This window comes from Cryptomeria japonica, chromosome 3 (assembly GCF_030272615.1).
Source record: "Cryptomeria japonica chromosome 3, Sugi_1.0, whole genome shotgun sequence".
Taxonomy (NCBI): domain Eukaryota; kingdom Viridiplantae; phylum Streptophyta; class Pinopsida; order Cupressales; family Cupressaceae; genus Cryptomeria; species Cryptomeria japonica.
In genome coordinates this window covers 29,726,093-29,870,271 of record NC_081407.1, presented here as the reverse complement: position 1 = coordinate 29,870,271, position 144,179 = coordinate 29,726,093, and the positions used below count along the sequence as shown (strand labels likewise).

The following is a 144,179-nucleotide window of genomic DNA, read 5'->3' as shown; positions in this document are numbered from 1 at the left end:
ATATCGATGAGACATCACTGGGTCTCATCAATACCTTTTATCGATGTAGCTTCCTTTTGTCTGATCGATATTATTCTTTTGATGAAAATGCATAATCGGTGATAATAATTATCTTTAGTGATAATAATTATTTTTTTTATAAAAATTATCATCGTTGGAATTACAACGAATACCAAGCTTTCGATCAATGACTTCTTTGACCATCGGCAAAGTCCATTGGTTGTCGAATTTCCGACGGGCATGGCATCATCAACCAATCCGACGCTGAGTTTTCAACGGTGGATTTCATCGACACTCCGACAAAAATTCATCACAAATTTGACAAACTGCCGTCGGAAATCAGCTCCGAATGTACTAGTGCTTAGTGAAAATATATGCAATCTACTCTTTAGTATTTACATAAACCAATTTCACTTCTTTTGCTTCAAGATTCTCTTTCAGAAAATTCAATTTGATAGAAACATGTTTATTTTTAGAATGTAGTCCCGGATTCTTAGATATAACAATTGTTGTTGTATTATCACAATAGATAGTTATAGGTTCCTTGCATTTTACCTTTATGTCTTTCAACATTTGCTTAAGCCATAATACCTGTGTGCAATTTGTTGCTGCTGCAACATATTTTGATTATGTTGTTGATAAAGATGTACAACTTTGTTTCTTACTCAACCAAGAAATTAATTTGCTACCAAGAAAAAATGCTCCACTGGCGGTTCTTTTTCTATCATCTACATCTCCTGCCCAATTTGCATCTCTGTATGCACATAATTCAAAGTTTTCATCTCTAGGATACCATAAGCCAAGATTTGTAGTGCCTTGTAAGTATCAGAAAATCCTTTTTATTGTTGATTCATGATTTTCTTTAGGATTACTCTGAAATCTTAAAACAATACATACTGCACTCATAATATCAGGTCTTGTTTGTGTCAAATACAGTAAACCTCCTATCATAGACTTGTACCTAGTCGGATTAACAGGTGTTGATTCATCCCTTAGTGATAATGGTGCAGGAGCACCCTGGCAAACCTACAAGACTAAGAAGACCAGGAAGATGCAAGAGTGGAATCATGAAGCAAATCAAGTGAATTGGAGGTTATTGAAGCCTATAATGGCCTATTGTAATGATGAATTCAATAAAATGTATAAAAGTCCTAAAGGTCCTGATAAAGGCCTTAGGACCAAAATGCTATGTAATTGGGCAAATGATGCCTAGGAGTCTAGATAGGGTGAATAGGGTTCTAATATTCTTTAATGGTCATATCATGTCAAAATAATTTGATTAGGATAGGTTTTAGTTGATGAAATGCTTTAGAAATAAAGTTAGAAATTCAAATTTTGAATTCTAATGGCTAGTTACAGTTTTGGAGGGAAAGTGGTTTATGAGTTGTTTTGTCACTCTAATCACTCAAACTAATTGGATTTCAGTTTTGGAAGTTAGAGGAAGGATTTATAAAGATTTTTAATTCCATTTTGGCTAGGTTGGATGTATTGTACGGACATAGTACGGACAAAACAGTAAAATCAATAAAAACTAAGCATTTCTTGCATTTCCTTTGATTTTATTGATGGTTTATTGATTGGGAAGTGTTGTATGTTCATGGTGGAGACTCAAGGAATTTAGGGATCAGTATTGAACATTTATTTGAATGCTTTTATAGAAATTTTTGCTCAGATTTTGATATTAGTGTTGACTATCCTAAATTTTCTGAGTTTTTCATTTGCATTGAAGGCCCAAAATGCAATTTGGAGCCCTTCTATGGATGTAATAATCTGATTCTCATAGGATATTCTCTTCCTAACATGTATAATACATTTCTAACCCTTATAACATGCTGGAGATGTGAAGTTGCAGGTGTACACCAAGAGTTTTGATTGGGAAAATCCATGGGTTTCATGCCATAGTTGTAGCAGTAGAGGATTGGCCTTAAGGAGGGGTCATTTTTATGATTGAATTAGTAAATATATGCTAAATAAATGGTGAATCAACCTTTTGTGGATTCTGGAAGTGATTGGAAGTGAGATTTCTAGAAAGCCCTAGTTGTAAGGTTGATTTAGTGAGGTTTTTGGTGTTTGGGTATCTAGGAGTGCAACCAAGACATAAGACCTGAAAAATACTTGGTTTGGGAACATAATAAGAGACTTTAAAAAAGGGTTTAATCTGGTTGTGAGTTTGGAGGGTACTTCCTTCACAAAGTGGACATAATTAGCCCTCTTGGGGATTGAGGACAGCGGTTTTTTGAAGACTTTGTTCCAAAAAAACCCTAGGAAATAATTTAGGTGTTGGTAGGTGTGTATATGAGGCATCTAAATCAGTCATAACATTGGTCAATGTTTTGGGAAATGTGTGTGAAAAGAGCCAAAAATAGTCCAGCAGACTACTAGGAAACTAGGCCTAGTGAAGGGCTAAAACTGGGTTTTTGTATCAGCTGATGAGTTGAGGGCTTGGTAACCTTGGAGACATGTTAGTTGAAGTTTTTTGATGTGTTTGGAGGTGGAGGAAACACCTGGTTAAGGTGAAGTCAAGTTTGGAGCCTATTGAGGCATTGTGAGCACTTGAGACACCATAGAAGCATAGGGGTTTGGGTCCATATTATCCTTAAATCTGCAAGTTTTCAATTAGATCCTCCATCCTCTACATCAGATAATTTGTTAGTTGTAGTCATAGGTGTGATTACCAGTTTAGAGTTCTCCATACCAAATTTCTTTAGTAACTCCTTCAAGTACTTAGATTGACTCAAGAATATACCTTTATCAATCTGTGAAATCTGCAATCCTACAAAGAATTTTTTCTCTCCAATCATAGACATTTCAAATTCTTGTTGCATTTCATTAGAAAATTCTTTACATAATCCATCTTCTCCTCCAAAGATTATATCATCAACAAAAACTTCTATACCAAGATGTCATCATTAGTCACTTTGTAATATAAGTTATTGTCAGCATTACCTTTAGAAAAACCAATCTTCAAAAGATACTTATCCAATCTAGCATACCAAGCTCTTGGAGCTTGCTTCAACCCATACAAATCTTTCCTTAACCTGCAAACCATATCTTTGTCATCTATCAAAGAAAATCCATCAAGTTATTCAATCTAAACTTCTTCTTCAAGATCTCCATTCAAAAATGCACATTTAATATCCATCTGATATACTTTGTAGGTCTTGTGTGCTGCAAAAGCCAAAAATAATCTGACTGCCTCAATTCTAGCTACCGGTGCAAAGGTTTCATTATAATCATTTCCTTCTTTCTATGAATATCCCTTACACACTAGTTTTGCTTTATTTCTGATTACTTTACCATCTTCATTAAGTTTGTTTCTAAATATCCATTTTGTTCCAATCACATTTTTGTCTTTAGGTCGGGGAACTAATGTCCATGTATTATTGTTTTCAATTTGTTCTAATTCTTCTTCCATAGCTTTAATCCCATGTTTATCTTCGCATGCTTCATTAACTGATGCTGGTTCAATTTGAGAAATAAGACATACCTCTTCATTTGCCAATCTTCCTCTAGTCATGACTCCTTGATACTTGTTCCCAATTATCTGATCTTCAGAGTGGTTATCTTACATACCGGGGTGTCTTTGTTTGTTGTTGTTCCTCATTTACTGTGGAGTTTTTAGATGATGCCAATGTAACGGGATCTTCATTTTGTACAAGTGTATTCAATGTAGGTTCATTTGTCAGTATCTCTATTGTTGGTTCAGAGTCTATGTACCTTGAATTTCCTCTAAATTGTTCATCAATCTTCACATTTGTGCTCTCAACAATTTTATGCAATCTCTAGTTAAAACATCTATATGCCTTTCTCTTAGATGAATAACCAAGAAATATTCCTTCATCACTTCTAGGATCAAATTTACCAATATACTCATCTCTTCTAATATAGCATTTACTTCCAAATATTCTGAAATATTTAAGCGTGGGAGTATTACCAAACCATAATTCATGAGGGGTCTTACCGGTTTCACCTTTGATGTGAACTTTGTTGAATGTGTAAACTGTTGTACTCATTGCTTCTCTCGAGTATACATGTGGTAGATTTTCTTCTGGTAACATACTTCTAGCTGCATCCAAGATGGTTATGTTTTTCCTCTCTACAACTCCATTCTATTGGGGTGTTTGGGGTGCTAACAACTGTCTTCTAATTCCATTCACTTCATAGAATGTATTAAATTCCTTAGATGTGAATTCACCTCCTTGATCTGATCTCAGACATTTAATTTTCTTACCGGTTTCATTCTCTACCATCACCTTGAATAGCTTGAATTTCCCAAATGCTTCTGATTTCTCCCTGAGAAAAGTAACCCAACACATTCTAGAATAGTCATCGATGATTAGCATAAAATATCTATCTCCTTGTAAGCTTCTAGTTCTTGCTGGACCACATAAATCAGTATGAATTAAGTCAAGAGAATTATTGGATTTCTCTGGAATACTCTTAAAAGATGCTCTAACTTGCTTTCTAAATTGACATTCCTTACATACCAGATTGTGGGGTTTGACAATCTTAGGTAAATCTCTTACTGCCTTGGTTGTACTGATTTTCACAATGCATTCAAAATTTACATGGCAGAGTCTCTTATGCCATAAAAAAATTTCATCAATATGTGCAATCAAGCATGTCTTTTCACTATTTTCAAATGAAAGATATTACCTTTAGTTTGATTACCAGTTGCAATTTCCAAACTAGTTTTGTTCATGATTTTGCATTTACCATTCTTGAATTGTAACTAAAATCCTTTTTCAACTAATTGACCAACACTCAAAAGATTATTCTTTAAACCTTCAACATAGTAATCATTATCAGTATTGTGCTTACCATCAAGAGATATAGTGCCTTTTCCTTTAATCAAACAAGCTTTATCATCTCCAAATCTTACTAGACCTCCATTGTATTCCGAAAAGGTTAAGAATTTACTTTTATCACCAGTCATATGATGTGAACATCCTGAATCAATGATCCATTCATCCTTATCTCCAATTCTAGCTGTCAAGGCCTGCTCTACCAGGTGAACAGTAGGTGTTGGTTGATCTTCTGTTATAGCAACAAAAACCCATCCATTGTCTATCGGATCCTCATCAGAATCTTCAGTGACTCCTTCATCATCAAGAGAACAAGATTTGTCTCCATTTTCCTTAAATCTGTATCTCTGATATTCAGGGTTAGGCTTGTAAGTTCTTTTAGCTTCTTCTTTTAATCTTACATGTCTATCAGGACACCTAGATGCCATATGACCAATCTTATTGTAGTTAAAACATTTAAATGGTGCTTTACCTTCATACTTACTTCCAGTAGGACCTTTAGGCATTTTCCTTGCAAATAGTGCTTCAAGTTCTTCATTTTCTTTCCTGATTTCTTCAAGTTCTCTTACATAAAGGCCTTTCCAATCAGATTTGTCAAATGACGATGATTTTGATGCCTTAAAAGCTAAATATGACTTTATAGTAGTAACAGGACCAAATTCCTCAATTTCAAAAGCTGAAAGTTTTCCAATCAAAGTATCTCTAGTTACTGATGTATTAGGCAATGTTCTCAATTCATTTATAGCAGTTACTTTCATTTTATATTCCGGTGGCAATGCTCTTAAAACTTTTAAAACAATTTCATCTTCACTTAAGGTTCCTCCACAACATTGTATACCCAATACAATTTCATTTACTCTTTCCATAAAAGAAAAAATACTTTCATCCTCTTACATTTTCAGATTTTCATACCTGACCCGAAAGGATTCAAGTTTTGCAATTTTGACTATGGTATCACCTTCATTCAATGTTTCCAATCTATCCCAAATAGCTTTAGCAGTAGACCTATCTGATAATCCCATAATTTGATGATTTGGTAATGTGCTCAAAAGTGCTTCTCTTGCTTTGCAATCATTTTCTTCATCTTTAGTCAGATTTGGTGGATTAGGCTAACCTTGAGTACGAGTAGTATAACCATTCTTTGTAACATCTCATATGTCTTTTCCAATTCAATTCAAATGTGTCTCCATCTTGATCTTCCATATGCCATAGTTGGTTCCATCAAGTTTAGCACTGTCCTTCTTGAAATAGTTAGAAGACATTGGATCTCCTAAAGCTGTTAAACTTCTGCAAAAAGAGGAGTAGGCTTTGATACCAATTGTTAGGTCCCGGAGACAACTGAGAGGGGCAGGTGATTCAGTTGTTGGTGCAGGAGCACCTAGGTCCTAGTTTTATTGTTTTTGCAAAATTTTGGTTTGTACTGACCCTAGCCAATTCAATAGTGAATAAGGACTCCAGGAGGATCCAAGATTGAGTATTTTGGCAATATAGGTCTAGGTGGAGTTCATTTTGCCTAGATTTGTATTTTTGAGTAGATAGTGTGTTTTGCGTAGTGTTGGCCTTTTTGTTGGTCAAAAGTGTCAAATGTTGACAAAAGCCTTAGACGGGGGTTAAGTAAGCCTTAGACATGTTTAAGATATCATGTGTGATGACTGGGTATAGGTCTCTTAGGTTGGAGAGATCAAAAGTGTCAAAAACACAAAGTTGCGAAAAGTTGCAAAAAGTTGTCATGACAACTTTTGAAAGTTGTCATGACAACTTTTGTCCTGAAATTGGTTAGCGGTGAATTTAGGGATTTCTCAACACCATGGAAGGATTCCTCACATGGGAAAGCTATATAAACCCCCTCCTACATGATTTTCAAGGTTGGTGTATTTGGAATATTGAAAGCAATAAATAAAAACATAAGATTTTGGACTACACTGTAATAACCCACCATGATTCATCCAACAAAAATTGAGTATATTTTTTTTTGTTTCATTATGTTTTATTCAGTTGCATACTCTGGGCATCCATCCAAATAGGATTGGGCATTCATCCATTCGGGATGAGCTTCTAACCATACGGGTTAGGCAATTGTCCATACGGGACGTAAATTCCATCTATCCAATACGGGATAGGCATCTACCCATACGGGGTAGGCATCTATCCAAATGGGATAGGAGATGCTCTGGCCAGAGACTTAGACTCATCGGGACCATTCGGGTCCTGAGCCACTCACTAAGTACTACATTCTTCTAACAAGAATGCACCGAGGTCGCCGTCCTTAGGAGTAATAAGAAAATAATACAAGCTTGAATACCGCCTCGGAATTTGGCTTAAAGCCTCGGGAAGTCAAGCGAATCCTTACGGGATTCCTTCCGAGTATGCATTGAATTAAGTTTGATTATCTTATCTTTCAATTAGGACTCTTACTCAACCAAGTCTAGACCCCACCCACGAACGCCTGAGTACGAGGGACAACTCCGTCCCAAGACTGCCTACATACCCGCTTCGGCGCGGGATCAAGGTGTAAAGTATGTAGTTCTATTTTCTAAACTATGGTTTGATGTAAACTGATTTGTGGGTATGCAACCCTTTCTAGGGTCAGTGTCCCAGACAATTTCTCTGCGGTTGCTACCCACGAAGGTAGCACTTAAGCGAAGGCTCAAGATGGCCTATTGCTTGTCGCCTAAACAAAATAACTAGAACCTAATTCTTATCATGAGCGTCACCCAATTTCAATCACCAATATCCCTTCGAGGTGAATAAATAAATAAATAAATAAGGTAAATTTCATGAGAGCTCTTAACTTGACCATCCCTAAGAGGGGTTTACTATGGTTTATCTCAACGGATGTGGAATTCAATTAAAAGTTATCTTATTAAATTATCGATCCAAGAGGGATTACCCGCCCCTTGGATTTTTAACTTCCAAATGTCCCTTATTACTCCCCGACGATTTATAGGGACGATGCCACAGACATCGTTAATGCAGCTTTATTAGGCGTTAAGTGCAGTAGTTCAACACGACGGCATTACCCGTAAGCGTGACCCACAGGCACCGTATATACCGAACGCTGCTAGTTTTGGTTTTCCAACTCCATTTGTTTAGTTTTCTAAACTAACATCATGCTTGAATATAATTAAGAAATGGATGTACATAATTTAAACCTTAAATACTATTTGAAAAAAAGAATATCATTATTCTACATATATTGGCATGGTAATGATAATTGTGAGTAATTGCATGAAAATAAGGGATACGAAATAATCATAATGCCATGCAAACGTAACGTCATTTACATACAAAATGTAAGAATGTTTTCTCTTATCGCAAGACTTGATTAGTTATAAGGTTACAAAAATTCTCATGAGTGACCAAATTGAATAATAATGAGACTTTACTTATCTCCAAAATCATGGGTCAAATAATCCATTCATTTCTCTAAGGAATTGAAATAATACATTGAATTCAACTCTTGTTAATTCTAAGGAAATTAAATTTAACTAAACAAATGTACACAACAAAAAAATTAATTTAAATTTAATTTAAAACGATACAAAATAACTTAAATTTTAAACCAACATTTAAAACCTTCCATCGAAATTTCCCCATGGCCGAACCTTGTTTTAATTATTTGTATATAGAACCGGGGGTGGGGACCACGGGTCCCGTCACTCCCTGCGGTCCTGCATGTGCAGGCCCGTAGGGGTTGACGGGGCCACGTGGTCCCCTCCACTCCCCTGCGGCCACTTGCAGTGACCGCAGGGTAGTGGGGGGTACCACTAACCCTGTCGGCTTACGGTAACGCCATTTTGCGTTCGTGTGGTTATTCTCGGGGACTGTGTTGAACGCGGTAGTGAATGCGATAATTGACGTTATAACAATAATGTTTGTGAATTAACATTGGAATTTATATATATATATATATATGTATATATATATATATGTATATATATATATATATATATGTATATATATATATATATATATATATATATATGTAAATGGTTTCAAATTTCTTTACAAAGGATAATTTATTTAAGAAGGTAAGAACAAGTAAATAACTGAGTTTTTCTTGATTTTGTCTCTTTACAGAATCCAGACTTTTATTATATATTTATCTTATTCACAGAGAGAGAGGAAGAGAGATTTATCCAGCCATTACAGGAAGGGAGTTATTCTCAGACTTCTCAAGAAATTTGTTTGTTTCCAGGATTTATTCTCAGGGTCCAGGAGGATTTATTCAACTGGTATTTTCAGAGAGCTCTTTGTTCAATCCACAAAGAGTTTTCAAAAAAGAAAATAATAATAAGAATACTCATTAAATGATTACAGAGAAAAAATTGTACTGTAGTTTATCCTTGTTTTCAAATAATTTCTTTTCTGTTCTTCAGATAATTTATATAACCAGATACAAAGGAGATAATCACAATGAAAATGAGATTTAGATAACAAAAACCAGAGAGGTGAAAAGATGGTTCTTCTTAGCAAGAATCAATCTAAAATTTTAATAAGAGGAACAATTTAAATCTGGATCTAAATTTTTTTTTATAAAAAAAACAGTGAATCTAATTCTTATCAAGCAAATTTAATCTACTTCCTTTTTATCAAGAATCTGAAATTAATAATCAACAATTTGTTCTATTTTTTTTTTTCAAACATTTTATTCTATTCCAAAATCTGAAACTAAATTTTATCAAAAATTTGAAACAATGAATCAACAATTTATTTTGCTTTTTATCAAACATTTTAATCTACTCCAAAATCTGAAACTAAATTTTATCAAAATCTGAAACAATGAATCAACAATTTATTTTACTTTTTATCAACATTTTAATCTACTCCAAAATCAAGAATCTAAACAATGAATCAACAATTTAATCTACTTTTTTTTTTATCAAACATTTTAATCTAATTCTTATCAAAGTCTGAAAACTAATTTCACAATGAATTTCATTTTCATAAAATAATTTAATCTAATCTAATCTACAACAAGAATAAGATGCACAAAACTAAGCTTGGAGGAACCTGGATGCTTGCAAAAATGGTGTAGAGTCTTCCTTGATCCTCCAAATTGAAGAGAAATCCTCCCAACAAAACCTTGGCTGCAATGAAAAATGGACTACAAAGGAGAAATTGCAGAATTTCTTATGGAATAGCTAACTTTTCTTTTGAAACTTGTACCTATTTTATAAAGCAAATTTCAAATTCCCACTACCTAATTATTAATTTAAAAAAAAAGAGATTCTCTCCCAATTTGGCCTCCATGCAAATTAATTGGGCTTAGTGGGAGGAGTTACATGCAAGGAGGTGGAGAAGCCTCTAGAAGCTTCTTATTCCTCCTACAACATGTGCCTTAATTTGGGTGAGGAAAATAACTAATTAAAATATATATGCATTTTCCATGTGTGTGTGGTTCATTAATTTTATTCCCTTACAATATTCATTCAATAATTCATCCAAAGAGTATAAATAAAGTTTTGTATTTTAAATCAAAAAAAGTGATAAAGGAGGGTTGTGACATCCTCCCCCCCTTAATCTGTGCATCGTCCTGATGCACTTATTAAATGCATTCAAAAGAGTTTATAGTTCATGTTCAAAACAAAAAGGGAAATAGCTGCCACATCTCCTTAGTATCCTCCCACGTGGCATTCTTCTCATCGTACTGGTCCCATTGCACCTTGCACTGATCAACCTCTCTGTTGCGCAACTGGCACTGGCGCCTCTCCAAGATTCTGAATGGCTCTATCATTATTCCCCCCATTTCTTGGACCTGCAAGGCATCCCAATTCAAAATGTGTTTCTCATCAGGTACATACTTCTTAAGAAGAGATACATGGAAGACATCATGGATTCGGCTCAATTGGGGAGGTAAGGCCAACCGATAAGCAACTGGATTAATTCTTCCCAATATTTGAAAGGGTCCGACATAACGAGGTGCAAGCTTAGTCTTTTTCCCAAATCTTATAGAACTCTTGTGTGGCCTAACCCTTAGGAAGACTTTCTCTCCTACTTCAAACTCCCTTGGTGTTCTGTTTTTATCTGCATAACTTTTCTGCCTATCCGAGGCTTCCTTCAACCTTTGCCTAATTTCCTTAGTTTTCCTTTCCATTTCTTTCAACATTTCTGGTCCAATAATCACTCTATCTTCCAGACTATCCCAACTCAAAGGTGTTCGACATGGTCTACCATACAAAGCTTCAAAAGGTGCCATTCCCAAAGATGTTTGATATGTATTATTGTAGGCAAACTCTACCAAAGGTAGGTACTCTTCCCATTTTCTCTGTTGGTCCATGCAGTACATACGAAGCAGGTCTTCCATAATCTGATTTGTCCTTTCTGTCTGACCGTCGATTTCCGGGTGGTATGCGGTGCTAAAATTTAGTTGAGTCCCTAGAGCTGATTGAAGAGTGGTCCAAAACCTGGAAGTGAATCTTGCATCTCTGTCTGATATGATTTTCTCTGGTATTCCATGCAACCTAACTATCTCCTTAATGAAACGTCTAGCCAAGGTGGGTGCATCATCTGTCAGATTTCCTGGTATAAAGTGTGCCACCTTAGTGAGCTTGTCAATTACCACCATTATTGCATCATGCCTAGAAGGTGACATGGGTAGCCCTTGTACAAAATCCATACTAATAACTTGCCACTTATGTTGGGGTACATTGTGCAATTGTAACAATCCAGCTGGGTGCCTATGTTCTGCCTTTACTCTTTGACACTCCAAACATTTAGCTACATACTTGACAATATCGCTCTTCAACCCTTGCCAAAAGTATAACTTCTTTAGATCTGCATAAAGTTTGTTAACTCCTGGGTGGCCTGAATAAGGGGCATTGTGAGCCTCCGATAAGACTACTTCCCTTAAATTCCCTGAATTAGGAACATAGATTCTGTTATTGTATCTGAGTAGCCCATCTTCATCAAATGTATACCCTTCGACCTTAGGGTCGGTCGGGTTGTGTCTTATAGTTAATTTGACTTGCTCATACCATGGGTCATGTCCTTTCTCATCCATTACTTGCCTTTTGAAAGAGGTTTTGAAGGTTGCTATAGTCATCAAGTGTCTCCTCCTACTTAAGGCATCTGCCACTCTATTTTCTTTTCCCTTAATATATTCAATCTCAAAGTCATATTCACTTAGAAACTCTAACCACCTTCTTTGTCTGGCATTTAAGTGAGGTTGGGTAAAGATGTATTTTAGTCCTTGGTTGTCCGTTTTAAGCTCAAAGGGCTTCCCTAGTAAGAAGTGTCTCCATTTTTGCAGGGCATGCACAATTGCTGCCAACTCTAAGTCATGGGGTGCATAATTGACTTCGTGAGTCTTAAGCTTCCTAGATTCATAAGCCACTACCCCTTCATCTTGGACAAGTACTCCTCCTAACCCTTCAATAGAAGCATCTGTTACAACTGTGAAGTGTCCATTTGGGTCTGGTACCTTTAGAATGGGTGTTGAAGTTAGTTTCCCCTTCAAGATTTGAAATGCCTTATCACTTTGCTCGGTCCATACAAACCTTTTTCCCTTCCTTTGTAACGAGGTGATGGGATTTGCTATCTTAGAGAATCCTTCCACAAACCTCCTATAGTAACCTGCTAGCCCCATAAAGCTTCTTACCTCTGAAACATTCTTAGGGATTGGCCATTCTACTATCGCCTTTATTTTATCTGGGTCGACTGCTATTCCTTCCTTTGATATTATATGCCCAAGGTAGTGAATCTTTTCCTCAAAGAAGGCGCATTTGGACAATTTTCCATATAACTTATGTTCTCTCAATCTTTGCAAAACAATTTGTAGGTGTGCTAAATGTTCCTCTTCATTTCTAGAATAAATCAAAATGTCATCCAAGAATACCAAAACAAACTTATCCAAGTAGTCATGGAATACATTATTCATCAGGTTCATGAATGCAGCTGGGGCATTAGTTACTCCAAAAGGAACTACTGTGAATTCATAGTGTCCATATCTCGTCCTGAAAGCTGTCTTCGGAATGTCTTCTTCCTTAATTCTGAGTTGATGGTACCCTGACCGAAGATCTATCTTGGAGAAAACTGCCACTCCTTTCATTTGGTCAAAAAGGTCCTCTATGCGAGGTAAGGGATACCTATTCTTTATGGTGACTTTGTTCAACATCCTATAGTCGATGCATAGCCTTAAGGTTCCATCCTTCTTCTTAACAAATAAAACTGGCGCTCCCCATGGTGATACACTTGGCCTTATTAATCCCTTAGCTAAGAGTTCCTCTAATTGCATTTTGAGCTCTTGTAATTCAGTTGTGTTCATTCGGTAGGGTGCCTTTGATACTGGTTCAGCTCCTGGGAGTACTTCGATAGAAAAGTCAAACTTTCTCTTAGGGGGTAAGCCGGGTAGTTCTTCTGGAAAAACATCCCTAAATTCCTTTAAGAAAGGGGTATTTTCAAATGTTGGTGTATTTTCCTCCTTTCCTTCATCAATTTCGACCATAAAGATTTGTCCTCCTCTTCTCCTTTCCTTCTTTAATTGCATTGCTGAGATAGTTTCTATACTAATGGGTTTAAATTTTCCTTGGATTTTGACCCTTTTCCCCCCATCATCCAAACATTCAACAATTTTTCTATAACAATCTACATTAGCTTGATGGTCTGCTAACCAACTCATTCCCATAATTACATCATATAATCCTAAGGGTGCCACATAGAGATCTACCCTTGTTTCGAACTCAGGGAATTGTACCTTTGCCCTTGGTAAACACTTAGTTACTTCTCTAGTTGCCTTATCCCCATATTGAACCGTCCATGATGACTCCATTTGATTAACTTTTAATGCATATTTGTTCACCAATTCAGGTGAGATGAAACATTCAGATGATCCAGTGTCAATTAGAATTGATATTGGTTGTTCAAATAGTATACCTGTAGTTTCCACGGGAACATTCTGGTATCTTCTTCTTTGGTTCCTAACTGCTGCATGAATCCTCTGTTGGGGCCCTTGTTGGGGTTGATTGGCTCTAATTTGTCCTTGCATCCTGGGGCAATCTCTAGCAAAATGGTTTTCCCCGCACATAAAGCATCCGCCTGGGGGACCTCTCCTACCTTGATTTCTAGGGGGATCATTCCTTGTTTCATTTCCCCTGGGTGGATAAGTTATCCTGTTCTGCTGGTCATTCCTGTTATAGTTGCCCCTGTTATCATTGCCCCTGTTATTATTGCCCCTGTTATTATCATTTCCATTCCTCTGATATTGATTAGGCGGTGGTCTCCTTTCGGAAGAGTTATTCCTTTGACCCTTGTTGAAATTAGTGTTTCCATTGAATTCTTGCTTCCTTTTGAATGAGTGATTCCCATTATAGTTTCGTCCTGCTAGCGTCTGAATCTTCCTCTCTTGCCTTAGGGACTTTTCAAGTACTTCATTCATATTTCTGGGTCCATGCATATCAACCTCTGCCCCTATGTTGGTATTCAGCCCCAAAATGAACTTCCTTGCTTGGCCTTCTTCATCCCTTTGGTACATAGGCACATACTTAAGCAACTTGGTGAATTTATCCCAATATTGTTGAACGGATAGGGACCCTTGACGTAGGTTATGGAATTCTGTCACTTTCTCATCAAAGAACAATTGAGGGAGCCACCTATCTCGAAAATGGTGAACAAATTGATCCCATGTGATTGTATCCCTATTATACCCATTTTGTTCCTTGGTGTTGGTCCACCAACTAGCCGCCTCCCCTGTGAGTTGATAGGAGCCCCATAAAGCCTTAGTTGTTTCGCTGAAATCTCTTAGCTCAAAATATTTCTCCATTTCATTTAGCCAATTCTCAGCCCCTTCACCAATCTACCTCCCATCGAACTTAGGAGGGGTGATTTTCTTCAAATCCTTGGAGAGTTCTAATATGTTATTTTCCTTTCCATTACCCATCACATTTCCTTGATTGCTACCAGGGTTTCCATTCTCGGTACCACTTCTATTCTCATAGTCATTCTGCCTTTCCCTAAGATCCTGTAGTGATTGTTCCAGGAAGTTGATTTTATCTCTTTGTTCGGTTAGAAGGTTGATTATAGCTTGGACCCCATCTCCGTTATTCCCTAGGTTGTGTCGAGCCTCTTCATGATCTTCCTCATGGTTCCCTTCATGGTTTTCCTCATGGTTTTCCTCATGGTTTTCCTCCCTTTGACTCCTGGTACGTCTCCCATTACCCCTTCCCCTTCCTCTTCCTCTTCCTCTTCCTCTTCCTCTTCCTCTTGCCATTCTAGGTTTTACCTGAAAGTTAAATTATGTAGTTAGTTTTCTTTTTGTAGAATAAAATTTAATTTCTATTATTGTAAAACATTCCCTTAGTTGAATAAATTTAAGTGAGCACAAGGCCTAGATTTGAACCTTTGCTCTGATACCACATGTAATAACCCACCATGATTCATCCAACAAAAATTGAGTATATTTTTTTTTGTTTCATTATGTTTTATTCAGTTGCATACTCTGGGCATCCATCCAAATAGGATTGGGCATTCATCCATTCGGGATGAGCTTCTAACCATACGGGTTAGGCAATTGTCCATACGGGAGGTAAATTCCATCTATCCAATACGGGATAGGCATCTACCCATACGGGGTAGGCATCTATCCAAACGGGATAGGAGATGCTCTGGCCAGAGACTTAGACTCATCGGGACCATTCGGGTCCTAAGCCACTCACTAAGTACTACATTCTTCTAACAAGAATGCACCGAGGTCGCCGTCCTTAGGAGTAATAAGAAAATAATACAAGCTTGAATACCGCCTCGGAATTTGGCTTAAAGCCTCGGGAAGTCAAGCGAATCCTTACGGGATTCCTTCCGAGTATGCATTGAATTAAGTTTGATTATCTTATCTTTCAATTAGGATTCTTACTCAACCAAGTCTAGACCCCACCCACGAACGCCTGAGTACGAGGGACAACTCCGTCCCAAGACTGCCTACATACCCGCTTCGGCGCGGGATCAAGGCGTAAAGTATGTAGTTCTATTTTCTAAACTATGGTTTGATGTAAACTGATTTGTGGGTACGCAACCCTTTCTAGGGTCAGTGTCCCAGACAATTTCTCTGTGGTTGCTACCCACGAAGGTAGCACTTAAGCGAAGGCTCAAGATGGCCTATTGCTTGCGGCCTAAACAAAATAACTAGAACCTAATTCTTATCATGAGCGTCACCCAATTTCAATCACCAATATCCCTTCGAGGTGAATAAATAAATAAATAAATAAGGTAAATTTCACGAGAGCTCTTAACTTGACCATCCCTAAGAGGGGTTTACTATGGTTTATCTCAACGGATGTGGAATTCAATTAAAAGTTATCTTATTAAATTATCGATCCAAGAGGGATTACCCGCCCCTTGGATTTTTAACTTCCAAATGTCCCTTATTACTCCCCGACGATTTATAGGGACGATGCCACAGACGTCGTTAATGCAGCTTTATTAGGCGTTAAGTGCAGTAGTTCAACACGACGGCATTACCCGTAAGCGTGACCCACAGGCACCGTATATACCGAACGCTGCTAGTTTTGGTTTTCCAACTCCATTTGTTTAGTTTTCTAAACTAACATCATGCTTGAATATAATTAAGAAATGGATGTACATAATTTAAACCTTAAATACTATTTGAAAAAAAGAATATCATTATTCTACATATATTGGCATGGTAATGATAATTGTGAGTAATTGCATGAAAATAAGGGATACGAAATAATCATAATGCCATGCAAAAGTAACGTCATTTACATACAAAATGTAAGAATGTTTTCTCTTATCGCAAGACTTGATTAGTTATAAGGTTACAAAAATTCTCATGAGTGACCAAATTGAATAATAATGAGACTTTACTTATCTCCAAAATCATGGGTCAAATAATCCATTCATTTCTCTAAGGAATTGAAATAATACATTGAATTCAACTCTTGTTAATTCTAAGGAAATTAAATTTAACTAAACAAATGTACACAACAAAAAAATTAATTTAAATTTAATTTAAAACGATACAAAATAACTTAAATTTTAAACCAACATTTAAAACCTTCCATCGAAATTTCCCCATGGCCGAACCTTGTTTTAATTATTTGTATATAGAACCGGGGGTGGGGACCACGGGTCCCGTCACTCCCTGCGTTCCTGCATGTGCAGGCCCGTAGGGGTTGACGGGGCCACGTGGTCCCCTCCACTCCCCTGCGGCCACTTGCAGTGACCGCAGGGTAGTGGGGGGTACCACTAACCCTGCCGGCTTACGGTAACGCCATTCTGCGTTCGTGTGGTTATTCTCGGGGACTGTGCTGAACGCAGTAGTGAATGCGATAATTGACGTTATAACAATAATGTTTGTGAATTAACGTTGGAATTTATATATATATATATGTAGATATATATATATATATATATATATATGTAAATGGTTTCAAATTTCTTTACAAAGGATAATTTATTTAAGAAGGTAAGAACAGGTAAATAACTAAGTTTTTCTTGATTTTGTCTCTTTACAGAATCCAGACTTTTATTATATATTTATCTTATTCACATAGAGAGAGGAAGAGAGATTTATCCAGCCATTACAGGAAGGGAGTTATTCTCAGACTTCTCAGGAAATTTGTTTGTTTCCAGGATTTATTCTCAGGGTCCAGGAGGATTTATTCAACTGGTATTTTCAGAGAGCTCTTTGTTCAATCCACAAAGAGTTTTCAAAAAAGAAAATAATAATAAGAATACTCATTAAATGATTACAGAGAAAAAATTGTACTGTAGTTTATCCTTGTTTTCAAATAATTTCTTTTCTGTTCTTCAGATAATTTATATAACCAGATACAGAGGAGATAATCACAATGAAAATGAGATTTAGATAACAAAAACCAAAGAGGTGAAAAGATGGTTCTTCTTAGCAAGAATCAATCTAAAATTTTAATAAGAGGAACAATTTAAATCTGGATCTAAATTTTTTTTTTATAAAAAAAACAGTGAATCTAATTCTTATCAAGCAAATTTAATCTACTTCCTTTTTATCAAGAATCTGAAATTAATAATCAACAATTTGTTCTATTTTTTTTTTTCAAACATTTTATTCTATTCCAAAATCTGAAACTAAATTTTATCAAAAATTTGAAACAATGAATCAACAATTTATTTTGGTTTTTATCAAACATTTTAATCTACTCCAAAATCTGAAACTAAATTTTATCAAAATCTGAAACAATGAATCAACAATTTATTTTACTTTTTATCAACATTTTAATCTACTCCAAAATCAAGAATCTAAACAATGAATCAACAATTTAATCTACTTTTTTTTTATCAAACATTTTAATCTAATTCTTATCAAAGTCTGAAAACTAATTTCACAATGAATTTCATTTTCATAAAATAATTTAATCTAATCTAATCTACAACAAGAATAAGATGCACAAAACTAAGCTTGGAGGAACCTGGATGCTTGCAAAAATGGTGTAGAGTCTTCCTTGATCCTCCAAATTGAAGAGAAATCCTCCCAACAAAACCTTGGCTGCAATGAAAAATGGACTACAAAGGAGAAATTGCAGAATTTCTTATGGAATAGCTAACTTTTCTTTTGAAACTTGTACCTATTTTATAAAGCAAATTTCAAATTCCCACTACCTAATTATTAATTTAAAAAAAAGAGATTCTCTCCCAATTTGGCCTCCATGCAAATTAATTGGGCTTAGTGGGAGGAGTTACATGCAAGGAGGTGGAGAAGCCTCTAGAAGCTTCTTATTCCTCCTACAACATGTGCCTTAATTTGGGTGAGGAAAATAACTAATTAAAATATATATGCATTTTCCATGTGTGTGTGGTTCATTAATTTTATTCCCTTACAATATTCATTCAATAATTCATCCAAAGAGTATAAATAAAGTTTTGTATTTTAAATCAAAAAAAGTGATAAAGGAGGGTTGTGACATACACTTTTACATTGCTTTGTCAATTTTGCATTCTTAAGAAAGTTTGATGGATTGTATCTATGAATCCAATGATGGATTGAGATTCAACGGTGTGTTGCAGAGTAGGTTTTTCATTTCCAAGCATTGTAGTTATCTTTTACTACTATTGAAGTGAGTTGATTCACAAATAGCCAATTTTGGCTTGTAAATAGTCTTTCCTTTGTAAATATGGTTGCCCCATGAATCCCACACGTGCTGCCGTATAGTGTAAATATGCAGGTTCAAGTGTTGGAGAAGTTTTTGATCGTGACTAGCACCTCTTCCTATGTGAGTCCAAGAGCAACCCGGTTAGAGAAGATGAGGTGGAAAAGTGTTGAATAGTGCAGAGGTGAATGCAAAAGCACCATTTCTGAATCTAGAGGAGTTCATGGGGTTGGGACAGACTTTTATGCACAAGGAAGAGTCTTGAAGAATCCATTTCAAGGCAAAACCCCAAATTGCCTACTCATTGCCGGTTTAAGCCCTTAAAAACCCTACAAACCCTCATTTTGGGGTTCCCACCTTGTACGGTTAGACCAGAGCCTAAAACCACAAAAATATATTGGGCATGGGTGTATCATTGAAGGAAAGAAAAACTTGTTAGTGGGTTCTTTGAGTTTTTATCCTCCAAGCCCTAGAAAACCGGTCTAGGATGCCTAATTAGACTAATTTCCTTGTAGCCCCTTTCCAGGCAAGATTGTGAAACCGGTAGGAAATATTAGGATTGCAAACTACCAAAGGACTCCATATGCACTAAAAACATGTTAAAAGACCTTATTACACCTCTGCAACATCTCATTTCAATTGGGGGTCAATACGACAAGTTGAGACTAAGTGGCCAAAATTGAGCACTAGAGGAGCACAGTAAATTGATAGGGTTCCTAACCAAAACACATGAAGCAAACATCCTAGGAGGGACAAGAACCAAGCCCTAGAAGAGAGTGAGGGGGACTTGGAGGCCTAGAAAGCAACTAGACTTGGTGAGTTCCTGGAATTGAGCAACATCAACTAAGGAAGTGTTAAGCAGGCTAGGGGCAACCCCATCAGTTGTCAAATAAATTCAACCAAAATTAACTTAACCAAAACTTAACGCTTAATACTAGTAAACCAAACTTTATGTTGGTAGACAGTTCTAATAGTTGATTTCAGTACCGGTAAAGATTAATGCATGAAACAAAAAGACAATAACATCCACAACACATAACACCAATATTTATATGTGGAAACCCTATAAGGGGAAAAACCATGGTGGGAAACCTTACCCACAATCAGATGATACTACTGTTGATAGTATGTGTGTACAATAGGGGGTCTGCACATGCAGAAAGGCCAAGCACCTAGAGCTCACTACACAATCACAAAAGGAGAGTCACACTAACTACAATTGGATGATTAAATCCAATGATAATGTACTGCTCAAAATAGCATCTCCATATGCTGGATTCAGTACCAGTTTAGCTCTAATATGCCTTTACAAAATCCTTCCTTCAACCTTCAAATGATGTCTGCATGTATATCTCTGCTTCTTTTCGCATATACCAAATTACAATGTCTTTTCTTGCATATGTTAATCTCACAAATGAGATCTTACATTTATACCATAGCTTAAGACCAATTGAGTAGGTCGGCTCACTAAAAGATATTACAATAAAATCAATTATAAGTAAATCAAAATTCAATGCATGATGTTGGCTCAATACATTTACAATAACAATAAATCATCTCCATAATGTGTCGTGCTAATCTGGAATAGATATACCTGTCGGTGCATATCCTGGACCTATTTGCCGGTAACAGCAAATATGCAAACTTGAATAAGCCAATGAACAAATCACCAAAACAAAATGTCCAAACAATTTTTTCAACATAACCAAGTAGTCTCCAAGTGATTCCAAGTGTCGGTGAACAATATAACCTATCGGTGAACCAAATACCGATGACTGTGCATAAGTCACTTGCATGTCGGTGAACATAACCAATTTGGCCAATATTGATAAGTGTTGACATCAATGACAAAACCATATCAACATATCCAAAATATAGACAATGTAGGCCAACATGAATTAGGTTATCAGTGTTGGAGGCCAACATCTTTTGGATCTGACATCGATAATTGTTTTTGATATTCATGTGTTTATGTTATCTAGCTAACATGTATATTGATATTGTAATTATCTTTGTAAGCTGACATAAGGCATGATAAATTATATAGGGTATATAGGTCAGTTGGTGTTACCTTGTCATTTGTCCCTCATAACAAGAGTGAGTTGCCTTGCAAAATTTTTAGTTGAGTCCTTTTCTCCCTCTTTTTACAGAATCTTGTTAAAAGTTTGTTGGTTCAATCCCTAATCCTCCTGTAGATCATTTCTAAATCCTTAGCATTACATTTCAATGGTCAGTTTAAACCTCATGAACCCCTTGAACCATCCTGAAAAGAGTTCATAGTGTTCATTTAGGTACCGCAGGTTCTAAGTTATGTCTAAGACATTTTCAAGCTAACATTCATATCAAGTGTTTTGCAGCAACTCTATTTCACGATCGCGGATGATGTTTCATATACTCTTCTCTAGAATATGAACCATTTGAACCTAGTTCAAATAGTTCAGTAATGTTCAAAATGTTCACGAGATTCAAGGTTCAAGCTCTGCAGGTCTGATTTTATGACAGTGATATAGACCCACACATAGTAGCACATATCTTTTTACTCAGACTATTTTTTTGAAATCGCTCTAGTCAGAATGCAGAAAATTAGATTATGACCAACATATCCACAATTGAAAAAGATCCAACGGTGCAAACAAAAGTTACGGCCCCTGCACCGAGATAGATTTTGATTGTCACAAATATTTTCAGTCTGCCCAACATAAAGAATATTTTCATTTTGGGATAAAATATTCAAGTGCCACCTGTCCAAATATTCTTAGAAACTTTAGAGAATTATATTTCTAATGTTTATAAATATTTGATGCTATATATAAGAGTAATGGGGAAAGTAAAAAGCATAAGTTAAAAGGTTTTTCAAGATTCAGTTATAAAATTGAATAAAGATCTCATGTAGCTATTTATTGTGAAAGGATTGAAGGAGGCAGGGTTCTTCTTCTTTTCTTTTCTTCCAGCAGCCTATGGGTGAGAGGGAGTAGATTTTTATTTGTAAGGGATGAGTTGAAGCTTTTCTAAGCAATGTTTTGTATAGAAAATATCAATCTTTGAATTGATTTTCAGACATGAATAGAATGCAGATGATATCTTCAATCTTTGTGTTGTTGATATTCTTCTCAAGACTGTAGCTGGACTTTGAGCCTTTGCAGTTGTTTATTAATGTCTTTTCTGCTATAATCAATTGTGTATGTGGATTTATTACAAGTTTGTGTGCTTGAAAGTAAGCCATATTGGAGCAACAACATTATCTGTTAGTTTTTAGTCCAAATGCTATCCATAAGTGCAGACAATTAAACTTTGTTTTAATGGTCCTTATTTATATTTTTTTTGTAAATCTTTGGCATTCATTTTCATGGCTATGGATGAATGTTATTTTCCTTTATTGCTTTCTGGTTAAAATCATATCAGCAATTTAATTCCTTTTAAATCTTCTAAGAGGGAGTTATACCTCTCAATTCAGAGGAAGATTATCACTTCAATGATAATCTATCCAACTGTTAGTTCTTTTTGTCCTTCATTTTGGGCATTTTGAGTTTATTTGTATAGTTATTTTAGAAGGACAAATTTGTTCACTAACAGTTAGATAGATCATTTTGTGAGGTAATGGTATGGATGTGAATATGGAAGTTAAGTAATGCGAAATATATCAGAGAGATCATGTATAAGAGGATATTTTTGTAAAGGGTTATTTCGGTAAAGGGTTTAGGGGTTCAGACCGGAACAGACGGAGCTTAACCAGAACTGTATTCAGGCATAGAAGATGCTATCTTTGCAGTTCAATCATTTCTCTGGATTGTAGTCTAGATTTATATGCAATCAGTGAGGCTCCTTTTGTGATTGAGCAGTGTGATATAGGTTGTAAGCCTTCCTGCAATTACAAGCCCCTATATTTTGTAATATCTCTTCATATGGCCAGTGGATTGATATTGTGGGTCACAAATCCCACCGTGGTTTTTCCTCTTTGAGGTTTTCCACGTATAATTTTGTGTGTTATGGTGTTCATTTATGTGATTGGCTTATTGGTTGCCTTACTTTTTCAATTTTGTATGTACTAGTATACCGATTGGTGTATGCATGTTTTAATAAGGCTAAAATTGATAGATCTGGTATAACACTTGTTTATGGTGAAAATAGAATAGCAATAATATTGAAAGACTAAATGAATTCAACCACAAAACCCTAGCCTAACAACAACAAAGATTCACCATAACATATGCAGATTACCTAAGACAATGCAAATCAAATGAAATTATAAAGATTATACCATCACATGTCCAATAGGGTTTGGATCTCCATTCTCCCTATCTCCATTGATCTTACTTTATATATTTTCTCTTAGATTTTATGTGTGCACAAGAGCTCAACAAAGAATGGAAATGTGGTTTCAAGTAGGCTTGATCACATATGAAAATTTAAAAGCGTAGTTGGGGGTTGATAATGAATGAAGCATCTCCTTATATAGAAGACACTATAAGAAATGGAGGGATAAGATTAAGAGGTGTAAAAGATAAATGGTCGACTAGGATTAGAGGGTAGGTAGAGAAAATAAGAAAATAATGAGAGGGTAGGTAGTGTAGGAATTAAGAGATGAATGGCATGTGTCATCAGCAGAAAAGGCTAATGAATTAATTAAATAAATAAAGATTTATTTAATTAATAGAAGAAATGGGAACAATTAAATAAATAAGTATTTATTTAAATTTTAAAAAGGATAATTCAAATAAACAAATGTATTTATTTGAATGAGAAATAAGGCTAGAAGAGGATAAATAAATTAATTAAATAAATAAAGATTTATTTAATTAATAGAAGACTTAGGATAAAATAATTAAATAAATAAAAATAGTCATTTAATTAGATAGGACAATTTTAGGTGTCTACATTTTGCCCCTCTTTGAGACAATGCAACTTGTCGCATTGTTTCAAAGAAGATAAGATAAATTGATACAAGTTACCCCAAGACGAGAATGATATGCCCCCTCGAGAGATTGGATGAATTGTTTGAAAATATCGCAGACAATCTCTCGATAAGAAAGAAAGGTTAGAAAGGACTGACAAGATAGGATAAAGCAATAGATTCACGGGATAAAGAAGACTAACTTGGGAGACTAGGGCTAGGGTAGTCTATAAGATAGACTACAAGGGAAAACATCCTCATTGTCATCCATACACCTAAGAGATCAAAGTGCAAAGAGAGCAAAGAGCAGTCAGCAGTCAGCAGTCAGCGGTGATGGCTTTGGTGCATAGATTTAATCATGTTCGTCGATATTAGAAGCCAGCAATGCAGGAGAGTCAGTGAGTATCACAAAACCTCCTTGTACCTTGTTGCATTAATTGTTGTCATAAATGCATGTAAGGTAGTTTAATAAATATGCTTTAGGTAGCTTGCAAAAAAAATCAAGCAAGGTAAAAAACACTAAGGCATGTCTGCGTCGGTGCCAAGCATGTCTGGGTAGGTTAGGCATGTCTATGTGTTTCAGGCACGTCTGTGAAATCTAGAAATGTTTGTGAAGTATGTAAGTGTGTCTGTGAAATACATGTGGGTTTATGTAGGAAAGGCATGTCTATGCCAAACAGAGGCACGTCTGTGTTATTCAGGTGCATCTGTGTAGGGCAGGCGCATTTAGGAATTATGCAAGCACGTTTGTATCAAAAAGGCACATTTATGTCTTTAAGGTCGAATCGGCAATTCTGTGATAAACATATGCTATCGATTGGATAAGCTACTGAGAGGATACACTCAAGCAGGTCCTCTAGGGAAGACTAGGATAGGGCTAGGATTGATAATTCTGTGATAGAACATACATTGCCAAATCAGGAAACTACTCAAGAGGATACACTCAAGCAGAAGCCCTAGGATAGGATAGATCGAGGCACTTTGTGATGAACAGGGACTACTAAAGAAATTGACAATTTTGTGATAGAACATTCGTTGCCAATCGGATTAGGCTGAAATTGACAATTCTGTGATAGAAAATACGTTGCCAATTCGATAAGCTACTCAAGAGGATACATTCAAGTAGGTGCCCTAAAAGATAAAAGTGATACTTTGTGATGAGCAGGGAGTACCACTAGGATAGAGTGTCATATGATAGATATAAGCACTAGGATAAAAAGAAACACTTTGTGATGAACAAGGAGTACTACTAGGATTGACACAGTTGATTTGCTTGACTACAAGAGGACCTACTGATGCTAGAGTCACATGAGAGATTCCCTTCGACTCAGAGTTTATGACCAGAGCTAACATTCGAGGATAGAGAAGCAGTGGAGGCTATGGGCTTGCGATATATTATGTATGTGCCTGAGTTTCAGGCAAACATGGGGTTGTTGACTGCATTAGCTGAGAGATGGCACTCAAAGACATGTACATTTCATTTTTTGATGGGTGAGATGACAGTCACCTTGGAGGATGTATACAGGATACTGAGGATACTGATCGTTGGGGAGTTGGTTCCTTACGATTGAGAGGGAGGCAGAGGCAGATGGTTGAGGTGGGGCATAGTAGCAGAGAGGAGGGTGGCTCAGAGGACAGAGGGTAGAGAGGAGAGGTAGGCTCAGAGGAGAGAGGGAGGAGAGGAGGATTGTCATTACAGGTGCCAGTAGCACAGATTCCCAGACAGGTACAAGGATGGGGACAGGGACAAGAGTAGCCACAAGAACAGCCACAATGATAGGATGAGGGGAGAGAGGAGGAGGATGAGCTACTATCCTTGAGGGAGATCTTCCAGGGACAGGTAGATGAGGTCAAAGATCTAGAGAGGGATGTGGCTAGGCTCAGGAGATAGCTGAGGGACACTAAGCGGGAGAGAGATCAGGATATTCAGTGCTATACAAAGGCTGAGACAACATTGAGGGAAAGGAGGCAAGTAGCAAAGGACATAGGGGCTAGATACACTTATGTTTTGTGGGTAGGGGAGGAGATAGCCTACTAGAGAGACCTATACTATGGAGTGGTGCCACTAGATCAGTGGGCTAGGAGCTTCTGGAGACCGTCACGGACTATGACAACCACTGGAGGGAGAGATAGGAGACAGGCGTCTAGTGGTGGGGTCATGGGTCCTCCACCACCACCAGATAGAGGGGGCAGGAGAGATGATCATGGGGCGGGTCCTTCTAGGCCTCAGACTTTGTCGAGGCTAGCTGGCTCTGAGCGAGGGATTTCATCATAGCCTTAGAGGGATCCCTATGTATCAGTTTTGTACCATATTTGTATGATGATGTAAACACCTTTGAGTGATTGTAGCCATAATATTTTGACATCATTATATCATGACACTTATGATTGTTTGATATATATATATGAGATGATTCATCCTTGCGGTAGCTATATGCATCTGTACCTATGTGATGCTTCTATATGTCTTATGATGTTTGATTTTATGATATGGATACAAATATGTACATGATGGAATGCAATATTTCTATGTTTGTTCTTTTATGTTTTCAATATGTCATGCATATGTGAATGTATGAAATGCAGATGAATATGATAATGCAAATAGCTATTTACATAATAAGAATGTAAAATGTACTAACATGTGTATGTGTGCAGGATGTGATGCAATTGTGATGTCTATATATATGTATGAAATGCAAATATGTGGTAATGCAGGTGAAAACTATATGAAATGCAAATATGTGGTAATGCAGGTGCAAACTATACGAAATGCAAATATTTTTGGTGTGTCATTATACTCAGTCATGTGATAGCAAGATACACAGACTCAGGAAGGACGATGGAGGTCAATCAAGAAAGGGGGATGGAAGATAGAAGATATGGAAGTGAAAGAGCTTCTTGTGCTATTATCATCATTGAGCTTTATTATGGCAAAATAGGTTATGACAATCGAGGCATATGTTTGACCCAGAAAGTCATTGTACCTATTTGCATGGATATCAGACAGTCGCAAACAAAGAATGCCCCAGTTCACACTAGACTCATAGTGTCCTCATATCCTTGGACAAGTCATAGCATTACTAAGAAATAATCCACAGACAACAAAGAAAAATAGGTGATGATACCTCATCCTCACCTTTCTAGTCAAAGACATCATGGAGATAGAATCTCTAGTCAGAGACATCCCAGAAAAGCTAAAAGACATGTCACCAGAAAGATAAAATCAAAAGAAAACCAAGAATTGACACCAACATCCACTGTACTCCTCAGTTTTAGTGTCTCTTGTCACTTCTATAAGTCTATTTGATTGTGGTCTCAATGTTTACATTCACAAAAGGATAGATAGCACTGAACCATAATGTTGTCTGAGTTTGTTGAAAGAGTTGATTTATTGAAGCCCATTGTTGTTGTGTCTCATCTGAAACTGACTGAATCCATGAAACTGATACTTTATTGTGGATCTGTGATGCAAGTGTTTCTTTATTGTGGATTGTGCGCGGATAGACTGAAGAAAACTGGAAGAAATTGTACTCCTCGGAAAGTGTGATGCTCTTAGTTCCACACCCATCACTAGACTTAGGATTTGCCTTAGCCACAGATAGGAGATGATTTATTATGGATGGAAAGGGGTGGAAAGGAGGGATTATTTTTAATGGCTAACCAATAGTAGGTAGATCAATAACAAGCCATGATGGGAATGGGTAAGTTTATTATGGATGGATAGGCTATGAGTGTGTGCAAAGTGAAAGGATGAAAGTGAATCCTGGAGGAGGGAGGAGAAATGTCTCTACACATGGCTTTGGTGACCTAGTTTTCACCAAGGTACTTGCCCAGGGCGCCACCAAACTGGTTTTCACTATTGGACAAATTTTTTTCTCTTTACTTTTTTTATTCTTTGAATTTTTTTGTATTTTTTAATTTTTTGTATTTTTTGATTTTTTTGTATTTTTTGAATTTTTTAATTTTTTTTTGTAATTTTGAATTAGGATATTCTGAAGAGCTATGTGTTAAACCTACGAAGGTGCATGTTGTTGATAGGATCCTCCAAAGGTTCACCCTCTGAGGTTGAGAGCTGATATGCACTGGATCCATAGGCTACTGTAATGATGTAAGGATCGAGCCAATTTGGTTCGAACTTGCCCTTCTCTTTGTCTTGCTGATTTTTAAGATGTTCTTTAAGAATTAAGTCACCCACCTCAAATGTGTGAGGCTTAACCTTATGATTGTAGCTACATTGTTCCTTGACTGAATGATGTGTATCTCGAGTGACTGTCTTCCTTGATAAAAGAACTAAGATAGAATTACTAGTGTGTGGACTACACAATCCCATATGCATGTCACCTAAAGAAGTTTGGGCATCCCTAATAACAAATTCCTTTGTGGAAGCTCCATTAAAGGTCCATGATGTATCACCAGAAGGGACAGGATATGTGAAACAAGTGGATGAGTGATGAAGGCTTATGATTGTGAAAAGAAGTGAAAGTAGGATAGCATGCTGGAGACTTAGGATCAACAAGTATTCTTTTTGACCCAATTATTTTGATATTAGGGGAGATCAACTCTTGCTCTTTTTCTTTCATAGAATTTTTATCCTTGACCTTGATTTTTTTAGAGTCCAATAGCTTTTGATTTTGGTTTGGACTAAAGGACTTTTCTTTATTTTTGACTTTTAGTTTTTTCTTTTCAAGGGTTGATTTTTTATCCCCAATGAGTAAGGGCTTTTTTTATTCTTGTTGATCCAAGTCTGGGAGAGGAATGGAAATGGAATGAGTGGATGAAATGGTAAATCTTTGTGAGTTTTCAAGAGGCTTGTCGATATGCTCAATAGATTCTTCGTTGGAACCACTCTTAGGACTATTGATATCAAGAGTTGCTTGCACCACTAGAGGAGATTTGCATTCGGACTTAGTAGCCACAACACTAGGTGGTTCACACCCATTTCCTTGCAAATTGTTTATAGATTGTTCCTGTCGACTGAATACCTTAGGAGATAATGAGAGTTGATCAACATGAAAGATATACTCACCACATCCCATGTCTTTAATCTTTAACTTTTCTTTGATCTCTGCTTGTTTTGATGTAGAAGCTTTTAAGGATTTTGGATCCACATATGCTGATGAAGGAACAACTTCTCTATTTACTGGGATTGTTATTTGTGATCTAGGTAATAGATTGTTGTAGTATATGAATGGGTTAGGATCACCATTAACTATTACTTCAACTACATTGTGAGGAAACTTAATGCATTGATGATATGTAGATGGGACTGCGCTCATCTCATGAATCCATGGGTGTCCCAAGAGTATGTTGTATGTGAGATCTAGATCAAGGACTTGACAAACCACATCTTTAGTAATTGGCCCAACTCTAAGAGGTAAGGTGATTGTGCCCCTGGATGAGCGCTCTTTATCATCATATTCCTTGATGGTAATTTTGTTTGTAGCATTCACAACTTTATCTAAATATCCCAATTGTATTATTGTGTTCAAAGTACATATATTGAGACCAGCTCCTCCATCTATCAAGACACATTTTATTTGATGTTTGTGTAGGAAGGCTTCAATGTGTAAAGGTGCATTATTTGGTTAGCTTACGGAGGCATCATCAGCTTCTGTTAATGTAAGAGAATGTGGAATGGAAAGGTATCCCACCATGGCTTGAAACTAGTCCATGTTCAGATCAGTGGGGATAGTAGTGTCTCTCAAAGTTTTGTCAATAATGGCTTTATGTGTAGGGGATATGCGTAAAATCTCAAGAATGGATATAAGTGCAAGTGCCCTCCCTAACTATTCTACCAGGTTGTACTCAGGTTTGGTTGATAAAGAAGTGGTGGTTTTAGCTGGAGCACCTTGCAAGCTGGCCTTACCTTGATGAGTTGTGACATTACATTTAGAGGTAGATTCAAAAGAAGGTCCAATGACTTTTAGGACAACTTTAGGTCTTTGGGTAGATTTTTCAGGCGTTTTGTCCTTTATGATAATGTTAGAGACATAATTGTCCATCAAGATGTGATTAATAGTTGAATCATAGTTATAAGATGCTCTGGTATAATTGGTATGCTTGTCTGTGGCTTTGGATTTTCCCATGTCATGTTTAGGGAATGGTTCCTTAAACATGACAAGGGAAAAGCTTGGATGAGTGTCCCTCAATCTCAATGTCACCTCTATCAATAAGATCTTGTATGATGTTCTTCAAATGATGACAATTTCCCATTTTATGTCCCTTGCTTTTGTGATATTCGCAGTACTCATCGTCATTCCACCAATTTGGTTTGACTTTTGGTTCATATGGAGGATTATCTGGAATTGTTATTATCTTGTTTTCCACAAGCTTCTTGAAGGCTGACTCAAGTTGTTCTCCCAATGGGGTATATTTTCTTCGTGGTTTTGAAGTTGTTTGAGTATTCACTTGGTTGTTTGTAGAACTTGATCCAGAAAAAATGATTTTGGGCCTTACTGTGTTAGCATAAACAACACTATCATTTACTATGTTCTTGTTTTTGTTCCAAAATCGTGGCTTGTCCTTTCCTTTAAACTCCTCTTTGTTTTCTTTGAATATCTTAATTACTCCTTGTTCGATTAAGACCTTCTCAATTGCTAAGCCTTTCTCAATGACATTCTTGAAAGTGGACAAGCAAGCTTTCCTTAGATCATAACCAATTTCTCTACATACATTCTGTGTGAACATCTCTACCATTTTTTTAGTGGAATTTCACAAGAGCATCTGTTGGCCAAATTCTTCCATCTTTGTAGGAATGATGAAAATGAATCCCCATCTTTTTTTTTGGTGTTGCACAAAGTGATAATAGATCTATTTGTCTCTATTTTGTATAAGAAATGTTGGATAAAATCTTCTGCTAGATCATCCCATGACTTAATTCCAAGTGGAAGTTGGGAGAACCATTCCATAGCTTGATCACCTAATCTTTGTGGGAACAATCTCATCAAATATGTTTCTTTTGTTGCTACCTCAATGCAAGCTGTAAAAAATTGTCTTATATGTTCCTTAGGGTCTCCTTTGCCTATGTACTTATCAAACTTTGGTGTCACAAAATGTGTAGGAAAAGGAGGCATTGGAACGCTTTTGTCAAATGTATAGGGACATATGTCTCTCATTATGTAAGTCGGATTTGGTGTATTTATGTCCTCCATTTTCTTTTGTAAGTCCTTAATTTGCTGCTCCAAATTGTTCTTAGGTGGAGACCGACTTATTGGACCATACCCCATGCCTGAGCCATTGGGTGGAGGAGGAGCATGTTGCATCTAAGGATGGTATTGATCATACACATGTTCATATGGAGGAGGTCTATAATTATGTTGCGTATAAGAACCACTTGGTATAGAGTCATGTTGAGAAATGGAATATTTGTTTTGTCCATGTATACCATACTCTACAAGCATGCCATGAGTTTGTTCTAATGTGTTTCCCCCAAATTTAACACGGGGTTTCCTTGTGTCCAAATTTTGAGCATGCCTTTGGATATCCAATTGTTTTGGAGGTTGGTCCTTAGCATTGGTATGAAATTGAGTATATTTTTATGCATAAGACTTCCATAATGGTCTGCGAAGGTGAGTATCATATGCTTGACCATGTGTATGTGGGACCTTGGGTTTTTGAAACAAAGATGATGGTGATTCAAGCACAAGATGTGGTCCTCTATTGCCTCCACTATTAGGCCTCCTTTGATCCATGTTGAGTTGAGGTTCTTGCAAAGGTCGATTTTCCAAAATTTGAGACATGTCAAAATCATGAGGGATCTTGGCTCCACTTTGTGCCATTACTTGTAAGAAATATTGTTTATCTCTCCTCATTATTTCCTCAACCAATCGATTAAAACGGGGTCAATAATGGAGTCTTCCACTTCCGCTGATTGTATGAAAAATTTGTCCATATTGTCATTGTGTGCATCATTGTTGTTTGTAGTTTCCATGTTCTCAACATTTGGAATGTTTCTATAGGCATCCATGTCAGGTAATGTGGTATGATCAGAATTGAAAAAGACATCATTGTCATACTCGTAGGCACTCATGTTTGTGGACTCGTGAGCCTCTTTAGCTTCTTAACTAGATTTTTGGGAATAGGTTTCAACCATGAACTAGGTATCGACCAATATGTTGGAGACTAGATGAGAATGGAAAAGAGTATGGAAGACCAAGAGTTGGATGGAATGTAAATTAATCTGAGGTTTACTTGCAATGTCCAAAGTGTAAGACCAAGTATGTATGTAGTAGAGTAGGTGTGGCTTCCAAAGAGATGATATTTTCTCTTGATGAGGTAAGTGTACCTTGACTCTAAGTAAGACCAAATGAGACCCAAAGGTGATAGACCTTAATGAGGGACCACTTAGCAAGATGTTGTTGTATGTAGTGTGTTGACAAAGCAAGATGAGGACAATCAAGTAACCTTTTGACTCAAGTTTAGACAAATGTGATTGTAATGCAAGATATAAAGCAATGATGAACTTTGTGAGACCCAAAGATAGGTTGAATGCTAGATGAAAATCTAGAGAAATAACTTAGGAAGCTCAAGAATTCCGAAATCGATTGCTCTTGTTTGTTGGACTATAGATTTTTCCAATATTGAACACAAACGTGCATGTATACTTTGATGAATAATAATGAACTACTAAGGTCCTAACCGGTACTGAGGGGGGGGCGTAAATCAGTACACAAAAACTTGCTCCGATACTTTGACAAATCAAAACACAGATAACCGGTTGTCTTCACCACTCTACTTAACCATAGCAATACTGATTAAATAGAAATACTTCAGACAACATTCAATAGATCTCAAATCTTCATAGCTACTTCACCAGTTTAATCATGCATTGTTGGCATTTTTTATGATTATGTTGTAATTGTCATTGATGGACACACACTTGCATTGAGATCACTTTTATATGTATGAGCTATGCTCAACTGGCAATTGTTCCCAACTGGTATGATGCATTATAGTCTTTAGACTATTGGTGTTTTGCAGAATATGTTTATTTATCTGAAGCGGTATAAAGACCCCAAGTGGTTTGAGGATCTCAAGCGATACGAAGGATCTAAGCGGTAGAACACATATTTCCCAGTCTTCATTTTTCTCAAACTGGCAACTGGTATTTTGTATGAACCGATAATACTCTGTGATGAGTTACCAACTGGCATTTTGTGATGAGTTACCATCCACCGATTGTTTGACGGTGCCAACACTTTAACGGTGCTTCTTGTGTCATGTTACAGAATATGTCTAGATGCATTGAACCTAGGAAATTGTAATGTAATCCTATTGGACCGACATGAAATCAGATTCCTTTATAAGGACATCATGTCTAGAGTTTTAAGTTGTTGCTAGGGTTTAAGGTGGTTGATGAGTTAGAGAGAGTGTGAATGTGTTGAAGACTAAAGTAATGCTGGAATGCATTAGGAACGAGCTATCAAGGATCTAACCAAGCAATTTGTGCTATTTGTTAGATCACTCACTTGTTGATTACTCGCATCTTCGACAAGTCTGAAGCCCTTAACCGGGTAGGCCCAAAAGCCTTTTGTAAATCCTCTAACAAGGTGGTTCACATATGTGGATCTAAAATCCTCTAGCAAGGTAGTCTTTAATTGGACTTATCTCCTAACAGAGATTGAGATTCCTAACAGGATCTGTTCTGGTAAAGAACATTGTATGACCTTAACCGGTCCGGTTCCTATTTTGTAGATAGTTAATTGTGAGTTCCATCTCACCGTGGTTTTTCCGATTTGGGTTTCCACGTCAAAATCTCTTGTATTATGGTGTTTGTGCTTCTGTGGGTAAATGCATTATTTTCTATTTGGTTTGCATGTGTGCTAACCAATTTGTCTGCTAAACTGTTTTACCGGTTTAATGTTAGTCTAGTAAAGTGTTTAAGTACACTAATTTTTGGCATACTAATTCACCCCCCCCCCCCCCTCTTAGTATTCAGCAATTGGTATTAGAGCCAACCTTTCTATAAGTCTAAACACTTGGAAAGAGATATGGGGGAATACACTATGAGGGAACTTACTTATCAGCTAACTCAGTCTGAGCAAGCCTATGATGATCTTATGGTCAAATATAAGACCTCTCAAGCAAAAAGGAGAGAACATGCTGAAAAATTGATGGAGCTATCTGAAAATAGTTCCTCTGATGAAGCAGACATGGAAGCCCTAATTCAAGAAGTAGAAAAGATGAATGAATCCAATTCCAACCTGAGAAAAGAATTGGAAGGACTGACTATTCGAATGTGCCAAGAGCTTGAGAACTGGAGGAAAGCTGAAGATTTGGTAAAAGACAAAGATCATGAAATCTCCAAGTTGAAGCAACAAATCAGTGACCTAACTGCTCAACTCCATGAGAGCAAAGTGGAAAAGGAAGACATGCAAGGAGAACAGAATATAGCCATCTCTGAGAATGCAAACTTGATGGAAACAAATGCTAATATTTCCAAAGAACTCTCTGAGTCAAAGGAAATACTTGCTAAGTTCAACAAGAGTACTATTAAGATAGAGCAAAAGCTTGAATCTGCCAAACCTGTCAAGAACACTGATGGACTTGGTTATTTCGGTCATGAGGAAGGTGAGACCTCTGGTGCAAATGCTGAAGCGTCAAAGAGGCAATTCGGCATTCAAAGGTAAAGGTAAGCAAAAGTTCAAACCTATTTGCTTTAACTATCTTAAAGAAGGACATACTGCTAATGTATGTAGGAGTAAGGCTTATAACAATTTTCCTTATTTTCTAAATGATAAGCCTAGATCCTATAGATTCAATGGTAATTGTTATGCATGCAACAAGTTTGGGCATAGAGCATCTGAATGTAGGTTTGTTATGAACAACACTGGAAGATATCCTCAGAGGACTCAAGGAGTTGGTCCGAAACCCATTGTGAACCAGAATCACAACCGGTTTAATGCCTTTAATCATCAGTCAGGAAGTGATGGCTATCAAGCGGCAATCGGATGGAGAGAAAACTATTTGATCTATCATGGTCATGGTCATGGTCACACAGCTGCAACATGCAGGAGGAAGAATGGTAACATGAATAATGGACCTTGGAGAGCACTTGGAATGGTCTACTATCATTGCAACAAACTGGGTCACATTGCCAGATTTTGCAAAAAAAGAAAGAACATATCAAATGATATACCGGTCACTCTGGAAGGAAAGATTGATATTGACATTGTTCAAGCGAATATGAACAAAACCTGGAAGATGAAACCAGCAATGTTGCAAGAAGAACCAGTTTCTGCACCTAGTGTGGAAATGACGAAACCGATGAACTAAGCATCAGAAAAGCTTAGGGGGAGCAAACGGAAAAATGTTTCAAACCCCCGGTTTATACCAGTAAAAGACCTTAACCAGTATGTGATACCTGTCATTTGGTAGAAGATCGGAAATGAAAATAGGCAAATTAGGGTTTACGCCCTAATGGTGGAACATTTATTATGGTAGGTGAGAAATATGTTTTAAAGGAATTTTCAAATCATTTCTCACTATCATTTTTCGAGTGAAGAATTTTTTCAAGTGCGGAGCAAAGAAAAAGTGACTTGTGTTGTAATTCAAAGAAATTTCAAAACCCTGAAGAAGATTCAGAAGCAAATATCAAACAGTCAAGAGAAGAACTCAAAGTGGTGATTCAGCAACCAACGAAGTGTGAGGCGAAGTGGAATTTGCAAGCCCGAAATTATCGATTTTTGAAAGGTATTTCTTGAGTTTTTCTATTTTATCATGGCTTCTGCATCTCATGATAGTTCTAGTGCAACTGTTGATTCTATGGACTTCATTCAATGAAAGTCAAAATATAATGCCTTGTCTCAAGTACCGGCTGGTGTTATAGTAGAAGAAGGGATTTCTGATTACATAGACTACAAAATCGAAGACCTAGGGTCTCTTGTGATCCATTCTCAGCTAGGTCTATTTTGTGGGAAGGATAAAAAGATCAAACCAGAGTATAGCATCTTGGAGAAGAAGAGACTTCACAATGCAGTTTACTTCCTAGAGGATTTCACAGATGACCACATTCGAATCATTCTGAGTAGAGTTCATGGTGACAAGATGTATCTTGAGAGAACACATGATATCACACCACAAGCTATTTAGGTTGTCACTAGTTTCTGCAATACAAGGGAAGTGCTAGCCCTAAGGAAGGTCAGCAAGTCTGAAATGTCCAAGCTCACCGGTTTAGTGAGTGACTCACGTGGCATGACTGTCAACTCAATCAAGGATGATCTGGTCAAGTATGTCTGCATGGTGATAGGCTATCGGACGTTCTCTGCTAGAAAAATTAATTTTGACTCTGCTGCAGCGGTAAATGCCGCTTACAAGATGATCAAGGAGGATGCATTGTTTGATCTAAGCACCTATATGCAAAGACAACTTATGTTGAATCTTAAGTCGATCAAACAGGATAATGCACTAAGATTTAAGTTTTGACAACTACTGGTAGGGTTATTCTTCTACTTCCAAGGTTATTTCCCAGGAGTTGGAGATATTCAATGGTCTGTCGACCAACCGGTTACCGAGCAGATCAAAGAGAGCCTGCAAGAAATTATAACCGGTTACCCAGATGTTCTGAACAAGTACTTTGATGAGTTCAGAAACAAGATGAGCCTAAGATGAGGATATCCAGTGACATTGTCAAGAAATGTGAAGAGGATATCTTCTTTATCATCAAAGTGGATGAATGGTTAATGGAGGTTGTTGAGCCCAGACATGAAGAAGTAGAGCCTATGGGCTATGAGGTGATGTATGATATGTTGGATAGGTATGCTTCTACCCTAATCGCCTCACCCCTTGATCCTAAGGCAAAGAGAACTGACACCTATTTGGAAAGTGTTACATTGGTTGTAGAACCCTCTAAAAAGAAAGGAAAGGCAGTGCCTTTGGCATCAGCACCAGTTACTATAGCTAGTCCCAAAGTGACCAAGCGGTCACCTGCAAAGAAAAAACCGGAAGCGGCACCTGCCAAAGTCTTCAAGAGGAAGAGGAAGACAAGGAATAATTCACTAGACTCAAAAGAAACTGTGTCTAAAGAAAAACCCAAGAAGACAAGACAAAGAAAGAAAAAGACAAAGAATGAACTGGCATCATTGGCACCGGTAAATATTGACATTTATTCCTACAAACCTTTGACACATTGTCAAAGAACTATAAAGAATATTAAGAGAAAAGTGTTGAATGATTTGATTGATTGTTTTGATGATTTCAATGATGATGAAAAGGAAGCAGTTGAATAGGAAATCATTAGGTATTTATGTGTTAATGATTGGTCGCCTTTAGAAATTAGATCTGAGACACTAAATTCTTTGTACAATTCTTTAGACAATAAATGGCGCATTACCGTAGAAAAGGAACAGGAAATGAGGGAGAAAATATTTTCTCAACATTTTCCTGATGTATCCAATTCAGAACTTTTTGAAGTTATGAATAAATACAAAGGCCTCTTCTTCATGATAAGAAGAAGACTCCTATTACTAGAAGGAAAGGGTCAAGAAGTGATCAAGGATACACATACTCATGCTCAAGAAGCCCTTAAGATGCATCAAGTGGCTGAAGCCAATAGAAAAACTGGCAAACCGGATGAGGTGTATGATAGTGAAGAAGAACCGATCATAGAACAAATGGACCCCATTGATGTAGATGCCTTAGAAGGTGAAAATGTTGCTCAGGATGCACCATCAGAAGCAATAGGACAAGAGAAGTAGGCTGAACAGGTAGAAAAGAAAAAGGAAGTAGAGGACAAAAAGGAGGAAGCAAAGAAGCAAGTGGAGAAGAAGAAAGAAAAGGAGGATAAAGAAGAGGAGAAGAGAAAGGAAGCAGAGAAGGAGAAAAAGAAGGATGAAGAGGAGAAGAGGAAAAAGGAAGAGGAGAAGAAAAAGAAGGATGAAGAGGAGAAGAGGAAAAAGGAAGAGGAGAAGAAAAAGAAGGATGAAGAGGAGGAGAAGAAGGATGAAGAGGAGAAAAGAAAAAAGGAAGAGAAGAAGAAGAAGAAGGATGAAGAGGAGAAGAGGAAAAAGGAAGAGGAGAAGAAGAAGAAGGATGAAGAGGAGAAGAAGAAGGATGAAGAAGAGAAGAGAAAGAAAGAAGAGGAAAAGAAAAATACAAAAGCGGAAACGTTAAGAGCTACAGAAAAAGAAAAAGTGGCAAAAAGCACTCAGATGGAGACTCCAAAGGTAACTAGTAGTCAAGTTAAACCGGTTGACCTCTAGTCTAAAAATGAAATGGAGCTGCTACAGAGCATTAAGGTTGCTCAAGAACGCCTTGAAGTGATAAGGAGGAAGAAGGAGCAAGATGTGATCCAAGCTGCGGTGGACACTCTTACCGGTTTGTTACCCGACACAAACCTCCCCAATATTGATTCATCATTGGCACAATTGAAGCTCCTATGCACTATAGTGGATGATTAGGTGCAGAGCCTAGAAGAGGTAGCAGAGGAAAATGCCAAGAAAGAGCATCAAAAAGCTCTCAACATTTCCCTAGTGAAGAAGCTAAATGAGCTCCGGTCCGATCTGCAAAAAGCTCAAAAAGACATAAGGAATGCTCTGGATGAGGGGAATCTAATACTGAGTAAGATTTGCCAACCCCATCTCTTATGTGATGATGTGCTTGTACAGAAGAAAAAGTTACAAACTGACTTGCAGTTATACATGAGCACCTTCAAGCCACCATATGACTCTTTTACAACTTATGGGCAAACCGTCCACCGGTTCATATCCAGTCTACCAAAATAGAGTTGGAAATCAGCAACCGGACTCAAGATTTGCAGGAACTACAAATGGTTCTACTCCCACACCTGCAAATACTTCAGAAATATTGTCTCAATCTGGATGCCTTAACGGTGACTCAAGAGATTAGCACAATAGACGCCATGGAAGAACAGGTCTCCCAAATGCAGACAAAGAAAGAAGTGGCTACCTCCCTACTTGAGTCCTAGTCCTTATCTATGAAACAATTTTTGTAGGACCTTAAATCATATTTTGACAAGTTTTATTCTTTATTGTCATAAACTCTTATTCTCTTAATACTAATGCAACAGGGGTTAGTCTGTAATATTTTGTTGTCATTGTTGGCAAAGGGGGAGAAGTATAAATTTTGAATGTTTTGATGTATGCTTTCATGTTATTTCTATTAAGAAGTAGTATACATTGTATTTTCTGCAAAAGGGATAGTGTATATGCTTAGGGGGAGTAATTTTGATTATGGCATATTTTTGTTGTAAAACACTTAGACGTCAAAATTTTCCTATGTGTTGCCATCAATGCCAAAGGGGGAGATTGTTGGCATTTTTGATGATTATGTTGTGATTGTCATTGATGGACATACACTTGCATTGAGATCACTTTTATATGTATGAGTTATGCTCAACCGGCAATTGTTCCCAACCAGTATGATGCATTATAGTTTTTAGACTATCAGTGTTTTGCAGAATGTGTTTACCGATCTGAAGCAGTATAAAGACCCCAAGCGGTTCGAGGATCTCAAGCGGTATGAAGGATCTAAGCGGCAGAACACATATTTACCAGTCTTCATTTTTGTCAAACTGGCAACCGGTATTTTGTATGAACTGGTAATACTCTGTGATGAGTTACCAACCGGCATTTTGTGATGAGTTACCATCCACTAATTATTTGACGATGCCGACACTTTAATGATGTTTTTTGTGTTGTGTTACAAAATATGTCTAGATGCATTGAACCTAGGAAATTGTAATGTAATCCTATTGGACCGACATGAAATCAGATTCCTTTATAAGGACGTCATGTCTAGGGTTTTAAGTTGTTGCTAGGGTTTAAGGTGGTTGATGAGTTAGAGAGAGTGTGAATGTGTTGAAGACTAAAGTAATGCTGGAATGCATTAGGAATGAGCTATCAAGGATCTAACCAAGCAATCTGTGCTATTTGCTAGATCACTCACTTATTGATTACTCACATCTTTGACAAGTCTGAAGCCCTTAACCGGGTAGGCCCAAAAGCCTTTTGTAAATCCTCTAACAAGGTGGTTCACATCTGTGGATCTAAAATCCTCTAGCAAGGTAGTCTTTGATCGGACTTATCTCCTAACAGAGATTGAGATTCCTAACAAGATCTGTTTTGGTAAAGAACACTGTATGACCTTAACCGGTCCGGTTCCTATTCTGCAGATAGTTACTTGTGAGTTCCATCTCACCGTGGTTTTTCCCATTTGGGTTTCCACGTCAAAATCTCTTGTGTTATGGTGTTTGTGCTTCTATGGGTAAGTGTATTATTTTCTATTTGGTTTGCATGTGTGCTAACCGGTTTGTCTGCTAAACTATTTTACCGGTTTAATGTTAGTCTAGTAAAGTGTTTAAGTACACTAATTTTTGGCATACTAATTCACCCCCCCTCTTAGTATTCATCATGCATGAGTTGTACCAATAAAACCACAACCATTAGACAATGCATGCATATCTAACTTAATCAAAAACCACTCAATCATCACATGAAAAAATCACAACCCATAACACAAATATTTTTCACATGGAAATCCAAATGGGAAAAACCACAGTGGGGATGAATACCATAAGCTTGTTTGTAAACTCTTTTGAATTCCGCTATGTTAGGAGCGTAGTCTAGTTAAAGACTTTACAATAAAGGTTATATTAGGAATTGATCCTATTAGGGATCGCTCGGTTAAAGGATGGCTATATACCCTCTTAAAGGTTGAAACTCTATTAAGAGTTACCTCACTAGAGGATTTAAATAACTCAATGAACTTGAGCCACCTGGTTAAAGGATTTACAACAAAGCCTGTTAAAGCTACCTGGTCAATGGATTTACCTTCTGTTGAAATGGTTAGAAGACAATAGGTAAAACTTTGATCTAATAACAACACTCCTTGCTAAGGCGGATCATTTTTAGTTCCTCTCTTTTGCAATCACAATCTGCAGATTCCTCACTCTGGTTTGGCAAGTATCAAATCTCCAACATACAGAAACAAACACAACTTTTGCCAACAACTACATTAACAAAACTCATCAACCTTATAGACAACAATTAGGTCGGTAGCATAAACCCTAAACCCTAAACATTTTAGGTTTACAATTACAAGCGGTCCAATCCTAACCATCAAATACATTACATAGAATGAAACTATCTAAAACATATCTCAAGTCATTCTGCATCATCCAACCTTCACTGCATCTGGAAAATAGTAACCCATCACGCACTTTTCATATACCGCTAGGAAAAATGCACATTCCCGAGGTAGACATTCAATGTATTCAATCTTCATGTGCAAGATCCTCAAAGAAATCCTTCACGTACACACAGCAGACGTGGCATCTTGATCCTTATCCTTGTTCTTAACTAACTCATCACAAAACATCATTGGTTGCACCGCCCAAGCCAAACCAGAAACCCTAGAGCTGAACTGAGAATACCAACCGGTAGTCACACTTAGTGAACCCTGACACCGATCCACTCATCTAGTTGACCATAACCGCTTCTGATCTTCATTCCAGTGCATACCGGTTCACCTGCTTATTGAACTTATTGACATCAATGACAACATACATTATCACTGCTTCATCATATGCCAACTATCTCCTCCTTTGGCATTGATGGCAATACTCAGTGTATCATTTCTTAGTATTTGCACCATTCTCATTAACATATACCGGTTCAACATAAAATATCACCACCACCACCTGGATTGGTCAGTGTGCACTCTACCATATATCTTCTCCCCCATATATCTTCATCATCAGACATCTTCTCCCCCTTTGACAAAAATGCCAAAGTGGAGGCACAAGCTTCCAAGCTCCACTATGTTGCTCCCCCTATGGAGTAGCATCCTTTAACACATCAATCTTATAAGATTTGTCACTGTAGTACCTAACTGATGTGGAGCACATAACTTTAGTTTACTTTATGAAGGGGCAGAACCCCTAATTCACCTCTCAAATAGGTAAATGTAGTCTTCGGTAAGGGCTTAGTGATATGTCTACTAGTTGCTCCTTACTGGAAACATGTTCTAATACAACCTCTTTATTCTGAACCTTTTCTCTCAAGAAGTGATACTTGAGCTCAATATGCTTGGTCCTAGCATGCAATACTAGATTTTTGGAAATATTTATTGCACTAGTATTGTCACAGAAAATACTCAAAGGTTCAAATATAGTCACTTTGAAGCCATCCAGTACATGCTTCATCCAGATTACCTGAGTGTAGTTCATAAATGCTGCCACATACTCCACTTTAGCTGTAGACTGGGAAATACAACTCTTCTTCTTGCTCATCCATGAGACTAGTCTTCCACCAAGGAAGAATGATCCACCGGTTGTGCTTTTTTGGTCGTCCACATTACTTGCCCAATATGCATTGGTAAACACTTTGAGATCAAAGTTGCCATTGTATGGATACCACTGTAGACGTATAAAAATGACCACATTCCTAAAATGAATATTTTATGTTCATTTCTCTATTTAATTAAATCCAATTTAATTAAATTATCCACATTCCTCTATTTAATTAAATAAATTATTCAATTTATTTAAATTCAATTCACTATACCATTTAATGAATAAATCATTTTATTCAATTAAAACCCCCTATCCACTTTTAATTAAATTCAAATTTAATTAAATAGCTATCCCAAATTGAATAAATCTAATTTATTTAATTTATTCAACTAAATCCCTTCTATCCACTTTTAATTAAATTCAAATTTAATTAAATAGTTATCCTAAATTGAATAAATCTAATTTCTCCAAATTGCAATCAAATTGAATAAAATCATTTAATTCAATTTAAATCCTATTATCCCCCCCCTCCACTTGCAAAATCTCAAACCCATTTCTAATCCCTTCTAGAATCTTCTAATCGCTTCTAATTAACCTAACCCCTCCTCTAAACTTTGTCACATCCCTAAGCAAAGGGAAGTCACTTCTTCATGGCCCAAAGTCTTTGATAACCATTAAAGGTTTTCAACCTTCAACCACCAAAACCCTTAAAGTCTTTGATAACCTTTAAAAGCTTCCAACCTTCAACCACTTAATCCACAAAGTCTCCAATAACCATTAATGGTTAACTCAAACCCTCCTACATGGTTAAAACATTTGTTTTGACTCAACCTCTACCCAACCCAAGGGTCTCATCAGGCCATTAATGCTTTGACCATGATTATCTCTTAATCATTTGCACAAAGGTTTATCCTTGGATTAAATCTTAATCCATTGGGTAAACCTAATTTAGACTTGACCCTTAGCCTTTAGATAACCATGAGGTTTTCTCGGGCCTTTAATGCCTCCAACCTCTTCTCTCAACCCAATCCTATGTTGACACTTGTCACCATTTCATTGGTGCCAATTGTGCACATGGATCCCCAACTTTCAAACTTGACCCTTGATTAAACCTTTCAATCTTGACCATCCATTGCCCTGTTTATGCTATAAATAGAGCTCTCATTCCTCCCTTTTTAACAATCATCTTTCAAATTTGAAGCATCACACTTATGCTCAAATTCTTTCAAGCTTTCATTTCATATATGCTCATCATTTAGCCTCTTTTAGATCAGAAATTAGTCTAAATATGCATGTTTAGAATAAGTTCTTTATCATTTTAGCTCAATCATAGATTAAATATATCATACTAGGATAGTATTCATACTAATCTTGTCATCTTATCATCTAGTTTATTGCATTCCTAGAATCATACATAGCTTACAACACATCTCATACTAAAATTAATCAAAGCATCTCTCGTTCTCATATTTGCCATCCCTAAACCATTTTGCTCAGTGATCTGAGAGCAAAAACGTTGGTTTGAGGGACATTGTGAGATAGAGAACCATGGGACCCTCCTTGGGAAGTTGAGTAACACTACGTTACTCCATAGCTTGCATTAAGAAGTCCTCTGTGTGTGTGTGGACTAGTATTTAACTAAATTTTCACATATTAAGTTTTATTCGTCCACTTTTCCCGCATACATTTCTGGCGCCCGCCGTGGGGCCCGACCCCAAATAACAAATCGGTTTTTGAAAATAAATACTTTTGCAGGCACGCGGGAAAATGAAGTAGCGCTTTCAGTTCACTGTTTAGCGCATCCAGTAAACAATCTAGCGCATCCAGCTCACTGTTTAGCACGTGGGCCCTATAATTTAGCGCGTGAAAACATTCTCTTAGCGCATGACTCCTTATAACATTTTCCTGTAGGTCTTGACGTGGGTGAATCACAGAGCAGCGCATTCGACAACCAGAATAGCGCATACGATCCCTAGTTCAGCGCTTATAACCCATAATACAGCGCGTGCTATCCAAACATTAGCGCATCATATTTCAAATTACCTACAGAGTCGGGGCGGAAAAGAAAAAAACATAGAGTAGCGCTTCCAACACCCAGAGTAGCGCATCCAGGGAACAGAGTAGCGCGTTTATCATAAAGTTTAGTGCATAGAACGTATATTGTAGCGCGTACAGTTTATTCTGTAGCGCATCACAGACAGAGAAAAAAAAAAAAAATTTGTAACCAAAATGGAATTTTAGACTTGTGGAAGTCCACCAAATTTGCTAACAATTTTCTTTTTTTTGGTTTACTTGCAGGACTAATAATTTTCTTGCAGGTGAAGCAGACGCATTTCTTTTGTAACCGATTTCTTTTGTTGACCTCAAAATCGAACATTTGCTTTGTTGACCATTTCCCTTTCATAGATTAGAAAATCATTGATTTGCTCGGATAAAATAAACGTCATGTTTTGTGGAGCAACATATCCACATAGAATTTAGCAAAATCACTGATTTGAAAGGATAAAATACAATTGATTCCTCTATCTCGAAAGTGGAAGGTATATGCTCTCCCCTTAACTGGGTGATCAAAAATCCAGCCCACTCTTACAGCTTTCATTATTTCAAGCATTTACATCCTTTAGCAGGCTTGCCTTCCCGAGGAGTTGCAATCAACTCTTAAAGCCATTTATGGCCGGTGTGAAGGGAACAACCTAAGTGGGGAATGGCTTTGACACCAAGAATTCCAACCCACTATAATCAAATGTGGAAAGTGACGAAAGTCCTTTTCAACGGTTGCGCGCAGTGATTAACCTTCCCCCAGTATCCTTGAGATACGTAAAGCCTTTGTTCTAAAGGTTGGGAAGCCTCCTAAGGGAGTTTATCATTGATGGCCGAATGGGAAGCCTGATTACGAACCATAGAATTAGAAACTTTGAACTGAGTCAGTAACCGAACATTTATAACATCATAGTGCAAGGGTGGGGAAGAATCCGCCCCCAAGATTACTCACCATATATCTCTCAAGATAACTACTCAATTGTGAAGCAATTCACTTTGGGTTAATTTTTGGCAAAAGGCAAAAAAATGGGCGCCCTCTAGGGGGTGACACGACTGTTTGAGCTAACGAAGTATCGAGACTAGTGGGCTATGATGTTATTTATGACCCTTGAATAAAGAGTCTTTCTGAAGTGTCTTATTTGTATCCAAACCTGTTAAAACATTGGGGATTTGAACACATCCTCACAGAACATACATTTTCTGTTAGATTAGGCAAAATGGTTGTACTTTTTGTGTCACGCTTGCATTTATTACTTCAGAAAATCATCCATCGCACTTGAAAATTTCTCAACAAAAATAAAAAACCTCAAGAAATCACACAAACGGAAAAATCAGGGCAGTCTAGCGCATAAGAACAACATCTTAGCACGTGGAAGACTTTTGTTAGTGCATCCAAACCTCAAATTAGCGCGTGAAACTAAAACAGTAGCGTTTTATCCTCAGGCAAAAATAGTAATAATCATTTAGCGCATCCACAACATAGTCTAGCGCGTAGCAGCAAACTCTTAGTGCGTGGGAACCAAGAATTAGCGCATAAAACAAAACAGTTAGCGCTTCACAGGCCCAGTGTAGCGCATAACTTTTTCAAAAAAAATTCAACAACAAATTTCAACAGTTAACTTTAGCACGTGGAAGAAACAGCGTAGCGCATAGAAACCATAATTTAGCGCATGTACTCCAACAGTTAGCGCATGTAAAGTCCAGTATAGCACGTAGATTTTTCACCAGTTAAACAAAAAAATTTCAAAATCCAAACTTTAGCGCATATCTAGGGCAGATTAGCGCGTGTGCTCATTCCTTTAGCGCATCAGGTAAATTCAGTAGTGCATGTAAACTCTGTTTTAGCGCGTGATTCAAAGCCGAAAAACAAAGAATCCAAAACTGAAAAAAATTTAAAATTTCAAAAACATTTTAGAAGACTTTGATTCATCAAAAATCATCTTTTATCAAACCAGAGTGACAAAAACAAACTATTAAAAACTTTTCTTAAGCTAAATTTGTGTTAAACAAAGTTGTCCGAATCCTAAACAAATCGCACAATAGAGGATGTCTCTCCTATCATAATCCGGAAAATTTTCATCATCAGTGTCATCAAAATCCTTTACCATCTTACGGATTTCTATCTCAAAACACTTGTTTAAAATTCTCAAATCGTCAAATCCAGTTTCCAGATCGGGAAGCTTTTATCCATATCATTTGACACGCTTTGTTGGGAAGGGGCATCTAAACCTTCACTCTGATAAAGTAAGATTTGAAATTTCCAAAACAAGAATCAACTGAATCCAAACCAATCAAAAGAAATCATTGATCACTCTTGCATGACTAATCCCCTTATTCTGAGAAAAAAGAACCTCTATCGTAACATCACGTTGAAGAAACGACAACCTAGTTTTTCTAAATTCATCAAGAGAAATAAGTTTTTATACATCAATCGTCAACTCTTCAAATCTCATTGGGTATTCCTTCATCACGTCAAACGTTATATCCAAAACAAATCTAGCGAATTTAAAAAGGAACCCTTGAAGACAAGAGCATACTGTCAAAAGTCTACTTTTAATCAAACCATAAACCACAGCGGAAAGATCAATCCAGCATTCTTGCCTGACGAGTGCATCACATATAACTCATCTCGACCAGAACCACCAATGCCTGAGCAACACATCGAAGAGGCTTTTGTCCCTTTCATCACTGAAAGCTTCTACTAAAATGCCTGTCACTCGCTCTCAACGAGACAAACAAAGCGAGACACCTGCTGAGTCCAGTATGAATCGAAGATTATCAAACCCTTTTGAAGTTCCACCCGTAGAAGAACCTGAAATTACTGAAGCCCTTCTTCGGGAATGTCAAGAAAATCCTTCCTTCCAAAAACTTGTCGAAAAACTCATGGAAAATGACAAAGAAAAATATCTGTTGATGCTCACAAGCAAAGGCGTTAAACTTCCTGAAGATTTCGACCCAAACATCTTTCAAACTGGTTCTCGACAATATACATATCAAGAACAACACCGAGAAGAAGAAACTCGCATACCTGAACAACATAACTTTGAGCAACACATTCCAGAACAACGCATACCAGAAATGTGTATACCTGAGCTAGAAACACCAGAGTAACATATACCATTTACCACACCTTTTTAGCTGAGAACCAATACAAGGCAAGAACTTTTTCCTCAGCAAGACAATATACCCTTGGTCACCCTTACTCAACAAATGCAAATGTTGCAAAGGCAAATACAAGATATGCAACAAGGACAACAGTGTGGTACTCTTTAAATGAAATCTGTCCTTATCCATTTGACCAAAGTTTAAACATGGTGCCTTTTCCTCCTAACTCGGACGTTGCCAAATTTGATAAATATGATGGGAAAGGTGATCCCCGGAATCATGTTCGCGAATTTTGCACACTGAGCCTTGAATTTGCTCATGATGACACCTATTTAATGAGGTTATTCCCCAGAAGTTTGGGAGGGCAAACCATGGAATGGTTATCCAAAATCTCACCACCTGTCAGATCATTTGATGAGTTGGTTAACAAATTCATAACCCACTATTCCTACAACATCCAACATGCCATAACCATGCTAGATGTTTGCATACCAAACAAAAGAACAACGAAACATTCATGGTATTCTTTCAATGCTGGCGACGCATGGTCTCCAGATATCCTCGAGATATTCCTGAAAAGGAGAAAATGGAAATCTTCATCGATAACTTGAACGGCGAGATGAGTTACAGACTAAAACTTCAATGCATACCATCTTTCGCTAAATTGATTGAAAATGGCATTCAAGTAGAGGAAGCATGTGTCAAAAAGGGAACACTCAAATTCTACAAGGAAGGAACAAACTCATCAAACTACAATAACCAAAACAACACCAACTTTGACAAATCTCGATTTTGGACTCGAAACGAGAACGAAGGCAACAACGAATCACATGATCCCAAATCTAAACAACCAGTGCTTGCTTTATCTGGAAATCCTCAGAACACGAAAAATCTTTAAAATGCTGCACCAAATGCTAACACATATGCACCAAACACTGATCAAGGACAGCTCAACACAAATAACACCAATGATACTCAAAGCAAGAACATGAATCCAGGACCTAACAACAATTCACGCAACACAAAAAATTTCCAAAAGCGTATTTTTACACCACTGGGACAATCATTAGAATCAGCATTCAGAGAACTTTTGGCAAACAAAATTCTTTCTTTGCCTCCAATCAATAATTATGAACCCCCAATCAAACCACTTGGTGGAATGATTCACACTATTGTGATTTCCATCGCAATAAGGGTCATAGAACAAACGAATGCATGAGATTGAAACACATAGTCCAGGACATGATTGATCGAGGTGACTTAACGGTTGATGGTCTCAAAACAAATGGTGATCACGGAGCCTTTAAAAATCCTCTCCCAAATTACAACAAGGATGGAGCATCCACTTCAGATGATACACACGGAGCTCGTATTAATCACATCTACAATAACACCTTCAATCATATATCAGCTGAAGATCATCAAATAAATGTCATCACCATCCGAGATCAGCGTGATCATGAATCTGTCAATGTCACAACCCGAACTCAGAAATATGTCTTGAAGGGACATACGGCACCTGCAACTGCCACACCAAAAATCCAATATGACTTGGTTAGCCAACTACGCAAGACTCCAGCTCAGATATCTATCCTGGAATTATTGAAACTATCACCCAAGCACAAAGACATATTGGAGCAAGCACTATTGGAAACAAATGTACCTCAAAATCTGGATACAAACAAATTTCAAGCCATGGTCACCCATATGACAGGACCTCATAACCTCACCTTCTCAGAGCATGACAATACCTCACTAAGTCATCCGCATAATACTCCTCTCCACATTGAAGTCATTGTTTGCAAGCACCGAGTCAAAAGAGTCCAAATAGATGGAGGAGCCGGACTTAATATATGTACTTTAAAGCTTATCTGTGCATTAGGCTTCTCAAAAGAATCTATTGATCCTTGCAAAAAGATTACCATAAAAGCATATGATGATGAAGAAAGGTCCTCTAAAGGCACAGTGATATTACCTATTCAAGTAGGCCCAGTACAAAAGGATACTATTTGTCAAGTCTTAGATATTGATCTAACCTACAATATTTTGTTAAGATGACCCTGGATACATGAAATGCAAGTTGTACCTTCTACATATCACTAGTGTGTCAAGTTTCCTTATGATGGACAAGAAATTTCCATATCTGCTGATCACAATCCATTCCAACATTGCAATGCAATGGGGGCAGCCCAGGACAGTTTGGTTCCTCATAATAGAGAAAAGCAGCAATCTTCAAACTCAGATCCACACACAGCAAAATTCAACTCCTTATGGGGAGACTTCAAGCAGAAAATGCAAATCAAAGACCAAGGCATGGGAGAATACTCTCTAGAGCCTTTATGCTTGGCCAAATTACCAACATCACCTAGATCCCATGGTTTGCCTACTACATCAACACAACTGGCCACTCGGCCCATCACTAAATTTGATGGTACCTTCATCCAATTGGGTACTATGGCACATGAATCAGAAGACAAAGATGTTCTTAGCTAGTTATACAAAGATGAGAAAGAAAATCATAGAGCAGCCGCTCTGGACATTGTTCTACCCACACACCTATATGGAAAAGGCTACTTAATCATGAAGCAAATGGGATATGACGGTAAAGGACCTATTGGCAAACGCAAAGAAGGAGTCACTGAACCTATAGATCTTCCTTCACAGCCTAGTAAGAACAAAGCAGGATTGGGTTCCAAGCTCACATTCCTATTAAAACGACCGCCACACCTACCTATCAAACCTCAATGGAAAGTAAAGACAAAGTACAAAGAAGAATCCTGGCAGGAAGCACTCTTTGAATCTGCAGAAACAATCCGCAAGGCACGGGAATGTCAAGATCATAAGTTACATCAGGAAAAGATTCTAAGTCACAAGAAGGCCCTATCTGTAGCAGTAGCTCATATTCAAACACCAATATCTCAAGAACAAATCAGATCATCTCCAGATACCGTTATTTCTCCCTGAGAAAAGTACAGTCTATGAACAAATCCAGCAAGTAGAAGACGGATCTGATATAGAATCTACAAAAACCCTCAAAATGGTATCCATCATTAAAGATTTGTTTTTACCATACAACACACCTATTTACAGCATAGATCGAATCTGGGATGATGCCTATGAGACTGATTCCAATGAATATGAATGGGGCACCTGCTCCAATGCTGCTACAGACATCTCTAGTGATACTGATTCTATATCTATCTCCCAAGAAGAGCATAACGCAGAAGATAGACCTCTGGAATTTGGACCATAGAATATCTATGACGCCAAGGAAAGCGAACAGGAACATTATGAGCAAGTATATGTAGAGGATAATACCATCGAAGACCTTGACAAAATCTTGAACTTCTTTAAAACCAAGAACCATCACGATGAAAAATCTGTCCTAACACTCATAGTAGCCAAACTTGATCCACCTAACGATTCCTTACCACTTGTCTTTCCTGACCTCATCGACTGGGATGAACCTGAAATCCATAATATACCAATTTTCCCAAATGACGAATCTATTATCCATTACCTATGTACCGTAAATCCGGAAATAGACTCTACCAGTGAACAAAATAACGATGTTTGTAAGCCAGGGAGTGCCAAGTCTCTCAGTCGCAAAAATGAACCAGATAACGGATCGGATGCTGAAAACTAGTCAATGGCAGCTCTAGATCATAAAAAAGTAAAAATAAAGGACGCATCGGAGGGTGAAAACCTTTTTAAGGCACCTAACGATGGGAGACTTGACACTCTTCCTGAGCACTTTCATGAGTGATCACCCATATTGATTGAGCCCACTCAATCAATCAACATTGGTACCACAGAAGTAGTTAGGAACCTACACCTTGCAGAATCTCTAACAGAGGAAGAAAGATCAGCGTTCATCATTTTCTTTAAAGGATAGCAAATCAATTTTGCTTGGTCATATGCTGATATGCCTGGAGTAGATCCACACTTAATCATGCATCATCTATCCATTTCTACAGGATTTAAGCCAGTCAAGCAAAAGCTACGAAATATGAATCCACAGGTGGCACTCATGGTCAAAACTGAACTAAAGAAACTATTAGACGTCGGGATCTCCAACATCGTTCCAGTATCAAAACCAGATGGTAGTATCAGAATCTGCACTGACTTCAGAGACATCAACAAAGCTTGTCCAAAGGATGACTTTCCTCTGCCAAGTATCGACATAATTGTAGATCTCACAGTAGGCCATGCAATGCTCTCACTAATGGATGGTTTCTCAGGCTATAATCAAATCAAAATAGCCCCAGAAGATCAAGATAAAACCGCGTTCACCTGTCCTTGGGGAACGTACTATTGGAATGTTATGCCTTTCGGCTTAAAGAATGCAGGGGCCACTTATCAAAGAGCAATGACCACAATATTCCATGACATGATGCACACATTTATGGAAGACTATGTAGATGACTTACTAGCTAAATCCTTCACCAGAGCAGAACATCTTGGCATCCTAACAAAGATTTTTGATCGATTGGAGAAATTCCAAGTCAGACTTAACCCTAAGAAGTGTGTCTTCGGGGTTACATCAGGCAAGTTACTAGGCTCCATAGTCTCAGCTAAAGGTATTGAAGTAGATCCAGCAAAGGTACAAGCCATTATGGAAATGCCACCACCATAGAATATCAGTCAACTCAGATCTCTACAGGGACGACTTCAATCAATCAGGCGATTCATCGCTCAGCTAGCCGATAAAAGTCTACCATTTAACCATTTACTACACAAGAATGTACCATTCAAATGGGAGGCTAAGTGTGCAGAATCTTTTTACCAAATCAAACAGTACCTGATGAATCCACCAGTTCTAGTACCTCCGGTCGCAGGAAAGCCTCTTATTCTATATATCTCAACAACAGATATTTCACTAGGGGCATTATTGGCACAAGAAGATCAACAAGGAAAGGAACGCGCCATATACTACATCAGTAGAACATTGAATGGCTATGAACTCAACTATACATTCATTGAAAAGGCTTGCTTAACAGTGGTTTTTGCATCTCAGAAATTCTGACATTATATGCTAGCACACACTATAAAGCTAGTAGCAAAAATTGATCCTCTCAAGTATCTACTCAACAAGGCAGCTCTTACCGGTCGATTGGCTAAATGGGTCATGATTCTCAGTGAATTTGACATCCAATACACAGAAAGATGAGCCATCAAAGGACAAGAAATTGCAGATCAGTTAGCCGAAGCACCCCTACCAGGAAACACACCATGGAGGTGGAATTTCCAGACAGAGATGTTCTTGCTCTTTCTACCAAACAATGGACCTTATACTTTGACGGATCCTATACACAACATGGTTCTGGTGCTGGCATTCTATTCATCACTCCTAAAGGACACACTATACCAAGATCATACAGACTTATGTTTCCATGCACCAATAATGTGGCTGAATATGAGGCACTGGTCATCGGCATCAAAATGGTCGTAGAATGGAAAATCACAGAGTTAAAAGTTTATGGGGATTCACAATTGGTCATCCATCAAATCAACAATGACTATCAAACAAAGGACGACAAGCTCTTACCCTACAAGAGAATGGTGGTTGACTTCAAACAGTATTTTGTGCACATAACCTTCGAGCAAATACCAAGGTTGAACAACAAACCAGCCAATGCAATGGCTACTATCGCTTCATTACTACAAATTCTAGAGCAACAGAGTCGTTATGAGTTCCTGGTAGAGCAACTGTTCTCCCCTGCCTATGACCACTCTGAATCCCATGTTATCTATGCCTTGACTGGTTCAGATTCTCTATTATATGGACCAATATACGACTACCTCAAGCATAATATCTTACCCATTGACCAATCCCGCAACCAAAAACGTAACTTTATCCGGCAAGCTGCCCGTTATACCCTTACCGCTAATACTTTATATCGTCGAGGTCTCAATGGTACTCTTCTTCGTTGTCTTGATCGTAATGATTCCGATTCTGCTTTACACGAGCTTCACGAAGGTATTTGTGGCACACATTCAAGCGGCACTACTCTTGCTAAAAAGCTTCTAAGGATGGGATACTACTGGCCTACAATGGAGAAAGACTCATATCACTTTGCCAAGAAATGTCCTAAATGCCAAATCCATGGTAATCTGATACATGCACCAGCGCAAGAACTGCAACCATTTACAACATCCTAGCCCTTTTGCCAGTGGAGACTGGACCTAGTTGGCAAAATTCATCCTTCATCTTCAAATGGACACAAGTTCATTATAACAGCAACAGAGTACTTTACCAAATGGATAGAAGCAGTTCCCATGACTACAGTGACTGGGAAACAAATTGCCTCTTTTATCCTCAATTATCTGATCTGTAGATATGGTATTCCAAGTTCAATCATTATAGATAATGGACGACCTTTCAAAAACCAAGATGTACAGGAACTATGTGAAAAATTCAAAATCCAACATAGGTTCTCTACACCATATTACCCACAGGGAAATGGTCAAGCAGAAGCATCTAACAAGACAATACTGAAAATCCTCAAGAAAATAGTGAATGATGCAGGCAAAGATTGGCATGTACAACTCAATCTAGCACTTTGGGCATACAGAACCAGCATCCGCACACCTACCGGAGCAACACCATACTCATTGGTTTATGGATCAGAGGCTATTTTACCCCTAGAGGTAGAGATCCCATCTCTCAGAGTCTCTTTGAAAGGCTTAATCCCAGATGAAGAGTATCGAGTTAATCATCTTCAAGAACTTGAGCTATTGGATGAAAGACGCCAACATGCTTATACTCATCTCAAAGCATATCAGCAACGCATGTGCAGGAGCTACAATCACAAGGTCATTCCCCACAACTTCAAGGTTGGTGACCTAGTCCTCAAAGAAAATCCAAGAAATCAGCAAGATCGAGAAAAGAAAGGGAAATTTGAGCCTAACTGGTTGGGTCCCTATGTTATCATATCAGTTTATGGATTAGGTGCTTATCAGCTAACAAATTCTGAAGGAGATGTGCTCGACGAACCAACTAACAGCATCCATCTGAAAAGGTACTATACTTAAAGTAAGCCTAGTGCACGGAAAAAGCCCAAAACAAACCAAAAAATCAAAAAAAAAAAAAAAAATCTAGAAAGAGCAAAAACAAAGTACAATAAAAGCAAAGGGTGAAAACCTGGTAAACAAGCACTCTTGTGAAAGAATGGCTCCTCCATCTATATCCACGCCATGTTATCCCTCCAAACACTATCGGCCATTGACCAACACTTAGCAAATATCCATTCAGGACATAATTAGCGTAGTCACTATCCTGATTTGTCTATATATATCCTCTTACCACTAATCCACCATGGCTTGGAATCCCTGTATATATTCACATCAAGAGGCACACTCAGCTAGGGGCATATAAATCATATCAATATTGCAAACACTCAAGACATCCAGATTAGATGCAAAACTCACCAGCATGACATTCAACAAACAACTACGCTTCAATACCAAACAAAAACTACACAAAACACAAAACTACCAAGGATGGATGGATGATTTTCTGAAATATTGAATGTTGCACTATAGCATAAAATCTTAACTAGTTTTGCATTTTGAACTTTTGGCATTATTGGATTCTCTTCCTTGTCTCACTAAATGCTTCACAACTAGAGGTCAAGGGGAACTTCCAATATTTTCTTAGTCTTCTGTCTGGGAGGTGATCACTTATACTGTGTGAATACTTGCCTCGAGACGTGATACATCGAATATCACTGAAGGCCTGATTCCACTTCACGCATACAAATGGTCAAAATCTTGTATGTTTACGCAATACGCACTCAGGTCATCCTGGTTCAATTATACCTTGACGCTTGTGCTATCTTGCAAAATCAAATATCATGTAAATTTTTCTCAGGTCATTATGGTTCAATTATACCATTATGCTTGTATAAATTTTCAACATATCCTAAACAAATCAATGCTCAATGATGATATCCACGAAGAAAGCAAAAACATGGTTCTATCAGATGGCAAATACAGAATGAGGGATGCTTCCAAAATAATTAGTTGCATGTCATTTTATAAATACTTTACATATCATTTAACATCATCTCATGATACATTTAGCAGCATATTAAAACATACATCTCATTTTCACAATACATCTCACAGTATATAAAAAAGCATTCATCCTGCATCATGCATTACATCATATATTGCATCATCACATAAAATATCTCATATAACATGCATCCATATAAACACATCACATCGATCAAAAATGGTGTCGTATATATATATATATATATATATATATATATATATATATATATATATATATATATATATATATATATATATATATCTCAAAAAATGATCAAAATCTACAAAATGTGTCTCAACACTATGTCCAGTACAAAGTATAACAAAAATCCAAATATACAATAGAGACCCTGTCTCTCAAGTATGACTATCTCCTGACGGAGATGGTCTCGCTCCAGATGCACCCACCCCTGGATCTCCAGGAGGGTCCTGTCTCGCTCCAAATACACTCACCCCTGGATCTCCAGGAGGGTCCTGTCTCGCCGGCCCCGTCACACCTCGGCTCTCAAATCGTATCCCAGCGGTTCAAGATCAACTCGATCTCGACTGTGCAAAGCTCTCCACTCATTGATCTCTGGGTACTGCAGCCTCATAATGCCACCTATAATACTCTACCTCCTACACTCTCCGTGTCAGCTCTCTAAGGGTGTCTCTCAATGGACCACCCGCCGCTACTCTCTGTACACTCGCCAACGCCTCCTCCGCTCGTCCTCGCCGCTCTATCTCAGTATCTCTCTCAGTGGTCAACTGAGAAATCTGCCGCTGATAGGTCAAAATTTGTGCCTGCAGCTGCTGAACGGTAATCTGCAAGGTCCAGATCTGTGCATCCTCCACATGACCTGGCACTCGAACCCGTAGTGGTACCTGTGCTGGAGGAACCCCTCCCACTCGCCCTGTCCTCGGTACTAGATGTGGGAGTATATCTACCCTCCTCCTCTGTACTAGTCTACTCAGCTCCTCCTCACCCCCCACTGCAGCCAGCACCTCCGTCACTCTCCCCTCTCTCCCGGCTCCGATAGCCAATCCTCCTCTCCCCCTCTCAATCCTCCCCTGTCGTACCGCTCTCTCCACACCTCTACCTCCCCGCCTCCCTCTGGCTCCTCTACCTCCTCCATCCTCCCCATCATCTCCATCATCTCCCCCGTCTCCCTCCTCCCCATCTGAGTCAAACGCTGGCCTCATCTCCTCTGGATCTGAGATCCTCGCCACTGCCCGCGCAGCAAACAAACGGGCAAACTCATCTGTCATCCCTACGTCCTAAATCTCTGGGGCATAGTCCCAGATCTGTCCCGCTATCCCCACAAACTCCTCCACTGCCACCGCACTGTCAATAGTCGGCCCCCAATCGGCCACATCCTGCTACCTCCGTGCATACAGGCATGCTCCCTGAGGAATCCCCTGCTGGCGCCCGAACTGTCGCAAAACTCGGGTCACCACAAACTGCTCAATAACGAACGAGGTCCTCCCAATCAGATATCGCGTCATAAAAACAAAAGGCATCTCCAGCCCATCCTCCGCCCATACCTCGCAACCTGTATACGGTCTCCAGGTGACCGTATCTATATCATCAAAAACCCTCCTCCAATGCTCTAGCTCGCCCAGCTTACGCTGGACAACTAGACCTCTATAACCGTAGGCATATGCTGCACCTACGGGCCTATCTCTATCTGCCAGTGGCCTCGTTGCTGGAATGTGCTCCCAGCACCAGACCTGTAATAGGGTCACACCAGCTGACAAACTGTTGTACCCGAGGTATACTACCTCATGTAAACTCCTGTATAAATGCGCCAGCATCGCTGACCCCCATGCAAACCTCCTGCCCTGTGTAACCATCTCCTCCAAAACCAGTCCCCATCCCACTGAGAATCTCTTTGACCTGCGATCAGGACAAAGGAATCCCCCAATAAATCCTGCCAGTACCGATCGTAGCGGTGCATAACCTAAATCCAAAAACTCCTGCCAGGGGATCTCATACCCACAAACTGTGTCATCCTGAAAGATGCGGCGTAGTGCCTCTGTGCCACCCTACTCTGACTGCTCATAGGGAAGTAGTGCCCCTACTACAAGAATCCGCAAAATCCGGTACCAATCCTCCGGTGTCACTGTCATCTCTCCAGTGGCAAAATGAAAGGTGTTCATGTCACTATGCCACCTCTCTGCCATCGCTGTCAAAAGCCCCCGATTCACAGTGAACCGTGGCATATCCAGAAGCGAGGTCAATCCACATCTCTCTATAATAACCAAATCGGCCTGTGACAATCTCGGTATCAACATCCATGGTCTCGGGAATCTCTCCCTCGACTGAACAACACCCAATCGCTCCTGTTAACACACAAAACATATCCAATATCAGTTTCCACATCAACACAAAGATATCAAAATCAAACTTACATCAACAACATGAAACAATTTGCTCATCTATAATCAAAATTCAAAATCCTATCATTTCATATCAACTTGTAAAACAACTCAAGTTCTCAAAAACCATATCAAAACTTGTAACACAACTCAAGTATCCACAATCACATAAACTTGTAAAACAACTCAAGTTTCCCACCCATATCAGCTTGTAACACAACTCAAGTTTCCAACCCATATCGGCTTGTAATATAACTCAGGCTTCCCACACATTGAATTTGAAACAGCGAACGCAAAAACATCATATTCTGATTAACAAAACATGTTGATATCTATACATAACTTGGAAAATTGCACATCCAAACAAGTTATACAAATACTCATCTTGGATAAATTCATCAAAACACGATAGGCAAACAAAACAAATTTTCAAATCGGCCAACACTGCGAAAAAATTTCAGATGCGCTAAAACAGATCTTCAATGCGCTAAATCACCCCCACGCGCTAGGCTGCCTCTCCTACGCGCTATTCTATCTAACCTATGCGCTAGATCCAGTCTACGCACTAAACTTTTCCTCCATTGCACTACCTAACCCATCCTATGCGCTAGACTCTGTCTACGTGCTAATCTACCCTTCCTAAGCGCTACCCTTTTAGCCCTATGCACTACCCTTTTAGCCCTATGCACTAGGTTAGTCCTACGCGCTAAACCCCCTTCCCTATGCGAACCCTGGCGGCCCCTATGCGCTAGGTCACACCTACGCGCTACCCTGTTGACGCGACGTGCTACCCGACACTTTATATGCGCTATTTTCCATGTATGCGCTAACCTAAAAGTTTCATGCGCTAGCCTACATTTTTCGGACGTGACCCCTAAATTTAAACTTGATGCGCTACTTCACACTTCGTATGCGCTACTGTTGACCCTAGACGTGCTAAAATGAAACACCCAAACTTTGAAATTCAAAAAATGACTAAAAACGACAAAATCAAAAATCAAAAAGGGGCCAAAAACAATGACTTACTGGTGGGCCACGCATTGTTGGTCTCCGGTACCTCCGAACGCGCTCAAAACGGTGTCTGTGATAGGGAATCGACATTTTCTCTCCAGAGAAAATTCTCTTTCTTCAAAGTCAACAAAGCACAAATGAACCTAAATCAAGCCCTTTTCCCCTTTTATAGGAGGAAAATGAAATTAGGGTTAACCGTAGGGACCTGTAATATGGTCACAGTCTCCCCTATACCAAAACGGTTGTAACTTATCGGGAGATGAATCAATCTCCACACTTTTTACATGCACGAAATCATACACATCATACGAACTTCATCAAATTAAATCAAAAATTTTCAAAATTGATTCATCTCCTGAGGGGGCATCACACATCAAATCAAATCTGGTATTACACATCAAATCAAATCTGGGGCATGACTAGCAAATTAAAAGAGTGACACAAAAATTGGATTTGATCATAAATCACAAAAACACATCATTTTCTTTGAAATAACATGTGCACACACGTCACTTCAAAGAGGGGCAAAATGTAGACGTATAAAAATGACCACATTCCTAAAATGAATATTTTATGTTCATTTCTCTATTTAATTAAATCCAATTTAATTAAATTATCCACATTCCTCTATTTAATTAAATAAATTATTCAATTTATTTAAATTAAATTCACTATACCATTTAATGAATAAATCATTTTATTCAATTAAAACCCCCTATCCACTTTTAATTAAATTCAAATTTAATTAAATAGTTATCCCAAATTGAATAAATCTAATTTATTTAATTTATTCAATTAAATCTCTTCTATCCACTTTTAATTAAATTCAAATTTAATTAAATAGTTATCCTAAATTGAATAAATCTAATTTCTCCAAATTGCAATCAAATTGAATAAAATCATTTAATTCAATTTAAATCCTATTATCCCCCCCCTCCACTTGCAAAATCCCAAACCCATTTCTAATCCCTTCTAGAATCTTCTAATCGCTTCTAATTAACCTAACCCCTCCTCTAAACTTTGTCACGTCCCTAAGCAAAGGGAAGTCACTTCTTCATGGCCCAAAGTCTTTGATAACCATTAAAGGTTTTCAACCTTCAACCACCAAAACCCTTAAAGTCTTTGATAACCTTTAAAAGCTTCCAACCTTCAACCACTTAATCCACAAAGTCTCCAATAACCATTAATGGTTAACTCAAACCCTCCTACATGGTTAAAACATTTGTTTTGACTCAACCTCTACCCAACCCAAGGGTCTCATCAGGCCATTAATGCTTTGACCATGATTATCTCTTAATCATTTGCACAAAGGTTTATCCTTGGATTAAATCTTAATCCATTGGGTAAACCTAATTTAGACTTGACCCTTAGCCTTTAGATAACCATGAGGTCTTCTCAGGCCTTTAATGCCTCCAACCTCTTCTCTCAACCCAATCCTATGTTGACACTTGTCACCATTTCATTGGTGCCAATTGTGCACATGGATCCCCAACTTTCAAACTTGACCCTTGATTAAACCTTTCAATCTTGACCATCCATTGCCCTGTTTATGCTATAAATAGAGCTCTCATTCCTCCATTTTTAACAATCATCTTTCAAATTTGAAGCATCACACTTATGCTCAAATTCTTTCAAGCTTTCATTTCATATATGCTCATCATTTAGCCTCTTTTAGATCAGAAATTAGTCTAAATATGCATGTTTAGAATAAGTTCTTTATCATTTTAGCTCAATCATAGATTAAATATATCATACTAGGATAGTATTCATACTAATCTCGTCATCTTATCATATAGTTTGTTGCATTCCTAGAATCATACATAGCTTACAACACATCTCATACTAAAATTAATCAAAGCATCTCTCGTTCTCATATTTGCTATCCCTAAACCATTTTTCTCAGTGATCTGAGAGCAAAAACGTTCGTTTGAGGGACATTGTGAGATAGAGAACCATGGGACCCTCCTTGGGAAGTTGAGTAACACTACGTTACTCCATAGCTTGCACCAAGAAGTCCTCTGTGTGTGTGTGGACTAGTATTTAACTAAATTTTCACATATTAAGTTTTATTCACCCCCTTTTAGGTATCTAATAATCCTCTTTACAACCACAATCCATAATCAATTGTCCCTTTTAGGTATCTAATAATCCTCTTTACCGCTACCAAGTGGGATTCTCTTGGACTCTTTTGAAAACGGGCCAATATGCCCACTCCATGAGCAATATTCGGTCTGTTGTGCACCACATAGTGCAACTTATCAATCATTGACCGGTACTCCTCACCCACCAACATTGTATCATCCTCCTTTGTTACTTTCCAGCCAGTCACCATTGGCTTTCCAATCAGTTTTCTCTCCTCCATGCCAAAGGTCTTCAATGCCTCTTTGATATACTTGGACTGGGTAATGAAGATAGCCTCTTTCATCTGTTGAATCTATAGATCAATGAAAAACTTTATCTCTCCAATCAAAGACATCTCAAACTCTTTTTTCATCACATCTGCAAATGCATGACTCATATCATCATCTCCACCAAATATTATATCATCTATAAATACTTCACATATCAGAATCTGATCACCTTTAGATTTCAGGTAGATTTTGTTGTCCTCGGTTGTTCTCTAAAATCCTATCTTCACAAGATGAGAGTGTAACCATTCGTACCATGCCCTTGGTGCATGTTTCAATCCATACAGGGCCTTGTGTAATTTGTACACCATGTCACTATCTTCTAACAAAGAAAACCCATCTGGTTGCTCAATATACACTTCTTCCTTCAGGATTCCATTCAGGAAGGCAGACTTCACATCCATTTGGTATACCTTATTTCCCTTGAATGTTGCAAATGCAAGTAGTATTCAGACACCTTCCAGTCTAGCCACTGGGGCAAATGTTTCTCCATAGTCTTCTCCTTCTTCGTGAGCATATCTCTTTCATACAAGTCTTGCCTTGTTCCTTACCACTGTGCCTTCCTCATTCAGCTTATTCCTAAAGACCCATTTGGTACCTATGACATTCTTGTGTTCTGGTCTGGGTACTAAGGACCATGTTGCATTCTTCTCTATTTGGTCCAACTCATCTTCCATTGCCTTTATCTAGTCTTCATCGGTAAGTGCCTCTCTAGTGGTCTTAGGCTCAAATTATGAAATCATGCAAGAATTTTCTTTCACCTTTCTCCTTGTAAGTATTCCTGCATCTTTGTCTCCTATGATTTGTTTTGGATCATGATGCAGTCTTACATACCTAGGAATGATCGTAGATGGTTTAGTTTTCTTTTCATCTTCTTTTTCCACTCCATCTTTTTCTTCACCTACTGAAGCTTCTATCGGTACAGAAACATTGAGGTCTTTGTAGTGTTTGTCACTTGTTTCTTTTTTAACCGATTCCCAGAAGGATAAACCCGGTTCATCTCCTATTTGCTTGCTATCGGTTTCCTCAGGATTCTCAGGGGATTCATCAACCTTGACATTGATACTTTCAACAATCTTCTAAGTCCTTCTGTTGTAGCACTTGAGAGATTTTCTTTTAGTGGAATATCCCAGAAATGTTCCTTCATCACACTTAGCATCAAACTTGCTCAGGTGCTCACCTCTCCTGATATAGAATTTACTCCCAAACACTTTGAAATAACTCACCTTGGGAGTTCTCCCATTCCAGTACTCATAGGGGGTTTTGTCTTTACCTTTCTTGATGAGTACTCGGTTCATGGTATAGACTGCAGTGCTCATCGCTTCTCTCCAAAATGTGTGAGCTACATTTCTTTGGATCAACATAGTTCTGCCAGCTTCAACCATAGTCCTATTGTTTCTTTCTGCTATGTCTTTCTGTTGTGGTGTCCTTGGGGCAAACAATTGCCTCTTGATACTATTCTTCTCATAATACTTTTGAATTCATCAGAAGTGAATTCACCTCCCTAATCTATCCTTAGGCATTTTATTCTTCTACCACTCTCCTTCTCCACCAATGCTCTAAAGGCTTTGAACTTTCCAAAAGCCTCAGACTTGTCTTTCAAGAATGTGACCCACATCATTCTTGAGAAATCATCGGTAAGAATCATGAAGTACCAATCTCCTTGAATACTTATAGTTTTCATCGGACCACATAGATTGGTGTGCACCAGATCAAGTAAGTTCTCGGCTGAAAAGGACTTACCTTCAAATGTTGAGGAAGACATCTTCCCAAGTTGGAATTCTCTACACATAGCATTCTCCCATTTGTTCAGCAAAGGCAATCCTCTTACTACCTTGATCTTACTAGCCTTTACAATATTGTCAAAATTTATATGACAAAGTCTCTTATGCCATATCCAACTGTCATCAAATTTTGCCATCAGGAACTGACTAATCTTGGCATTCAGTTGAAACAGGTTTCCTCTGGTCTGCTTATCGGTGTCAATAAGTTCTCCACTCTTTCCAATTATTTTATAGACTCCACCTTTGAATTCCAATATGAGTCCTTTGTCGTTCAGTTGAGAAACACTCAAAAGATTATGTTTAAGGCCTTCCACCCAGTAGACATCATCCACACTTCTCTTTCCATTCAATGAGATGGATCCTTTTCCTTTCACCATACAAGGTGCATCATTACCAAACTAGACAACACCACCATCATATTCTTCAAGAGTCAGAGAATTTCTCCGGTCACTGGTCATGTGGTGAGAACACCCGCTATCAATGATCCACTCATTGGAGTTGTCAATATGTGAGACAAGGGCTTTCTGGTCAGACAACTCTTCCTTGACAGCCACAAACACTATGTTCTCATTCTCTTCATCCTTAGATTCATCATCAATAACACTTGCATCCACTGCAACAAGACAATTTCCCCTACCTACTCCTTTATACTTCCTAAACCTCTCCGATTTATCCTTATTGTCATTGTTAGGACAGTTAACAGCTATATGTCCTATCTTATTGCAGGAAAAACACTTCAGAGGAAGCTTACCTCTGTATTTTCTGGTGCCTTTTGGAAGTCTCTTGGCAAGAAGAGCTTCAAACTCCATCAGAATCTCCTCATCATCCATATATCTTTGTTTGGCCTGGATTCATAACAGGTACTGACCTCTTTTCCTTTCCTGGTCAGTGCAGAGGAAGCAGATGCTCTAAAGGTTGACTCGGTCTTCTGAACACTACCATCATAGCCATTATATTCATATGCAGTCAACTTTGCAATAATATATAGAGTCTAAAGATACCTTGGTTTTGTCGATAGACCTTAGCTCCTGCATAGCGGCAACCCTGATTGCATAGACTAGTAAAAGTGATCTCAGAACTTTACTAACAATAGTGGCATCATCAATTGTTCCACCAGTCCTCTTGATCTCTCCAGCCACTATCTTGATTCTTATGCCATATTGTTGAATGGTCTCTCCTTCAACCATCCTCATATCTTCAAACTTTCCTCTAAGGCTTTCTTCCTTAGCCTCCTTGACATGTTCATCACTGCCATAAATGGATTCCAATTTTTCCCACACATCTTTCGGATTGTCCTTATCTTGTACATCAATGAACTCTACATTGGACAGGCTGCTAATAAGGGCTTCCATGACTTGTCCATTTTCTTGTATCTCTCTTTTTTTATCATTAGTTAGAATACCAGAGGGGATTACATAGGCATTCTCCACATAGTTCCAGTGTTGTGCACCCAAACTCTTGATGTATATCTTCATTTTGTCCTTTCATATTTTAAAGTTATCCCTATTAAACTTGGGACCTTCCCTCTTCATCATTAAAGCAGGATCTTTTGCCTCATGCGGTTAAGCTTATATCACCAAGGAGCTGGATGTTCTTTTATACCAATTGATGAATAATAATGAACTACTAAGGTCCTAACCGGTATTGAGAGGGGGGTGAATCAGTACACACAAAAACTTGCTCTGATACTTTGACAAATCAAAACACAAATAACCAGTTGTCTTCACCATTGTACTTAACCATAGCAATACCAGTTAAACAGAAATACTTCAGACAGAATTCAACAGATCTCAAAACTTGATAGCTACTTCACTAGTTTAATCATGCATGAGTTGTGCCAATAAAAACCACAACCATTAGACAATGCATGCATATCTAACTTAATCAAAAACCACTCAATCATCACATGAAAAAATCACAACCCATAACACACAGATTTTTTACGTGGAAACCCAAATGGGAAAAACCACAGTGGGGATGAATACCCACAAGCTTGTTTGTGAACTCTTTTGAAGTCCGCTATGTTAGGAGCCTAGTCCGGTTAAAGACTTTACAATAAAGGTTCTGTTAGAAATCGATCCTATTAGGGATCACCCAGTTAAGGGATGGCTATATACTTTGTTAAAGGTTGAAACCTTGTTAAGAGTTACCTCGCTAGAGGATTTAAATAACTCAATGAACTTGAGCCACCTGGTTAAAGGATTTACAACAAAGCTTGTTAAAGCTACCTAGTCAAGGGATTTACCTTCTATTGAAATGGTTAGAACACAATAGGTAAAACTCCGATCTGATAACAACACTCCTTGCTAAGGCAGATCCTTTTCAGTTCCTCTCTTCTGCAATCACACTCTACAGATTCCTCACTCTATTTTGGCAAGTATCAAATATCCAACATGAGGACACAAACATAACTTTTGCCAACAACTACAATAAAAAAACTCATTGATCTTATAGACAACAATTAGGTCAGTAGCATAAATCCTAAACCCTAAACATTTTAGGTTTAGAATTACAAGCAGTCCAATCCTGACCGCCAAATACATTACATAGAATGAAACGATCTAAAATAGATCTCAAGTCATTCTGCATTGTCCAACCTTCACCGCATCTAGAAAGCAGTAACCCATCACGCACTTTTCACATACCGCTAAGAAAAATGCACATTCCCGAGGTAGACATTCAATGCATTTGATCTTCGCACACAATATCCTCAAAGAAATCCTTCACATGCACATAGCAGATGTGGCATCTTGATCCTTATCCTTGTTCTTAAATAACTCATCACAAAACGTCATTGGTTGCACCGCACAAGCCAAACTGGAAACCCTAGAGCTGAACTGAGACTACTAACCGGTAGTCACACTTACTGAACCCCAACACTAGTCCACTCATCTAGTTGACCATAACTGCTTCTAATCTTCATTCCAGTGCATACTGGTTCACCTGCTTGAGCACTTATTGACATCAATGACAACATACATTATCATTGCTTCATCATATTCCAACGTACTTCACAGACGTAGTTACCCAAAATAGACGTGATTAGAAACTGCACAAACACGTTTCTAAAATCTGAGTGCAATTTTTCCAATTTGTAAAGTTGTTGTTGTGACCAAATCTTAATTTTTGACTGTTTTTCGTGACAATAGAACACAATGTTCATGAGGAATTAATGTTTGCAAGTGTTTAGACTCAAAAAGAAAGTGTATTGTTTGATGTATAAATGTTTTGCATACACTTGAAGACACAAAAGACACAATGTTTTGATGTTTGATCTTGAATGTTCAAATGTTTACAAGAAGACAAGCACAATTCCTATGGTTGGCTAGGACAATAGTTGTTGATCCCACATGGGGTTTCCCCCGAGGCTACGCTATTTAGAGCGAATACTTAGATGCTTGACCCCACTAGCTCCACCTTCAGAACTCACTTCTCTGCAGTAGCCAAGCATCAACCCCCACGAAAACTCCCTATGGTGAACTTTGTATCTCTACTAAGAACCGTATGTGTGTGGACCACTCCAGAGGTCCGACCTCCTGCCCCAACAACTAGAAGGATTTTGGCTTTCTACAACAAAAAGGTGCTAGTAAGGGCATCTTCTCGTATGGCCATACATGTGGCACTTTTATCTTTGTAAATACAGAAGGCTCCCAGCCGGTAGGGGTTACACCCTACTACTGATCAAATAAATTTGATCAAACGGGTTTATGAGGAGACATAGTGTCGGTATGAACTAATCAGCACACATTACCCATGGCTTTTACCATGGATACAGCTATTTATAGTGGTTCGGAAGAGGTGGGTTTTCCTCACTACCACTTGAGTCGTTCTCACCTTACTAGTAGTCCTAGTGACCACACGGGGAGACAGGCCCTCTAGAGATTAAACAAAAAGAGCCTATTGCTCAAGACACAAAAGACATTGATTCAATTTTAGTGCACAAATTGAATTGTTTGGTAATCTATGAAAACAAGGCACAAAATAAAGATCAAAAACCCTTGCCAAAATTCTGCAACAAATATTTGTTAGTAGTTTTGCAATAATACCCCTCCTGCAAGCACACAAGTTAGGTAAATTTTAGATCCAAAAGGCTTTGTGAAATAGGGGCCTTCGACAAGACGTTTTTTTTTATAGACTCAAAGATCTGATTTTTCGTGAGTTATTTCGCATCATAAAAAATAAACCACGTGTAAAATTTCAAGTCATTTCCAGAAATGTAAGAAAATCCAAAAAAGTTTCTAATTTGCTCCAAAAATTTATTTTTTATGAAAAATCATAAAAAATTCATAGAAAATTCAAAATTGATCCAAAAAATCTGAACTTTTTACTAGAAACTCTTGATAGAATTCCAAACCTGTATAAAATAATTCCTACAAAAATTCGAAGCAGTTTGTGCGATATGATCAAAATAATGCAAAACCCTAACTTTTAAAGATCCAACTTTTTAGGAATTATTTTGTATCAAAATTAATATTACAAACAACAAATCCTGTGTATAATTATGAGAGATTTCCAAAATTGTAAGAAAATCCAAAAAATTCGCTCATTTTCTCTCAAAATTATTTTTTTATGAAAATGAATAAAAAATTCATAGAAAATTCAAATATACTCCACAAAATCGGATTTTTTTACTAAGAACCTATGATAATATTCTTGACCTACAACAAAAATTATATTCCAAAATTGAAATCCGTTTGTGAGATCTGATCAAAATAATGAAAAACCCTAATTTTAAAAATGAGATTTTTGAGGAAATATTTTTCATCAAAATTAAAATCATAAAGAAAAGAAATATTTTTCATCAAAATTAAAATCACAGACAATAGAACCTATGTATAATTCTAAGATATTTCCAAAAATGTAAGAAAATCTTAAAAAATTCTCTCATTTGCTCTCAAAATTAAGTTTTTTATGAAAATTCATAAAAAAAAACCATAGAAAATGCAAATGTGCTCCAAAAATTCTTAATTTTGGATTGAGATCTCTTGATACTGTCCCAAACCTGCAAAAAAAATTTGATGTAAAAATTGCAAGTTTTTTGTGAGATCAGATCAAATCTCTCCAAGATCTTGATTTTGTGTCCAAAACCCTAGTTGCACAAGTTTATTCTCCAAATTGTTTTACAAAACAACAATATAGGGTTAGAAAAATATGCTAAAAACATAGATCTAACAAAAATTCATGTCCCACCAGGTGTGCCAAAATGTTTATGGTGAAAGTGGAATAACAATAATATTGAAAGACTAAATGAATTCAACCACAAAACCCTAGCCTAACAACAACAAAGATCCACCATAACATATGAAGATTACCTAAGACAATGCAAATCAAATGAAATCACAAAGATTATACCATCACATGTCCAATAGGGTTTGGATCTCCATTCTTCCTATCTCCATTGATCTTGCTTGATATATTTGCTCTCAGATTTTATGTGTCTACAAGAGCTCAACAAAGAACGGAAATGTGGTTGCACATAGGCTTGATCGCATATGAAAGTTTGAAAGTGTAGTTAAAGGTTGATAATGAAGGAAGCATCTCCTTATATAGAAGACACTATAAGAAATGGAGGGATAAGATTAAGAGGTGTAAAAGATAAATGGTCGGCTAGGATTACAGGGTAGGTAGAGAAAATAAGAAAATAATGAGAGGGTAGGTAGTGTAGGAATTAAGAGATGAATGACATGTGTCATGGGTAGAAAAGGCTAATGAATTAATTAAATAAATAAAGATTTATTTAATTAATAGAAGAAATGGGAACAACTAAATAAATAAGTATTTATTTAATTTAGAAAAAAGATAGTTTAAATAAACAAATGTATTTATTTAAATGAGAAATAAGGCTAGAAGAGGATAAATGAATTTATTAAAGAAATAAAGATTTATTTAATTAATATAAGACTTAGGATAAAATAATTAAATAAATAAAAATATTTATTTAATTAGACAGGACAATTTTACGTGTTTACAACACTAATTCAACCCCCCCCCCCCCCCCCCCGCCCCCCCCCCCGCCCCCCCCCCCGCTCTTAGTGTTATTGGATTCCAACAATTAGTATTAGAGCCTTGTGCCTCAGAGGAAGTTTAACAGCTTGAGGGAGATCCTGAATCCGGAATTCATGGATATGGGTTTGGAAAAGAAACTTGAGATGGCACTTGAATATTATGATGTTGAAAGGATGAAGAACTTAAAGCTACAAGATGAATTGAATTTTGCTAAGGAAACCATTCTTGTCCTACATGAAAGGTTGCCATATGTTCAAGCTAGTAGGAAGGAACTTTTGCAAAATCAGGATGATGAAGAGCAAAATGCACTTAAGGAATAGTGTTAGAAGCTGAGTCAGGAGAACATGGTTATGAGAAATGAAATGAAAGCTATAACTATGAGAATGTCTAAAGAGATTGAGGACCGAAAGAAAAATGAAGAAAATCTCGTTGTATCTTTGAAGAACAAATTTGAAGAATGTGGTAGGTTGGTTCATGAGAATGATATGTTGAGAACTGATTTAGTACAATCCCAGAGTAATGAACAAGAGCTTGAGAGACAAATGATCATTCTAAGAGATGATCTTGTTGGCATTACATTAAGTTTGTTGGTATGATGATATTGAGAAGGTTGTTGGAGATTGATGATATAATTGATAAAGGATGATTGTTGTCTTAATAATATTATTTTGTCATTGATGTCAAACAATTGATTTTCTGATTTAGTATGATGTTGTCATATCTTAAAGATTATGTTTTGATGAGTATAAAGATGTCGGTAAGTGACACAGAAAGAATGTGAAATTGAAGGGGAGTAATAATTTATTCAATGGGAAACTACTACCGAGTTAGACAGTGATGAGATTATGTTATTTTGATTGTTTTGATATCCTATATATGTGTATTCGAAGACTGGATAAGAAGGAGAAAAGATATCATGTAATAGAATGAGTAAAGGTTTGATACTATTCTATTTTACCGAGCAAGGAGCTAGTCGGTAAACTCCAAGGTTATCGATGTCGGTTAAAGAAGAAAGAAGTCACCGAGTGTCATCAGCAAGCAAAGCTACCGAGACAATAACCGAGATGAATACGGAATGTCTATCAAGTAAAGTTCAGAATTAACTGAGTGTCAACAAAGCAGTAACAGAATGCATTGGATGAATAAATACATTATTAAATGAAGGATGTCAATGAGCTGGAGATTTATAGAAGATTGGAATGTCATGCAAGAAGTTTGTTAAGGATCAATGGCAATGAAAATTCAAGAGTTATATCTACAGCACATATTGAATGGTCATAATCGAGCACAAGTACCAACGAAGGAATACAAGTTTCAAGGCAAGATAAAACATTTTTCAGTTCAAAGGATTCAATGAACCTAGTCAAGTTTGAAGATCTGATGGCTAATATTAATCATGGGAAATGTGATTAAGGAGATTAAGCGGTTAGGAATAGCTTATAAATAAGGAATAGCTGATGAACAATGTATGTGGGAAAATAGAAGAACAATGATGCTGCTGAAGTGATTACAGAGTACAGAAGATTGAAGATCTGATTGAAGAACAAAGTGAGAAGCCCAGCAAGGAGGAAGATAAGTCTTATGACAAGATTATTTTGAGCACATAGAGTTTTCTATAACATTTCAGATGTAAAGTTGCAGATATATTTTATTACTGTTATTTATTTTTGTAAGTGATGGGAAATCTCTTAACCGAGTGGACCTAACAGTCTTATTTGTGAATCCTCTAGCAAGGTAACTTTCTAATTGAGTGTTTGAAATCCTTTGACAAGGTCACTTCTAACAAAGTGCAAGATTCTGATAGATATGAGGGAAATCCCTTGACTGGGTCACATATAACAATGTGTTTATGTAATCTTTAACAGGATTGGCTATTAACCGAGCATACTCTAGAAGAGTATATTTTCTTTATGGGTCCAAAATCCCACAGTGGTTTTTCCCTATTTGGGTTTCCACGTTAAATCTGGTGTTAAATGTGTTTTGATGTTTCAATTTTATCAGTTTATGAGTTTGAATGATTTACGGTCATAGTTGCATGTCAAGTAAGTTCTACCGAGGTTGAATCTGATTAGAACATTGGATTGTGAGTTTATCTGATTCACCCCTCCCCCCCTCTCATTTAACTAATAGATCTGACTATTGCAAGTGAGTACAGAGAAAAAATCAAGATTAGTTCAGCACAGCTAGATGAGTTATTGAAGGGACAAAGGCAGAATGGAGATTCCAGTAGACTTGGATTTGAACAAGGACAAAGTTCGGATACTGCAAATGAAGATCAAAACCATAAGGTAGTTTAATGCTTATAAGTTTAATGGTAGATGTTTTGTTTGTAATAAATTTGGTCAAATGGCTAGGCAGTGTAGAAATAGAGCAAATCATAACCCTGATTCTGCTCCCGGTCAATGTTTTAAATGTAATAAGTACGGTCATAAGATAGAAGATTGCAGAATAAATGTAAAATATTATGCATGTGGAAAATTTTGACATATGGCTAATCAGTGCAGGTCAAGAATTTATACCGGTTTTAGCAAAGCAATTCAAAAGAACAATGTTACATGTTATGCATGTAATGAGGTTGGACATATTACTAAATTATATAGAAGCATAAATCCATCAGTTGGTAATGGAGGATCAAATGAGAAAGGGAAAGAAAAGGTTAATGAAATCCAGCAAGATCATATCCAAAGATGGGTTAGGAAGTCTGAAGAACAATCTGCAGATGGTAATGCACCATTTACTTATCTAGCAGAGGAGGTTTCTCTTGCATCGGCAGGAAGCTCATCCAATAACTGAGGCGGATGCATTAGGGGTAGGAAAAATTCAAGAAGATTCTGCATATTCCCTGGGAAGAGGTTCTAGAAGATGTTCTAGACATTGGAGATGCTTATCCAGCATGGAGATGTTTTATCGAGATCCGGTATCTTCCACCGGACGTCATTGATGTCAATGAAAGATTAGGGTTTTTCTTTTTCTTGGAGGATAAAAGGTTGAATCTACTTCATTATTGATCATCTTACATTCAGAAGTGATTAAAGGTGATTCAGAGCGATCAGATATCTTCTTGAGTGATTTCACCAATGATTGGAAGAGGTCTTTAGGGTTTTTCATCGACAGTGATTAACAAGTATTTATCTTTAATCATGGAAGCGGGATCATCATCTATACCTATCTTTGTTGCAAATATGGTTGTAGTTGAGTTCAAGGACCATCCCAAGCCGACTTTCAAGTGTTATCCGCATGTGGCTACCCTGGATGATTCGGTTGGAGCTTTTTCCCGTATCCTAGAAGGAGTTGTGTATGTCGAAGATATAAGAACCTACATTCACTATCACACTGATGATTTGAGAACGTCTGATATCAAGAGAATTTACATGAGTGAGCTAATGGGAGATTCTAGAAAGATTAAGCCCGAGTACAAACACATTAAGGATTTAGGGTTTACCGGCATTTTGGACATTTTGGAATTCGTAGATGAAATTGTTAGGTATATTTTGAGCAGAGTGCATGGAGAGTTTATCTAGCTAGATAGACCATATACGATAACAAAAGAGGCCATCAAGGCGATCACCAGTTTACCATGGGTTGGGCAGCGTCCTGATAAGAATATTTCTAATGATCATGCCAATAAGATTGTCAACACAACTTCGGATAGGCAATCTATGAGACTTGGCACTATCACCAACACAGACATCAGATTCAGTAGCATGGTCATCAATTACAAGGTAATCAATCAAACCGATTGAATTTTGTTTCTAGCTCCTGCATTTTTGCAACTTACAAGATTATGAGAGAAAATGAGAAATTGGATCTATGTGGTTGGATGTTGGATGAACTATTGATAAACCTAGGAAATATTAAAGGAGAAAAGAAAGGGACTTTCCAGTATGGTAACCTAATTGTTTGTTTAATGCTATTTTTCATGAATGAGACTCCTGGTTTTGGGAAGAGACAATGGGAATTTGATATCCCGGTAGGGAGGCAACTGAAATAGTCAATTGCTACATTAGGTAGTCAAAGAGATGACAAAGTATGTGGTTATTTTAAGGCATTCCAAAAGGCTATGAAATATAGAGAGAGGGTTCCTAAGCACATTGTTGAGAAATACTCAACTGACATTGTAGATAGGAATTTGGAAATCATCAGAGCAAATAGCAAATTGGACTAGTTCAATCACGAAAACTCAATTGCAATGACCAATCCTAATTACATTCAATGAAAACATGAAAACAAGACATTCAAGATTGAAAAATAAGCAAACCAAATGCAGATGTCTCCTTCATGTGGCTCCATTGTCCTTCTTTCTCCTTCAAATAGCTTTGTTTGTGGATCTCACCTACTAGTGCATAAGCTTGATTATGAAAGCAAGTAGACAAGACGACAGCGCAAGAATACTAGAAGCGTGATTGATTCGACCAGGGACTTTGATTGAAGAAATTCATCCAATTTATAGACAAATTGGAGAAAAGATCAGATTAGCATGAAAGTGATTTGAATAGAAATTCAAATCAAGAATAGCAAAATTATGACAAGTGTATGACAAATTGCTATGCAAGGATTTATGACAATTTATGACAAATTGCTATGCAAGAATTTATGACAAGAATTTGAAATAGAAATAGACATTTAGGAATTTAGGAGAAATTAGAAAATTAGGTTAGAAATGATGACTTGGAAATTAGGAAATTGATGAAAATTAGGTAAATTAATTTATAATTTTTCATTCATTAATTAATTTACAAAAATAGGAGGAATTAATTAGCCAATTAAATAAACATTTAATTGTGACAAGAAGACTTAGGATAAATAAATAAATCATTTATCCTAAAGAGAAAATGGAGAGAAAATGACAAACAAGGTTAAATGAATAAATTATGAAACCCTAGAAGATAAATTAGAAATGCAAGGACGACAATTAGGTCTTGATGTAAGATTGATTTGATGTCGATTCGATCATGATTTTGAATTGATAAATGATTCATACTGATAAGTGATTTGATTGATAAATGCGCCAATTGACGAGGAACAATGACAAATTGATCCAAATTGACATGATTGAGAAGGACGACGATCGATGACAAATTGATCGCAAAATGACAAGATTGAAAATGACAATGATTGATGACAAATCAATCGCAAAATGACGAGATTGAAAATGACAACGATCGATGACAAATCGATCGCAAGTCAACAAGATTGAAAATAACAATGATCGATGACAAATCGATCGAAAGTCGACAAGATTGAAAATGACAATGATCAATTACAAATCGATCACAAAATGACAAGATTGATAAGAGGACAACGATCGATGACAAATCGACCGCAAAACGACAAGATTGATAAGAGGACAAAACCCTAATTAGGATTGACGATGTCCAAAATGATGACAAATGAACATGCACATTGATGTGACAGGATAAGATCGACCAAAATCATGACTGAAGATTGTTATCGACAAGACCAAATTCGAAAGCGAGACAAATGAAGAATGCAGAAGAAGGACTCGATGCTCGCAAATGATAAAGACCAAGTACGCAACATAGAAGAAATGTTAATGCGACGCAAAAACCTAAAATAAGGCAATGCGTCAATGTTAAAATACGACTCCGCAAGCGTTGACCAGTTTTAGACGTCTACATTTTGCCCCTCTTTGAGACAATGCGATATTAAGCGTTGTTTCAAAGAACAATAATGAAAATGCCCCAGACAATGACAATGACATATGCATGCCCCCTCGAGGAATTGGCCGGAAACATCTAGAAAAGAGGCCAATTGATCGATAAGAATGATAGAACATGATAGGAGCAAAAAGACTAACAATCGGAGACTGGATGCACGAAGGACAAGCAATTGAAGGTACAAAAGACCACGACCAGCATAAGATGGAGAGGGTGCATGTCCATCTATGCACTGACAAAGATCTATAAATGAGACAAAGAGAGTGAAAAGTGCTCATTTGCACTAGCCAAAGAGGAGGATTTGTGGCTCTAGAAAAGGACACTTGCAGAGAGATGGTGAACATTCCAATGTTAGATCACCTCAGGGAACGTGTACGCACCTACAGACGACCAGACGATGCGGGAGCAGCGGTATGTATCTCAAAAACCCATATTGTCAATTTTATGAATTTTGATCGCTTGCGGGACATTACGGGGCCCACAGGGAATGCAGAAACTGACTTTTACGCCTGTGTGAGCTCATCCTACGCTTGTGTAGGGTATCCTGCACTTGTGTAGGGTACACAGGCGCAAGTTGTTGCTACACAGGCACAGGACATATCACACAAGTCTAGTTGTGCACTGAGATCCCCAATTTGATCAAAAATAGCATGCGAACAATCCTGAAAAGGGGAATAAGAATAGGATAGGTCAAAATATATTAGAAACACCCTGATTTGGACATGAAACAAGGAAATGTAGACCATAGGAGAAAACCCTAAAACTAACAAAATGTGGCCCAATTGTGATGCAGAGTCAACAGTATCCATTGATCACGCGGGAGAATCGACCTGACTGCTTCATGTTACGACATAGACTCAGGAGCACGGACAGAGATACATTAGCAGGACTTGGAATATACTATATCACATTCATGCCTAAGATTAGGGCAAACATAGGACTGCTTACTGCATTGGCAGAGCGATGGCATTCAGAGACTTCCTCCTTCCATCTGGCGACTGGAGAGGCGACTGTGACACTAGAGGATGTATGGCGTATCCTCCGCATTTCGATTCATGGAGAAATGATAGAGTATGACCCAGTGATAGAGAGAGATGCTTTGTGCAGATTATTTGAGTGCGACACAGATGATCTGGATATCGTAGAGAGGGAGATCGGCTGGGAGACCATGGCATCAGAGTATGATCGACGATATGTGGTGATAGCAGTGGTGATAGCATGCATACTAGCAGGGGACAAACGAGGACATGGATTCCCTATTGGATGGGGAAGAGTGCTAGAGCGGATGGCAACAGAGGGGACGGTGTACGCATGGGGACCATGTGTGTTTGCTATGCTATATTTTCAGTTGCATCAAATAGCATATCAGGGAGTGCAGACATTGAGCTGTGGAGTCACATTGCTACAAGTATGGGCATTTGAGCACATAGCCATATGTCGACCGATTGCAAAGAGACAAGTAGTAACACACCGACCATATGTGTACTGCTATGGGGGAGCACTGAGACAAGGTCCTTTTGGATACATATTGTACTGGCGACATGAGCTAGACAGATTGAGAGAGTTCACATGGAGGCCATATCTTGATTGCCCTGGATGGTCAGATGATAGTGATGAGCTATCGTATTGTAGACAAGAGAGATACCTGATTGGGTGACCAGTGAATCGCCAGAGAGTGATTGAGATGTACCTGCCAGAGAGAGTCAGACGACAGTTTGGAGAGAGGCAGGATGTACCTAGAGGGACTGCACACTTTGCCCGATCTCACAGAGAGACAAGTCAGTGGGGGAGGATGATTCAACCACACATAGCATATGCTAACTTCACACAGCTACACCAAAGATAGTGGGAGTGGAGATCAGATGTGGTGGATGCTAGGATGACAGAGGAGTATGAGCGATGGTTTGCATGATGACGGCCAGTGCCATTGACAGATCTTGATATTCCAGTACCGAGGAGACAGGAGGACTTCCCACTCGCTAGAGAGGAGGGGGATAGAGATGAGGATGAGGAGGATGAGGGAAATGATGAGGATGAGGGTGGTGATGAGGATAAAGATGATGAGGATGAAGACTATGAGCCAGATTCAGCCGATCAAGAATCATTGCAGGAAATACCCATAGAGCTGGAGACAGCGAGGATAGAGGAGATGGAGATATGCAGGGCTACCATAGTGATTCAGCATGATCACATTGTGACATTAGAGAGACAGAATGCCATCTTGAGGATAGAGCATGATCAGTTCATAGCGGAGATAGCCAGATTGACAGCGGCTCAAGATACAGCGATAGCGCAAGCACAGCAAGAAGGGCAAAGAGTCACTGAGTATATTGGGTCGATTAGGGATGCCAGTGCACGTGAGATGGCACAGATGTTGGTAGAGACTAGAGAGGAGATACACCATTGGAGGACACTATATGAGAGTGCAGTTTCATCAGAGTAGAGAGCATCGTCATATCGGGCATGATCAAGGACAGAGAGCAGGGCACACTCTCGGAGGTCAGTGAGTAGCATGGGGGTGAGTGGACCTGTGAGACCACCACAACCAGGACCTGGGACAGGAGTGAAATCATCCTTGAGACATGGCAGGGATGAGGAGGATAGAGGGAGCACCCAGTGACAGAGGCACGTACTCCTTATGACAGATAGTTGACATTATGTAGTGTGACAATATGTAGTCAGCCTGCGGGCCATACTGAGGACAGATAGTCCAATTTTGTACTCCGATATTATTTTGATATATGATATGATATGATATGCATCGATATGATGGGATGCAATGTGTTATGACTTATAGTTATTTTCCATGTATGGATGACTTATGCACTGTTGATGTACCATTGTGGAACAGGTATGGATATATATTTTTTTGTGTTTTTGATGCATTGATAATATGAAATGGATAAAATGCTTGATGTGATGCTTGATATAATGCAAATGTACTAACCAATGAATGCAAGATGCAGCATATGTGTTTGGGGAAATCAGAGCACTAGACCGAACTGACTATCCGAACTGATGGAAGAAATGTTAGTAAGAAGAAATGAGATAGAGGACAGTTAGAGATGAAGAAGAACTTGCTTTCAATAATGCACTTTGTAGCTGAGAACCTTTATTTAATGTAGCAAAACGGATGTAGAGAATCATGGCATTGAAGGCCAGAGCTGAAACGCAACCCTTTTTGCAAAAGACAGACACATCGCACACAAGGAATGAGTGAAGCATCCTAGGGTGCATACATCAAGGGTCGAGGTATGTGCGGCATTCACAAAGTGAACGTACTTATCACAGACACCCAATGATATAGTTGCCCCAGTTTGTGAAAAAAATTCCACAAACAGAAAACACAACAAAAAAGGAAAGGGGCCATGAACCATCCCGGTTACTCTAAATCACTCAGTGACATCATCGAGCAACATAGGAACATGATTGAAGATAAATCAATAAATGATAAGACTCGCTAATTCCAACAAGTCAAACAAACATCTTGATCTTCATTGTCAAAAGTTGAAAGTGTTGAGAGGATGATCATGCTGTCTGGTTTCAGGGAATGCGGTACCCCGTCTAAGATAGGACACAGTCTGGTTTCGAGCATACCACACCCTGTATAAGACTCATGATAATGTGCCAAGGACCAATGATATTGATGTTCGATTGAGAAGACAATTGTGATCAGTTTGAATGTCTAGTTTGATTGAAAAAGTTCATCTATTTATGCATGATTCCATTAAAGCACAATGTGTGATTGCGTGTCATTGGAGGTATGCTCAGCGATCTGTCTTATGCACAAAGGGGATATTTTGTTTTTGTTTTGCTTGTTGAGTTTTTACAATTTTTTTGTGTTCATTTTTTCAGGACTTTATTTGACTGTTTAGGGATTTTTTCAAGACATTATTTGATGTTTTTGGATTTTTTTCAGGACATTATTTGATTTTTTTATGATTATTTCAGGACATTATTTGATTTTTTATGATTTTTTCAAGACAATTTTCAATTTTTTATGATTTTTTCAAGACATTTTTCAATTTTTTTGGATTATTGCATGACATTTTTCAATTTTTTTGGATTATTGCATGACATTTTTCAATTTTTTTGGATTTATTTCAGGACATTTTTCAATTTTTTTGGATTTATTTCAAGATATTTTTCAATTTTTTTGGATTTATTGATTCGAAAGTTCTAGTTGATTGATCATGACAAGGGGAACGCACCCAATGCACATCCAAAAGATATATATGGAAACCAGGACCGAAACATATGCACAAGAAACAGAGTATGCAAGACAATGATGTTGACCAATCACAGGCCTAAAATAGAACATTGGGTCAGGACAAGGATAGGCACGATAAATCTGTAGAGAGAAAGCATAGCTAGAGGTCATGATAGATGACAGAGCAATGATCATTTTTACACATGGCGCCTGTTTGCTAGGTTTTCACCATGGTACTTTCCCAAAGCACCTGTTTTCCAGGTTTTCACTAGAGGGCGAATCATTTTTCTTGACTTTTTTTGTTCTTTTTCTTTGTTTTTCACTTTTTTCACTTTTTTTGTATTTTTTTTTTTGAGCTTTTTGATTTTTTTGTATTTTTTCAGGATCATACTTGAAGAAGTGCTGATAGAAAATTATGCCCAATACTTGCGAAGGTGCATAGTATTTACAGGATCTGACAAAGGTTCACCTTCTGGGGTGGCAAGCTGATATGCCCCCAAGCCATAGGCTGCAGTTACTATGAAGGGCCCAACCCAATTAGGTTCAAACTTGCCTTTGATGACATCAATAGATTGTGCATTCTTGGGGTTTGCCTTTAAAACCAGATCTCCCACTTCGAAGTGTCGCCCTTTGACCTTCTTATTATAAGAGCGACGAAGACGGTTTTGATATGCTTGCAAATCTGTCAGGGTTGTCTGACGCTTCTCATCTAACATCTCAAGCTGATGCAACCAAGAGACTTTGTGCATTTCATCATCAGTTAGATGTTGCAAGGAAACACGCAAAGAAGGAATCTCCACTTCCAAGGGTAAAATGGCTTTCGCACCATACACCAAAGAATAAGGTGTTGCGCCAGTAGGTGTGCGGATAGAAGTGCGATAAGCCCATAGGGCTGGATTCAACTATACATGCCAATCTCAACCAGCGTCATTGACAACCTTTTTCAGGATCTTGATAATGGATTTATTTGATGCTTCAGCTTGACCATTACCCTGCGGATAGTATGGACTAGAGAAACGGTGTTGGATATGAAACTTTTCACAGAGTTCCTTGACATCTTTATTCTTGAAGGGACGGCCATTATCTGTGATTATGGCAAGGGGAACCCCATATCGGCATATGATATAATTCAATAAGAATTTTGAAATTTGCACACCAGTGATATAGGTCATGGGGATAGCATCGATCCACTTTGTAAAATACTCTATGGCTGTAATGATGAACTTGTGTCCATTTGCAGATGTTGGGTGAATCTTGCCAATAAGATCGAATCCCCATTGAGAAAAGGGCCACGGAGATATGACAGAATGAAGCTCTTGGGTTGGTGCATGAATGTAGTTCCCATGGATCTGGCATTTGTAGCACTTCTTAAAAAAATCATGAACATCCTTCTCCAGAGTGGGCCAATAATACCCAGCATGAATCAAATTTTTGGCTAAGCTCAGACCATTGAAATGGCCCCCACATATACCATTGTGAACCTCGTGTAAAGTCATTTGTGCTTCATCAAAATCCAAACATCTGAGGAGGGTATGGTCAAAGGAACGACGGTAAAGAGTATCGGCAATGATGACATATTTGGCTATCTGTCGAATGAAGGCTCGGTGTTGGTTAGCAGAAAGGTTAGGTGGTAAGGTTTGGGATTTCAAGTATTGATATACATCATTGTACCATGGGGAGTTAGGACCAACAAGAACGCACATCACATCTGCTGTCAGAATGTCAAAAGAAGGGACAAGCAACTGTTCGACCAAAAATTCACATTTGTCCATATTGTGGGGCATATTCAACATGGAAGCAATCATAGCCATCGCATTGCCGACTTGTTTTGAATTCTTGGAACTTGACTAAAATGGATAGCCATGAATTTTGTCTTGAAGAAATCTACCATATGCTTGTAGGGAATAAGCTTTTCATCTTTTGTTTTGTAGTCATCATTGACTTGACGGATGACTAACTGAGAATCTCCATAGACTTGTAAATGTGTGATGTTCCAATGGACCGCTACTCGGAGTCCTGTGGCCAAAGCTTCGTACTCTGCAATGTTATTGGTACAATGAAAAGTTATTCTATAGGACTTGGGAATAGCATCACCTTGAGGGGTGACAAAATATATGCCTGCTCCGGATCCAAACTTGGTATGGGATCCATCAAAGTATAACTTCCATTCATTAGAAGATTTAGGCAACATGGGATGATCATCATAAATAGGAGCCTCTGCAAGTTGATCTACTATGACTTGTCCTTTTATTGCCTTTCACTCCATGTATTCAATATCAAATTCACTGAGGAACATAACCCACTTTGCTAGGCGACCCGTCAAAGCTGCTCTGCTAAGTAAGTATTTGAAGGGATCAATTTTTGCAACCAGCAATGTTTGGTGATTTAACATATAGTGTCAGAGTTTCTATGTTGCAAAGACCACTGCTAAGCATGCTCATTCAATAGTTGAATAATTCAACTCATAGCCTACTAGTGTCCGACTGATATAATAAATAGCTCACTCTTTGCCATTCTCATCCTGTTGGGCCAAGAGAACTCCTAGTGCCATTTCAGTTGCAGAAATATACAATATAAATGGCTTTCTTTCTATAGGAGGCATTAGAATAGGTGGCGACAGCAAATAGTCCTTGAGAGATTGAAATGTTGATTGACATTGCTCAGTCCATTTAAAAGCGACTCCTTTATGCAATAAATGCTGGAATGGATGAGATTTGTCTGCCAATTGAGCTATAAAGCGGCGGATTGACTATAGCTTTCCTTGCAGACTTCTTAATTGCCGAAGATTGGAAGGAGGAGGCATATCCATTATTGCTTTAACCTTGGCAAGGTCGACTTCAATGTCTTTGTGAGAAACAATGTACCCTAGTAATTTGCCGGTTGTGACACCGAAGACACACTTCTTTGGATTGAGTGTGAGCTTGTAGGTCTCCATTCGATCAAAGATTGGACCAAGGATGGCTAGATGACTATCTCTTGTGACAGATTTGCATAATAAGTCATCAACATAGTCTTCCATCAAAGTATGCATGAAATCATGGAAAATTGTCGTCATCGCTCTTTGATATGTTGCGCCAGCATTTTTAAGACCAAAGGGCATCACATTCTAGCAATAGGTACCCCAAGCACAGGTGAATGCAGTCTTATGTTGATCTTCAGGAGCAATGCAAATTTGGTTATAGCCGAAGAAACCATCCATCAATGAGAGCATCTCATATCCAGCAGTCATGTCAACTATGATGTCTATATTTGGCAGTGGAAAGTCATCTTTAGGGCATGCTTTATTGAGATCCCTAAAATCTGTATAGATTCTAATGCCCCCAGTTACTTTGCTAACTAGTACCAAATTTGAAATCCAGTTTGCATAATAAATGGGTCTGATAAAGCCCACATCTAGTAATTTTTTCAGTTCTACCTTGACCAAAAGAGCCACCTGGCGATGCATCTTTCTGAGTTTCTGTTTGACAGGCTTGGCATCTGCTTTTAATGGTAAGTGATGAAGGACTAATTCTGGATCAAGGCCAGGCATATCTACATAGGACCACGCAAAACTGATATTTTTCTCAAGAAAGAAATTGACAAAATCTATCTTTTCCTATTTTGATAAAGAAGCAGTGAAATGAATGACCTTAGGGTTGTCAGGTGTACCCAAATTGATTTCCTCGGTCATTTCTACAAGCAATGTTGATTTATCCTAACTTGATAGGGGTATGTCCACTCTTCCACCTTTGGGCACCTCAGAGAGGTTTTCACCTATAGGTATGTCTTTTATTTTTACTTTTGTATGATCAAAGAGTGCCTTATGGTTTTCACTCAAAGACCTATCTTTTTTATTTTGTACTTTTTCTTTTCTTTTTTCATTTTGATGACTGGAAGATGGAGTTGACTCCCCAAAATATTCTATGGAATCTAGATCAATAGCAAAACCTGCCTTATGATCACCTTGTGGTATGCCTTCCCGTAATCCTAGGAATTCTGCAATTGCTTCATCATTTTGAAAACAGTCCAATGTGAGTGGTTCTTGTTGGTCATGTTGGATAAGCTGGGGATAAACGAGGGGCATGTCATCATCGGTTTTAAGGAGAGGGAGGACTAATATGGTAATGATGTAAACATCCGTGGTATCACTATTTGAACTGCTTGTATCTGATTCGGAGCTTGGGTCCTAGAATGACTCTATCCAAGCATTAGGACATGTTTTGGGAAGGGGAGTTATTTCATGTTTGTCTTCCATAGGCAAATCATTAGGGTCAAGGAAAACATTGTCAAGGGCATAGGAACTAGAGGAAAAGGAACTCCACTCCCATTCATTGGAATCAATTTCGGGTCGAGTATCCTCAGGTGTTGTTTCATCATCAGAGTCACACCCCTTTCCACATGTGGTCACTTTGGTAGACGAGGATCCAATTTGCAATGGTACAAAACCTAACCCTAAAGTTGGAGGTCGCCTCTTGGGTATAATAGGTTCTAGCCTTCCTTTCTTGTCTGGGCCTAAGCCACTACAGCCATCATATCCTTTCTTTTGCAGCATAGTAAATCCTTTGTTGTATCGCTCCACTGGCAACCTGATAGGTGGTGTCTCAGTAGGGTCCTTATAAAGCTAGTCTATGACATCATCATCCAAAGTTTCTTTATCAAGTTCACCCCATCTTGTAAATGTAGTGGGGAGCTGATACTGAATAACTATCTTAGGTTCTTTTTGCAACAAATGTGGTTTTCCATGTGATTTTGGAGATATTGGTAAATTCCCAATGAGGAATGTTTGAGCCATTGAATACTCTCTGCATCCTTGGTCCTGTATCTTCAATTTACCTTTGACAGCTTCTAACAACTCATTAGGATCCACATAACTATGTGAGTGAGCCTCTCTATTAACTGGGACTTGCTGCTGTGGGGAATCCTTTAGAGTAGCACAAAATTGAAATGGATTAGGATCTCCTAGAATTGTTATCTCAGTTCCATTATAAGGATATTTTAAACATTGATGATAAGTGGATGGAACTGCTTTCATTGCGTGGATCCATGGACGACCAAGAATCATATTGTAAGGGAGATCGAGGTCTAGGACCTGCAGGAAAGTGTTTTCTATGACTGGATCGACTCAGATAGGCAATGTAATTATCCCTTTGGATGGGCACTCAGCATCATCATATGCTTTGATTGTTATTCTTCTGGAAGAATCAATATCCTTGTCTATATAACCAAGACCAATGACCACTCTCAAGGTACAAATATTAAGACCCGCTCCGCCATCTATCAAGACTCATTGGATTTTGCAATTATGGACAAAGACTTCAAGATGTAAAGGATCATTATGAGGGAGCTTATCAGGTGAAATATCATTATCAGAAAATGCAACGTGTTGGGAAGCAGCTAGATGTCCTATTCGGGCTTGAAACTGGTGAACATCAATGTCTGTCGGGATAGTGGACTCAATTAAAGCTTTATCTAGGATTGCACGATGCATAGGGGACATTTTCAACAACTCAAGGATTGATATTTGTGCAGGTGTCTTTCCCAGATGATCTAGGAGATCATACTGACTCGCAAGAGTTGGCTTGGGAGGAACGGCAGGAGCTCCTTTCAGGACTATTTTAGATCGACGTGTGGTGACTGCGCAAGAAGGATCTTGTCCCTTTATTCTTAGGGTGGAAACATACTCATTTGATGCTCGAAAACAATTGATGACATTGTTATAACCAGTATTTGCATAATTTGTTGTTTGGGTAGAGTTTGAAGAGGATGCTTTACTCTTGTCATGATCAAGCAAAGGAGTTTTGAAAATTGTATGATCAGTGTTAGAGGTCGCGTTGGGCAGATCTACCTCAATTACTCCTTGCTCTAACAAGTCTTGAATCATATGTTTCAATTGAAAACATGATGCAGTTTTATGCCCTTTTGACTGATGGTATTCACAATAGGCATTATCATTCCACCAATGCGGCTTTACCAATGGTTCTGCCTTGATATCTGGTAACTTGATAAATTTTGCTTGTATTAATTGTTTCATTACTAACTCAATAGGCTCTCCCAATGGCATAAATTGTTGAGGAGGCCCATCCCTTGATCGAAAAGGTCTTCATTGTTGGTTTTGTTGCTAACATTGTTGTTGATTATATTGTTGAGTATATTGTTGAGTATGTTGTTGGTATTGCGGCTGTTGAGTAACATTGCTCACTGGTGTTTGATTTTGTTCCATAGTCAACATATTAGGAGCACTCAATTTCTTGATTGTGAACAGGGGTTGATTTGCATTCACTGCTTTTGCATCAACAACTCCATCATTAGTGACATTCTTGTTTTTGTACCAAAATCTATTTCGGTCCCTGGAATTGTTTGTGTTGTCACTGTCTTTGTTGAGCTTAATGATTCCTTTAGCTACAAGGGCAGTTTCAATGTTCATCCCTTTCTTAATGAGTTTTTCAATAGTATTGGGACTTTTCAATTTGAGTTCATACATCATTTCTGGGATCAAATTTTGGATAAACAAGTTCACTTGTTGTTCTTCAGGTATATCTAGGGAAGAACGACTATACAAGCTTCGCCATCGTTGCAAGAAAGTCACTAATGGTTCACCTTGCTTTTGCTTGGTGTTGCATAAATCTGACATGGTCACGTCACTGTCAATGTTGAATGCGAAGTGAGATATAAACTTTTGAGCCAATTCTGACCAAGTCTTTATATTTCCAGGTAGATGCGAATACCAATCCATGGCTTGTCCCGTGAGACTTCGTGCAAATAAGCGCATTAAATATGTTTCCTCATAACTCACTTCAGTACACGCCATGAAAAATGCTCGAATGTGATCTTTTGGATTGCCATTCCCTTTATATTTCTCAAAATTAGGTGCCTCAAAATTCTTAGGGAAGGGAGGCATGTATAAGCTCTTGTCAAATGGATTAGGACATAAATCTTGATCTATGTACAACTTCTTTGTTCCTTTGGTTTCTAATGCGTCGACTTGTCGTTGCAACTTCTCAAGTTGTTGTGCAATTGTGTCACATTTTGGAGGTCCATCATTAATCCTGGTGGGTACTCTTTGTCGATACATCGTGTTTCTGATTGGTTGTTGATGCTCTGAAATTGCTGTCTTTGGTGTCTCTGGCATATATTGTTCTTGATACACCTCTTGTTGTTGTGGTTGTGCCATGCCTTGATATTGACCTTGTTGTTGTACTTCTTGTGGTGGAATCATTGTTTGTAACCTAGGTTGATATTGCAATTGAGGGTGTTGTTGATATTGCACAGACGTCAATTGCGGTTGTGAAGTATGATAGCTTGTTTGTCTTGGCACATATTGAGGCACATGTTGTTGTTGATGCTGACGAATCAGAATTTGCTGACTTTGTGCCAATTGTTGTTGTCGCAGTGTAAATCCCATCATTTGCAAAAAAATTTGTTTAGGTGGTTTTTGTTGTTTCTCCTTAAGATGGGGTATGGCACTTGCATTAACTTGTTGTGTTGTTTGTCCAATCCATTGTGGTAGTTGCAATTTTGCATTAACTTGTAATGGTGTAGAGGGCACTGCAACTTGTTGTCGAATGTGATATTGTTGTTGTTGAGCATTGTTTGTTTGCACATTTAATTGTACCTTTTGTGTATTACTCAATTGTTGCAACATTTGTTGTTGGTGCAAACCACTATCTGTAGCTCTTTGTGTCTCCATTATCGAAGGATTTGTCGTAATAGTCTGCATAACAGGTACTTGAGTGTTTGGTAAATATATTGAACTTAGTGGGACATAGGAGCTTTGTTGCATTGTAGAATTGTTTTGGACATTTGTGAGATTAGGCATTCCAGTCGTGAAGCTTTCTTGCATCTTAGATTTTGATCCAATTTTATGCATGTGAGGAACCACTTCTTGTTGAGGGACAGCTGTCAATATTTGTGTGGCCCTTGTTTGATCTTGTGTTAAATAATGGATTATTTATTGTCTCAAATGGTGACTTTTGAGGAATAGTCACTATCAATGCCTTTGAAGCACGTTTACTCATCAAGGTAGGTTGAGTTTCTTGTTGCACATTTTCTTCATTTGGATGCGGAGAGAAACTTAACAACTCACCGCCTTGTTGTATTTGCACATTGATTTGCTCACTTGAGGAGGTCACATTACTCATCATGTCAAGATATTTTTGTGGGAACATCTTGAAGACCTTGTTCAAGAATTTATCCATCTTTTTCGTCAACTTTGGATCTTGAAGGAACATATCAACATCATCAGAGGCATCGGAATCTGATGAAGAATCTAGTAAAATATTTGGATTTGTTTCTTGTTGAATGCCTTGATCTGAACCAAATCCTTGTGAAAGAGTTTGTTCCTCATATAATGTTTGAGTTTGAATATCATGTTTCGGGTTTGGTTGATTCCAATCGAAAGGTGCATTTCCTCTTGGTGTTGGTGGAACACTCCCATGTCCTGGTTTCATGGGTACAAACATTGGTTCATATAATGGAGGTGGTCCAAGTTGAACCATTCCATATGGTGGTAATGATGTGTTTGATGAACCTTCAATTTGCACTATTTGACTAGTTTGAAACTGTGAATTTGATATGTTGTCAATGGGTTGATACGTTGGTTCGCCCATCTTTTTAGATTTTGACCTTGTCTCAACAGGCATGTCACTATGCAAATGCAATATTCTTGGAATTTTTCAAGGATAATGTATGATATGCAACTAAATGCAAACTAGATAGATGAAAATGCAATCTGTGGCAAGAATGCAACCTATGTTTTTGTTTGTTTTTCAAGATTTTGACAAAAATTTTGGAATGCAAATCTAAAAGAGACCCTTAGGCAATTAAAATGATGTCTAGACCTCAAAGGACAAAAGGACCAAGTGACAAAAGGACAAAATGACAATGTCTCCCCTATATGCTTGGATACTAAGCTAGGTTTGACGAAATGACATTGATGACAAAAGACAAAAGTTTGATAAGGTCTAGACTTCTTAACAATGACTTAGGGTTTATCAAAGATTTAGATTACTCAAGTATGACAAAACCTAGTTTTGACACTATATGCTAAGGGACAATTACTATGCAAATGACCCTAATATGATATGATAATGACCTAAACTTAATGAAGGGACCTAGGGTATGCAAATGCAAATTTATGACAATGTCAATCTAAGTTTGAATTATGAAATGGTATTACTCTAATTCAAGAGGACACATGCAAAATGGATGACCCTTATTGATATGCAAAGGGGTATGACCTAGGTGAAACTTAACCTTGGTAATTGACAATGAATTTGCAAAATGCAAACCTAGGATGAACCTAAATCTAAGTGACATGAATGTTGAGACAAGATTTTGAAAAATGTTTGACAACCATGTTTGAAGGTGTTTTGAACTTTGTTGAATGAAATACTCTTGTGTTTAACCTTGTTTTGAATCAATTTGTCTTACTTTTGAAATGAGACACAACTCAACTTTTGACAAGCAAAGAAGACAAGATATTTTAACTTACACTCAAGACAATCATGCTCATTCCCACATTTCTTATGGATGGAAAGGGCAATAGGTACTTGAGAGGTAGACTCGTTATAGGATTCAAGGAGAATACATAGATGCTTGACCCCACGGGCTCCCCTCCACGGCACTCACTTCTCAGGGCAGCCAAGCATCAGTCCCCATGGAAATCTCCCCATGGCGAACTTAGTATCTCTTCCAAGTATCCAAACTTGTCCTTCTCAAGCAACTAGAAGGATTTTTGGCCTCTAAATACAAGGTGTTTAGTAAGGATTTCTGTTAAGAGTTACTCCTTGGTGTCACGCAAGAGTGATTGAGACATTAAGCCCACCAAGATACCAAACAAATGTAGTTGCACAAGCACGATTTAGACCGTGAGGCCCTACTTAGATGATAATATGAGAAAGAGTCCAAGGGTCATCACTTCCCATGTAACTACAATTCCCACGTAACCCTTCCTTCAAAGCTTTCGCCCATCAGGTATTTATTTATAGTGAGTTAGAATGCCAAGGTACTCTAGCTGTGCTCACTTTGGGCCATTCCCTTCTCACGATTGTCACTTGCTTGCAAAAGAAAGCAAATGGTCAGGAAGGCAGGCCCTCTAAAGGTAACAAACAATCCAAGACATGAGAATGGTATTGAAGATCTGGATTTCTAATCACCCTAAGAAGGATGAGAGCATACTCTCCTATTCCAATGTCAAACTCGACAAGAAAAGTGAACACATGTCCATTCCATCCTATTTAGCAATCATACTAGGTGCCTAATTATGAATTACAAACACCAAGTTTAGTTGTAGTACAAGGCAACCTGCAAAACCACCAAGTCAGAAGTTTGATTTGCTTAGTCTTTGACTAGCGAACCTGCATACAATGTGTTAGTAGTTTCATTTGTTGTCTTTGTCATGTGTAATGACAAGGTGCTGCACAGAGAATCAGTACCAAAGAAAAACCAAAAAGCAGAAACAAAATGCAAAACAAAGCTATTTGCAAGTAAAAACACTTCTTTTTACCCCTGTTTCTGGCCTTACACAGGCGCAGAATGTCTCACACAGGTGCAGAACTCAGTAACACAGGCGCAGAATGCAGTAACACAGGTGCGGATCCCTTTGACACAAGTGCAGAAGTCCTTGACATAGGCGCAAATTGCTTGACACAGGTGCAAAACTCTCCTATACAAGTCAGAAGTGCCCAGAAAGGCCTGCATTACCCTGTTTCCTGGGTTTTTCACTTGCAAATCAACTCAAAAGCACTCAAAAGCATGGTTAGGGGGTTAGTTCACGTCGGGTTCACCAATTAATGTAGATAGGAATCTGGAAATCATCAAAGAAAATGGGAATTTGGCCTAGCTCAATCACGAAAACTAAAATGCAGTGATAACAATCCTAAAAACATTCAATGAAAACATGAAAACAAGACATTCAAGATTGAAAAATAAGCAAACCAAATGCAGATGTCTCCTTCATGTGGCTCCATTGTCCTTCTTTCTCCTTCAAATAGCTTTGTTTGTGGATCTCACCTACTAGTGCATAAGCTTGATTGTGAAAGCAAGTAGACAAGACGATAGCGCAAGAATACTAGAAGCGTGATTGATTCGACCAGGGACTTTGATTGAAGAAATTCATCCAATTTATAGACAAATTGGAGAAAAGATCAGATTAGCATGAAAGTGATTCGAATAGAAATTCAAATCAAGAATAGCAAAATTATGACAAGTGTATGACAAATTGCTATGCAAGGATTTATGACAATTTATGACAAGAATTTGAAATAGAAATAGACATTTAGGAATTTAGGAGAAATTAGAAAATTAGGTTAGAAATGATGACTTGGAAATTAGGAAATTGATGAAAATTAGGTAAATTAATTAATAATTTTTCATTCATTAATTAATTTACAAAAATAGGAGGAATTAATTAGCCAATTAAATAAACATTTAATTGTGACAAGAAGACTTAGGATAAATAAATAAATCATTTATCCTAAAGAGAAAATGGAGAGAAAATGACAAACAAGGTTAAATGAATAAATCATGAAACCATAGAAGATAAATTAGAAATGCAAGGACGACAATTAGGTCTTGATGTAAGATTGATTTGATGTTGATTCGATCATGATTTTGAATTGATAAATGATTCATACTGATAAATGATTTGATTGATAAATGCGCCAATTGATGAGGAACAATGAAAAATTGATCCAAATTGACATGATTGAGAAGGACGACGATCAATGACAAATTGATCACAAAATGACGAGATTGAAAATGACAACGATCAATGACAAATCGATCGCAAGTCGACAAAATTGAAAATAACAATGATCGATGACAAATCGATCGAAAGTCGACAAGATTGAAAATGACAACGATCAATGACAAATCGATCACAAAATGACAAGATTGATAAGAGGACAACGATCGATGACAAATCGGTCACAAAACGACAAGATTGATAAGAGGACAAAACCCTAATTAGGATTGACGATGTCCAAAATGATGACAAATGAACATGCACACTGATGCGACGGGATAAGATTGACCAAAATCATGACTAAAGATTGTTATCGACAAGACCAAATTCGAAAGCGAGACAAATGAAGAATGTAGAAGAAGGACTCGATGCTCGCAAATGATAAAGACCAAGTACGCAACATAGAAGAAATGTTAATGCGACGCAAAAACCTAAAATAAGGCAATGCGTCAATGTTAAAATACGACTCCGCAAGCGTTGACCAATTTTAGACGTCTACAGACATATGCTTCATGGTGAAGAAAGATGAAACACTCATGGAAGTGGTCAAACAACGAAAGATCTAGATTGAGGAGATGGGCTATGAATTTGATGCACATATCCTTGATGCTTATGCAAAGATGTTGATTGATGCACCTATTGACGAAGCTGAGAAGCCCTATGGTACTGCTGAGTAGAAGACTCAAGAGGTTGAAATTGAGTTCAACCAGAAGAAGAGAGAGAAGCAGGAAGGAAAGGCAAGCAAGTTTGTTGAGAAAGTTTCACAGGACATCAAAGCATTGATTGATGTTGTCCCGGAGAAAGGTAGGAAGAGAAAAGAACCAAAAGTATTTATTGAACCTATTGCAACTAAATCTGAATTTGAAGATGACATACCCTTAGCATTCAAAAGGTTTATAAGGAAGAAAACAGAAGAAACCAAGGTAGAGGCTAAAAGAAACCGGTTAGGAAAGTTACATTAAAGTTACTGACACAGAAACAAGCACCAAAAGAAACACCTCCATCTCCATCTGGTACTGGAAGAAGAAAGAATAAGGATGATATTGATCTGGCAATTGATTCTGGTAATGTAACTAGCATTTCACTAAAAACTTGTTCAGAGTTAGTTAATGAGATTACTAAGGATGGTATGTTAAAGAATGTACAGTTTTATTATGAAAATTTAGAGGATGATGAACAAAGAGAGATAGAGGAAGAAGTATTGTTATATTTGGATATTTATAAGAAATGCTTTATAGAAATTGAAAACCAAATACCGATAGAATTGTATGTTATGTTAGATGCTATGAGACTATCAGCAATGCAAGAAGACAAGCATATAAAGATACAAGAGTTGTTATTTGTTTGTGTTTCTATTTCACCAGAGGAAATGGAAAAGACACTTGAGGTTGTCGATAGGAAAATCTTTAACAACAAACATAGAATAATCAATCTTATGTTAGGAAGAGTAAATGAGATAATCAAGGAGACCCACAAGGTATGGGTTAAGTTATTTGAAGAGAATTGTGGTTTTTATACTTCACTAGAATCTAAGATAGATACTGTAGACATCTCGGTTGAAGGAAAAGGAAAGGGTATTATGTGTTGGCAAATGCACACTCCAATGAGAAATTGTAGGTGATTGAAGGTTTTGTAATTGATTGCAACCTTTCAATCATATGATACCAGAAAGACAAATATACCGGCACCGGCAATGACAAACTCTACACTGGCACACAGAACACAGTGAAAGGATGGATACCGGCACTCTGGCCGACAGGAATTTTCTTGATAATATATTTTGTAATTAATTGTAAAATCATTGTAAGCCGACATGGCGAGTTGTAATATGACTCATATATGTATGAGATCATTGTAGAACATTAAGTAATAAGGTGATAGGCAAAATTATGCAGACCTAATATGCGAAATATAGGTTAAGGGTTTATATATGAAGCAGAACTAAAACCGGTACTGGATTTGGCATAGCAGATGCTAATTTTAAGCAGTACAAGACATTGGATTTGTATAATCCATTTTTGTAAGTCAGTGTGACTTCCTTTGTAATTGAGCAATAAGCTCTAGGCACTTGGCTGTCCTACATGTGTAGGCCCCTCTTGTAAAACACTAATATTCCCTTATTGGCTAGTAAGTGAATATTGTGGGTCACAAATCCCACCAATTTTTTTCCCACACCGAGTCTCCTCATTAAACTACTATGTTATCGTGTGCTTTTCATGTGGTTGTTGTTATTCTTGTTTACTGCATTATTTTTGGTTTATCGGTACACAGTATTTATATGCTTTACATGTTTTAATTCAAGTAAATTCAAAAATCAATTAGACGTTGATTCACCCCCCCCCCTCTCAGTATCTTTGGGAATCCTAACAATTCGTATCAGAACCTGGTCCTCTATTTTTCAGAAGCCTAACAGCTTGAGGAAGATCTTGTCACCGATAGAGATGGAAAACTTGAGAGAACAATTGAAAACAGCTCTTTCAGACTATGATGCAGAAAAGGTGAAGAATATCAAACTTGAAGATGATCTAAAGGTTTCTCAAGATATCATTCAAGCGCTTCAAGAAAATCTTACCATTTCAAGAAATAGGAGAAGAGAACTTTGTGAAAAGATGCAAAATGAGAATGATGAAAAGGAAACTCTTAATGATCTAGTAAACAAGCTAAGACAAGAGATCAGTACAACACAGAATGAGATGCAGGATATGACTATGAGATTTTGTAAAGAAATTGAAGATAGGAAGAAGAATGAAGAAGACTTGGCCAAAAGACTAAATGATGTTGGAAATGAAAACACAAGACTTAGTCATGAAAATGATATGTTGAAGACAGATCTAATGCATACACAAAATGACTGAACTGAACTCATAAGACAGAAAGGAATCTTGGAAAGTGAACTAACTGCTGCAAATCATCACAAAGAAAAACTTAGAAAAGTTTAGAAGAACTTGGTGACATGATGAAGAATCAGAAACCTAATGGTGATACAAATGGGCTTGGCTTTGAAGTTGGTGAAAGCTTCGGTATTGCAAACAATCATGATCATAGCAAACCGGTAAGACAACCTACTGCTTACAAGTTTAATGGAAAATGCTTTAACTATAACAAGTATGGTCATAGAGAAAATCAGTGTAGATCTAGAAATTATCAGAACACTAGTACACCCATTGGTCAATGTTCTAAATGTAATAAAGCTGGTCATAATTCAGAAAATTGCAGAATGAATGTGAGATGTTATGTTTGTGGAAGATTTGGGCACTTATCTAATCAATGCAAAACACATATCAGCATAGCATATTGGAAAGCTATTCAAAACAAAAATGTGACTTGTTATGCCTGTAACAAGATCGGACATATTGCTAAATTTTGCAGAAGGCATCACCGGCAAATAATAAAGGTCCTAGTTTGAAAGGTAAAGAAAAAGTTGAAGAGGTAAAGCAAGAATTTTCAAAACAATGGATCAGAAAGTCAGATCAAAATGTTGATATGATTACACCTCCATCGGTAGAACAGAGTAACACTTCACTGGCAGGAGACTCCTCATCTAACCAAAGAAAATTATTTTGGGGGTTTAGTAACAAAATGAAAAATATGCTATTATTCCCTCGGTTGATGGTGAGAAGTTGAAATTACTTCTATACCGGCATATGACTTAAGTTGTGACTTAACTGACAAGCATTAAATGTGGTAGTTGGAAAAAATAACATTATAAAGCAAGTGTTTTGGCTCTTTTTCATTCACCGAGCATTCAAATCTTCGAGAGCGTGAAGACTCCCGAGCGAAGGTACTTCAAGCAAAGAAGTGAAGCAATCCATCAAAGCATTCATCCTTAAGGAAGATTGAGGTATTTATAGCTATAGCATCTTCATCCACTCTTGAATTTATTGCAAACCCTACTGTTGTTGAAGTTGTTAAGCGACCTACACCCATTTTTTAGCTATTTCTCAAAATTGCTAAGAAAGATGACAGCATAGGTGCATTCTCCCAAATCGCTAAAGGATTAGTATATGCTGAAGACCCTAGAATGTATATACATTGTCATATTGATAAACTAGGTGATGATGAAATTAAGAATATGTATGAGACTATAATCTATGATGAATCAGGAAATGTCAAACCTGAACACAAGATAGTAGAAACCCTAGGTTTCACTAAAATACTTAGTATCCCAGATTTCCCCAAGGATATGATAAGGATTGTGTTAAGCAGAGTACATGGTGAATTTTTCTAGTTAGACACTATTCAAAAGATCACAAAAGAAGTGGTAAGGGCAGTAATAGGGTTACCCTCCACCGGCAACAGACCTGACAAAACTAAGAAGGTCTCAAATGACTTAGTGACAAACCTAACTAGTGCAACATTTGATAAAAGATCACTAAGGGTAAACGATGTAAAGGATACAAATATCAAATTTATCAGTATGATCTTAGGTTACAAGGCTACACATGGAAATAGGTTAAACTTGGTTTCTAGCCTATGTATTAAGAGTGCCTATGATATGGTAAATGATAATACAAGGATAGACATATGTGAATGGCTTAAAGATGAGCTAATAGACAATCTAGGAAAGATCAAAAGGGAAAAGAAAGGAACATTCAGATCTGGAAACCTACTTGTTTGTCTGATGCTATACATAACCAAACAAGTACCCGGTATTGGTGCTAGAGATTTTGGATTTTATATACCGGTAGGAAAACAACTATCAGAATTGCTGAACAATATGGGAGAGAATGGGGAGAAAACCATAAATGATCACTTTCAATCACTAAAGGCTCGAATGAAAACAAGAGTAAGGCTATCACAAGCTATTGTGGATAAGTACCAAAATGAAATCTATTTTGTAATAAAGAAAGATGAAATTTGGATGGAGGCAGTTATTCCTAGAACCATCTAGGTAATTGAAATGGGGTATGAGACTGATGACAACATAATAGAAACTTATGCAAAAGTCCTCCCGAAAGCTCCTAAGGAACCGGAAGAAAAAGTATTTGGTAGTGCTAAAACTATAGAAAGCCAAATTCAATCAAGGAAAAGAGTTAAGAAGGTTGAGGCAACTGTTAGAAAAGGAACCCGGTAGGCAAAAGCTATTAAAGAAGATGTGCTAAAACAAACCGGTATAATTGAAAGTGAGTTGGAAGCACTTCAACCAGAAACTCACCTTTCACCGGTTGGAACTTCTTCAGAAAGTGACATACCTATTGTATTTAGGAGAGTTGAAAGGACAAGAAAACCTTCACCGGCACCTTCTCCTACACCAAAGAGGACAAGACAGAAGCAAAAAGCAATGAGGCCCCCAGCAAAGAAATTAACTCCAAAGAAAAATAAGATGACTCCTAAGAAGAAGACACAACAAACTATTGCTCCCATTGATAAACTTCTGAGTGAAATTATAGAGGATGGAAAGTTGAAGAACATCAACAAATTATATGACACACTATCCGCTGATGACAAAGAGAAAGTAGAGAACAATATAATCTTACACTTAGATATTTTCAAGAAATTTTTGATACAAGTTGTTGATGAAATACTAGCAGATCTATATAATAGACTAGAATCTAGAAGAGTAGCTATTGTTGAGCTAGATAAGAAAATAAAGATTGAAAAACTACTTGCAGTGCACCCTATTAACTCACCTGATGAGATAGATCAATTAATCTCTGAGGCTAATCGGTCAATGTTCTCAACTACTCACCGATATGTAGCACTAATGGCAGAAAGAGTGAATCAGGTAACAGAGGAAACAACAGATGCATGGGACATATTCCTGGTAGAAAAAGAGAAACAAGAAGAGTATAAAAAAACTAAAACCTTCAAGGTATATCAAAAGGATAGGGACAAAGGAAAAGGTAAGGTAGGTGGACCTCCCAGTATAAAGATAACAGACAACTTACCCCCACCGCCTCTAGATACTCCACCGGTAGACACTACTGAAAATCAACCAACAACTGAGAGTATGGACACACCACATGAGGATACAAATCTTGATTCTGAGGTGTTATATACAATGAACATTGACACTCAGAAAATCAATATTGTGGTGGATAAGGAATCAACTGAGAAATCAAATGTGGCAACAGAGCCACCGACAGGAAATATTGTAGTAGAAAACATTGAAATTGAGGAACTAAAACAAACTGAAGGATCAAGTGAACCCTCGGACACTGGAAAGGCAAAAACCACAGATGTGTATATTGATGCATCCACTGAGCCACCAGCAACTACTGAAACTGAAAAACCAACTAATTCACCGGTAACAGGCAGCACAGAGGAAAAAGTGGCAGTGGACAACACAAAGAAACAGGTAGAGCAATAGGCTCCTTCACAGGTACAGACAAAGATAGTGCCACCGGCCCAAAATGAAAAGCCTAAAATTTTGTTTGTAGAAATGTAAACTCAAACAGATCCTCCAGAGAAAGAGGAAAGCAAAGCTACAACTACAACCGGCGGATTATAGATTGTAAAAACTGTTAGACAAACATCCAGTACAGCCATGACAGAATTCAGACCTACTAATATAGTTGAGGTCTTATTAGATTCAATAAAGAAAATAATAGAGTGCAATGCACAAGCCTATAAGGCTATAGATGACACTTTACCAATTTTGAAGATGATAGCACCAAAGTGCAGTGTTGAGAATAAATATTCTTTGAGCCAATTAGACACATTGTCTAAGTATATAACCGGCAACCTAATAACACTGGACAAAATAAATGAGGATACATTTAAGGAAAGAATGATAAAAGAGAAAGAAAAATTCTTTATGGAAATTGTGAATACGAACAAAGAGGAAATGGATACTCTTTTACCGGAACTCAGTGAAATCATTCTTGACTTCAAGAAATTGTACAGGGACACTTGCAAAATAGATGTATTAACAGAGGATCTTGACAAAGAAATCAAAAAAGCATGGGATAAGATTAATAATATTGCTGATAATCTGATTGGAACATCAGACTCATTTTTGGAATTAGAGAAGAAAATTGCAGAGCAAGAAGAGAAAATCAAGAAACTGGTAAATGAAAAACAAAGAATAAAGGACAAAGCAAAGGACTTAAAATGCAGACTTGGTCCAAGACTAGAGTATCTTATTTCTTTGAGAAAAGAAATATTTGAGGCTCTGGTTCCCGGACTAAAGACACTAGAAGAGAAAATGCACGTACTCATTGGTACAGTGCAGATAACTCAAGAAGCCATAAAAGACTGCAAAACATTCAACAATGGAATAAATCTAGTTTTGACAGACAATTTTCATATTGTAACCCACCAGTTACAAGAATTCAGGCAGGACTCCACTGACAGCGAATGACAACCTTTGTCATTGATGTCAAAGGGGGAGTAGAGGAATGAGAAAAATGGTTCATCTTCTCAAGGGGAGCACACAGTTTTGAGCATACAGTTTTGGTAAGACATTTTTGGCTAACTATTTTTGGATATCATTTTTGAACACTTTTTGATTTTTCTCATGAGTGTTGCCAACAATGCCAAAGGGGGAGATTGTTGGCAAATGCACACTCCAATGAGAAATTGTAGGTGATTGAAGGTTTTGTCATTGATGGCAACCTTGCAATCATATGATACCGGCAAGAAAAATATACTAGCACCGGCAATGACAAACTCTACACCGGCAGTGAAAGGATGGATACCGGCACTCTGGCCGGAAGGAATTTTGTTGATAATATATTTTGTAATTAATTGTAAAATCATTGTAAGCCGACATGGCGAGTTGTAATATGACTCATATATGTATGAGATCATTGTAGAACATTAAGTAATAAGGTGATAGGTAATATGACTCATATATGTATGAGATCATTGTATGAGATCATTGTTTATATATGAAGTAGAGCTAAAACCGGTACTGGATCTAGCATAGCAGATGCTAATTTGAAGCAGTACAAGACATTGGATTTGTATAATCCATTTTTGTAAGTCAGTGTGACTTCCTTTGTAATTGAGCAGTGAGCTCTAGGCACTTGCCCTTCCTGCATGTGCAGGCCCCTCTTGTAAAACAGTAATATTCCCTTATTGGCCAGTAAGTGAATATTGTGGGTCACAAATCCCACCGAGGTTTTTCCCACACCGGGTTTCCTCATTAAACTACTATGTTATGGTGTGCTTTTCATGTGGTTGTTGTTATTCTTGTTTACTGAATTATTTTTGGTTTGCCAGTACACAGTATTGATATGCTTTACATGTTTTAATTCAAGTAAATTCAGAAACCAATTAGATACTGATTCACCCCCCCCCCCCCCTCTCATTATCTTTGAGAATCCTAACATTATTGATACTTCACCCTAAATTTTGTAAAAGATTAAGATAGTGGAAATTAAGCCCCCGATAGATACAAATGTACAAACAAATGTTGAGATACCGGAAAATACAAAGAGTGTAAAGGTTGATAATGTACAGGATACTAATGTTGAGCACAACAATCCTTCGAATACAGATGTACAGTTGACGTTATAGTTCCTAGGGAGGAACCAGCAGTTACTGAGACTACACTAGGTGGCAAAGCCACCAATGCAAGTGAGAAATCTATAAAGGTTAAATCATCAGAGAAGAAGAAATGGGAATCCAGAAAGGAACCGGTAGTGAGTTCATAATTGTTGTCAATGACACCTCGTAGGTTGAAAATAAAATCATAACCGAGATGAGCTCTACTAAACTCATGATGATGGTTGCATAGAAAATGATGAAGGAGGGATCTATGGATAACGGGATTATTGATCAGTTTATCACTGTTTTACATAGACTAGTCCCAGAGTGCAAATTTGACAGAGAAGCGAGCCCATTCAGAAAGCTTAAGACAATTACAGAGAATATTTCAAAGTATTTTCAATCCTTGCAACAAATTTCAAACCGACAAGCACTGGAGAGGTTCACACAGGCAAAAAGAGCTACATTTGATCAAGTGATTGATTATGAGAGGAAGAAGGCTAATGAAAAGTTGAAATTGATAGATAATTATTTAAAGCAATATACAAATATTTATAGAGTATGTTGTAACACAAATTTTGTTACATTTAATTTAGATAAGAAGATTAAGGAATCTCAAGAGAAAATTGCAAGTATAGCCAATTCTTTAGATGGATTGACTTCATTGCCTATATCCATTGATGGTCAGATTTTGGTTTTGGAGGCCCAAATTTTTGTTCTTGAGAAATAAAAAGACAAAATCATAAGAAGAGAAAGAATTCTTAGAGGTTTGGTGAGTCTCAGGCTCGATTCACTCAATGTACATAAGAAGGAGTGTATAGATATGGTTGGTAAGCCCACACCGACAAATTTAAATTAGAAAGTGATGCAGAGCCCTTCACACACCTAAGGATAGGTCCAAAAGGTTTAGTTTAGACCCCTTCAAATGGTAGAAAGTATCCTACAAGAAGGGATCCACACCTTAAGGGTTTTAACTACTCTCCACTACTCAAGACTAGCACCTACTCAAGATGAGTAAATGGCTTCAACATCTCCAACATGCCTCACCATGACTCTTTCTCTTGGGGGCCTTGGATTTGGTCAACTCATGAAACCTAGGAACCATTCCAAACATTTGTCTTAGTTTTTGGCATCAATGCCCTATACTTCCTTTGGAAACCTACCCCCTAGGATAGTAGCCCTATTTGACAGGTATTTTGCCCTTAACTCCAAAATATTGAACACAACCTAGAAAACTATTTACCATTCCAGATACCCTTTATGGAGTTACAATCATCCTAGAGACCTAATTAGGGCGATTAGGCCTAATTTATAAATCAACACCAACCTCATGACTCTTAACTAAAAAACCAACTTCATGAGAATGTGGGGTTTCTTAAATAACCTCTAATTCTAGCTTTGCATGCCTGGAATCCACCACTATAAGATTTTAGGATGATTGTCCTAATTTTGTCCAAGGTAGTCACATGGAGATGCCTACCTAGATTTGCATCATACTCTTCACAACAAAGCCTCCCCTACAAAAACCCATGAAAACCTTAAATTACACTAGCCAATATTTCATTCCACCAAAGGAAACACCTTCTAGATGAGTGAGATGCAAGATATGGCCATTTCTTGTCAAAACCCTAGCCAAACCCTTGCTTTCTGGGTTACAATCAATAAAACAAGAGGTTCTCACTTGCCCCAGAAGATCAAGACCTCAAACCACCACCAAAAAAGAGTTATCTCAATCTTCTACCTACTCCATGAATAAATGTTTCAAATTCAATTTGTACAATGACGTACAACAGCAGCAAATTCAAAATTTTAGGGAAAAACTCAGTTTTCTATCTTATTATGCTTTCAAAATTCAATCATCAATCACCCCAACCTTATTAATCATGTCCACAAGGTTATAGGCCTACTCTAAATGGTTTCCATCCAAATTTTGAAGAGGTTAGAGCCATTGAGAGGCTTACATCAAATGAAATTCAAAATGTTGCACTTTTGCTTCAAAAGTTGCATTTTCAAATGTTGCACTTTTTGACAAAAGTTGTCAACCAAGACAAGTTTGGGATCCACACAACTTGGATCAACCAAACACTACCTACACACCCTAAAATCATATAAAAAATCAAAACAAACATCATTCTACCCCTATTTAACAAATTGTCCAAGTTGGCTTATCAAGATGCCTAATTTGGGACATTGGCTTACATGGTGGGGTCCTTATTCAAAATATGAAAATGCATCAACCAAAGACCTTCTAAATGATCCTAATAATCATCCTCTTATCCATGAATGTCTTGTTGAAGAGGTTCCCCTACACCATACTCCCTAAGAGAAGCGATCTCAAGCCCACTTGAGATCAGGGTTTGGAGGTCTGCACCATGGTTGGAGATTTGGTTTTCTGTCATCCAAACTGCTTTAGAGTCTGGTTTGCCTTGCCAAGCCACCAAATATTCTATGTACTCCTTGTTCATTGTTATCTTTGTGACTCTAGTGTCAAGAACCTTGCTCAATTTTGGTGGACCATGTTTTGGAATATCATCATCTGCTATAACCTGCATTGGTTCCTCCTCTTCATTACCATTGCCTTTGTAAGGTGTTAGATCATACACATTGAAAATGGGTTACAATCCAAGATTAGGAGGAAGTTGGATTTCATAAGCATTCTTCCCACACTTCTTCACAATCGGACATGGTCCAATCTTCCTCTGCATGATCTTTGTGTGTTTGCCTTTTGGGAGTCTCTCCTTCTTCAAATGCACCCATACTAAGTTGTTAGAGTATTCGAGTATTTACTTGATCAATTAAACATTATTTGTTTAATTATTTAAGTTCCCTTTATCTCTTTTACACTTAAGCTAACTTTAGGTGCATATAATTAATTATTTTAATTAATTATTATGTGCAAACCTAGGTTTTCCCTTTTAGGGTTTCTTGACCTATTAAAGGTTGAGTTCTTTCTTTTCATTGTATGAAGAAGGATTATTATTGACAATACATTTTGGAGATTATTGAGCTCTTATCTTTTCAAGCATATTTTTCCTATGTATTCTTTCCTTCTATGATTTGTTTCATTGCTTCTCCTTGTAACAGGTTTTTCAGCTTGCAGAGATTATTTGGGCTCCTGTGGTGTTGTATTTTCTCAACTCCTATATGGTATTAGAGCGTTAGATCTGTAGCTGCCTGTTCTTGTTTTGAGAATTTTTGCTTTGGAAGCAGATCTGGGGTTTCAGGAATTTTTAATGTACCTAGGGTTTGACCTTTTTTTAGCACTTTGGGCCTAAACGGACCTCATCAACATGCTCAGAAGGCCCAAAAACCCCTATGGTCATATAAAATTTGACCTATTTTGGTTCCTGAGCCTCTGGGAGAATTTTTTTCTCAAATCCAGGCCATACGACTCTTGCACGCAAATCGAGAAAAAAATTTAAAATTATTTTGCCTTTTTATGGCATGCAGGCCGATTTTTTTCTTTTTTATTAAAAAAAAAATTCTTTCAAAAAAAAGGGTTTTGTTTCTTTTTAAGAAAAAAAAATTTGGGGAAAAAGTTTTTTTGAGGTCCCCACAGTACGCAGGGTACTGTGGGGCCCCTGTCTTGTTGCAGGCCCTACGGCGTTGGAACAGTGCCATCACCGTCCGTGCAGGCCCGGCTACGCCAGCAATTACCTCCGGCGACCGGCGGCCCTGTGGTTTCCGCCCCCCCCCCCCCCCCCCCCCCCGCGCTGTTGCAACTACCGGCCCCCGCACTCAGCCCGGCTCCCCCAGTCGCCCGTCGGCCCTCGACCTTCCTACTCTACTAGCCACCGCTGCAACACCACCAGCCCGGCCTCCTCTGCCACCGGCCACCCTAGCTCCGCCTGGCCTGGACTCCTCCTCCCCCGCCCACGCCCAGCCGCCGGGAAATCTCTGCCCGGCCGATGCAGCTCCCCGACTGCCGCCTGCGGCCCACCCCCACCCCAATGGCCTTGCTCCACCTAAACGTACCGCCGCCCAGTGACTCTGCTCTGCATGTGAGCACCACTCCGCCCTGCCACCAGGCCGCCACCGAAGCGCCGCTCCCTGGCCACCTCTGCCCAAACAAGCCACCAGAATCCCTTTTTTGGCTTTTTCAGGGGGGGTTTGGTTTTTTGGCTCTATCTTGGGCATACGAAGTCATTTTTTTGAAAATGAATAGGTGTCAGAAAGTTGGTTCTGAGGCCGACCTCATGGTGTTGGTAATATTTTTCAATTTTGCTGTTTGACTGTATTTTTTTTCCAGTCAAAGTGAGGTCTAGTTTTTGCACTCTGGGAGCCATAGAATGAGCATCCAACCTCCATTTTTTGAAAAATTTATATTTTCGGAAAGCATGTGCTATGTACTTTCCAGCCATCTAAGTTTTATTTCCATATTTTTCTCCATGCATATTTTATTCAATTTTTTTCTTTTCAGCACTCTGGTGAATATCGTGGTTGTTTCAGGTCCTGGGATCTCTTCTCTGAGTACGATGTCTCTATTTTGGTTCACATTTCTATTTCTAGTCTTCTTATCATTGTAGCTTGTATTTATGCAAAAGCACTAAGATAAAGTGTCATCATGCATTGTTTACTTGGAATCTTGCATATCTTGTGTCTTGTTGTATATTGACTATTGATCAAGTGCCATGAGGGGGTTGATGTTTGCCTGTTGTTTGCCATCTTCCTTTGTCAAGTGAGTGTTCCTTCCATGACATTCACCTCATGATGATGTGTCTCAGCACCTTTGATGTTCTTGGTTCTTCGTCATGCAGTTTTTTTGGCTGTCCTTTTCAGTGTTCCTGTCCCTCTCCCACTTCCGCATTATGGGGAGGTTTATCCTGTTGGTTCTACTGCTTCCGTGGTTCGATTGATCAGCTCTTCAGGCTTTGGTTTCTCATGCCATCTGTATCTTCGATTTCAGTTGTTTTTGCCTTGTTTGCCTCCTGATTCGAGTAGTGTCATTTGAGGGCACTCGTGCAGATTACAGTCTTCTCTACCTGGTCATGTTCTATTTCAGTGGAGGTTCTTCAGATCAGTAGTTATTCTTTGACAGAAAGTGCAGGTTCTTCATGCTTTAGTGGTGTTATTTTTATCTCTTTTGGGAGTAGAGTTTTGTTCCCATGTGGTTTTCTCTATTTCTCCATTTCATAGAGATTTCATTGTATTTGGGTACCTGATCAGGCCTTGTTGTCGGGACCCATCTTTATTGCTTTCAGTAGTTGTTCTAGGTTTTAGCTTCTCCCTAAGTCTAGCTTAAGGGGGGGTGTTAGAGTATTCGGGTATTTACTTGATTAATTAAACATTATTTGTTTAATTATTTAAGTTCCCTTTATCTCTTTTACACTTAAGCTAACTTTAGGTGCATATAATTAATTATTTTAATTAATTATTATGTGCAAACCTAGGTTTTCCCTTTTAGGGTTTCTTGACCTATTAAAGGTTGAGTTCTTTCTTTTCATTGTATGAAGAAGGATTATTATTGACAATACATTGTGGAGATTATTGAGCTCTTATCTTTTCAAGCATATTTTTCCTGTGTATTCTTTCCTTCTCTGATTTGCTTCATTGCTTCTCCTTGTAATAGGGTTTTCAGCTTGCAGAGATTATTTGGGCTCCTGTGGTGTTGTATTTTCTCAACTCCTATATAAGTCCCCAACACCAAATTGCACATCCCTCTTTTTATTGTCAACATGAGCCTTGTACTTCTCTATAGATTGTCGGAAAGCTTAGTTTTGTCAGCTTCCTTCACCGGTGAAGTATGAACCAGTTGTTCGATACCCTTTGTCAGATTGGGGATGTCTGACACAACATTTCCTATTATGTCCTCAACTATGAAAGTATCAAATTCTTCAGTGGAGTCTTTTTCCTTAGCTTTTCCTTTGACAAGGACAGCTGCACCTTTGTCCTATTTTGTTTCTTTTTCAATTTCTTCTTCAGTTTTCTTTTGCTGGTTCATAATTTTCTTCCAAAAGGAAACACCTTCAGCATGTACTCCTCCCACTTCTCCTACTGCCACTCTCCCAGTTCTATTCCTTATTTTCAAATGTTGAATGCATGCTTCAGCCACCAGTTAAGCTTGTTCAAGGTCTAAGTCATGTTGCACTTCCATGAGTGCTTTTATTCTGAGTTCCTTTTCAGTAGCTAGAGTTGTCTTCCATCTTCCTTCAATGTGATCTAGCAGGTCTGATGGGATCATCCCATATAATTTACTAGGAGTCCTACAAAAATTGTGCAAGTTCCAAATCAAGGAATCCTCAATTTTCCTTTTGTCTTCTTCGTTACTGATGGAATATCTCCTTCCAACACCGCCTAGACCTCCAAACTCTTTGATCCCATGCACCAACTCATCAATTGTTGGAGCTTTATTCCTCCCATTTCTTCTAGCCTCCTTTATTTCCACATCTGATAAGGTGTCAATGATATCACCTTATTTCTCATCCTTTTTAGGCTTTGGATCACTCTTTTTCTTTTTGGTGTAAGTCACTCCTACTAGTCTATCTTTACTTGGTGAAGATACTGGAGTACTTAGATCCTTTTCCTTTGAGTATGTTGCAGGTTTGGTTGCTACAATCCCCTTAGATTTTGTCTTTGTCACTTTCTTCTTTCCACCTGTTGATTCTTCATCTTTATCAAGTGACCCCTATTTGCACACTCACACCAGTGGAGGTAGTGGCATCGGATGCTTCACCAACATATTTCTTATCGAGGGTATCAATCATTTTCCTTACTTTTCTTTTTATGATAGGCACCTGAAGTTCCTGTTTAATTTTAGAGCTTGCCTCCTCATATGTTCCAAACCTCTTTGCCTTCGAGTCTACCGATTTAGACAAAAGCATATTGATATGAATTTTAACAAGATCTACTACAACCTCATAGCCCATAGGTGGAACCCAAAAAGTTCTGGGTTGAACTACTTGAATAATACAACAATCTATGTCTACAAGAAAATAGATGTTGTCTTTGTATTTCTGCACTATTCCGGTAGGAAATATTTCTCTCTTGTGCATCCTAATTTGAAATTCCTTAAAATATCCCCACATTTCTTCCCCAAATTTATTTCCCAAATCCCTAATCATTTCACCTATCTGAACCATCATAGGCTTCTCCTGTGACCATACTACACTACCCTTACCGGGAAAATATTTTTGCACATAGAAAAATATATATACCAGTAGAGAGCCATATTTGAAAGACTTCTTCTTATCCTTATTTATTCTTTCCATGTTCACCATGAATTGACTTTGAATCATCTCGCATATATCATATGTTGCATCTTCTTTGATAATTCGGTATCCAGCATGGATGGCACCACTCGGCACACTATTCATCTAGCTTGATTGATAAACCCTGTATCCCAATGCTGTGAAGGCAAATCTTACTTCGGCATCCTTGATATGGGTGATTGTCATTTCTCTACTGTCACATCGGGATTTGGTTAACCGGGTAACTCCAGTTGATCAAATCGTTCTTAGGGTTAATGCTTCACCGGTTGTACTAAACCCTGTCACTCTTCGAATCACCTCCTTTGTGATCTTGATCGGTGCATTACCTTTCAGCCATAAAAATTGATCATGAACCCTTCTCAGTACATATCTAACCCAATCACCATGAAAACTGATCAGGAAAGTCAACAACATTAGCCAAACCCTTTGTCTTCAAAGGTAGAAATTTTGCTTTCAATTTATTATTGTCACAGATCCCATCAAACTCATTTCGAATGAACTTATCTCCAAGTTCTTCAAGCTTGCAATGAATGAAGGACTGAATATCTTCTACCAACAATACACCAGAGGGCACAGATGATAAAGCATCAGTCTTGTCAATTTCACCAACTTTCATCGGGTGCAACTTGAACTCAGGTTGGGGTTCCTTGATAGCTTCAACCAAACATAGGAGTCGATAGTGGCATTGTCATGATGACCTTCAAACAAGCTTTTCTTAGATGTGGTTGAAAACCCTTCCCTAGGGAATACCAAACACCACTATCGCTCTGCTTGAATTTTCCGCACAAAAAAAGCTTGGCAAATTTCAAATCATCATTGATTGCACAGAAGCTCAAGAAAGTTCACAAGAAGTTAGTGTAAATGAAAATGTACTAACATTTCCTTATTTATCCATGGAGATTTAAAGGTACTAGGATCCAATGGTTAGATTTGAAACTCACAACTTAAAGTACATCGATTTGACTTTACCGGTTATTTGTTGCCGATATCAGTACACATATAAATAACTCACAAGACAAAACTTCAATTAAGAAATTTTAGACCAGCTTTTATGCATCACAACTATGCAAATAAACACATACTTATATTTGTTGAGGGGATTCAAGAATAATCTTACCATATGTGCTCCCCCTAGGCATCGGTATTCCTAGTTAGAAGAGGAACTGTCATCACTGATGGATGATGACTTGGTTTCAAAATGTCCTTGTCCTTATTTTCCTTCATCCTTCTTGATCCATGTCTTTTTCATCTCATTTCTTATTTCTTCAATTGCCTTCTTTCCTTTCAGGTCATTTTTCTCTTTCTTCTTTCTAAACTGATTCTTGTCTATAGACCGGTTGTAGGATCAGCTCCTACATTCTCTAGCTAAGTGGACGATCTTATGAAAAATAAAGCATGACATACCAGTTGTCCTCCAAGGTCCCAAATTGTTTCTCTGACCCATTTTCATTTTGCAGTTTCCTGCAACATGACCAAGATTACCACACAAGAAACAGGTGGCATTCAATTGATTACTCCTTTTGTTAGGACTGACCGGTTTGAATGATGATCTTGATACATTTGTCTTGAATCTGCATTCTTCATATCTGTGTCCAAACTTATTGCATGTGAAGCAATGTCTAGTAAATCTTCTTCCATTTGACATACTACTAGATTGAGATTTGCACTCATAAGCAGTGTGGCCATACTTATGACAATTATGGCAATAACCATCAAAGGTGAAAGTCTTCTTTTGACTAACCGGTTTGTTTCTACAGTCATTGGTCTTATGACCCGACTTACCACAATGATTACAAGAGAAGTTGGAAGACTTCATACCTTTTGCTTATGGATGGTTTATTTTATCATCCTTCATCTTTTTGGATTTAGATGATTCTCCAGTTTCCATAGGACCTAAACCGGGGTAACCAAGGGCAGTTGTATCCTTTGTTCTTCTCTGAGCTTTCAACTGTTTATCTACCTTCTCATAGCTTTTATTGAACTTTCTCAGCTTCTCATTTCTCTCATTCTTAGTTTTCAACTCACTCTTGAGTTGTTCAATCTCTTTCATCAACTTATCCTTTTCTTTTGCATTGTCATTCAGATGTTTGTGTATATATTCATTCTCCTGAGTTAGAACTCAGATTTCTTCATCTTTCTCAATCATGATTGCATCATTTTCTCTTAGAGCATCTTTAGCAAGCCTCTTGGCTCTTTCAGCTTTTGACAATTCTTCTTCTGCCTCCCTTTTTCTTTCATCAGAAATTCTGCTGGCTTCCAGTATCTCAATCATTCTCAAGGCCTAAAGTAATTTCTTTGGTCGGCTTCTTGTTCTTTTCCATGAGTTTTGAGACTGCTTCTTCCGCTTATTCAGATCCACTCTGTTCAAAGAGTTGATCTATGATATCCTGACTCTCATTTAGTTGTTGAGCTAATTCTTTCCTTTTTGCAAGAGCTTTTCTCAGTCTCTCTTTCAGCTGAGAAATGATTTCATTAGCTTCATCAATCTCCTTCTAATACCGGTACTCTTCCATGATCTTTATCCTCAAGTTGTCAAGCTTCACTTTAGATGAACTGGGCTCTGATACCAATTGTTAGTCCCAACTGGTACTGAGAGGGGAGGGGTGAATCAGTACATTACCGATTTTAACCAATTGAAATTTTACTTTAAGTTTGAACTAATTAACCATTCACCAATGTAAACATTTACTGTAGAATATCAAGCATACATGAAAAGATACACAAAGACACGCAGATTTATCTCGTGGAAACCCAATAGGGAGAAAACCATAGTGTGACTAGGAACTCAGAAAATTTGTACTCTTCTGAAGTACGCCTAGTTAAGAGCCATCCCTGTTAGGAGGTTACAAAGACACTGTTAGGTGCCACCCGGTTAAGGGATTTTGAACAAGGTTGGTTAGTGCCTTTACCCTGTTAAAGATAGCCTAGTTAAAGGACTTAGAACATCAATCAAGATGTCACCTGATTAAGGGATTTTTACAATGGGACCTCTTAAAGTCCGCCCAGTTAAGGGATTTAAGTTGCAGTTGTTAGAAAGCAACAAATGGATGATCTGCTAAAACTGCTACTCATTAGCCTGGTCAGGTCACACTGAATAATCACCCTAGATCTGCATCAGTTGTGTCTGTTCTACACAACTCTGATCTCCTGAATGCACTATCAACTCTTCCTTTTGTCGATTTGTTGATCCTTGAATATCACCCTACTGGTCCTCTATCACTTGAGTTACCACTCTGTGAAACTCCACTCTACCAGTCTTCTATCATTTGGCTCTGCAATCTCTTAAAACTCCCCCTATGTCCACTTTCACTTTATCTTAATTCACCTTGACAACAACCATCTCAAGAATGAGTTATGTGTATTTATAGACCCTTTTAGTGTATCGCCAACTTTCCCTCCAAAACATATCTTTCAAAATTTTGTTGTCAAGCCTTAAATTATGCCTCTGAAATCATGCAGGAATCTCTATCAATATAGTCAAACATGTCAATAAGTCTGTCAGTTGATTGAGAGAAGACTCCCGATTTATGTGGTTGTAACTAAATGTTACCAATCTATCAGTTACCAACTCTTCTGGTGTACCGATCAAAACTTGTCTAACTGATTTCCTCTTGTATACCGGTCTGTTCTTTGCTTAGTTGGTGAACCTCTTATGTATCGATCTACTCACCGCTACCTGATCTTCTTACTGTTTGTTGGTCTACTCATTGCTTGCTAATCTACTCACTGCTTTTTGGTCTACTTACTGTCGATGGACTGTGAAGACTAAGGAGATGATGTTGCCAACAATGACAACCATACCATTTACCGGTCATACAAAACACTATCAGAATGCCATCAAAGGCTTCTAGTTATGTATGGGCTTTTGGAAAGCTGAGTTTGGAGTATTTCATTTTCCTCACCTCAAACTCTTATTGTAAATTATCCTAGAAATCTTCAAGGGCTCACTCATGATCAGGAAAAGTGTTGGAAATTATGATCTTTAACTTACCTGTGGGGTCATATTATCCCTGACTTCATACATGCCCAACTTCATGGCTTGTAGCTCATATATGGCCATTCTTGAAACTTGCACCATTTGGTAGTCATAAAATCCCAACTTGAAAGGATAATTTATCCGAAGTTTGTGTTTTGAGGTGAGAAGATCCTGAACCTCAAAGATCTACCTTGAAAATTTCAGCGGTATCACCTTGTCACTGCAACACTTTAGGAGCAAGAATGGTGCTTGATGGAACCCATACAACTTGATATAAGTTTACTTGGGGTTCTAAATAAAGAAACATCGCCATCCTCTAATCAATTTTATTGTTTCTATTGACATTATAAGTCCTACATATCCCATTAGCTTATTGATGATTGCATATATAAATGATAGTTCTAATACTTAATATAAGTACAGATCCAATAGCCAACAAGATGAGAGGGGGGGGGTGAATCATACAAACTTAATCATCCATAAAAACATCAGATTCAACCTCGGTAACACATATATCAGTCATATAACCAAAAATTGTCAAACATGCAAACTCAAAAGCATATGAACAATATAAACCTCATAACACCAGATTTAACGTGGAAACCCAAATAGGGAAAAACCACTGTGGGATTTTGGACCCACTAAGAAATATACTCTTCTAGAGTATGCTTGGTTAAAAGAAAATCCTGTTAAAGATTACAAACACATTGCTATATGTGACCCAGTTAAGGGATTTCCCTCAGATCTGTTAGGATCTTCACTTTGTTAGAAGTGACCTTGTCAAAGGATTTCAAACACTCAATCAGAATGTCACCTTGCTAGAGGATTTACATATAAGACTGTTAAGTCCACTCGGTTAAGAGATTTCCTATCACTTTCACAAAATAACAGTAATAAAAATCTATCTGCAACTTCACATCTAAAATGCTAAAGAAGATTCCTATTTGTTCAATACAATCTAGACATAGAACTAATCTTGTCTATCTGCTGGGCATCAATACTTTGTTATTCTAACAGGTCTTCAAGCTTTTGTGCTCAGTAATCACTATGTAGCATCCCTGTGCATACACTTGCCCGCCTACATTGTTTATCAACAGTTTCCTATTTATAAACAATCTTCTAACCGCTTAATCTCATTGATCACATTTCCCATGATCAATCATAGCCATCAGATCTTCAATCTTGTCTAGGTTCAATGTATCTTTCGATCTGAAAATGTTTTACCCCACCTTGGAACTTGCATATTCACCTTGGAACTTGTGTTAGGGTAATGCGGTTCAATCTGAGCTGTAGATCTTCTTGCCGACTTTCCATTGCCTTAGATTCATTAACAAACTACTTCCACGACTTACCAATCATTGATCCGCTCTAGCTCATCAGCATCATTCATTAAATATCACATGTAAACATTTAATGCATTCTGTTATAGCTCGGTTACAACTCGATGAATACTAAACTTCACTCGGTAGACATTTTGCCTTCATTAACCGATAGCGATAACCTTAGGGTTTACCAAAGGTTCCTTAGGGTTTACCGACTAGGTTCTTTGCTTGATAACATAGTATAGTATTAACCTTTACATTTTACAACATATGTATGATGTTAAAACAATCTAAAACATCAAGATCTCATCATTGTCTGACTCGGTAGAGTTTCCCATTGAATAACTTATCCCCTTATTCATCATATTCTTTCATGTGTCTTTACTGACTTCTTTATAATCTTCATATTATACTTCTCAAGATATGGCAACATCATACTGAATTAGAAAATCAATTTCTTGACATCAATGACAAAATAATAATATCAAGATAGTAAAACATCTTTAATCAGTTATGTCCATAATCATCAACAACCTTCTCAATATCCTTATTGAAATGTCAACAATCTTTCATTGTCTGTTATAATGCAATATTGCCAACAATAAATTCATCATCAATTCTCTTAAAATAGTTCTTCAACTCCTTGTGTGGCAATTTAGTGAAGAAGTCCCATAACTTGTTCATGCCCAATCCTTCTCCTCATGTCTCTTTCATGTCTAGGCTAGGGAAGTTTCATATTCTTGCAGCTATCCACACCACATAAGAAGTCATAACGAACTTCTTTTTGTCTTGTACGCTAAGTAATTGTTCACAAATATAATCTGAGACTATCTGGACCTAGTCAAAGTGGTCTTGTTATTTTATAATGGTAGATGTAATAGAACATCCAAGTGTGATATGTCCTAGATTCTTTTTTACCTAAGACTTTGTTGAGCATAGTTACCAAATATGCAATCTCAAAATTGAATTCTGACATGTGTATTTTATTGGGCACTTTGGCCACTAATTTCCTTTCCTCTATACGCCAATGTTTGTTCAAGTGCCTCTTGTTCTTGTCCATATACTTTTCATAGTCATTTTGGACATAATTCTCTAAGATAAAGTATTGTATCACATAGAGGAAAGTCAAAGGCTTGTGCAATCATCTAAGGAGTGAGATCCACTATAATGTTACCTTTTAAGTCCATAGATTTCTAGGCCTCCTTGATGTAAAGCTTAGCTACTATCATTATCAGCTCAAGGCTTTGCACTAGTTGTGGGAAGCAAGTCACATGAGCTAACCTAGGTTAGCTATTCTCTTATCGTCCTAGATGTATTATTTGAGAATACATCACTCTTCATTGCTTTCAGTCTATATGCCCAATCTTTGTATCAATAATCATCTTGATCTCAAAACCAAATTTGGATACAATGGCCACACCCTAGTATTTATACCTCATTGTCAAAGGTGCCTTATCCACCTTGAGAGAAGCTTTTCCCTTTCTCTAGCTAACCTCAAGAGCTACCTCTGCTACTAGATCTCCCTCTTGAGACATCGAAGCACCTATAGGGTCAGAAACAATAATTAGACATCCAAAAGAAGTAACTAAATCCATTATTTAAATCGAATTCTGTCACTTTTGGGAGATTTTGGGTTTTCAATTTTAGAAGGATAAAAGGTTTGGAGATTGGGACTTCAAGTGGAGAAAGGTTCCAAATATTGGTCCATGGATCCAGTTGGGACTCAAAATCCCAAAGGAATAGTCTATCATTGTAGTTTAAAATACCTAGGAACTAGGTTTCAAGAAGTTACAAGCTTCAAAGATCTTTGATCCTCAAATCTCTTCGAGACCAAAGTCCCACAAAGATGTGCTAAAGTGCATAGAAAGTGACCCAGGAAACATGTTTTTGAATAAAAGAAATTTTTTAGGAAAAAATCTTGATGTCTCTTCAGGTTTCAAAATCTCTAAGGAATGCTTTGAAAATAGTTAAGTATGAGTCTGAAGAGTAGGTCTTTGAAAGTCTCAAGGTTCAAAGGATAAAGTCTTCAAGTCATGTCAAGACCCAAAGTTTTGAAGTGCATACTTCATTGCTTTGGCAATTGTAGGTTTCAAGTTTTCAAAGGTTCTAAGGTCCTTGGGTCTCAATGTTTGTGTCCTTTGATCCTTTTGGGACTCAAATTCCCAAAGAGGCAAAACTCTAAATTGGTTTAAGTGTTTCTTTAAGGGTCTTAAGGCTTTTAGGGATCTAGGATCCTACAAGAAATTGAATTTATCAAAATTCTAACCATGCCTCCAAAACTCAAAGTCCTGAGAAGTTTGTTTCAAATGTTTCAACACTTAGGCATTTCTTAAAGGCTCAATTTGAGTTTTAGTGGTTCCCCAAGGGTTTGCGAGGTCTGAACTCTCATAGTTTAGATTTATAGGCATGAGACCAACTCAAAGGCCATATTTCAATAGGGAAAGGATTTTGAAGCAAATTTAGGGCACGATTTGAACCAGGATTGTAGGTATTTGAAAATCTTGTAGAGCACATTGCAAGAAAAGGTAAGTTAGGGCCACAAATATTCTAGGGCATGGGATTGAATGGCAATGTGGCACTTGAATCAATTTGAGGTTTGACTTATTTCTAATGTACAAACAAGGAAGCAAAACTAAACCAAACCCTAACCTAAGCCAACAACCCTAGAAAATAGGGAAAATAGGAAGGAAATCAAAAAAAAGGAAGCAAAAAGCATAAACAAAAAGCAAGTAAAAAACTTGCTTCTAGGAAAACACAACACCTAAGGACATTGCGGAAGCACAAAGAGAACGAACAGTAAGAGCGAGCATGGGAACTATAGACAACTAGGGCACACAACACTTTGATCCTCAAAACGCATTGAAAGCAAGGTTTTTGATCGCCTAGTCACTTGAAAAGCTCATGAGATGGTTTTAGAATGCAATGTAATTGAAAATGAGCTCCAAATTAGCTTTAAATAGCACTTTTCGCAAAAGGTAGACCTCCATGTGATAATTGAGTCAAGTGTCCTTGCAATTTCTAAGATCTTGAAACCCTAAAGCACAAGCCAAAGAGGCTGAGAGTGTGAATTCAAAACGGACAAGGACCTTCAAACTACATCTAAAAGCCCTTTTAGGTTCTGAAATCTCAAAAGACAACAAATAAGTGAATTAAAAGACAGTAGGAAAGGGAACTTTGAGATGAAAGGGGGCACTAGGACAAAGTCCAAAGTTTCTCTCAAGAACTGAAGCCCCAAAGGTGAAACAAAACCCAACAAGGTGTTGGCATTGCATGAAGATTGCATTAATGAAGTATATTATTGTCATTGATGTCAATAGTAACAGGTAATGGAGTTGTATTACAACCAGTAGTGATGCAATAATGCAACCAGTAGTAAAGCAGTGAATGAAAGCAGTATTGATATTTCAAGCAAAGTGATCAACTGGTAACCCTAACCAGTTGATAGGCAAAACCCTAACCGATGGAGCTTGGAGAATCGATTGTGTTGATCTATGATCGAATGGTGATCGGATATGAAGATGCCACGTATGCATGATGCACATGATGATTTTCAAAGTGGTTTTGGTACGTGAAGATAATTGTTTATCTTGGGAATGAGCAAGTGCATAGCATGAAGTGATAACCATGTGATGAGCTACAAGTTTTGATGTGCAGTGATCCAAGAGCGGTTGATGTTGTCTAGAACAATGTGTAGTTGATTGCTATGTAATCCAACGGTTATGTTTGAACCGATATGTTTGTAATCTCTATGAGATTTGTAGGTTTTGTGATGTGTTGTCGGCCTATTGTATTTGTATTTAAGGTCGATGAGTTGTTTGTAAGTGTGTTGGCAAATTTGGTTAAGTGTGGTAGTGTGATTATTGTCGAACCAGAAGGAGTGTTTGTATAATGTTGTGAAGACAGATAGGAGCAGAAAAGGATCTGACTAAGCAAGATAGTGCTATTACTAGATCAACAAAGACCCTATTGTTCTCTAACCATTACAACAGTTAAATCCCCTAACAGGGTAATCTTTAGTAGGCTTGATGTTGTTTAAATCCTCTAACCAAGTGATCCATTAGCTTGGATTGGAAATCCTCTACCGAGGTTACTCCTAATAGGGTATTGCCTTTAACAGGGTATTGTAGTCAATCCTTTAACCGGGTGGTTCCTAACCGGATCTGTTCTTAATAGGACATTATTGTATAAGCTTCTAACAAGGCTTGGCTCCTAACAAGGAGAACTTCAGAAGAGTTCAAAATACTTCTGGGTATTCATCCCCACCAAGGTTTTTCCCGTTTGGGTTTCCACGTGAAAAATCATTGTGTCAAGTGGTGAATGATTGTTTGGATATGTTTTGATATGGTTGATATGATTAACTAGTAAAGCCACTTAGATATGTTTAGATGACCAAAAGTGATCTGAAAAGAGATATTACTGATGTTAGTAAAGTGATTTAATGTTTTGGTTAAATGGTATTTGAGTTTCAGATATGTTACATTGTATCATTGATGTTTTGGTCAACTGGTAAAGTTTGACAGTGCAGTTACAGTTTTTAATAACAGTAACTAAATCGGTTAAGTTTAGCAAGTTGTTTATGAGTTGGTTTTAAATTTGGTGAAAGTTTAGTATATTTTCTATCTACTGATTCACCCCCCCCCCCCCCATCTCAGTAGCTGACCAGATCCTTATTGTTTCATCATATTATCACAAGGCAATAAAGGAAGAAGGAAGCTAAGAAAATGGGAACTATCAATATCTTAAGTCTAAGCTCCAAGGTTCTTGCGGGACCCAAAGGCACAGAAACAAAGAAAGAAAAAAAAACAAAGGAGAAAGGCGAAATACATATAACAAAATCCAACAAAGAAAAGATGGGGACCTCTTTTTATCTATCAAAATGTGGGGGTTTGTATACAAGGCATAGCATGTCTAAGATTGTGGGGAGCAGTGACATGCATAAACATAAAAAAGGAAACCCTACTCAAGTGTGTTAGAGTGGAGCCCTAGGTGATTTAAACAAAGTTGGTGTAAAACCAACTCAAGAGAGCATAATATGCACAAAAAGACAACAAACAACAATAAATCAGATCTAGAGATTGAAACTTAGAAATGTGAGAACATAGAACCATACCAAATCCTTGAGGAGAGGTACAAGCCAATCATCAATTAGTGGTCCCCATCATCCTTCAACATTCCTTGAAGCTTTAATCATCTTGCAACAATGGTGAATGATCAAATACAAAAAGCAAAGATCAAATTTCAAAATTTAAAGACTGACACTTGAAATTCAAACTTTTTTGAGAGATTTTGGCAGAACTAAAGAGCTCGGCATTCTAGTCCTTCCAAAATCTACTCTTTGAAAGGGAAACACAAGTGTCAAATCTTGTAAAATAGGATCTAGTCCTATTTTTGGCATTTTATGACGAATTAAGTACGAGATAAACAATGAATATTTAAGATAGCATAGGACACATCTTCTCAAGTCGGGGGTAAAGCCAAGGCTAGAAATGGTTCTAAAATGATCTAGGGGAATGAACACTAAAGCAAGTGCCAAGAAGAGTGTGAAATTGGGCTCATGTCATTAAGAAGTATAACTTATGACACTATAGTTAATAATGTGCAAGTGTGGGATATTGTGCATTGTCTCAATGCAAAGGTTCCACTTAGTGTATTGAAAGGAACCCAATGCAAAGCCAATTTTTTATTTCTTTTAACATATAGTCTTGTTGCATTAACTATCACCAACCAATAAACTTGGGATTAAGATAGAATGCATGGGAAAAAGGCTTAATATAAATTAGAGAAAGCTAAGCAAGATTATTTGAGCTTTAATGCATGCCTTGTGTAAGGTGACAAATGGACTAGGACCAACAAAATGGACTTAACACAAGAAGAAAAACTCAACAAAAAGTCAATTCCCAATTGTTGATTTTTCAATTCACATTCCTGACCTAAAAAATCATGTTGATGTTTATAGTGGTGAGAGATCTTTTTCTCTCAAGTTAAATTAAATAAATAAATAAACTACCTTGGTCGACCTAGCTGAGAGAGTTGCATCCCTTGGGTGAAGAGGTGCATGTGTGGTATGAATAGAGAAGAAAAAAATTAACATGGTATAGAGCAAGTTGATTATGTGCCTATTCTTTGGTAGAAATAATGTGAACAGGGCTCCAATCCACCTCAAGCGACGTCCGTAATCTGATGGACATGATTTGGGCCTGGTTGAAGATGGGTTTATGTGGTGAGCATCTCGTTCAGAGAGGAGGAAGCTTTTGCAGATTTTTGTTTTTGAAACTTCCCAAACAAACGTAATCGTGGTGCAAGATGGCAGTGGTCATTACACAACGATTGCAACTGCCATTAATATTGTTCCTGTGAATAATTCCAACAGGTACGTGATCCGTATCAAATGAGGAGTGTACAGAGAAAACATTTAGGTTCCCCAAAACAAGGGAGCTCTCGAGAGTAAGCAGTTGACAGTGTGTAGAGTAAAGCCATCATGATTCTCACATAAATGCATATTCAGGCATTTCAACTAGATATTGATTACATGGATAAGGGGTGATTGTGATTACATGGATATTGTTGAGAGAACTTAACCACTTGTTGTGGCGATTGTATTGAGGGTTAGTGGAAGAATAAATAGAAAAGGCGACTGAACAAAAATTTGAAGTAATCATGGGAATCATATGGCACTTTATTCTAAAAGTCAAGAATACTAAATGGAATGATTTGTCTTCCTACGATACATGTTGAAAATCGTCACCGTTTTAAATTACACTTAAGTCCTTGTGTGGGATATATGAGGATTTGAGGAGGATCGTTACTGCTGAGAATGAAATGTTAAGCTAGATGTTGGTTCTTGTGTATGGAAAATATTAGTGTCTGCCCGTGAATATAGAGACTAAGGTTTGGCTTGAGTAGCGACTTGCATAACATTTGTTATATAATAAAATTAACTCTCTTGATTTGGCGATTATTATCTTCGCTTGCACATATTATATGTTTCTCGTGTGTCCCCTTCCCCTTGATCGCATGGGTGGTATGTGATCTATCCTCCATTGGTGTGAGGAATTGTTGTTGAGTGTGGCATCTATACTTTTGGCATATGTTCAGTGGGAAGTTATGGAATCTATACTGAAATCATTTAGCTTTATTGTCGATAGCAATGGAGTTGGGTATGGTCTTCTGCAAAAGGGGCAAATTGTTGTAAAAGTTGCGTAACAGGTTTGTGGAAGGTCACTAGTCTCCATGTAGTGTGCAAGTCAAAGACTTTGAATCATGTTTTTTTTTTGGAATCGTGAAGGTTGCATCAATGCACAAGACTTCAAGCAACCTATATAAAGAGTTTGAATAAGTTTAATGTTTTCAAAATTACTTATTCGTTCATATAAAGAAGTTTGAGGTGTACCTGGGCCCACTGAGGATCAGCTGACAATGGAGCTTAGAACTTATCAACCAAAGGAAGCCCATGTATGCCCAAGTGGAATGAAAATGTGTATCAAGAGATCGAACAAATGGTGATTGAGAGGTGTGGCCACTCCATTGGGGAAAGTACTTGGAGATTCAGAGAGAGTTTGACAAGCCATCAAGATGCAACCTTGGATGAGGAGGTCAAAAGGTTGATGCAAGTACATGGAGCTCCAGAGGGAGTCACATCATCATGAAAATTTGTGTTACCTAATGTATTTTTCTCTAAGACGGAGAAATTTGAGGTGAAATCCCTTGTCCATCTCTGAGACGGAGATGTGATTCTTTCCACCCTCTGGGAGTAGGCATGGTGGATGTCATGTTGAGTAACTCCGTGAAAACATCACGTTGAGAGACTCCATGATGATTCTCTTATACTTGTGTTTATCCACCCTCTGGGAGTAGCCATGGTGGACGTCATGTTGAGAGACTCCATGACGACATCACGTTGAGTGACTCCGTGATGGGAACTTGTGCACTTGTTCCCTTCCACACATGGGAGTAGCCATGGTGGACATCACATTGAGTGACTCCGTGATGGACTCTTTTCCACAAATGGGAGTAGCCATTGTGGATGTCATGATTGAGATACTTCATGACAACATCACGTTGAGAGACTCTGTGATGAAATCTTGTACATCTTTGAGACTGAGATGCGATTTTTACACCATTGGGTGTAGCCATTGTGAACGTCATGTCGAGAGACTCCATGATGAGGATTACTGGAAAAATACCTCCCTAGCTAAGAGGGAGTGTTGATGTTTATAGCGAGGAGAGATATTTTTCTCTTACGTTAAATTAAATAAATAAATAAACTACCTTGGTCGACCTAGTTGAGAGCGTTGCATCCCGTGGGTGAAGAGGTGCATGTGTGGTATAAATTGAGAAGAAAAAAATCAACACCAATGAATTAACAATACAATAGGTATCACTAAGTTGTCAACCAAATGTTATTGTTAATCAACATCAAAACATAAGAAGAATGTAAGGCTATGAATATTTAGACCACATACAAGGTTTTATGAAAGTTTTAACTGTTGGCATTATGGATGAATTGATTATGTGTTGCATTGATGTTTTGTCATTGATGTCAACACTAGCTGTTATGGTTAGTTACCGACAAATAAGTTTTGGTTACCAGCAGAAGATCTAGTGTTACCGGCAAAAGAGACTATCTGTTGGACACTTCCGACATGTTTGGATCAATGGAGTATGTTTGATTTTATGTGTTACATGTTCCTGGAGTATTTTTTGGTTAGTTGGTACTGACTTGGTGATCGATGCTATCATACACTCTTGTAAACCCTTACCGGCATGGGTTTAAGGTTTTACCGGCAGAGCTTTTATTGAGAATATTGGACAGGATGCATAAGTGGTGTTGGTGCGGCTTCTAGATGGATTTCAAGATGTTGAAGATGTTTTTTTATCGTGCCTCAACTAATTGAAGACATCTCTTTGGCGTGGTGGACCCAGATTATGTTTGGTACCTATCTAGGTTATGGACTGGTATCATGTTAACGTGTTCTCTACACATTACCGAGATGATTTATGGATTGGTTATTGTTGTTTTGGTCTCAAGCTGACATGGCATATCATTGTAATATGGATGTATGTAATGATATTATTGTAATATCTTTTAGGTGGCCGACCTAATTGGTTTAGGCCTTAGGGTTGGTATAAATTGATGTAAGATCTCATTGTAGATTATAGTATGGGAATGGAAATGTAATATCATATGCGAAGGAGTTTTGGTCGATCATTGAGGATCGAATTGGGTTTAAAGAAGAGATCAAAGGCCTCCGATATTGAACTTAATCGGGACTGTAATCAGGCATGGTAGATGCTATCTCTGGCAATTCATTCTTTTGGATTGTTGTCCAATTATCTCGAGGTGGTTATAACCTATCTATAGTCAATGAGACTCTTTTGTAATGAGCAGTACGCTCTAGACAGTGTGCCTTTCTGCATGTGCAGGCCCCTCATTGTATCACATACTTTCTATAGAAGTATCATCTGATTGTGGGTAGGCTTCCCACCATGGGTTTTCCCTTTCCGAGTTTTCCACGTACAAATCATGGTGTTATGTGGTATGGTTGCATTGTGTTGATTATCTGTTTTATTGTTAAGTTGTATTGTTTACCGATATTTGTTTCTACTAGTATCTGTTTCTGCTATTCTGGTACTTAATGCTCCAGTTAAAGTTTATTAAGTGGTTTGATTGATATAATTTGTTAACAACTGATTCACCCCCCCTCTCAGTTGTTCACTGGTTATCCTAATAATTGGTATCAAAGATTTGGTCCTCTTTTGCAGAATCTTAACCGCTTGAGGAAGATCCTATGGCAACTAACACTTCAAATCCATTGGCAACTATTTTCAGAAGAGAAATCCCTAAGCTTGATGGAACAAATTATGGGATATGGAAAATCTGAATGGAGACTCATCTTAGATGTCTTGGCAAGGATATTTGGGAGATAACTGAGAAAGAATACACATCTTATGATCCGGCATCTGACAATCCTGCTCCTACAGACTTGGACAAAAATATTGAAAATGATTGCAGAGCTAGAGAAGCCCTCTTGTGTGCACTTACTGGTCAGCAAATCATGGGATTGAAAGATAAATCATCGGCAAAGGTTATGTGGGATAAATTGCAAACTCTGAATAAAGGTGACCCTACTGTCAAAATTGCTAAACTTGATGGTTACCGAGTAAGGTATGAAAACTTGATGGATGACAATGAAAGAATTGCTACATTTATGGAAAGAGTAAATGAGATTGTCATGGGAATTCAATGTTGTGGAGGATCTCTGAGTGAAGATGAGATAGTTTCCAAAGTCTTGAGAGCCCTTCCATCGACTTACAAGATGAAGGCAATTGCAATTAATGAATTGAGAACAATAGCAAACACTTCAGTTAATAGAGACATTCTGATTGAGAAATTATTTGCTTTTGAGCTTGAAGAATTTGGACCTTTTGGAGCTGCAAAATCCGAACCTGCTTTTCCATGCATCATTATCATCTACCGGCAAGAATGATTGGAAATCCCTATATGCAAAAGAATTGGAAGATATGAGGAAAGAAGATGAAGAATTTTAGCAACTTGAAGCCCTATTTGCTAGAAGAGTACCTAAAGGACCGGCAGAAAGTAAGTATGAAGGAAAAGCACCTTTTAAATATTTTGCATGTAATAAGATTAGTCATTTTGCATCTAGATGTCCTGAAAGGAATGCAAGATTTGAAGAGAGACTTAATAAATCATTTAAGCCTAATCATAACAGATATAGATTCAAGAGAAACAAACAATGCTACATAGTGGATGAGGAAGGAATAAGTGATGACTCTGAGGATGAACTGACAGCAGACTTTGCTAGTGGATCCGGCAATGGAAAGGAATGGGTCTTCTATGCTTTAAAGGAAGATGAACCGGAACCAGCTATCAAGAATGAAGAAAAAACCCTGGTAGCAAAAGTTGAAGAAAAGGATGAATGGGTAATTGATAGTGGATGCTCGCATCATATGACTAGAGATAAAAGGAAATTTCTATCCCTGCAAGAATACAATGGCGGTCAAGTCAGATTTGGAGATGACAAAGCATGTATGATCAAAGGTAGAGGTACTATTTATCTGGATGGTAAGCATAATACTGATAATGTCTATTATGCAGAAGGTTTAAAGCATAATCTTTTGAGTGTTGGTCAATTGGTGGACAAGGGATTCCAACTTCAATTCAAAGATAGAAAATGCAAAATCATTAACAAAATTGGTTTGGAGATTGCAATCGGTATTCAGACTGGAGGTAATATCTTTCACTTGAACACTGGTAATAAGACATGTCTGATTGCTCATATTGATGAGAGTTGGCTATGGCATAAGAGGTTGTGTCATGTTAATTTTGATTGTATTGTTAAGATCAGTTCAACTAAGGCAGTTAGAGATATACCTAAGATTATGAAGTCTCATAATCTGGTATGTAAGGAATGTCAATTGGGAAAGCAAGTTAGAACTTATTTTAAGAGCATACATGATAAATCTAATAATGTGCTTGATTTGATTCATACTGACTTATGTGGTCCAGCAAGGACTAGAAGCTTTCAAGGTGATAGGTATTTCATGCTAATAATTGATGATTATTCTAAAATGATGTGGGTGACTTTTCTAAGGGAGAAGTTTGAAACTTTTGAGAAATTCAAAAGGCTATGGAAGATGAATTAGATCAGATAGAGAAAAATGACACTTGGACTTTAGTTCCCCAACCTAAAAATAAGAATGTTATTGGAACTAAATGAGTTTTTAGAAATAAACTGAATGAGGATGGTCAAGTTGTAAGAAACAAAGCTAGATTGGTTTGTAAAGGATATTCTCAAATGGAAGGAATTGATTATGGTGAGACATTTGCACCTATAGCTAGAATTGAAGTTGTTAGATTATTTCTTGCCTATGTAGCTGATAAGAACTATAAGGTCTATCAAATGGATATTAAATGTGCATTTTTGAATCATGAACTTGAGGAAGAAGTATACATTGAACAGCCTGATGGATTTTCACTGACAGATGATAAAGATATGGTTTGCAGATTAAGGAAAACTTTATAGGAATTGAAACAAGCTCCTAGAGCTTAGTATGCAAGGTTGGTTAAATATCTTTTGAAGCTTGGTTTTACTAAAGGCAGTGCTGATAATAATTTATATTATAAGATCACTGATAATGATATTCTAATTATTGAAGTATTTGTTGACGATATCATTTTGGGAGGAGAAGATAAATTGTGCATGGAATTCTCTAATAATATGAAGAATGAATTTGAAATATCCATGATTGGTGAGATGAGATTTTTCTTAGGTTTGCAGATTACTCAAACTGACAAAGGTGTCTTTATCTGTCAAACTAAGTATCTAAAGGAATTGTTGAAAAAGTTTGGTATGGATAATTCCAAACCGGTAAGTACTCCTATGGTGACAAGTGAGAAATTATCTATCAAAGATACATCTGCACCAGTAAATTCAACAAGGTATAAGTCTATGATTGGCGGCTTGTTATATCTAACTCAGACTAAACCAGATATTATGAATGCAGTGAGTATTGTTTCAAGATATCAAAGTAATCCTAAATAAAATCATGAATGTACAATAAAGAGGATATTCCGATATTAGCAAGGATCAACAGAATATGGCTTATGGTATTCTAGAGATGATGACTTCACTTTATGTGCATATACTGATTCTGATTGGGCAAGAGATATTGATGATAGGAAGAGCACTTCTGGTGGAGCTTTCTTTCTTGGAAAGAAACTAGTTTCATGGATCAGCAAAAAACAGTCATGCATTTCTTTATCTACTGCAGAAGTTGAGTATGTTGCAGCAGCAACTAATTGCACTCAAGTCTTGTGGATGAAGCAAATGTTGAAGGATATCAAGGTAAATTGTAGTGAACCGGTAATTATCTATTGTGATAACTTTGCAGCCATTGACATGTCTAAGAATCCGGTATTTCACTCTAAGACTAAACACATATCAATAAAATATAACTTTCTGAAGGACAAGGTGGAAGAAAAGGAAGTCAAATTGGTTTATGTGAACACTAAATAGCAGATTGCAGATATATTCACTAAACCGCTATCTAAGGAATCATTTGAGTATTTGAAAGACAGGTTAGGGGTTTCTCCCCTCCGGCAGAGACTTGATTGATGCAGTTCGGCATCAATCCAACAAGCATTATCAGAGATACTATTCATTCTGGCACTGATGAGTGGTGCTACTACTCAGGGGGAATAGTCAACTTTGAGATTTAGAGGCTTATATCATTGCTTGGATATTTTTGTCAGATGTCTGGCATTGATGTCAAAGGGGGAGTGATAGTAATGTGAAAAATAAATTCAAAACTTTACAAAGATATTATTCACAGGGGGAGAGTTATTGATATTCAAGAGATTGTTGGTTGTCTTCCACAGGGGGAGACTTGTTTGGCATTTCTTGGTACTTAGATGTTTTTCACATCTAGTGTTGCCATCAATGCCAAAGGGGGAGATTGTTGGCATTATGGATTAATTGATTATGTGTTGCATTGATGTTTTGTCATTGATGTCAACACTAGATGTTATGGTTGGTTACCGACAAACAGGTTTTGGTTACCGGCAGAAGGGACTATCTGTTGGACACTTCCGACATGTTTGGATCAATGGAGTATGTTTGATTTTATGTGTTACATGTTCCTGGAGTATGTTTTGGTCAGTTGGTATTGACTTGGTGATCGATGCTATCATACACTCTTGTAAACCCTTGCCAGCATGGGTTTAAGATTTTATCGGCAGAGCTTTTATTGAGAATCTTGGACATGATGCATAAGTGGTGTTGGTGCGACTTCTGGATGGATTTCAGGATGCTAAAGATGTTCTTTAATCGTGCCTCGACTGATTGAAGACATCGCTTTGGCGTGGTGAACCCAGATTAGGTTTGGTACCTATCTAGGTTATGGACTGGTATCATGTTAACGTGTTCCCTACACGTTACCGGGATGATTTGTAGATTGGTTATTGTTGTTTTGGTCTCAAGCCGACATAGCATATCGTTGTAATATGGATGTATGTAATGATCTTATTGTAATATCTTTTAGGTGGCCGACCTAATTGGTTTGTATAAATTGATGTAAGATCTCATTGTGGATTATGGTATGGGAATGACAATGTAATATCATATGCGAAGGAGTTTTGGTCGATCATTGAGGATCGAATTGGGTTTAAAGAAGAGGTCAAAGGCCTCTGGCATTGAGCTTAACCGAGACTATAATCAAACATGGTAGATGCTATCTCTGGCAGTTCATTCTTTGGGATTGTTGTCCAATTATCTCGAGGTAGTTATAACCTCTCTGTAATCAGTGAGACTCTTTTGTAATGAGCAGTACGATATAGGCAGTGTGCCTTCCTACATGGCAAGCCCTCATTGTATCACATACTTTCTACAGAAGTATCATCTGACTGTGGGTAGGCTTCCCACCATGGTTTTTCCCTTTCCGAGTTTTCCACGTACAAATCATGGTGTTGTGGTATGGTTGCATTGTGTTGATTATTTGTTTTATTGTTAAGTTGTATTGTTTACCAGTATCTGTTTCTGCTATTCCGATACTTAATGCTCTTGTTAAGGTTATTAAGTGGTTTGATTGATATAATTTGTTAACAACTGATTCACCCCCCTTCCTCTTAGTTGTTCACCAATTATCCTAACATTAACCAAGGCCATAGACACTAAAAATTTGAGATTGCAACTAGAATATGGTCCCAACAAATTATAATACAGATTTTATGGGCGTTATTGCCAATATGCCAACAAAGTAGAGGGTGAAAAGGTGAAGAAAATGGAAGAAATGGGGATGAATTACCCAATCATGCAAAGGGGAGGGACAAAAATTGTTGTATTTAGTGTATGTTTATGTGAAGTCCATTTAATTACATTTTTAAATGGTTGATGTGTTTTACGAATCTACATAAGTTTGATGTGAACCTGCACAGTTCTGGTGAAGCTGGTGTTTCTTATAGGCACACTTTAGCCAGCATTTTACCTTTGTAAGTTAGATGGTGACCCATATAACCTTTATAATCAAGGAGCTTGTTTTTAATTGAACATTTATATTACAATAAAAACTACAATTTGGTCTTCCTCTAAATCATTGACATTGCATATAAATAATAAGAAACAAATTTTTTATTAGGTACCCTACATGTGCATGCAAGGATGTAATATTCACTGTCATTCCCTATGAAGTAACATTTGCACTATGAATTCTTTGTATTCACTAGTATTCTTATCTAATTTTGAAGTTAAATTTTGCTGCAGTACTACAGAAATCAGGTCTTAGTAAACTATATTAGATATTCATTGATTACAAAAATCAATTAGTACCTTTTCCTTTTACCAGTAATAATGACAGTTGTAATGGAGGGCCTCTCTTGAAACATTATAGTGATAGAAGCAGTCTTATGATATGAAAGACAATCAAGATTATTAGTGAGATAGAATACAATCATACAGGCTAATTTGATTCATGGAATCTATCATTCACACATGGAACTTTGCAAGTTACATATGTTCCTTGTCATGCCTTGGGCTCCTTTGATGGTTGGTTCTTGTTATTCTTATTTTTTTTGGTGAATGACAGATTCCATGAATCCATTAGCCTACAAGAAATTATTGTATTTCACTTATCATCTTGATTCTTCTTTCTCTCTAATGTTTCAAGAGAGGCCCTCCATTTATAGCTGTCATTATTACTAGTAAACGGAAAAGGTACTGTACTAATTGATCCAGTTTTATCAACTAAGATTAACAAGGAGCCATGATTACATTCACGCAAGACCTTTCCATCAATAAAATATTTAAAATTGAACTTCAAAATTAAATGAGAATGCCAGTAAATACAAAGAATTCATAGCACATGTTACTTCGTAGGGAATACCAGTGAATATTACTTCCTGATATGCGCCTGTGGGCTGCCTATCAAAAAGTCAAACTGAATCAACGATGCAAAGAAATTTTGCCCTACTTAATGTAGATAGGGAGACCAACATTTTATATAAATGCTCAAATATGTTAAACATTACTATGTTCACACTAAAATCTCAAACCTACGTGCAAACACATTGTTTGACATACAAATACATACCAGTTACAACGGATTGGATTATCCTATTAGAATGCAACAGCGGATATTTGTAAGAGCATGACCCAGGTTTGCTGAGCTTGTGGTGTGATACTTACAGGATACATTCAATGTGACTGATGTTTACCAATCATAAAGAGAGTGGTCCAAACAACCCCTGTGCCCATCACATAAATGTCGATCCATTACCTCAATCAACATTTACAAAACTCTAAATTTGGTGAGTGGGTGCAGCAGATTGAGTATGAAGACTCTGATTATTTGCCATTCTTGTGGTAAAGTGGGTCATGCCTACATTACTTACTTGAAAAATGGGAAACAACACTTTGTTTGGAAGTTGAAGGATCAAAATCCTGATTCTAACGAGTCGTCCTTTCCTTCCATTCAGGAGGTTCAGATAGCACACATAAAAGGGAAATCCCCTATGGACTACACAATGAAGGACGGACATTGCTTTGGAGTTGGTAGAAGGATCTGCTAGTAATTTTATGATTCCTCCTTGTCTCAAGAAATTAAGATTTGGGGAGGAGGACCCTGTTTCTAAGGAGTGGTCTTTTCCTTCTATTCAGGAGGTTCAGAGATAGCACACACATAAAAGGGAAAATCCCTTATGGACTGTTCAATGAAGGATATTGATTTGGAGTTGGTGGAAGAATCTTCTAATGATTTTATGATTCCTTGTCTCACGAAATTAAGATTTGACTGACGGGATCCCCCTGCACGTGGCTGCTTAGCTGAAAGAGGCTTGTAGTTTAGATGTATGCTTACTCGAAATGTTGTAATTTGCTATGTAAAGGCTGAGATGCCAACATCTATGTATGCTGACTTGGTTCCATCAAACAAAAAAATTAAGATTTGGGGAGGAGGACCCTAGTTTTGCAATAAAGCAAAGTTACTTGGAGCAATATTTTAAACCACCCTGACTTTAGGTGAGTTTCCACCCTGTCTTTGGATTGGGTTGTTGTAAGGTTTTGTTTTGCATTGTTCCTTGTAGTTTTATAGTTGTTCTGTATTTGCCGTTTGTTTGTCTTGCTGAACTTATTGTTTTTCTTTCTCTTTGTACAAGAGTCAGGGCCATTCCAAAATCCTTGCCTAATCTAAAACATTTAGAAAAATAAATAAAGGAACTTTCATTTCATGTAAATTGACATTTTTAATGATCCCGATTCCTATAAAGAAGGACAAGGATCTGCTTCCAAACTAAAGTGAAAAAATTCCTTGAAAACAGTTACAGGTCTGACAGACAGATATAAATCATGCAATTTTGGTGCTGTTGCGCGGGTAAAATTGCCAAACTGTGCAAACATGTATTCTGTAGTAGAGCAAAATACAGATTATTCACACTTCCACGTTTGGTTCATTTACGCAACTTGGTACTTTAAACCAAAGCTCTGTCTATAACAACCTTCTTGGTTGTCTCATGACAATCAAAAATTCAAAATATTCATCTATCCTTTGAAAGCATCCTTGAATTCATCCAAATATTACCCGGTTAGACTGGAACTAGCACAACGAACAACAGCATATGCGTTAATGAAATGAAACAAGTAATTGAAGCAGCAAATTGGTGCGAGTGTTTTCTTTTGGTCATGCAACTTTACTGATACATTCATTTTCATCCAAGTCAAAAATGTCCCTACTAGTTAATATGTCATCAGGAAGATGGATTAAAAAGATAATACATCGTTCATTCTTCACTGCCAAATACACATTTCAAACAATGTAAAGAAAACACAATCTATACGTGATGAAAAGAAAGTTCGATGACTTTACAATAGTAGCATCTCTGTAAATATAAATTGTCACCTCTGTGCAGGACATTATTATCTCAGCGGAATCACCCCAAAGATATTTCATTTCGATGACCTGTCCCTACAGACACGAAAAAGGGTAACTCCACTTCACTTTACAAATAAATTCACCTATATATCTGTATGAATAGAATGAATGCTGATTTTTTATTGTCAAAAAGGTAAACTACATTTGATTAACTGCATAGTTTTACAGACTGTAAGTATTATCTTCAAAACATTTCAAGGGAAACATTGCCCATAATTTTCCAAAATTTACAAAGAAGTCTGTCACAGTAGTTAGACTGAAACTCAACTGCCAAACTTGACTCATTTTGTCTTCAACTTCTGCCCAGGGCCTTGAGAAGTTAACAACCCTTGAATTGACACAATAAATGAATCAAGAAAAAAGCAAACTCACGCTGGAATCTGACCAAGAAGAAAGCAAACTCACGCTGGTCTGATCAAGAAGAAAACAAACTCAAGCTGTTGTATAATGTGCAAATGACATGGGCACTATTTCCTGCTTGGCTTTCATTGCACATAACAAATCTGCCCCTAAGGCTTTCTAAAAGAATAAGTTACCAAAATGCCAACACAGAAAACAAACTCATTTTATTGTATAATGTGCACTAAACATTGTCACCAATACCTGCCTCACTTTCCATGCAGATAATAGGCCTTGTTACCTAATGCCAAATCTGAACACAAACTCATTTCTTTTGTATAATGTGCAGTAAACATTGTCAACATTACCTGCCTCGCTTTCCATGCAGATAATAGGCCTGTTGTTAGAGCTTTCTATAGAAATGATGTAGCTTAACTCTTGAAGAACCCACAAATGGCTTCTTAATGCATTATTTTTGGTATGTTACAACATGCCAACTCTCCGAGATGGCATAGCAAACCCAAATGGCTTTTTTATGCATTCCTTTCGCTGTATTGAATTACACCTAATTTTCCAAAATGACAAAGCACAACCAAACGGCATCTTTGTGCCCTTTTTCAGCTGAAGCATAATATCCTAAGAGGGGCGAAGAACCCTCAAAAAAACAAAGCACACCCAAAAGCTTCTTTATGCACACTATTTATTATTCTGAATCACTCTTAACCTTCCAAATGGAAAAGCACGTTCAACTTCTGCCTTTGTGCATTCTTTTTGTTGCGCTGAACTACACGTAACCCTCAAAAATGACAGTGTGTGCCAAAATGCCTTCTTGATGCATTCATTTGCAATGATGGATTAGGTTCCATACCAGTCTCAAATTTCATAGCAAATCCAAGATCCATACTTGATGATGCTGTACAAAAACAATGAATTGAAAAACTAAATGCCCATAGTTTTTCCGCATAAAATCCTGTTTAAACTTTAAACCATCCAAAGAGACAGCCTGGAAACCCTCTAGTACAGCAAAGCATACCCAACTAGCTTCTTTATGCATCCCTTCTGCTATCCGTATCACACATTAGCCTCCAAAAAGAGCAAATTATAGTGGCATAACTTCTTTTGGTGCGTTGAATTGGATTCCAAATCAACCACTCTTTTCATGGACACCCAAAATGATGGACTGAACCATTCATGTTTGCCGATTTTGTAAAGAACTAATGAATTGAACAACTATATATGGCCATAGCTTTCAGCACCACTTTGTCATTAGAAAAAAAAATGTCGAATTTTTCAGACAAACTTATACTAACTACTCTGTACAGTCCAGGACTGTGAGATGAACTTTGGATTGAATAATCATCTCCCCAATCCTAAAACCTGGTGTGACTGTGAGATCCACTTTAAGCCTACCGATGCTACCATCCACACCATCGTGACCACAACTTTCAGCAGAATTTACATTAGAAAACAAAGATGTTGGTTTTTGCCGAACATGTTCCTACCAACTAATCTTGCGTTCTGTGCCTGTGACATAAGCTTGACATTTGCATCAGAGTCCTCTGAATTGTGAAAACAAGCATGACTGTGAAACCTGAAATCCAAGTAGAACCTACCATGTTACCATGTGCACCATCACGACATTAATTTTCAGCATCAATACCTCGTCAGAAAATAAAGATGCTGGTCTTTCTAAACATATTATTACCAACTAATCTATACATTCTGTGTCTATGAGATAAACTTGGCACTGGATCACTGTCTTCCCAACCCTGAAACCGGGCATAACTGTAAACCCCACTTTCGGCCTTCTGTCGTCTACACCCTCAATCCCAAACACTACCCCCTGCACAACACTTTCCATATACACGGCCGAAAAAAGGGTCCCCCTCCTTACCTGAAATATGTTAACAGTCGGATCAAACGAAAACGCCAGCCTATGCACGAGCCACACCGACTTGGCGAGCTTCAGGAAGGTCTGATAGAAGGCAGAATCAGGATGCCCACCATTTTCAACACAATCCCTCTGCCCCAAATCCCCAAAAAACGACTTCTCCATCTTAGGATGCACTACCTGCATGTACTTCTTATGGCAGAATTTCTCAAACATGCAATCCCCTTTGGGCGAATAAGACTCAAGGAATTTCAAAGGGTCCTGCTCCTTTAAATCCTGGAACTCTGAAAAGCACTCGAGCCTGTATTTTTCAGGATCCAGGACGGAAGACAAACCCCCAAGAATATAAAAATCCTCATTCTCAAACCCCCCAAACATATTATTGCAAACATATGATTCAAAAGCAAATTTCTTGTGTACTCTTTTGGCATACCTGATATCAGGCTGTATGGAATGGGCAGCAGAATCCAAATCCCACTTTGCATCCTTCATCAAGCCGATCAAGAGCTTGCTGAATCCATGACACTCTCTGGATGCCTCCTGAACCGTCCTAACAAAAAGTTCAATGCTCAAACACAGATCAGATTCCTCCCGCAACTTCTTCTCTAGTTTGAAATTAATCGCATTCACTTTTTTAATCTCTTCCTTGATCAAATCCACCTCAGTATCCTTGCTCTGAATATCAGATTCCAGCCTGTTCAACATCATTTCATAGGTTCTCAGCATGCACTGCCTCTCATGCACCTGTGCCTCCAGTTGGGTATCAGGCAGGAGGGTCTTGTACCCATTTCTATAGCATTTTTTAAGGTCTGAGAGCTTCTGAAGCTGTGCAATAACTGCCCTGTCTGCAGTCTGTATGTTATTAACATCAAACGGTGTATGCGCAGTCTGTAGCTGTACATATGCAGCCTTAAAGGCAGAAATATTGGCAAATAGATTCGAAATCATAACCTCCAGGGAGTTGTCATCTGCTGCGCGAGCAGAGTTCGAATCTCCGTCAAATAACAGAACAGGGTTATCTTCAACAATTTTTTGATTTTCAGAACCATTTTCAGTTGGGATTTCCTGATATGGAAGGTTTTGGGCATTTGGGTATCCATCAGGGAAATCATTGAGCTCGGCCAAAAACTCCATGGAGCGTAATTTGCAGCTCCTAGCGAAGCGAGACATCATTTCTGATATGTTAGGTGTTTTCACAGGCGACTCCATTGATGCCTGTTTTCTTTTCTTTGGATTCTGTTTGTCAACAGAAGCAGCAGTTGTGCAATCTGTAGATATGGGTATTAACTGATCGCATTCATTGTGAGATAAATGGCAGTAATATATCCTGTATGTACGTTGGTAATAGTTGTTTTTTTCCTTTCATACAAAGAGAATGGTGAGGTTTTGGAATTTTTCCACTTTGCCTTTGTATTTTTTTTGTTTTTATTTCTCTGTTGACAAAGTAGGCTCGGTACTTTACGTGGTATTGAAGCGACAGACAATGATGTGAAGGCCGAAAGGCTGAGCACAGAATATTTGTGAGTTAGTCAGGTAAGTAATCCAGACTAATTTGGTTGTAATATGAATTAAAAATTTATATCTCTGAGTAATTTGGTTGTAATATGAATTTATATGAATTAACAATTTATATCTGTGTCTAGAATGTCTGCCAATGCAGAAAATGACTTTACAATCACTATTAATTTATAGTTATATAGCAGTATGATCTAGTTAATCTCTTGTTTCCTACTATTATTTCTGAACTTTTTGCTTGACAGAAGGCTACAATAAACAATTGAGAAGTTATGAGAGTAATTATTAGTTCCATATACATAAGGAATGAGAACCTGTTAATTAAGTGAATATTTGTGTTCTTGTTCTTTATTTTAATAGCTTATAAAAAATTAAAAACACCTCTCATTAGATTGATAGATTTGGTACATGATGTTTTCAAGTGATGTTAATTGGTGAAAGCACTAAGAATTGTAGTTTCACTCCCCAGTTTGTTTAGCACTAATAATAAGAAAAATTGAATGTTCAAATGGACCCCTCAAACTCATGAAATGGGATCTTCTAAAACATTAATCATAATAGATATGCTGATTCACATCCCTTCAAATTAAAATATATGATTGTAAAAAATCAGTGATATAGAAATATTTTATTTTGATGGGATAAAATGGAAGAGTTAAAAGGATTTTTTTTAGTAAATAGTCTTTTGGATATAACAATGTCTAAGGTTTTTAAGTGTGTGATTAATTTTGTATAGAGAAGAAAAATGTGTGTTGTATTATTTTGAGTAGATATTTTTAATGTATGATTCTAGTCTATAAACTAATTTTTTTGTTAGGTTTATTAACTTTAAGCTCGAATGTTAATAATTTGACGTGTGAAATCATTGGATATTTATATCTTAGATGAAATTGTATCTATAATTTTGTCCTTTGGATTAGTTCATGTAGTCACATAAATCTGTCCAGCTTAATTAAATGAATATTTGCTATTTATTTGATTAAAAATCCACTAACCATCAGTTAATTAAATTAATATTTAATTAATTCATCTTCAATTCATTCTCTTATTAATTAAATAAATTATTCAATTTATTTTAATTAATTCATTAAACCAAATTCACAATCAATTAAATGAATAAATTCTATTTATTTCATTTAACCCCCTTTCCTCTTTTAAATAAATTAAATAAAACATTTATTTAAATCATTAAAATCTCTCCCACTTGCATTCTCCTAAAAATGCAACTTGCACCTATTTGTTGAAATAAATGAATTTTATTTTAATAAAAATCCTATTTTCTCTCACCCACCAAACCCACTTGCAATCTTAACCCCCTTCTAGATTCTTCTAACCCTTCCTAATTAACCTAATCCATCCACTAAATATTGTCACATTCTTAAGCAACTTGGAGTCACTTCTCAAAGACTCCAAAGTCTTTGAAAAGCATTTATTGCTTTGTGTGTTCAACAAATTAACCTCCAAAGTCTTCCAAACCACTAATGGCTCTTACATGACCATTTATGGTTAAATCCACTTGCACCCATAGTTAGGGACTTTGACCCCTAACTCAACCCTCATGTAACCCATGTGTCTCCTCAAGCATTTATTGCTTTGACCATAGTTATCCCATTAACCCTTGCACAAGAGTTTACCCCTTGGATAAAAGTTTTATCCAATGGATAACTCCAATTCAACCATAACCCTACCTCCCAAGTTAACCCTCAGGTCAAGTCAAGCATTTAATGCTTCTTCCGTCTCCTCTCAACCCCTCTCATGTTGACACTTGTCATCTTGGGATTGGGTTGAAAGCCTTCACATGGATTGAATATCATTCAATCCTGACCCTTGTTGAGATTACTCAATCTCAACCATCCATTGCTCCATTTTTCCTATAAATAGAGCCCATTTCTTCATAATCCAGATCCTGAAAACTTGCATGCATCTAGCTTATAACAAAATCTAGAGAGTATTTAGCATAATTCACTTTGGTCTAAATTTAGTCTTAGTTAGTAACATAATATCTCATTTCTTAGCTTGTTCATGTTTGCATTTTCATGAACATTTACTTCATACTCTTGAATTTCCATAAGACATCCAAAAATAGTGCAAAAAGCTACTAAGAGCTACACTCATTTAGGAACTTGGAGAGGAGAGGAACAAGGGAGAGTTAATGGTGTAGGGAGCATCATGAGTGAAGTCTTAATGTTTATTCGTTTTTTATCTCTAATATGCTTCTATGCTTAATCTTTCTTGATAATGTTTTTTTAATGGTTTAGTTTTATGTTGATTTGACTAACCCCTGGACTAACTGTTTTATGGCATTACATTTGGTGAACTCGACATGAAAGAATAGAATTTTGCTTTTAAATTAGCTTTCTTTCTTTTTTTTTGAATAAGCATTTTTAGTTAGTTGTTTAGAATGTTTTTTTTTTATTAAATGGTTTCTTTTTTAGAATAGACTTTTAAATTAGTTGTTTAAATTTTATTTTTTTAATTAGTCTTTTAGAATAGATTTTTTTTTAAGTTTCTTAAAATAGTTTTTATTTAAAATTGGATTTTTTTTATTGTTATTTTTTAAGTAGTCTTTAAATTAAGATTTTTCTAAATTAGTCTTTCATTTAGTTCTAATTTAGATTTTAAATTATTTTTTAATTTATTTTTCAATTAGATTTAAATTAGTTTTATTAATTTAGATCTAATTTGTTTGTTAGTGTGATTTGTGTTAATATGATTAATTTAATTTTGGGTTTACATCTTGTGCAGGACATAAGGAGCGTCTTTCTAACATATTGTTGTAGGTGTTGAAAGTGTCAAATTTGCAAAAAAAAATAAAAATTCCTTAACATGTTATAATTGGAAAAATTGATCAATCCTCAGATAGTCATTCACATTGTCTTCATTTTGCTATTTTGGTCTAAAAATGAACAATCACATTGCTATCTTGGATTAAAACGAACTATCATTATTGCAATCTTGGCTAAAACGAACATTCACATCTTGCAATATGGGCTAAAAAGAACAATCACATTGCTATCTTGGATTAAAACGAACTATCATTTTTGCAATCTTGGCTAAAACGAACATTCACATCTTGCAATCTTGGTTAAAACAAACATTCACACTTTGCTATCTTGGTCTAAAATGAACATTCACATCTTGCAATCTTGGCTAAAACAAACATTCACATCTTGCAATATGGGCTAAAAAGAATGATCAACTTGTTATTTTTTGAGTTTAAAAAGAACAATCATTTTGCAATCTTGGATAAAACGAACACTTCATTTTTCTATCTTGGCTAAAAAGAACACCATGGTTGTTGGAGCAACATCTCCAAATAGAAAATAAATCACATTGCGATGATGGGTTAAAAAGAACAAGTGTCTTTTGTGTTTGGCACGCTTGTGCAAAATCTGTAGAGTGGTCCTACTTCTAACACACACTATCCTCTCCCTTGGCTTTCGTGGTCCTAGGTGCAAGAGAAAAGTGTTAGTAACACTCAAAATTCAATCTTTTAAGAGAGGCCTGCCAAGAGACACATCACTCTTGGGAATGACCTCGCACGGTAAATCCTTCAAGCCGCTATAGAAATCAGGTGAGAGTGAAAGTTGTAGCTTTGGGTATAGTTGTTCCTACAGTGTAACTTGCCGAAAGGACAAATGGGCCCCACCACAAGTTACAAGGCTCTTAAGTGAGTCACTACAGAATGAACTTATGTCCAAAACATTGAAAATTACTAAACACCTTTAAGTAGAAGCCCATCTGTTCTATTGATTGAGGATATTTGTGATAAATTCAGTGCAAGAGCATATAAGGTTTTGCTCCCAAGATACTCACCATACATATTTCCTTGAGTAGAAACATAGCTTTTTGAAAGGTTACTTGTAGCCCGATAAAAATGGTGACTCCCCCATCATAGGGATCATCTATTTGTTATGCTCGCACAAGACTTAGTATATCACATCCTTACCTGCCACGGCAAGATTCATAAGGTATGTAGTACCAAAGTCAAAGAAATATCAAGATGTGGGTTGAAATTATCGCAACTAGCCATTTGACCTTAGGGATAAAGAGTGTTTGAAGTGTTTTTGTTTTTAATCAAGACCAGTGCAAATTGAGCCAACTTCAGGCTTTGGAAACACCTAAAATACATTTGACGGAAAGGGTCATAAAAAGTTCAAAAGATTGGGTTGATCTAGACCCATACTTACTTGTGCCTTTTTAGGCAACATTCTTGTGTTTGTGTGCTTGCTTTGTTTTCTTGTCAAAGAAACATCATAAATCCAAATCAAAACAAGTATTCATCCAACACAAAAGATCAAAAACAAAAAACAAACAACGAAAAGTATCAAACTATATGACCATTCTTCACATCTTGAGAAAGAAGAATCTTCATCAACACATCAACTTGAAGAAAAGACCATTGAACTCAAAGGCTTTTATCAAAAGGAGGAAATTCTTCTATCTTAATAGACAAATCTTTGTCTCACCTAGAACCTTCTTGCATCACATGTGTCTATACCTTCAAGGGAAATCAAATGAGTTTGATCAAGAATCATTAAACCGTAGAGCTTTTACTCAACATAAAGCTTTGAGTTATCATCAAAATAAGGGAGGCAAGATCAATCCTACCTTCTTTCCAGATATTTGTATCACATATAACTTAGCTAGGGAAGAACCACCAACCCCTGAACAAGAAGAGGAAGAATTTGTTCCTTTTGTAACACAAAGTTTCTATTGAAGTTAAACATCTCATCCATTATCATATTCATATCTCATCAAACCCATTCCAACTCTCAAAACATCAAAATGTTTTTGTCCTAAGTTCTATTTCGATATTGCTTGAATCAAACACAAACACATCACTTTTTAGAGTGTCTCTACATCTAGGATAAACTCATCCTAAGAGGCATTTCTACGTAGGTTAAAACTAGTCTATGAGTGAATCCTCTCATTACTGGGTAGTTGAGTATGTAACACATCTCAGATCTCTCTAAACCTTATCACATCAAACTTTGTCAATCAAACACAACAAGCAATTCAAGAAGGAACTTTGGTACCATCTACCTTTAGTGCTAGAGATTCATATGCAAAATGCTTCACCAAACATCATTCTTTCATTTCATCACCAACTTATCATCATTTTCATCAAGCTTCAACATTAACTTGTAAACAAAATAGCTCATACCAAGTCCAGGTCTAGACAACAAGAAATTGAAGAGGAAGAGGAGGAAAATATCAATGAATTCCAAGAAGCCCTTGGAGGAAACATAAATGATGACAACCCAAGTAATCCTACTCTTGCAGCAATAGAAAGGGCACAACACAACCCGCTCTTTAATAGACTTTTTGATGAAATACTCAGGAGCAACGTCGATGCTCACTTTTTAAGACTTGCTCAAGAGGGGGCTAAACTACCCTCTAACTTTGATGTTCCACAACTAAGACAAGCATCAGGACGTCAAAGTCGTAATGAGGATGAAAGAGGTCGAGAACATATCAGATACAACCTTCATCAAGGTAATCCCCCACCACCTCCTCCAAATGAAATAGAAATGTTGCGGCAACAAGTTGAGAATCTTGCCCAACAACTTCATAGTGGTGTGAAAACTAATCAGTTTTCACTTAATGACCTTTGTCCCTATCCCTTTGATAGGAATCTTCATATGCCACCTTTTCCGCAAGGGTTTGAAACACCCAAGTTTGAAAAGTACCGAGGAAAAGGAGATCCTCGTGGTCATGTTAGAGAATTCCATTCAGCTTGCCTCGAAGTGGCATACAAGGATACATACCTAATGCGACTTTTCCCCCAAAGCTTGGGAGAAATAACCACATCATGGTTTTCCCGATTACCATGTGGCATTAGGACATTTGAAGAACTCATCCAGAAATTCCTGGCACATTACTCACACAATATTGAACGTGATATCACAATGGCTGATCTATGTGACACTAAACAAAAACCAGGTGAGCTATTTTCAATCTTTCTGCAACGATGGCGTCAAATGTCTAGCAAACGTTCTCTTCAGTTATCTGAACAAGAACTAGTGGAAATATTTATTTCCAACTTAAATGACGAAATGGAATTTCACCTAGACGTAAAAGACATAGACTCTTTCAATGGCATGATCACAAAAGGTTTAAAATGTGAGCGGGCTCTCATCAAAAAAGGGCGTATCAAAATGTATAATGAACCAAAGGATGGCCCTCATCCACGCTTCAATAGTGACAAGCCTAACTTCTGGAACAAAAACAAAAATGTCGTCAACGATGGGGTTGTGGATACAAGAACTATCAAAAGTGCACAACTTGTGGTACGATTTGCAAGATAGAACCCCCCACCCAAGAATAACAGAGTTGATAACTCAATGATGAACGGATAGTACCAAACCGGTACTGAGAGGGGGGGGTGAATCCGTATAGACAAAAAAACAATCTTAAACCGGTTTGTCAACAGACACTGTGCATTGACAGACAGACAGTAACACTGGTCTTTAAACAGAGTACAACTGGCAAAAACCCAGAATAACTGAGACAAGCATAAACCAGTTGACGCTTATCTTCTCATACAATCTAACACTTCATTTCCATTTCACCATAATGCATGAACAGGTAATCTACCATCAAAGATATACATATAACAACTAGATCAACATGATTCACCACTTAACAGAAAACAACATAGCATCACATGAAGAAGACATCACATATGAAACACATATTTTTCACGTGGAAACCCAACTGGGAAAAACCACGGTGGGGATGAATACCCACAAGCTTGTTTTTGAACTCTTTAGAATTTCACTCTATTAGGAGCCTTGTCCGATTAAAGACTGATACAATAGGTTCTGTTAGGAACCGATCTTGTTAGGGATCACCCGGATAAAGGATGGATAGAATACCCGGTTAAGGGTTAAACCCTGTTAAAGGTTACCTTGTTAGAGGATTTCAAGAACTCAATGGTTTTGAGTCACCCTGTTAAAGGATTTACAGCAAGCCGGTTAAAGCTACCCTGTTAAGGGATTTTCCAACTGTTGAGGTGGTTAGAGATCAACAGGTATTACAATGATCTGGTAACGGCACTCAATGCCAATGCAGATCCGCTTTAGCTCCTCTTCACCTTCTGCACTTACACTCTACAGGTATCACTTCTCTCCTCTAGTCTGGCAAGAATCACGTATCTCTTCTCTTGGATACACACACACAACTTTTGTCAACAACCTCAGAAAGAAAAACAACATCGACCTTATAGGAAAACAGATAGGTCGGTAGCATAAACCCTAAACCCTAAACCTGTAAGGTTAATGAATTCAAACGGTTCAATCTTGACCATTGAGCACATTGCATTAAATGCAACAGTCTTGATCCAATCTCAAGACATTCTTCATCATTCGTTTTCCACCGATTTCATGGCGGCTGGTAACGCATCACGCGTTATCACCGTTTACAGGCTTCGCACATTCCCAAGGTAGATGGGAACAATCTTCTTTATGCAAGATCCTTCACGCGCACAAGGCTGACGTGGCAACATGATCTGTTCTTCGTTACAATGCTAATTCATCACACAAAGTCATCGGTTGAGCCACACAGGCTTAAAGCACTTAAACCGGAAACCCTGAAGTTGAGACTAACAACCGGTAGTCATACAAAGCTTCCATGTGCCGGTTCTCATAACCATATGCTGGTTCACCTTGAACAAACACACCACTTCACATTGGCACAAATGTCAGTTCACAGTGTTATACCGATTCTCTTCTCTTCATCATATTGACATCAATGACAACACACAATGTCATTATGTCCTCATACCGGTTCACATAATGCCAACAACTCCTCCAAGTCAAGGACGCAATACATCTTAAGAGGAACCCAGACAACGTCAACAAAATTTTAAACCTAAACGAACATACACTCCCTTAGGGGAACCCATTGAAATGGTGTTACGTCAATTGGTTTCTCAAAATCTGGTGACCTTACCCAAAACATCAAATTATGAACCTCAAGTCAAACCTTCATGGTGGAGGGATACTGAGCATTGCGACTTCTATCAAGGGAAAGGACATAAGACAAGCAATTGTCACAGATTGAAAGATCTTATTCAGGATCTTATTGACCGAGGTGAAATCGAAATCGAGGGACATGACCCAAAGACAACAAACAATGATCATCTCATGTTTAAAAATCCACTTCCATCACAAGATCAAAGGGGTCCTTCCACTTTAGGGCGAAACACAGATACCACTAATTATACGCAAGCCGCATATAATTACACTATAAATCACCTATATGATGACAATGAACAAATTGCAACAATTACCATAAAAAACCCCAGCTCCACTTGCAATGTTGTTACACGTTGCAGCAAGATTACCATAAAAGAAGCTCCACAAGGCACCCCATCTATCTCAAAGCAGTATAACCTTGTGGACCAATTAGACAAAACGCCCGCACTAATATCTATCTTAGAGCTATTGCACCTATCTCCATCCCATAAAACAATCTTGGATAAAGCTCTCCAAGAGGCGTGAGTCCCTACAAACCTAAATACAAATCAGTTCCAAGCTATGGTTGGAAACCTAAGATCATCACCTTGTCTCACTTTCTCTGAAAGTGACAACTCATCCTTCCAGCAACCTCACAACACCTCACTCCACATTGAAGGGTTTATCAACCAACATAGGATCAAGTGAGTCTTGATCGATAATGGAGCAGACTTGAATATCTGTACGTTGCAATTAGTCACAACTTTGGGATTTGCAATTGAATCAGTGGATCCCCGCAAGAAGATAACAATCAAAGCCTATGATGATGCAGAGCGTTCATCCAAAGGAGCAGTTGTGCTACCAATCCAAGTAGGCCCAGTGGTGAAGCACATCATATGTCAAGTTCTAGACCTTCCTCTTCCATACAATTTGTTGTTAGGAAGACCTTGGATACACGCCATGCAAGCTGTTCCATCCACCTACCATCAGTGTATCAAGTTCTCACATAATGGTGTAGAAATTACAATCCTGGGTGATGCAAACCCCTTTGCATATTGTCATAATATAAGTCATCAACCAAAGATTACCGTTCCCAACAATAGAGAAGCCATCTCATCCACATCATACGTAAGTCCAGCCTCTCTTTTTAGTTCAAACACCACTATACCCAAGAAAGAGAATATCAAGATGAAAATAGCAGAGGAAGGTCCTGGGGAATACAATCTCAGCCAACTCTTTTGTGTTGGACAAATGCCCACTTCTCCTAGAACACATGGAAAACCTCAACGGTTACTTCAAACGCCACTGGACAAGCCAACATGTACTTTGATGCCATTCATCCTTGGAAAGAGTCAAGCAGAAGAGACCAGAGATGAGGACTTAGCAGAATGGATCTATAAAGATCCCATCACCATCGATATTCACAAGCTAAGATTCCCACATATCAGTATGGCAAAGGCCTTCTCATTATGCAAAGAATGGGTTGTGATGGTCAGAGTGCTTTGGGACCTTGCAAGCAAGGACGACATGAACTGCTGCACCCGGAATTAAAGCCCAAAGATAACACAGGACTAGGCTTTCAAAAGAAGATCTTTCCTAAACTCAAATTCAAAGGGAAACCCAGCGAACCACTATATCAGCCTATTACAAAGAGGTCACCTTTGGTTATATCAGCAGCACCACACCAACTACTCCATTAAGGCTATAAATCCCAGCAAAAGCATCTACAACACCCTTCATCCCACCAATCAAACCAACAATCCCATCAGCAACAACAATAACATCAATAGCACCATTAGCAGCAGCAACTATATCAGAACCCACAATAGTATCTACGACACCGATAGTTCTAGTAGAAGCAACAGAGTCAACACTACCAATACTCCCTGTATCGGATTCATTGATCCCCATAATCCTTCCTGCATCACCAATCATTTCGTCTACAAAACCGATCACACCTATAGTGTTTAACTCAAAGGACATCCCAATATGGTATACTAATTGGATACTGGAAAGTGACTCAAAGACTGACTCGCATGAGTGGGAATTTGATTCGGTACAGCTTAATACTTCAGATGAGGAAGACACATCACCCCCTCCACCTCAAAAAGAAATCCCTATTTATGGAGAAGCATAGATAAAGACCTCTTGGGTTCCGAAGCTGGAAACTTCTTCCACAGACCCTACGTCACATCCTACACCTGATTCTGACAGGGAGAGTACCATCGATGACCTTCACCACATCATCTTAACCCTCACTGACACATCTAACGAACTTAACCTAATCGATGAGGTAATGCCCATTATCCATCTTGAACTCATCGAATGGAACCAACATAATCCCCCATGCCTTGACCACTTACAAAATGATGAGGCGATCATTGACTTTTTGGAATTACAGGATAACATACCAAGCAAGGATCACAAAGCTGGATTTGCCATAGAACTTAATTGCGCAACATACTTTGGGGCGGATGCCAAACCTTTCAACTACAAAAATATAACAATAAAACATGGATCTTCTAGTGAAAACCACACTGTGGCACTATTTGATCCCACAAAAGTAAAAAGAAAGAGTGTATCCAATGGTGAAAACCTCTCTGAGGTGCCCGAGGATGAAAGGTTTGACATCCTCCCCTCTAGTACATAGCAGGAACAATCAACGATTCTCATTGAGGAAACAAAAGAATACAACGTGGGGACTCCTGAAACTCCTCACCACATACATTTGGCATCTCTTTTGACTTCAAAGGAACAACCCAAGTTTGTTGAATTCTTCCAGAAATGCTAGATTAACTTTGCATGGTCATATGTAGACATGCCTGGTCTTGATCCAGATTTAGTCATGCATCACCTCACCATCGCCGCAGGAGCCAAGCCTGTCAAGCAAAAGCTTCGCAAGATGCATCCTCAGATTGCAGTACTAGTCAAAGCAGAACTTAAGAAACTCCTAGATGTTGGTTTTATTAGACCAATTGATTATGCAGATTGGATATCCAATATTGTGCCTATCGGCAAACCAAATGGGGGCATTCGTATCTGTACTGACTTCAGAGATCTGAACAAAGCATGTCCTAAAGATGACTTCCCCCTACCAAACATCGACATAATAGTGGACCTAACAATAGGACATGCCATGCTTTCTCTCATGGATGGCTTTTCAGGGTACAACCAAATAAAGATC

At 37.6% G+C, this 144,179-nt stretch overlaps 1 protein-coding gene across 1 annotated transcript; it reads right to left on the bottom strand.

Annotated features, from left to right (window-relative positions):
* Positions 1–129,379: 129,379 nt before the first annotated feature.
* On the bottom strand, positions 129,380–133,076 carry LOC131066007 (protein GRAVITROPIC IN THE LIGHT 1). The gene is made up of 2 exons (XM_058000678.2): positions 131,953–133,076; positions 129,380–131,820 (listed from the first exon to the last, which is right to left on the bottom strand). The coding sequence occupies exons 1-2, from the start codon at positions 132,726–132,728 to the stop codon at positions 131,337–131,339; spliced, it is 1,260 nt and encodes a 419-aa protein (XP_057856661.2). The 5' UTR covers positions 132,729–133,076; the 3' UTR covers positions 129,380–131,336.
* Between the last annotated feature and the right edge of the window lie 11,103 nt (positions 133,077–144,179).

Bases quoted from the DNA above. Each gene is read 5' to 3' on its own strand.
- LOC131066007 (XM_058000678.2), bottom strand. From the start codon at position 132,728: ATGGAGTCGCCTGTGAAAACACCTAACATATCAGAAATGATGTCTCGC. The intron at 131,821-131,952 runs GTATGCCAAAAG...TGAAAAATACAG, and splicing joins TCCATACAGCCTGATATCAG to GCTCGAGTGCTTTTCAGAGT.